This window comes from Syngnathoides biaculeatus, chromosome 19, assembly GCF_019802595.1.
Source record: "Syngnathoides biaculeatus isolate LvHL_M chromosome 19, ASM1980259v1, whole genome shotgun sequence".
Classification (NCBI taxonomy): Eukaryota; Metazoa; Chordata; class Actinopteri; order Syngnathiformes; family Syngnathidae; genus Syngnathoides; species Syngnathoides biaculeatus.
Window position 1 is genome coordinate 10,660,182 of NC_084658.1, and position 144,179 is coordinate 10,804,360.

Consider the following 144,179-nt stretch of genomic DNA (forward strand, 5'->3'; position numbering starts at 1 on the left):
GCTGAGTCACTCAGGCACTTCAAGTAATCTTTTTTTTTTTTAAAGCTTTTTAGCTTTCAGTGTCAGGATACTTGCATTTCAAATACATAAATACTGTACAAGAAAAGCAAAGCCACATTCACATTAGAACAACACATTAAGACCATTTTACTGTAACAACTAAAATATTTGTAATACTTGGCCCTAAGTTAACTAAAATATGCACTATATTGAAGACATTTATCAGTTGTCGAACTGTACATAATTAAAAACTACGGCCATATGAAAAAATATCAATTAAAATGGAAAGTAATGTTTAAAACGTCTCTTGATTTAGTTGGGCTGGCGAATGGGAGCCTCGTTTGACATGCTGCAGCTCATCTGGACCGACTGCATAGACAAGACCTTTTTCTCCTGACAGGTGAACTTGAAGTGAGTCCGCTTGAGACTTGATTCTTATCCAGATTTTTTTCTATTCCATTTTTTTCTTTTTAATCATACAGTCTCACAAAGATGTCTTCATTGTATTGAGGTGTTACACAACCTGCATTGTAACAAGGTCAAAGAAACGTACCTAGTGTGGAAAGTGTTACACCCTGAATGAGAAAATGCTTCGCGGGCATCACATAACGGTCAAATTGATCAATTCAGTGGGTTTTCCACATATTTCTTCCACAAAACATTAGTGACTAACAAACATTAGTGAGTAACATAACTAAATCAATATGTTCCATGGTCATCTATCAGTTGAGTATGATCAATTTGTCGATACCTTGGTTGAATCCTGTTTGCTTTGGGCAATGTGTTTGGAGAAAAAAAAAATCTATTAAAATTTAAATTGAAATCATCTTTTTTGCAAGCCATTCATATGACTGGTAAAGTAATTTTCTAGCATCAATACACAAACAACCACAAGTTTCAGCAGAGTAAAAAAAAAACACACACACAAGCACCTTTCTCTTACAATAATTTGGGAATTTTATGGACCGACGGAAGAACGATGTTGCCAATTATTTATAAATTAATATATGACCATTAAAATGTTGTACATTTAGCTGAATATTTTCACAGTCATCACTGTGTAGACTTTGTTTGTTTTATAATCCTTGAAGAGGCTTTTTCCTTTAAACATGCAGTGGACTCCCTACAACAAATGGTAAGTATGTATTTCTTTCAACATGCTTATGAACACTGTTCTTTAGGGTTAGTTTGCTTTTTTAGTAAACCTGACAAAATTTACAGTAAAGTGTTCTATGTTTGAGCCAGACAAATTCTACCATGCATTTAGACGAATGAATGTCGAGCTAACCTCATAAATTGGTGGACCTAGAATTTTTCTGGATAAATATACAATCACAGTTCAGTATTAAGAAAAAAAAGATCCCCCGCAGCATTTTTTTTTTTCCACCACTGAGCAAAGTCAAGCTTGTTGCCCTTAACTACATCACTCATGGTGATGTGGAATGACACCAGCTGGGGCTTGCAGTTACCAGTCATTGAATTGCAGTTCCCCCTCCAGAAACGCTTCCTTGCGGTGTCACTTGACCAGGAATGAGGACATAGTCCCACTAAGATAAGAACTCTCATTTGAAACCACCAGTTAACGTATTTTAGTGTCAGGAACTACTGCATACCACAAGGTATACACAAAATAGGCATTTCAATTCTAAACTACAATTGGATTCCTTTGAAGTAATACCAATGGAGTCTGGTGCATGTCTTGATTTCATCCACATCTTCAAAAGGGGTCTCCTTCATGATTCCCTTCTGAGATTGGAAAAGAGGAAGAGTCTCAAGATTCCCCAAATTACAGCAACCCAGCATAGAAACCACAAAAGAATGAATGTTTTCTGCAATATCAAGATGATTGTTTTTAGTAAAACACATGCAATGATACAAGAGTAAAATACATTGAGTGATATGTTTGTAAGTAGGCTTTAATCCCAAAACAAACACACCTAAAACTTCATTGGGGTGTATCCAGATTGTTAAACTTTGAGTTTGACAAGGACACGGTCATGTTTTTTTGTGGATAGGGAGTTTGGAAAAAATACAGGAATAAGATAATGAAGTGGCTCAATACAGAAAAGCTTGAAATCAATCGGATTGGGAGCCAGCAAAGTTATTTAAGATCAAGAAAGATCCACTCACTGGAAGGAGTTCTCAAAGTAAGCAGTTTCTGAAATGACTTGGAAGGGAGATTAAAGAAGAGAGAAATGTAGTTTGTATTCCATGTAAACGTCAAAGGCACTGGTGACAATGTTTGCCAATGTACAGAAAGTGTCAATTAGTGGTGTTTTAACAATCCGCTGTCTGATAAACTGATTCTGATCTATGCTCGCTCTTTCAATACATTGCATCATACAATTGCCTTTGATTTCTTTTCATTTCGTTGCATCACATCCTTCCATTGGATATCTTTTTTCAAACTCATCACTTCACCGTTGGTCATCGGATTAAGACAAGGGACAGAGGTAAGGCAGAAGAATGTTTCTCATCACACGTCTGAAATAAGTTGATGAATTTTCCTATTATTCACAGTTGTTCTGATCTTTTAAATAGTCGTGGTCTGAATTAGCTACTAAAATATTGGGTCGTCAAAAAAGTTAAGTACCTGTTTTTGTCCCAATAAGATTCGCATATACTGTTAACTTCAGCCGTTGATCCCCGCTGAAGTCTCAACATCAAAATTGCAGAGATGCAAAGTTGTGCCCTCAATCCAGTTGTCAGTCTTTGTCCAGGAGATTCTTGACGTTCCATTCCAACAACATCGGCGTAACATGAGTTCGAATGGAAGTTGGAATGCACGGAGTTAATATTTGATAACGAATGGTGACTCATTGGTAAAGTCGGAATTACAACCACCAAACGAGAACAATTTTCTGCCTTTCATCCTGCATTTCCTTCCATAACTGGGAATGAACACAAACTAGTAGTGTATTTAAACTGCTGTATGATTATTAAAATCATTTGTAGTTTTTAAATAATGAAAAACAGGTTATTTGTATTAGAGGCTGTCCAAACACACGTTTACGTAATGCAGGGGATGATCTGATTCACTCATTTTTGTTTAACAAGGGGGTTAAGACACAAGGTCAGATGCTAGGATTTTATTGGGAGACTTTTGCTGTTTGGATGGTTCTCATGACTGATTTGTCTTGATTGATCCCTTATGGTGTCGCATCCCCTCCCTAGTGGATTTCCCATATTGCACCTCACTTCGATGTTTCCCTTGACATTCCTCCCTGTTCGCATCGGCATGCTGTTTATGCGTGTTACTCACGAATGAATTCATTGAAAAATTGCCACCATGACAGCAGTTTAAGCGGACATCCCGAGCATGCCGTGTCCTTTCCAGGAATCAATGGTGTACAGTTTGTACGCTCACAAAGCCGACAAAATAACTCAATTGTGGTGAGCTAGTGCGAAAGCTCAGAGATGGCCGAACATTAAATGGGAAAATCGCTGTCCAATGGAGTAATAGAGGCTGCCCTACGAGTCAGTACAGGGCAAACAAAATGGTATGTAATGTATAGTATAATGCTTGTTTAGGTCAGTGTTTTCACAGTCACCCTCACGATGTAGCAGCATTTAGTTGCTTCCCTATACTTAATGCCTGCGTGCACGGGAGCTGTTTTACGACGTTCACAAAATGCAAGCACACGATACTGGATCTGGGTCAGTGGAATTTAGGACACAGTCAGAATTGTAAAGCCTTCCATTATATGTTGGGCTGAATACCAGCCTCCATCTGTTGCAAAGAAAAATATGGGAACACTTTGGAATTCTGAATGATTGCCCTATTAAAAAATGGGTTTTACAAAAAAAAAAAAGAAAATCTTGATCTAGATATGACTCATCCCTCACAAAACCTTACATTAAGAAATGGTAAGTCACTGTAAATGACGAATGGGTCAGAACTTTTGCAACTCTCCTTAGGAGCGACTGTGACTGCAACAGCACAGTGCCGGATGTTTTAGACAGGGGTTCGTGGTTAACGGCTGCTTGTGGTTATGGGCCATCATACATTGCTATTATTAATAAACAAACAAACTGAAACATGATAATCAAGAAATTTTGCAGAAGAAGTTTAGAATATATGTCTGCCAACTGAAGATTAACGGAACATGGGTGATGCAACAGGACAACAATCCCAAGGACAGAAGTAAATCATCAACTGAATCATTTCAACAAAAGAAAATGCACCAACCGGAGAGGCCCAGACAAAGTTCTGACCTCAATCCGACTGAGATGAGAACATGACTGAAAACAGGACCGCAAGAAAGACTTTCAGACCATGCATTCAAAGAATAATAAAATAATGAGAAGCAGTTCTGCAAAATGTCTTCCTAGTCATTGTGTAAGTATAATGTGCAGCCATAGAAAATATTAGGGTGAGGTTTTTGCTACCAAACAAGATTCAGCCTGCTTTTACATCTCAAGGTTAACATTTTTTATTTCCTCTTGCACAGTGAGGTTTACAAGTTGTTGAGTGAAAACATGGAACTCTATAATTTCTCATTTGGTATTAATTTAAGAACTGTGTTTGTTTATTGTAGCAACATAATATAAATAAAGGGAAAAAATCAAGAGTGACGTTAATGTGTCGGCAATTTTGAAAAGATGGAATTGAATATAATTGCAGATTCCAAATCTGAAGCGGGCATGGGGTTATGTCAGGTGAATGGAGGGAGAGGATCTGAGTTTGTGGCCTGGACTTGGGACAGCTTGTGGTCAGCATGTGGGTGTGTGTGAGGGTTGGACTTGGTTGATGTCGTGGAAATGGAATTAATGATAATATGATGACAGAAATCCAGGTAATTCCAAAGTGTTTACATAGTTTTTCCTCCATACGATATGTATCCCTTTGCCAATTTGGTGGGGATCAGACATGGACCCCTCTGTCTCTTGTTGCATTCTTAACTACTCAGTTGCAGCTACACCTTCATTTATTTCAACTCTTAGCACTCACTTTGCTTTCAGAAACAAAGAGCCCCAGCCTTGTGGGAATCTCCCCTTTTTACCTGATTAGCCACTCTGTCTGCACGCTTCTCACAAACAGATTAAATTACATATTCTCCTTAATTAAAACAGTATTCGACTAGCTGCATAACAGCTGGTTACGCGCAACAATGATTATGAAATAACCCCGTTAAAGCCCCATAGGAGCCACCTGGCTGACGTAAATTCAGGTTGAGGCTTCAGCTATGAAGACAAAGCTCATTACAAACACTTCATCGAATGAAATGGTGAAACAATTGTGCATGACCTACACTTGCAATCACAGAAATACTAAGGTAGAATGTCAGAAAACATCTTTATTCATGTTAATGCCATTTTACACAACATTATCTCCTACTAACTAAACGCGGTGTGTTGTTGTTGACATTTTTTGTACCAGGAGGTCAATGCCCACAGCTAATATTCAAATTGTTGACCAATTAGTTTTAGGAATTACTTGTTGGCACCGCTTGGGGGTTCGATGTAAAAATAATCCTTCAAATATCGCTAACTCCCATCAATGCCTACTGAGCATTTAATCATAAGCATGTGCGCAATCCACGCAAAGCGCAAAGCAATTATAAATGCCTGCAGGCGAATTGTAACAGGTAGTGACGGCTGTTAATGGATTAATTTTTATCCAAAAATGGATGGACCCCCTGCCTCAATCGAAATTGTGTTTTTCTGTGTGTTTGCAGTGCAGCCCCACTGGCTGCTGTTCCACATTACATGCCATGTATGATCCTGCAGAAAATTAAGAAGGGAAAATAAATCTGGAAAAAAAGGGTTTCTCCTTTATGTCGCCCTAAACTCTTAAGCTCATTGATTAACATGATTAAGTCTCATCAAATAAAAATAACACAATTCACCCCCACCTGAGTGGGAACAGATTCATCAGACATCACTAATCATCATCATCATCATTAAAGCAGCTACAGTTTGATACATGTGTTAAGCCAATCATGTTTAGCCTTTAAACTGGGAACGGCTCATTTCTAATCAGTAATTTAAAGTTAATTTCTTGCTCTTTGTTTATTGCTCCTTTAAAGTCACAAAGAGGTCACGGTGACATTATCTTGGGAGATATAAATTAGCATGCATCAGCGTCGTCGTTATTCCACGTCCCCCAAAAGATGAATAAAATATCTATCGAGCTGTCTCTTTGTATGTAAGTATACATTTGTTGCATGCATGTTTTAAAATCCTTACGCTGACTTGTCAACACTGTCTGCCTGGAACAATGGCTTCCTTTGGTCGTGTATGCTTCTCTTGGGTTTGCGACAATAAGCAGCAAGATAAAAGGACAAGTTTTACAAAGCTCGCAGTCTAAGCGAAGCATCACATTGATATTTACTTTGAAACAGGCATCAAAGGGTAATGGGTAATTTGGCAACACACCATCCATCCATTTTCTGAGCTGCTTATCCGCGCAAGGGTCACAGAAGTGCTGGAGCCTATCCCAGCTATCTTCGGGCGGGAGGTGGGCAACACCCTGAACTGGTTGCCGGCCAATCACAGGGCACATATAAAAAAACAGTCTCCAATTTATGCATCTTTTTGTGATGTTGGTTTCTGAATTTTGGGAATAAAGCTTTTAAAGCTTTTAACATTCAGATTTTGGTTTGAAAAATTGCAGTAAAACTTCTACTTTAGTGTCATCACTTGACCTTGCTCAGGAGTACCTTGCCAGTAACCAGGATCCAAATTGACCTTTTTTTTTGTTTTTTACAACAACTACCGTAGTTGCAATTCCCCGCAGTATTGTACCATGTCAGATATTTTTGGTGAAACAATGCAGCTGATTGTTTCCTGCTGGAATTTTTCAACCAAGGAAAATCAGTTGTGTACGATGATAATTGCACACTTCCCAAAGGCGATTAGTGTAATTTAGTTTTTAATGTAACAATTATTCAATCGACACAATATGTGTGGAGTTGCTTCAGGGAAATCCGACAGTTCATAATTCTTACAGTTAATTTGATAATTCCGGGTGTTTCATTTAACGATGTGCACGAGTTGCCAAACCAGAGTGATGTCTCCTAATCTCATGGCAATGATAATTCCTCTGTAAAGAGGCTTTACACCTTTTCTGCAGTCTATGAAGGTGAGAATTATTGCAAGTGTAAGAATCTGTGTGTATACGCCAAAGAGCAGATTTTCGATGAGTCAGCTGTAGGATTTGAAAATTGGGCAAGGGAAAAATATGGAATCGGCAGATGTGAAATAAGAGACAACGCCGTCAATAATTCATGGTGCTATGACTTGTACTGTATAGTCCTATTTGAGCGATTGTATTTTGCATGTATCTCAATACCACAGGGCATATCCCTCCGATGAATTTTTATGAACTTTCTATCGTGTCACCCTGCGCTGGCGGAATGATTTAAAAAAAAAAAAAAAAAAACGTTGACAATCTCTCAGGGATGCTGACAATCTGGTAATAATGCAAACCTCCAAGGACAAAAAAAAAATTCCATATGGAATAATTGATTCGTACTTCTAATCTTTGCATGAATGATGTGTTTACACTTTCAAGGTCAAGATTTTGAGATTGTCTTGAAGCATGGACAAAGATTTATTTATACATCTCCAAAATAAAATTCATAACTTCAAAGATTTATATCGTTCATGTTGGCACATTTTTTTGAATAGAAGCCTGGAGCAGAGGCAGAAACACATGCATAAAAAATTGATTAGTAGTGAATGTTTACTGGCTACGTGTACTCAAATTACAACTTTGGCACAGTTGTTGTGTTTTGCTGCAAATTCAGGAAAGCGTTACACATTATTGCTGACAAAGTTCCAGAATTACCTCTGTTGGAAAAGAAGCGGATACATACAAGGACATACGTCAGTACAAGAGACAAGAAACCAGCTCAAATACGAAACACTAAGTGTCAGCTGGAACGGTATTGCCATGTGTTCATGTTCATGCACAAGGTTGTGCATGGGTTCCCAACTGGGACATGTAGTGTACTTAATGTGATCTTCTGACTGAGAATTATTGATGGTGACCATCAGATTGCATGATAGAAATAACTACAATGACTATAAATAATCCACAATGTCAGGGAAATGACAGTATTTCACTGATGTCGCATGACGTGACTGCACACACCGTATCCACATTACTGCATTTTTCAAACACACGTGCAGTCGGAGAGGTCCACTGAACAAAATTTACTTACAGTCGGCTTGTACTATTGTGCGCAGTACTTTCCAGTTATATTATGCATTCACTTACACACTTCTCACTCACAGAGCAACTTGTGAGGTTCAATGTCCTCAATGGATCAAAAATGATGCCTTTTGGTGGTTGGTTCTTTGCGGACCCGAAATTGGCTGTTTTTATTTTTACAGCTCATACATATTTTGAACTAAAAGTTCATGACTTGACAAGTGAAAGCTGTTTCAGTGAGCTTTCCATTTGTCACCAAGCGAAAAGCGTGCAAGCACAGCTACAAACCCTGTAAGGTGCGAGGGAAAGGAAAAAGAGTGTGATAATATTTCAGGGCGAATGGAGGGAAAGAAGATCCTTGACACGCTATCGAAGAAGTAACTCACAAACTGACAAAGGCTCCAATGAGCAGCAACAAAATCTACCTTGATGGAATATGTTCCGTTCAACCACAGCTTTCGTTTGATGGCCTCAATTGTCTGACTTCTGCTTCAGCCCATTTGTCATTTGTTTGGATCTTGAAAGACACTGTATGAGTTAAATATAATATAGGTCCGCAGTGCATAATGCATGTCGGGGAGAATTGTAAATGTAAACAGAAAGATCATCACGCTTGTATGGGCTTTGTCATGTTACATGTCTGCCCAAACGTCCAATGTTTGGTGGGGTCCTGCAGCGTTACTTTCCCTTAGCTGGTAGCTAAAGCTTGGCAACGTACCAAAAGAGCCAACTAATTGAATTAAAAAATACAGAAAAACACAAGTACAAAGTTGAAGGCGACCTAATTATATTTTTATTGGTCCAGGCACATATTCACAGCCAATTGAATTGGGCTGTTTTTGAAACCAGCAGGTGCTTGTGCTGAATGTGTTCAAGTATCCCTTTGTTTCTCCAGGTCCGATAGGCCTACCAACAACTTGTTGACTTAAAATGATGTGATTAGACCACAATATTTTGGATGAAACCCAACTGCCAAGATTATAGTTGAGTGCCTCCTTCCAGAATGTCACATAGAGGAAGCCCATAGAGGTTCAAATTTATAGCAGAATCATGATCATTTTTTTTTTAAAGGGGAAATCCAGTGCTTTGCATGAACAATGTATCCAATAGGTAATGGAATATGTACTCTATTTTGACAATGTGATGTTAAATCATCTCTCATTTAATGGTGTTTTAAGAAGATTTTTAATGACAATTACAAATTTTCAGGGGCGCTGCCATTTTCGTGAGTCACATGACTTTGGTGCGCGGATGTGACGTGTAAGGTGCCTCACCAAAGGTTCGATTACATACCTTATTAACCTTATTAACCCTAACACTATTAAATGAGAGAAGATTTAACATCAGATTGTCAAAATAGAGTACATATTACATTACCTATTACACACATTGTTAATGCAAACCAGTGGAATTCCCTTTTAAAGTCTCTCTGATATACAGCATTTAATGAATGAATAACTAACATATTAGATAAGCACATCAAATAAATGTGACATTTATATGAATATGTAAAAATGTGTAGACGCAGCAAATACTTTTGTTTGAACAGATTGCTCTCTCTCTCGTCTTTGACAGACAAGCGCCCAGTTTTGTCCTCAGCTGACGCGATGCATCACCGGCCTCTTGTTTGCCTGTGATTATCAAACCCACTCGTGTTCTATTTCTACCATGCATTAACCTTTGAAATCATAGCGTGTCGTTCGCACCCCTGTTCTCAAAGTGACACCAAAAGAGCAATGTAAACAACAGTCATTTGCAATATTTCGGGGTCATTTGTACCAAAGATTCAACATGTACACCGTCATGCTCTGCATCCTAATTATAAATTTGCAAATGACTTGTCGCGATATCCCGTACTGGTTTGTGTGCAATGTAAAGCTACTGAGACTAGATTGCAAAAACTAGTATTTTGAAATTCTGGATGATTCGGATGAATCCGTAAGGCAAATATATGTGCTGTTACAAAGTAGCATAAGCTATTCTGTTAGCGCAGCTATTTAGTTGCATTCACACTCACTCACACTGTTATTGCACAAGCTGTGCTAGATCCTAAATCATTTTAACGGTGCTTGAGAAAGGATTACCATTTCTCAAGTGGATTTGAACTCAAACAAAGAACAACATGTTTTGCTCATTTTTTGATGGGCGAGGTTAGTATGATTACGACTCACTACAGGCTCCACTTTGAAGAAGAAAGAGGAAATATTCAAAGGAAAGCTCGCGACCTGGTTATGAAGCGATAATGGCATGGCATCACAGCAAGGTCTAGCAAAAGCATTTCTCAGCATGCTTTTTCTTAAGAAGGAAATGTATAAACTCTTAACTTAAACCCCATGTAATTTACCTTTTTATATAAACATATAGCAGTCACACTGCGTGTGAACTAAGCTCTTCCTAATATAACATGTAATAAATATGCATTTGTGCAACCAGAAGTATGCATATTTGTACACACCATCCTTATTCTGGATATTGCTGTCAATCAATTTAGCTATAAATTATAAGTTACGTTAGTTTTATCGTGTCTGGTGCATGTTTTTGTTTCGTTTAATCAAACTCAATCTGTGGAAAGTTTTAAAAGTGAGGAAAAAGTTGTTGTTTTTTTTTTTCTTTCCTGTTGCCATGACATTCTCACGGTGTTTTTAAAAGAAGAAATTCCCTTCCCTTCAAAATGTCAAAGCCTATCTCAGGATCAGGATCATCTTTAGAAATTGTGACATTGGAGTTGACTCATTTTTGTTTAAAAAGTGTATTTTTTTTTCTTTTCTTTCGCTACAATGTTGACTGCCAGAAATGTTCCAAAGAAGCCCTAAAGGGTTTCTCTCTGCTTTCTGGTAATTCATGGTAATTCTCCCAACCAAATCCCAATTTATAAATAATTTCAAGCCTAAAAGAAGATTTTGACAGGAGGAGCTATCGCTGCTGGAATACAAGTAGCTTCTTTATTTTTATTCTCTACTGCTAACTCTTTTCTGACGGCCAGGACAGCATTTTTCTGTTCGTTAAAAAAAAAAAAGACTGAAAAAGTTTCTTTTAATTTGAATATAATTTTAAAGGCTTGCAATTGTACCTACTGTATAAGGCTGGAACTCTCTTAGTACTTTATAAAATAGATGTGACGTGCCTTACAACTAATTACATTCTGGAAATGGTGTCTCTACAATGAGTGTCATGACAGGTGCTCTTATCCTATCGCAGAATTCGGAGCCATTTTATTGTCTTGAAATTTCTATGCCAGACTTGCAATAATTTATTCTGACCGTCACTTGAGCTGCACACCCACTTCGTTCAAAGCTTTCATCTTAGTTAAGATGTGCTGGTGTACAATGCCGACTTGTTTTATAAGCACTAAAAATGTTTTTGTTTAACATGGGGGTTAAGACAAAAAAAAACATAAGCTTCATTAGAAAAAAATTCAGTGTTTGCTGAGTTCAAAAATCTTATCTGTAGTTTGCATGTAATGTAATTTTGGCACTTTTAATAATGACTGTACCCCATTGGGCAATACCATGTCAAGCGGATCAATAGATGGACGCACAAACACTGGAACTTAATTGTTGTCAGTAAGACTGAAAAACAAAACATTACAAAATCACAAAAGCCACAATTATAAAATGTTGATAAAATTGCTGCTTGTGTCCATCCACAGGCTGATGCTCAGTCCTTCAGAAAAAATGGGACGTTAGTGTTGTTATATTTCTTTGATTCAGCAGATGTCAATTAACACCAAACACCCCCCCCCCCACCCCCGGAACAAAGAAAAACTAAAGGGGGCTGTGATGAAAACTTGGAAAATTGTCACAAAAAGATGCAAAACTTTTGAGCATAAAATGCAATTTTGTCTTCTATGTCTCCTTCTATTACTCTCATGCTTCCTGTCGACACGTTTTGCATTTTTATTTTTTTTTTTTAATAGGTATGCAGCTCCAGCTTTACTGGTCACCCTGTCTCTTACAGTCGAAGGCCGCTTCATTGGCTGTGGTGAAGTTTCCATCATTCAGAGAAGTCTTCAACCGCAGACTACAAAATAATTCATCCTCGGGCGGGTTTTTGCATTTTGAAAGATGCCAACTGCAATGCTTTTGCAGAGTGTTCAGGGACAACAAGTGTTAATGGCTGTAGTTATTAATTTTTTAGAAGTGTTAATTTTGATAAAACGGACTGCCCTCACGCATGACGTCGGCATATCCACTCAACAACCCTTCAGCAGGCACCAGAAAATGGCCAGTGCAGTACAGAAAATGGATGTTTACTTCTGTTTTGTCGCTGTTCAATGATATATGCTGATTACATTACGGGAGTTTTGGCCACTTTGGTTGGTTTCAGAAGTTTCAGAGAAAATGCAAACATTGGCACGTAGAATAATCACTTAATAAAATGAGAAAACTGTGTACGGTATATTAGTGCTTAGTCTGAAGCAGGCAATGGAGTCACAGACAAATAATCAGATTGCAATAGACTGTAGAGAAGAAAAAAAAATAAGGCTCATTTTTATTGTGCAAGGTGGTGTCACCTTGGCAACAGGCAGTTTGAGGCTGTTGTGAGTGACAAAAAAAAAAGAAACTTTTTTTGGGAGGGGGGGAATTCTGGTTTTCTTACCTTCTGTTGTTGTTGGAAGTGCAGTTTTATTTGGGGCCATCTGTTGGGGAAGCAGTATCAGATTCAAAAGCATGAAGCGTGAACACACCAATTAAGGCTTTGTTCTTTGAATACACGTATCTATAAGATGATTATTGAGAAGAAAGGATGCTACACAAACCTTTGGCTTATGACTAACTCTACTGCGATTTACAGCAACTTCCAACTCCCATCACCTGGATCTCAAATCAACGTTCCCCATTGAACTAAATCGATTTTAAAGTTAAAAATATTAATGGTAATAATAACAGAGTAAAATAATAATAATAAATCATTCCATATGTGGTGTTAATTTCGAAGTTCCCTGGAAAAAATAAAAGCTTCTTATTGTGAAAGACCTATCATGCTCCACATAATGGCAGACTGCCAGAGAGAAGAGGGAAACAATGCATGAAATCGGATAAAGTCAGATCAGAATCAGGCCGCTTCCGAACCAAGATATAAAGCCACGATGAATCCTACGCCTGCCACTGTGGCTGCATCATAAATGCAAGCGTTGGATAAAACCCACATTGTTTAATGTGTTCAGTGAACGTGAACACAGTAGTGTCAAATATGCGGCACTTGAAATGTAAATACACAAGATACAAGCAATAGCACCTGGGCACATTTTATTCTCTTTTACTCTTGACCTACAAAACGTAGTCAAACAGATGCTAATCTACGGACAAAGAGAATAAATTAACATTGGCAATGAGATTCTGTTCATGGCAAAAATATTGGAAGTAAATCGGTGATGGTACATACATCAAAATTTCGACGTCACTGAAAACTTTAGTCGACCTCAGTCAGACGATTAACTTTGGACGCTCATTTTTTTTTCTCCCCTTCACTCTTTGGAATAGCTTTTCCCAAGTGCAAACACAATGGACTGGGTGAAGGTAAGTCCAATAGCATAGAACTAAAAAAAGGATTTTATCATCGGCATATCACTTGGACCTCAATTGGCTTCAATAGCCAACATCAAAGGGGTTCCGCAGCGTGTTCGGCTTTCCTTTGGCTTTTTGGGATCATATATCTTAACTTTATTTGCGCTGTAACTGTCAGCATTGTTAAAAACTCCTACCCATAAATATTAAAGATTAAAAGAGATAAAGATTCATAGTAATAATAATAAACCATTTCAAAAATAAAATGTTTTCGAGCTGAATTATATAAGATCTCACATCATCTCTCGAAAGGAATTGCTGAGATTCTGAGTGATTAAGGTGCAGTGTGTTGGGTATTTTTTTTTTCCCTCCTCGATCTGTTCAGGAAGTGGGCAGGAAATAATAAACCCATTGAATATTTACGCTCTCAAATCTTTTTGTGTGATTCGTCTGCACTCCACAGCATAAACAACCCCTCAGTTTGTTTCTAGGGATTTTGTCCTTGTGATGAACTGGCTTTTGTTGTAGCTGGGTTTGAAGTGCACTGCAAACTTTTGGGGGAAATTATTTCCAGTTTCTCGGACAAACCCGCCTCATGAAAAAAAAAACCCAAAACATTCCACATTGTTTTTTTTTTTTGTTTTTTTTTCCATCTCAAGGACTGGGTGTAAAGACTCTTCTCCTGGCAGATTTGCCAAATACCTGGTCAGGATACCTTCCAGTAGAACTTTCCTGATGTGATCTGTCTTCCGTTGGCTTGACTGGGATCTTTTTTGTTCTATCTTGAAGGATATTGAGAACCCTTAACTTGTATTAGTGTGAAGTCAAAGAAAAGGTATTGGTCTGTTTGGCTAGGTTTTCTGGAGATTGCAATATCGAGGCTTTCATCCTTTGCCTTCCTGAATTTGCACACCAAAAACGGCAATGTGTTCTGTTTGATGTCCTCCCCTGGTGAACCTGATGTTGTCGTCCTAAGTTGTGTTGCGTGTAAACACTTTACTTTGCAGGCTTTGATCTGAACCCTTCCGTCATCCATTCTTCTTAACATCAGGTTTTCTTACCGACAGATTGGTCAAAGGGGTCCCTCAATTTTCTTTTCTGCTTGTCCGCATTAGGGATGCGGTTTCAGATTAACCAGCTGACTATGGGCAGGACGGGGGAGGCACAGTGCACCATGGGCTGGTTTTCTGACAGTAACAGTGAACAAAGAGACAAAACAATCGTTATATTCACACCGGGCAATTAAACTCATACGCATGTTTGGGGATTGTGGCAGGTAGCCAGAGTAACTGGACGAAATGGGGAGAACATGCAAATCCCACAGAATACAATACAGTATTTAACTCAAAAAGTCTTAGAGTGTACATATTGTTTTATGTTGCTATGAGAGGTGGTTTCCAATCGCAAAAGAAGATGATTTCGTGTTTTTTGCATTGCATTCCTTGTGTACAGCTGTGTATATTTGTTAAAGTGTCTTGAGTGATGCATATTCATGTGTGCCCTGCATATTCTCACAGCTGATAGAAGAAAAAGAAGATGGAGAGACAGAATTGGGTCAGTAATAGACAGAGCTCCCCAAAGCTCCGGTCAGAGTGCTGAATTCTGAGGAGGGACTGCAGGCAACAATGTCGTCACCAGCCTGACCTTCCCATTTTTGCAAGTAAATATTACAAATGCTAACACACACAAACTAATACTCTGCATGACATCGTGAGAGACTAAATTATTAGTTCAGAGGAAAATGATCACTATTAAAAAAAGAAATGTTTCAATGAAACATTGCCTCTTCACTTATTTGGACTAACTAACAACATTTCACATTAAGATTGAGAAAAATAACATTCATAAATGTGAACACATATAAACTCTCGTTAACTAAGTTTTTGATGCTATAGTATTTCACTATATTTCACATCCATCCATCCATTATCTACCGCTTCTCTGGGTCTGGTCACGGAGGAAGTAGCTTCACCAGGGATACCCAGACTTCCCTTACCCCAGCCACTTCTTCCAGCTCTTCCAAAGGGAACCCAAGGCGTTCCCAAGCCACCCGTGAGACATAGTCTATCCAGCATGTCCTGGGTTGTCCCCGGGGTATCTTTCTGGTGGGACATGCCCGGAACTCCTCACCAGGGAGGCTTCCAGGAGGCATCCGGATCAGATGCCCCCAGTCACCTGATCTGGCTCCTCTCAATGCGGAGGACCAGGGTCTTGACACCGAGCCCCTCGCGGATAACCGAGCTTCTCACCCTATCTCTTTGGAAGAGCCCGGACACCCTGCGGAGGAAACTCATTTCGGCTGCTTGTATCCGGGATCTTGTTCTTTCGGTCACGACCCACAGCTCATGCCCATAGGTGAGGGTAGGAACGTAGATCGACTGGTAAATTCAGAGCTTCGCCTTTCGACCTAGCTCCCTCTTTCCCTCAATGGACCGATACAATGTCCGTATCACTGCAGGCACTGGACAGATCCGTCTATCGATCTCCCACTCCATTCTTCCCTCACTCGTGAACAAGACCCCGAGATACTTGAACTCCTCCACTTGGGGAAGGATCTCATCCACGACCTGGAGTGGGCATGCCACCGTTTTTCGACTGAGGACCATAGTCTCCGATTTGGAGGTGCTGATTCTCATCCCAGCCGCTTCACACTCAGCTGTGAATTGCTCCAGTGAGAGCTGGAGATCACGGCTTGATGAAGCCAACAGATATTTCACATCTCTTGCTAAAATATAATTTTGTATTGTTCCATCAGTGAAACATAAAATGCAGACTTCCAACATTACCTGAGCATACATTTAACCATACATTTTTTTGTCTTGAAGTTACTCATTGATTTACTAACTTACATTAAAACAAAACAAAAAAATATACTTGGAGATCAATTTACATAAGGGAGCCCATCTGCAATATTACTTTGACAATCTTAAGACCTTGGGTAGTTTCTACCTGAATTTCATTTTGAAGATACAAGAAAAGGCTCCCAGTGCTGCAATTTGGAGGTAGAGCTTAATTTCATACTTATTCGTTCGAAGGATGTTCCACAGATTCTCATTATTGTTGCGGCAATGAGGTGGTCACAAAACACTTGATTTCCATTGCAGATGTAGAAAAAATATCGATCAGTTTTTGTTTTTGTTTTTTCTACTCACTCATAGCAGCTGAAGCTTCAACGGCACTTTTTTCACAGTGCAGGGTCGTGCAATGAATTTTGGATGACACTTATTTGACTTTAAAAGGCAGTGTTCATTTTATGGTAGCAAATTGTCCCTACTGTTCTCTGCATAATTTGCAGAGGTCATTGATAAAGATCAAACACCTGAGGGCACCCTAAAGGGTGCTACCATTTCACACGCAGTATTCCAGCCCATAACACCATTCCGCCACCTACTATGCCGATTATGCAGCCTTGTGGGGACATGACAGATGATTTTACATCCATTTTACATCCAATATGTTACAGTACTTTAAGTGGCTGTGGTGATTCAATAATGGAGGGTTTTTTTTTTTTTTTAATTCTGCTAATGTGTGCATTTTTGTATTCTTCAGTGTGACTAACTGTGGTGATAATGCTTGTTATCGAGATTCTAAAAAAATACTATAAATCAGTACCTTCTCAGTACCAGTATCTTCTTTCTGCAATTACCTTCAGAAAGCATAGGATAGCATGTGATTTACATGCACGTTAAGGTTGGCTTGTTTAGTCGCAAGCGGTTGGATATCTAATTTCACAATACAAGTAGCAGTATAGAAAATTCAATTTGTTTGTTCTTTCCCTGCCATTTAAAGCAATTTCCATAAAATGAGAGTGGCTGACATCCAAAATCAATAAATGTTCCCGAACCCCCAAGCCTAATGGGGTAGATAGCTAAAATCACAAGTTAATTGTTCACCATTGTCCTTGAAATCTTCTCCCCTTCTATGACTGTCTTCCAGTCTGTCGCTTGCTTACAATGCCCTCTTGACTGCTTCTTGAAAAGTGTTTTCCCGCAGAATTTGTAAAAGACTTGAACATTTTGGAATTGATAAACCACAGATATTGGTATGACGGGGCAGAAATGTGATGATGGACAGCCCTCTTATGGAATTGAATGCTGTATGCGCTGACGCCTTAGGATATGCATTTAATCCATTATGGGAACATGATTGTAGGTCATAAAAACACTTGTATTACTTTGATCTGTCCATATGAAAATGAATGAAAATGCAATTGATCTTTTTATTTTCATTTGAAAAATCCACTCAACAGTATTGGACCCTGTAAAAACACAGAGAGGTAGAGAAAATAAATCACTCTGATGATTTTGGGGAAGCCAGGAACCATATAAAAGGCATGTTTTGTTTGATTTAACTCATCCCGTGAGCATAACTCTACGGCAAAACAAAATCCATGGCCAATAGTTCGTATTGTACCGTGCAGCGTGTCCCGAACAGTATCTGGTTTTACCCTGCATGGCTTGGTGAAGAAGCCACTTGTTTGTCAGTGCAGGGATTACCAAATTTATGGTGTGTTGTGTAAGTCACCTCGAGTAAAACAAAAATGAAAGCAATATTTCCATTTGTTAAAGACACAATATTCCTCCTGGAGGCATGGCCTTCGCATATCGTGAAATAGTGGACTAGACTGGGCTTGCCCACTTTTTACCAAGAGGTGAAAAGGCAGGTAAACAACTAAAATGTATTAATGTTTAATTTTACGAGGATAACAAATTATTTTATTTCCAAAATGTAATACATTTACGTCATTGCATCAACACAACACAAAGCAATAGAATAGAATAGAACTTTTTCCACTTATAAGGGGTTTTGTGATTTGGCTCTGTTCCAGAGCCCTTGATATAACTTCATAATACTGATCTGAATGTCTCTTTATTCTTTTTTTGTGTGTGTGTCACGCCTGAGAATAGCTTCTTATTAAGTCAGTGCTGCAGTTTTATGCAAGACTTTTTGTAAATCATTCATTCATTTTCCGTACCCGTTACCCTCACAAGAGTCGCGGGCGTTCTGGAACCTATCCCGGCTATCTTTGGGGGAGAGGCGGGGTAAACCCTGAACTGGTCGCCAGATAAATGCAGGGCACATATAAACAAGCAACCTTTCACTTGCACATTCACAATTAAGCGCAATTTAAGAGTCTTCAGTTGATATACATTAACATAACATTAACATACAACCTGGTCCTATACAAGATAAGATATACTCCCACACATTCATTTCATGAAACGTACAGTATTATAATCAATAACATGACCAACAATATATTCCTTTTGAGATTATCATCTGGAAACCTTCTGTGATCCTATATGTGGTTCATTGATTTCGAATCACTTCTAACCTTCAGTTCGTCAACCCTGAATAGATAAAAGGCTAAAGTTGCCTCATCTTGCTCCTCTTATCTTACCGATTGTGTCACTATTTGCAATACTGCTGTATCCAATACTGCTCTGGTGATAGATGGGAAGATTATTGGAGCTTTCCACTTTGAGAGTGGGTGGGAAATAGTGGGTTGAGTGATCTCAGCCCCTGGGAGCTCCATCTCTGTTAATCTGATCCTGAACCGCTAATATGTATTGTCAAGGGCTGATTTGAAAAAGTGTCAGGTACAAAATCTGAATAATCTTTACCTTGATCACTGCAATTGAACGAATTTGCAATGAAGTCTTGAAGCAGCACTTGATGGTCTTATCATTGCCTATGGATTCATTTCAGAAGAGTTGTAAGTGGTCTGAATCTAAATGGATATTTGTCTATGTATGCTTTGCAATTGCCAGACAACCAGACAAGGGTGTACTGCATGTGCCGAGTAGTCGTACTACGAGTTCTTGCCAATTCTTTCACATGAAAAATGTATCCTTCACATTCCAAATTTAGTTGCATTGCATTCCACCACAGTGGTTAGCACATGATCATCACAGTCAGTAGATCTGGGTCTGACTCGTCGTTAGATGATGATCAATGTGGAGTTTGGATGTTCTCCCCCAGTTTATGTGGTTTTTCTCTCAGTACGTTGGCTTTCTCCCACATCCTGCTTCTTAATTTAACTGGAGATTCGACATTTCTAATCTGTAATCTGGACCCTATCCCAATTGACTCCAGACTCCACTATGGATTGTGCACCAATAATCACAGTTTACAAAGACAACAATTCACTTAAATAAACACATAGTCTTCAACTGCTCAGGGAAATTATGCAACAATATTGTGAATGGATCATCTTTTTCAGTGGCACACATTTGACTACCCTAATAAAACAATTTTATTACTTAACAAGGCTCCAAAATGACAAGTATTTGCTTTTTTTTTTTTTTTGCTAGAGAACCTTTAATTACTTGAAAATATTGATGGAATCCAATCTATTTTAACACAATACCAAATCAGGTTGTGAAGAGGAACATCTCGAAATTGTTACTGCCGAGAATAATCTAAAGATAGATAAGAGTTCCATCTGACAGGTTTGACTTACATTTAGACTTCAAACCCTAATATCTCAATAAAAGAAGAGAGAAGAAGGTTTGGAGCCAGTCCCATCTGATTTCAAATTCCCATTGGATCCTACCGCAAGAATGGAGCGTTTGCTACATTTCCCCACATCTATCATAATTACACTTCAACCACCTTCATCGTTACAATACACACGGAAACACCAGTTAGTGTTTCAATAAAAGAAATGACCTTCCGCCAAGTTCTTCTGCGGCTAGCAGGCCTCATGTATAAATGGTACTGGTTCTGCTTTCGGCAATCAATCCACCGGTTTGAATTGAAGCTGGAAACTGGCAAATTACTGTCACAAACTTGATCTCTTTCTCTCTTTTTTTTAAAACATAGAAGAGACTGGCAACTGTGACATGAACAAAGTACTTGACAAAATGACAATTCCTAAACTGCGAATGTATCAGCGTGGTGTCATTTAGCCAGCACATGGCAGCTGCTGCTGTTTACATTATGCATGTCTATCTTCCGTGACACGTTAGCGTGACTGAGTCGGAGACAGCTTTATAGGTAATTTGGCATCCCATCTAATAGAGTCATCCGGCAATTTACGCTTCATTAGGTCCACTCCCCTGGTTACAGCGGGACAACGGGCTAAGTTTGCTGTCTGAGCCACAGACATCCTGGTTTACACATGTCGTAAGGGCTCTTCTGCACTGTCCTGTGGCTGCCAGCTATAATAACATCTCATTGGTAGATGTGATTAAATTAACAAGGCCACCATTTAATCACAAGTGCATCACTATTTTTTTTATTATTTTAAAATCCTTTTTCATTTATTTTTCTTCATTAGTTTACCACGACATTGGAGCCCACATTTCAACACTGCTTTTGTCTACTTGTAAGGTCACCTCTCTCTCCCTGTTCGCTGTATTCTCTGCAAGACTCCCATCACCACATACACAAGTCTCCTTTATGGTCTTCCTCTTTTTCTTCCAGCTGTAGCATTTGATCCCAAGTATTTAAAAACCTGCATCTCCTCCACTTGTACTGACAACCTCGCCATTCCTCATTTTCATACACACAAAAAAGTGTATGTGACTGACGTTGCTTACATGTCTCTTCAATGACTGCCTCTACTTAGGCCAGTGGTTATGATCATGAACTATCACCCAGGGGCAAAAAAATATCAATTAACTTGACAGAGTTTTAAGAGGATATGACAGAAAAAAATGGACCGACAATTGTAGTGTCATTGAGCGAGACACACTCCTGGACTGTGTTGAGAGGAGGAAAACATTTCTTTTCACGACAAGTAAAGATGAGACTTCTTATCGCTGGGTTTTCTTCCCCTGTCTCCCTGTTCTCACTACAGATCACAATGCCATTTGCAAACAAACATAGTCCATGGAGACTCCTGTCTAACTACTTCTGTCAGTCTGTCCATCACCTTAGCAAATAAGAAGGGGCTCAGAGCTGATCCTTGATGCAGTTCCAACTCCACCTAAAAGTTTTCTGTCACTACAGGAGCACACGTCCTCCACACACTGTCTCACTGTTGCCAAACATGGTGTAGATGAGTCTAACATACTTCTCTACCAGTCCAGATTTCTTGACACAGTACAACAACTCCTTTCTTGGAAGCCTGTCATAAGCTTTTTATAAATCCACAAAAATGTGGTGCAGAGCTTTCGTTCCTTGCCCGTTCTCCCACATTAGCATTTGCAGGCAAACAACTGCTCTTTGTAGGCAAGAAACCATACTGTTGACGTCTAGGCAGCACACTTGCCTCACTGATGGATACATTTTCATCTGTCTTTAATCACCTTAAGCTGCTTTGTATCCTTCCACTAGTGGCCTATGTTCAGACATCCTGTACAACTTCTTTTCTCTTTCGTTTGTGTCTTACCTCTGGTACCACTAATCACTGACTTTGTTTGGCTTTTGCCACCCTTAACCTCCTTTGTCCCCTTATTGTATTGTAGTCCTCTCTCGTTTCTTGTTCTGCACACTTTGCTGAATATCCTCGTTCCAAAATCAAGTCTTCTTTAAAATTTTATCTTCTTTTGTCTTTCCATGGGATACACCAAGCACCTTCCAATAGTTCACTCCAATCACCTTTTCTTTATCAGTGCAATCATCCACCAGTTTCTAAAGACGATACAGAGCTTTTTTCCTCAACTCCTTCTTAGTCCTATCAACACTCTTCCTTTCTTCATTTCCACCACTTGATCCTCCACTCTGATTTAGCGCTACTATTTTCTCCCCTTTATAGTTGTCTTAGCCAACACCATCCAATGCTGTCTGTATACACTCTCACCCACTAATCTCTTTCAGGTCTCATAGTACAGTATGTACAGTTGCATACTCTTGCATGTCATTCTCTGTTTATGTTGCATTTGAAGTGTTCACCACAGCAATTTCCTTCACTTTTGCAAAATCCATGACCATCCGCCCTTCCAATTTTCTCAAACGCGCCCACCACCATTGTTGCCTTTACCAACATGCACATTTATTTCTCCTCCTCGTACCACACTGACCCATCCAGAAATACTCTATCTAAACTGATCTAACGCAATCCAGAAATTATTCTTCTCCAATTTAAAGCCCAGCTGTGGGGCATTAAGAATTACAGTATTTATCATCACACACATTTCTTACTTTCCAATCATCATCCTTACCTCAACATTATTTGGATGCTCTTTCTTTAGAGTCAAACCTACTCCATCCTTCTTCCTATCCAGGACAATTGTGATGGGGTTATTTCTCTACAAAACATAAACATGTGGATAAATATAGAATTTTCTTACAATATCTGTTTCTTGTGTTTATGCAATCAATTTCTTGCGCTCACCTGCATTTTAAGTGAATACAGCAGTCATAAAAATGTAGTCCTGCAACGTACTAGCTAGTTTTTCCTAAATTATTGTAAATAATTTGCTGGTTTAACATTCAGCTATATTTGAAGACTGAATCCACACCACAGTGTTTGTTTAATAAAGTCTTGACAAACTCATTACTAGCATTGCAAATGATATCACAAACTCAGTCCCACATTCATTTGACACTGTGTGTGTGCGTGCGTGTGTGTGTGTCAGTGCTGTAACTAACCTATGAGTCATTGGATGAGCCACAAGCTGCGATGCTAGCGGCACATTTTGACAGACATCATAGTAGGTGGTTAGCGGTCAAAGAGAAGAGCGAATGTTTGTCTCTGAAATAAAGAAAAAATGAAAAAAAAAAAACAAAAGCTGCATTTAGGCAAAGAGGAAGTAATAGAAAGCAGGAAGCATATATGATTCCTTTGAAACCAAACTAAAGATAATTAAGGTACAATTCTTTATACTGGTGATGTACACCATATCATCCTGCTGAGTATGGTTTGAAGAGCCTTTATTATATCCTTGGAACTGCTTGATATCTGTTACCTGCATGGTACTGTTTTAATGCCACTGACTAGTTTAACATTTGCCATTGTTAACCTTTTAGGTTTGAGTGCCACAATTATCATCAGGTTACTATCGACAAAACTTTTCCACTCATACTAAACACAAATAAGTCTAATAATTTTTGATCAATAAAAGCCTTGTAATCCTTAGACTCATTATCTACCTGAAATTTAAGAAAAGACAGTCGGAGAGAGATGGGTTAGCTGAATTATCACACTGCATATACTGTACAACTGTACAGTATGGCTTCATACTGGCAGCAATTTGCAGAGCTATCTAGGGATCTTCATTTAATGATCACTTGGCAATACACAGCACAAATGGATTGTTTTCAAAGAAAACTAAACCATTCCAGGAGTAAACCATTCTGGAGAACATTAAAGCTTGATATAGAAAGTACCACACTAATATATACAGTCTTTCAACATAAAAAAAAGCTAAGCGCTTTTACTCTTTTCGCCAACATCCCTCCTCCTGGCTTCCAATATTCTAATTTCTCCCATTTTCAGATGTTTGCATTTTCCCACCCATCTTTTATGATCAAGAGCTACTTTCCCCCAATCATTCACCTACTGTTGAGTCACCGGGAAGTATATAACAAGTGTATTCAATTTACACAATCATTTCGTTATGATAGACCTAATTTTGGTCACATCGCCAGACTGCAATTATAAACTGGCTAAAATCTATTCTCTTACATCATCAGTGGTACATTGACTTGCGACCTGAAGTCATTCCATGGTCAAGCTCTTAACTTAGTTTACTTTTATTTACTCATCTCAAATCTATTTCCCCCTTTGAAATGAACAGTAACAAATTAATTCATTGCTGAAATCCCAAAAGAACACCATGATTTTTGGTCACCTGTGAAAATTATAAAAACAGCACTGTAGAATATGAGAACATAATACAAATATAAAAGAATGTAACTAAGCAAACTGGTATTAATATACTGGGATAAGCAGAAAGTCACAACAACAACAATTGTAGCATTTTACTACAGAACTACTGAGTGACATCATAAGATGCAGATGAGTTGGCTATAAATTGGCCTAACTTGGCCAGTTAGTCTGTGTGAGAGTGTCTGGGTGAGAGTTCTGGCCTACTGTATCTCTTTGCATTCATTGATTTATCTGCATTAATGCATTGACTGTTTATCCCATTCAATAAATACCTAAGAGTGCATCAGTGACTGTTGATCATAAAAGTCATCAATCGAAGCACTCGTGAGTCAAAGTACCACTGTATTTCCAATTTTGGTTACATGTGCTGTGAGGTTGGATTTACTTTCTTGATGTTTCTTTCAAAGAACTACATAGCCCTAACCCAATTGACACACCACATACTTGCATAAGTGTATGCGAGGGGCAGGAAGAAGTATTTCACGTTTCTGAGGAACTTGAGCATCCATGCTTTGCTGAAGGGCATGTTATGAGTGCTCAGGAAGTGAATTGGCATCTCTCCAACAACCAGTAGTCCCCATATATTTAGACTTCAAGCTAATCGTCTTGAATCGAGCCCAGTCCCCTCGCCAAGCCCTTACAGAATGAGTTACTGTCACCCAGAGCTAAAAGCTTGAGCCAAGACTTGTGCATCCAAATAAAGCAAGAATGCAGTACAGTAGCAGTGTAATTAGGCGTATGTTAAGTTAATTGAAGTCTCCGAATCATCAAGAGTTGTGAATGAGTGTTTTGTCTCTGAGTCAGCTTTATAAATGGCTGGTGGTGGTTTCAAAGTGTACACTACTTCTTGGCCAACGTCAGCTAGCAGGGATGGGCTCATGTTCTTCTTCTGCTTGTTGAGGGAGGTCTTTCTTGAAGAAAGGGTGCTACAAAACCCATAACAAAAAAGAAAAGTAACATGTTACTGGCCCAAATGTTGAATATATAGATTTTCACAAGTAATGGTGCACTTTTGGTGCTCTGGAAATATTCACTTGATGATGTAATCTAGCTTTCACATGACGAGTTATGCAAAAACAAAGTGTGTTGCCAGTGCCCCAAAGTGATTACGTCGTAGCTTTGACATTCCAAGCGCCTCCTGCCCCGCCTCCTCTAAAGTTGACCCATTACCGATTACTCACCCGCTTCACCTCTAATAATGACTCATTTCAGCTATGGCTATACTGAGTCTTGGCCCAGGGACCCGGCAATAATCCCCTGCATTAATTAGATCTCCCCTGGAGATGTCTGCAACTGCGTTGCGAGGCACAAAGACAGTTTCTCTGCTTATTGTTTATAGCTGGCTGTAAAAGGTCCAGCAGTGGGGGAGATTAAACAGATCAGGAAGATGAGAGTGGTGGGGATGGTCAGCTGGAGGGCAATCATGACATACTGAATGGTAATTATTTCGAAATATTATTTGCCTCTTTGGGTTATTTTCAGTTCAATATGGTCATTGATTCTTTCATACCTCATTCACCATTTGATTTCTTACTGACAACCAAGCTAGAGTCCATCAGTTAACACCAGAAACTCTCCAGAAACAGTGGGTTACGTGCCCTGCAGAGAAACTATGACATTATTGCCCGACTTGTGTCACCTACTAAAGGGAAACTGTCTTGAATCCTGACCTACTTGAACCGATTAACCAATAGGAAAGCCCATTAGAGAAAATGCCTTTTTTTGATGGCCTCCATGTATTGTGCGGTTCTACATATCCAGCTCTTGCTAGCTGCTTTCCACCCTTACTCTAGTTCTACCCACTGCAGAGAAACCCCATGCCAATCATCAACTACTGATGGTGTTTCATTGGCATTGCAGTACTTGTCATCCAATCATGATCATTGTCATGCATCTGATCCTTTTTTGCTTGTTAAAACATGGCAGGCCATCTAAGCCATTTTACTCAGCTTTAAAAGCAACTCTTCAAACAAAACGGTTCATGCGGTGAACTGCTGCATACACGCACATCTTTTTTTTTTTTTTTCTCCGAACCTATCCTCTCTTATTTGCTGAACAACTCATCGATCTGCTGTTTTTTGTGCTTAGGTCACCTCATGCGAATTTTGCCATTCAACTCCTTGTTAAAAGACCGGAGATTGTGCAAAAAACAACTGAACAACTGGACACATGTATTTAAAAGTTCAGAGGATGTCCAATTTATTTCCCCTGCAAAGGTTATAGTGCCTCATAGGTTCATCTTGACATTTCACCCGACACCCCTAATGTTTTGTAAGTAGCGTCTAGCATTCAGAGGCAAAGTTATTCTATGGTAGTCTAACATACAAGTAATGAAAAAATATTTCCGGAAGAAAGAGAACAGGAATCAATTCTGGGATACTGATTGACTTCCAATATGTCAGGCTGGAGTTTGTTTGTTTGTTTTCCAAACAGACATGAGTCATCGTAAAAATGCTGAACATTCCTAACGATCTTACAAGTGGATGTACAATATAACTCAACTGTTGTTGAGAAAAAAAATACATTAAAGTAACAAAATACCCACCCATCTTTCTTGAAAATGCAAGTCACTCGAGTGTACAGACAGCTGACTTTGCTTGTGGGATGAATAATTGAAATGATCACTGAGCTGAGGTTTAATCAGATGTGTCTACTTGTGCGTGTGTGCATGTGTGTGTGTTTAGTGCACTTTCTAGTCACATCTTGGTTGAATTCCAAATTGAAGGGCATTTGGGGCATTTGATCTTGAAAACACGCAAGTATGGATATAAATGTATGCGTATTATAGATGTAATAGTTAAGGTGATGTTTAGAATGACTGACGGAATATGGTAGGAAGTAAATTCTAATAATCGGATGTCTTGGTAACAAGCAAAAGAGAAATGAAAGATCAAGGTGAAAGCAAAGGGCAGTCAAGATTGGAATTAAAATTGAATGTCCTTCTTGTGTGTGCATCTCCTAATTGTTTCATTTGTGTGTGTGTTTGTGTTATACACTCCATCATGCGACATCCCGAGTGCTTCATTTGGTTCTCATTAGGGGTCATCAGAGTGAAACAGATTCACAAAACTGCTGACAAACACACACTAACACACACACACCAAGCTACTCGTCTACTTCAACATCCTCATAATTCACTTTTTATCCTTTCCATATGTACACTGTCATGATAGTTGGCAAGGACCTTTTGAAATGTTAATATTAGGCTGTGATTTTAAGTACTTCAGCATTTCATGGTGCAGCACAACATTTTTCATTGTACTCACAATTCACATTCACTAGCTAATAAAGATCATTTTACGGCTATGTTAAGTAGTGAAAATGCTTTATGGAGGTATCGCGACACACCAGGTTACACACTGCTGGAGTGTGAGGTACTGCTTGGACTTGGGCTGTAATTCTTGTAAAAATATTTAAATGTTTTAAAGTAATATATTGCATTATCATGTTAAATTAAGAGTGCAATATTTGTCAGCCTCAACACCTTGAAATTATTTTATGGTCTAACCTTTCAAACAGTAATAATAATACCTATGTGTCACAGTATGTATGTAGTCAACGTGTGAGTGTGTATTTATTTATTTACTTATGTTTTAAAAAAAAAAAGGTTAAAAAAGTATTCAAAGACGCATTAGAGTGCAGGCAAATAAAACCTGAACTCGTCTTTTGTCTTTTATGGTGGATGTGCGATATGGCTAAAAATAGGTCAATAATTTGCCTCATTAAATATACAGCATATACTGTGTATATATATATATATATATATATATATTATATATATATATATATATTTTTTTTTTTTTTTTTTTTTTTTTTTTTTTTTAAACTCCTCATTTGATTCCAACCTGGCAGTCTTATTTGTCAAGATCCTATTTTTAAACCTTTACAAAAGAGAAACTACCTCAGTGCAATATTAGTATGTATTAGGAGCAACAACAACTCCCGGAGTGTGCTGCGCTCGTCAACAAATTGTAAATTCACTTTGTCCGTCTCGGTTTATTTTCAGTCTCATTTTTGCTGTCTCTCTTGAAAGGGATTTTTCTATCAGGACTATCCAGACGCTTGATCAATACCCTCTGCTCAGGTATGTAATAGGTTTGAGCTTTCTCCTCACACTCGTGCCTTGCAATCATTCTCTCCTCTCTGTGACTCACATTTCAAATAAGAGCATTAATGGGTGCCTTTGCCGAGCCTTAAATATTTGCCACTTATAAAACCATACCAGCATACGTATATTTGCTTTAGGTATGTCATGATGAATCCAGAAAAAAATGCACAGAAAAGAAACTATTTCATTAAGGTATAGGGAGCCTTGACGAACACATCACATTACATCCTGATGTTGTACGAAAGTAACTGAACATGCTAGAAAGGACCTTCGGAAAATCAAAAGCCCTGAAGGGAACAACAAATACAGAAATGAATAAAATGTCGACAATGGCTGGGAAAAGAAAATAACAAAATTCAAGAGAACTGACAAAAGATCCATGAAAACAAAAACACAACTGACACAGGTTTAACAAAGCAGATACAAAACTATTATACTGTAATCCGAAACATAGATGGCAGCCTTCCCCCCCCCATTCATTTATTCAATACATGATTTATGTTGGTAAATTATAAATTTGCATCTAGTCTCCAATTAATGACAACCCTTTGACATGGTTTGTAGTTCATTGGAGTGCAGAGCAGCCGCAGATGACTGCAGCTTCTGGGAAGGGGTTGAGGGATGGGGGAGCTCTGTGATGTATGGTGGGGCCAAGGCATGGAGGGATTTGTAGGTAATTAGGAGAAGTTTCAAAACGACACACAACTTGACTGGGAGTCAGTTAAGGTTCACTGGCTCCTAATCAGTAAGGAGTGGAAAATAGGTGGTGAGATGAGTCTGATGTAGAGCTGGGTGTTGTCTGTATCGGAGTAAACGGTGTTGTTGATATCAAATAATTTGGCCAAAGGTAAGTCTGTGGTTGGAAATGTTGATGTAGTGGTTTGGTCATGGCTTCTTGAATTTTATAAGGAAAAGAAAGTTCAATGTTTGCATTTAGTTTAGCAGCTGGGGTTTTCTTAATGTAATGTTATATGGTAATGGTCAAACTTTTGTGGGGCAGTAGATGAGGTACACTTGAAGTGAGGCAGCCCCAACCAGGGCCAAAAGAATACATTCTATTGAGGTGTTCTTTGGAGTTGGCAACGCTTTAATCCCAAAGTCTGCCTGACGATGCAAAGCCAACGGACCACACTGATACACAGATTGAGTTTATGGAAGATAGACGTCCATTGGTGTGGCTTGGTTAAATGTAAAGAAATCCATCTGGGGTTAGGCAGAGAAAATATGGTTTCTTATCATCAGTTTTGTCACAGATGAGTGAGCTTTTGTGTGGAAGGAGTAGGAATTTTGCAACAAAAAAAAACAGGAGGCAATGCTGCTGATCCAGTGGCTAGTGGGGCACGAGGGGAGTGGGAGGGTTTATGATGTCCAATGAGATGAAAGATCTAAGTTTGTCTGTTAGCATATGGGGATTGTTGATGATGTATGTGGGTGACAGAGTTAGCGAGTACAACGTGAGTGCCTGCATGCATGCCAATGCAGCATGGTGGATGCACTGGTTGCCTCTGAAAAATTTCCTCTGTATTTTGATTTTGTGTCCCAATCAAAAATTTTTTTAAAAATCCAGCCAGGCTGAAACTAAAAAGACCTTCATTCAAAACTCCAAGTTTGAAAGAGACAATGCATATAAATGGATAATTATTGTCATGATCAAAACAAATGTTGTTGTTTTTGTTTGTTTAGCTATTGTGCTTGTTGTTGTGACTTTTGGTTTGTCCCACTAGGGGTCGCCACAGTTAGTTCCAGGCATTATACATTTGCCACCGTTCTGGCACCAGTGGGGGGGGGGGGTAGAAAAAATGCATGTCAGATATCAATGTAAAAATCAGGTAAGTGAGCACATACATCTGAGCAACTATATGCATAGCAGACACCTGGGGCCAATCTAATCCGAAAAGCACTTCCATTACGCGGATCCCGCTTTTTAGTGTCGATGGCACACGGCCATCAAGATAACAATGATCAATTCAGCCACCTAACTCAATGCAGCTGGAGATGGCTTATTGATGTCCTCACATTCTGTGGAGCAAGGATGATGCCGCTGACTGCTGGACTTGCAGGTTGAGACCGTGGTTGTCTGGAATCTTAAGTGCCGATGTTAACCCGTTCATTGCTGAAGATGACGTTTCTACACGGGTGCAGTTCCATAAATAAAGCGCCAAAGATGGCGTCTAATAGGTTGGATGACTCTCAGGAATGTAGCAAGGAGTCACTTATGATAATTGTTGGATGGAATACCAAATGTAATTCACTGTGCGGTGCATTTCTTCATCTGAAATTATTTATTTGTCCTTCACTGTCTTAAGGCAATTCACTGGTAGTCATCATCCGTCATCGGTTATCAGTGCGTTGGTGTTTGCTTTCTACATTTGTATATGTTTTTCCCACCACTTTATCTTTTTATTTTTCCAACTTTTAAGGCTTTCTGTCCTACATAGTAATATTCAAGGAGCACAGTGGTGATCTTTAATCGTGCAAAGCCTAATTACCGTGATCACTGGAATGATTAGTCTGCTGAGCACAAGCTGCCTTGTGTTAATGTGTGAAGGTGATGAGTGTGAAGGCTAAAACGCGGCTTGGTTAAGCCTTTGCATTCATGCGTTGTATTCTATGCAACATGAGAATTTTTAAACAGAGAAGATTTTGTTTGGTGATTTATGAATGTATTGTTAATAGTAGTATATCATATGCGTATAGAATTGAACACAATAGTTTTACTTCAATAGCATTTTCCCTCCCAACCAGAATTTTCCGTTTCACATGATCCCGTAACGTGACAGGAGCTTCAACGGGGCTCACTTTCTACCATCTGCTTTTTCATTGCAAAGAAAGCAAAGGCGTCGGTTGCTCAAGAGAACTGTTAATCAAAGGTTAAAATTTGGAATTTGTCTTAAGTGGGTAAATGAGTTTTGTGTGCCCATTTATCGTTGCTAGAACTATTTTATTGGCAGCTTTTAGAGGTCGTAAGGAGGCACAAGGGAAGCAAAATTGAAGCAAAGTGAAAAAAGGTGAAACAACAAAAGGAAATTAGAAAATCAGAGTCAGTCAAAGGAAATTATAAATTGAGTCAGTGGTGAAAGGGTAGGAAACAGATACTACGTAGCTGGAGTTATTAGCTTGTCACAATTTTACGTTTCTGGAGTCAAATCCTGACTTAGAAAGCAAGATGGCAAGTAACGAGGAAGGAAAGAAAGAAATCGAATAAAGAAAAGTATTAAATTGTTAGATGTTCAAAAAGAATGTACGGTTCTTGTGCTCATCTGAAGTTTTGACTCAGGCAAAAGTACGACTGTAAATCAATAAAGGTTTGAAACGTAAATTTTACTCTTCTATTTACATATAGCTTAGAAATCATAGTTATAATTTGAAAAAAGCTAAAGATTTGGTTGCAGTGAATAGGAAAAAAAAAAAGCAAAGTTTTCACTAAGTCTAAAGTATTTTTTTCCCCCAGTATCTGCAGTATGTCATCCACGCCTATGACATGATGTCCCAGAGGTGCTTGATTGGATTCAGGTATGAATAGGCCAGTCAATCAATGCCTTTTGTCCTCTAGATACTGCGGACACGCTCTCTGCCCACATGAAAGCCGGGCATCGTTGTGCACCAGATGTAGCCAAGAGTCATCACAGTGTCTAACAGACAGCTGTCTGCGTGGGGCCCCCCCTAAGGACTTGCCTTTCTAGACCACCATTGTATCTCCAGTCCACCAATCAACTGTCCTATTTGTGCAAGACCAGGTAAAATCGACTCACAGTTATTATCATTGGTGGATGGAAATCGAAAGACAACACATCAAACGTGATTCAGATCTGGTTTCTGTATCTTCAGCCTGGACTAAGTTATCAAATTGGATAACAGACAAGGATCCCTCAGCTCTCTGATTCGCGTGACCGCTGTGTCCAGACTGAAGACGCAGCTGTATAAACCAGATCAAATCTCATATTAATTCAATTGTTTTTATTTCATAACACTGGTGAATTATTAAAGAGGGTTTTCCTGATATTTACATTCAGTCTGGTTGTTCCCTACTAATTTTGTTCATATCCAGAACTCGAAATTCACAGAAATTATGCACGTCTCTATCCTTGACAGAGTGTTAATCAGATATAGAGAATGTCATGATGATGCCATCTTACTTACTTTTCAAAGCACAATTGTGATAAAAATGGGTCAAAAGGCAAGAGAGATGAAACATTATAAATGGTTGAAAACAGTAGCCTGTGAGTAATTGAGACGATGACACCGTTTGACAGTTTTAGTTTCTCAACAAATTTGATTTGAACTCTATGAAAAGCTCCCTTGAAATTTTTACATGAACACTTTTGGGAAACGATGTAATCTGAGTCCGGACATTTCTCTTCAATCTTTCCATTTTTTTACAGTTCAAGTGTATGAAAACAAATGAAATAACTGTAACTAAAACGTTGGACAATTTGTTAGCACCTCTGCGTCACAGTTTGGAGGATCGGGGTTCAGGATAAGCGAGCTGGAAAATGGATAACACCGTTGAAAGTAACAATACATCCTGCCCCATTATTTTGTCACTTGGTGTAATAGCCTTGGCTCTATCTTAATGTGCAGACAAGATCAGAGTAATTTTAACATCTTATTCGCCCTCGTACAAAGTAATGTGAAATGTGAGTGGGGGGAAATGTGTATGCAACTATAGAAAATTCTGCATCGCATTAGTTGAGGGATGGCACAAGGTCAAGCTCATCTTATAACTCAACTCCAACGAATTATCCAATGCCAGACTATATCAACTCCTATTGCTCTGGAAGCACTCAATTGGCTGAGCTGATTATCTTGTACAAAGTCCATGAATGACTGTCAATCAGTACGCCATTTTCAAACGACCTCAGGCTTCTTACTAGATTGGCTTTCTTTGCATTGTTAAGATCTACAGTATATGAGACAACTTCAACTGGTTCAGCTGAATTTTTACTACTATTTTTATCTCCAGCTCCATTCCTCCCTTGCTCATGAACAATACCGCAAGATACATGAACTCGTCCACTTGGGGCATGATCTCATCCACGAGCCAGTGAGGGCACTCCACCCTTTACCTACTGGGAGCCATTGTCTCAGATTCGAAGGTGCTTGCTCTCATCCCAACTTCTTGAAACACAACTGCAAACGGCTCCAGTGAGTGTTGTAGGTTGTTGCTTGATGAGAACCGACAAACAGAGGGACAACACCACCCCCAAACCAGACCCATTCAATGCCTCAGGTGCAGATTATGTCCATACAGAACAGAAACCCGAAAGAACTTGTGACAAACTTCCCCTCTCAAACTCGTCTGTAAACAGATTCAACCAATTCTCCCACAGCACCCACCGCATGACTCCTTAAGGGGACATTTGTCAAATGTCTTCTCCAGGTCTTCAAAACCCCTGCAGACTGATTGGGGGATCTCCCATCCACATCCCCAGGACCCGGATGAGCGCAGAGAGCTGGTTCACTGTCCAACACAAAGTATGAAAACCACATTTCCCTCCAAAATCTGATATCCAACTTCAGGATGGATCCCAAATAGGGTCGGCTGAGGAGTACCATTCCTATTTTGTGGAAAAAAGCCTTCAGCCAAGGAGGTGGTCTTCCTTCTTAAAAAAACAAGGACAACCCCCTGATGTAATCATAACAACAACAATAATCCAGAGGCTTGTCAACAACATCCAGAAGCTTTGGGAAATCTGGACCTGTCACATGGAATACTACATTAATGTGGCCTCACTGTCGTTGATCTAGCAAAAGTTGGATGATAATGTGTGTTTTGTCTCCATCAAATAATTAAGTACACTCGAGAAAGGAGTTTTGTCTTTCACGTGTCGAACATTTTGCCAGATCGACTGCGAACGTAGCTGTAATGGACAGCTTGAATGGCTTACTCGTGCTGCTGACACTCCTCCATCTGTTTATCTCACCCTGTGATAGATGGGCTGTGGAAATGTCCTCTCCCTCGCGAAGCCGCAATCAGTTGGCCCATCACTACCGATAACACAACATGCCAAAAACACAACCTCACAATGCGGCAGGGGCCTCACAACAAACTAGGTTAATGATCCAGGAGGACTGGGGGTCACCCTTTGGACTCACAGACATTCTTTGTTGTATTTTTCTATCTATCTGAAGAAATTGCTTCTGTAATCTGGTATTATTTTGCTCTGACAGATGCAAACACGAGAGCTGATGTATTGTGAAAAATATTTTTTAAACATTTTATACAGGTATGATAAAGACTTTAGCATTTTAGAGTTTCACACTAAACATACACAAAATGATTGCGGTTACCTATCACAATGAACCACTAATTCTCTTATAGATTTAGCTTCAATCAAGAAATTTTGTTACAGTATATAGTTTGTTTCATGCGATGAACTTGAGGATCATGCATGTAAAATTATACATTAAAAAAAAATAGAAAAATGTTTGTTGATTGACTATGGCTGATATGGTCATTAGAGCTTGACAGAGTTGTCGAATCTGTGTCAAGAACACTTGATGGTGTTGTACACAGAGCGGGTGTAGAAGAGCAGCACTCGGAGAAAACATACAATATTTTTATCATGACTATTACCGATGCAAAAACTACTGAAAACAAAAAAATGCACCATTGAGCTTTGTAAATACTAAAATTACCCACAACACATCTCACATTAAAAAAAAAAAAAAAAAACTTGTAGGTAAATCGTAACTATCCATCTCGCTGGTCTCTATTTCCATTGGAGTTCTCTTTAAGACATCTGGGAATTACAGTATATCAAATAGTAAAAAAATGTATAATTTCTCTTTTCTTGTTTTATGTTGGCAACTTCTTCAATGTCAATATAATTCAGTTTTAAACACAATCTGATCAAGATCCTCCAGCTAGGAGGAGGTAATTGGTTGAATTGTTCAATAATTGTGGATATCATATAAATTTACATTTTTTAGTGGTCAACATCGAGATGGTGATCATCCTGGAGGACAAAGGGGCGCACATATTGTTGGATGATGACCAAATGATCATAACCGACTTTAAACAAGACTTAGTCACTTTGTTAACGACAGTTGGCTCTCTTCTCACAATAAAAAAATCATAGTGACTATACATATTTTCAAAAGAAGCAACTCAGTAAGGTACGGCCAGATAAAGGCAGCGTTGGAATTTGAAGTAGAGAGGGAACATTTCATATCTGACAAACAAGATGGAGACAAACTCAAGGACACAACAAGATTGGACACTTTTTCCAGTACACAGAACCTGGCTAGTGTAAACCTTCAAGGTATTGTTAAGAATCCCCAATACTGAGTTGCAAAATAACTATTCAATCCATTAGAGGCACATGTACTACCAAGGATTTGGGTTGGATCTTTAATTTTGTTTCTGTACATCACAGGTGTCAAACTAAAGACCCAGGGGCCAGATTCGGCCCACCGCATGATATTATGTGGCCCGCGGAACCAATTCTAGAGTGTCAATTTTCATGATTCTTCCAAAATCTGTGCCAAAATTTCAAGATCTCCTTATCATAAATGATGAAGTTGAGATATTACAAGCATTTTTGTTACCAATTGAAAAACACATTGCCCTTGATTTCTGATTCCAAAAGTAGTTCATAAATTGATGGTGTAAATATGAGGAGACGATTAAATATTTTTATTGTTTCACAGTCACAACGGCCCTGTGAGGGAAGCCGGAACTAGAAAAGAGAAAAATTTGACACCCCTGTCATTTTGGATGTTAGACATAGATAGCCGAAGCCATATCAAACCTTCTAGTAACTCAGACCTAAATGTTCTGTTTTTATCCGGATTTAGTCACAGTGAAATATTCTGAGTTCCCCCTTAGAAATGACTCCCTAACGGTCTATGAAGCACCAGACCTAACTAGTGGGTGACTGTTGCTTTTAGGTTTGCATTGAACGATGCAGCTGTGGCTCCAGTGGTGCCATTCAAGCACTCAGAGTCCACAAACCCACTCATTCTTTGCCTCTGCACTTTTGCTCTCAACTACCACGCCTGACTCACGCTGACATATAAGAAAATCTAATGGGCGAAAAGATACTCCTCTCGAAAGTGCAGAGGCGAATAGATATTTTTCTAGATCTTGGTACTTCAAAATATTTGATGGTGATTTAACTATAGCTATGAAATGCTAATGTTTTTATAGCTGAATCACCATGAACATCATTAAAGGCTTAAGGAACAGTCGGCGATAGTGCTTTGTGGTATCTGCTGCAGTGATTAGCTTGTAGAAGTCAAGTGAGGTTGTTTTGTCTTTTTCTTTTTTTTTTTTTTGGAGCGTGAAATTCTGTCTATATTTTGAATAGCAGTGCCAATCTTCAGCTACCGCACAAATCAATTCGATTACCAGTTCTCCGTGCATTTGGATGCTTCTCGAAACAATGTATTTTATCTCTATATCTAATGTTTTCGGTATTTTGTGACTTCCTACTGATTTTCAAATTTGTTTTAAGGCATGTTTCCGTGAATAAAATAAATTGTTTTTTTTTGCTTTGTTTTGATACAGATTTTTCACAATATGCGGTTCCCTTGTTCAAAAGTTGTTTTCTCATTAGATTTTCATCCCCACCTGTTCTCATCAGCCATGTTTCTTGTGCCTACCAATCAAGTCAATTCAGCCACTCGTGTCTCGTCCAGGTATTCTTCATTGCTTCGCCGATTTGTTTGTACTTAGTAGACCCGGTAGGTTTTGTTATTGTTCTAAGCTACTGAGCTGTTTTCGTGTCATGCTTTCTTTAGTGTTGTGTGTTAGATTTTTAGGGACTGTGTGAATTTAGGATTTAGATGTTTTTCCATGAGCCATATTTTTTTAATGAGTACTTTTAGAAAATTTTGACTGCTGCCTTGCCTCCAAGTATTCCAAAAAGCCTGAAGAATAAACAGAAAAACAGAATAGAAGAATAAAATGTTCTCTTTTAGATGGTAGAAGGTTCAATAAACTTGTGTATACACATTTGCCATTTATAAAACAAAAAAGGCCCTGGCTTCCCATAAAATGATCAAAGAGTGTGTCGATTTCTGAGTAACTTGAGATCATAACCTTTCTGACATTTTTTGGGATAACTCTGTTTTTTTTTTTTTAAACATAAAATAGGTAGTTCGGTTCAATGCAGGTCGGGAACCTTCACTAACATAAAAAGCTGCCGTTATTCATTGGAAAATCCATCTGCCATCTGCAATGACAAATATTCAGACAAAATATTGGAAAAACCGCTCTAATCTCTTCATTGAGTCCATAACAAGGTCATCAATATAGAGTGGCAAGCACAAGTTTCAACATTGGAATATAATTAGCAAATTCTTAGCAATGAAAGCGGCAAGCAGTTGATTTGCTTTGCCCTCTGAGTTTTGATAAAATGACTTTTTTTGCTTCATGAAAATGGCTTGGCTTAAAGGCAAATGCAATATAAATTGTAGTCAAAGTGGCTCTTAAATCAGGTCTGTTTTATTTATACAACACAAATTCAAAAATGATCAAGTTACCTCAAGGTGCAGGTATAGAACCACATGATAGATAACCAAGTGGACTCCACATGTGCAAGCATGAAAGTGACAGAAGCAAAGGCGAAAGTCCCCCAAAGGAAGAAACCTCAAACGGAGGCGAGCTGCAATCTGGGACAACCGTCCTCATCTGGATTGAGAATGAGAGATGGGCTGAATCCTTTTTTTTTTTTTCCTCTTGATGGTAGCACAACTATGAAAATAATCATAGCAGATGTCATGCTATGCCTTTGTTGGCTGCTCATTTGGGTACCTATGACAGAGGAAAGACAAGTTTGAGGAAAAGAGGCAAGTTGGGACATGATATACTACTTTTTCACAACTTTTGCTCTCTAACATGAAGATGAAAGCTAAAATTATCAACAGGTTATTTTATCCGTGAGCGTACCAGTGCATTTCCTGTGTCAGTAACAATATATTTTTAAACAGTTTTCATTTTGACTGAATGACACCAAGACAACACCTAAATATTCTTCAAGGCTTATGAGGTTTAAAAATAATTCACCTGCATTTTCAATCTGGATTTAATCTGCATTTTTTTTGGACGTGGACCACTTTGCTGCTTAATGACCGAAATATGTTTGTCCCCTAATTGCGTTTTACACAGGTTGCCGCAATCACCAGCGCACGGTGGAAGGAGCTCGGTTTCCGGGTCTGGTCTTTGATGGATGTGTCTCGTTTTTGGCTGCCAACTGCGTCTTGCTGCAGATACACCCGCAAACCCACCCCACCTCCTCCCCACCTGCCGGGGATCTGACTGGTGAGCAGCTGGGACACACAGAACACAAATCAACATGGTGAATATTCAAATAAAAATGGGAAGCCGACATGCCTTTGTCATTAAATACGCATGAATCTTGATGACGCCGGTCGGCACATTTAAACTGATCAATATTTGACATCTAACAGATGAAAATAAAATCATGTCACAATAAATGAAGACTCCAAATAGTCTGAAAAAATGTAATTTAATATATTTGCATGCAATAGTATTTGTTTTACTCAGAAGCATGCAAAAATCCTTCCAGTTCTAGTATGTCACTTTTGCTTTCAAGTAATTTTGTTCTGTTTTCTTGTCAAAATAAATATTTAGAGAGCACATAAACATTATAGTATATACTGGTGTACCACTATCTACAGTATATAGTACATTCAGTTCATCACAATTATGAAAAGATGCTTATACTGGAAATTATTTTACCTTTTCTCACATTTGCCAGGGTCATAGAATTAATGGGTTCTTACGCATTCAAAAGGTCAGACTTGACATATGCTTCGTTTGTCGGTCCATTTATGAGATAATTAGTGTGACAGATTAGAATTGTGTCGGAGTTCCATCTTCATGTTTCGGGGCCAAGCTTTTGCTCATATTCTGTCACCGTCATGCACTTTTGAGGTTATAAGTAATTCAACCGCTTTGCGCTGGCCCGATTCATATATTTTATATATATATACCCATATAACTGAAAATTCTGTTAATATTCAAGACTAGGCAATCACACCAACACGCGCTTTGTCCTCTTTGCTACGTATGATATAATTTGACACACTCACAGATCGAGGCTTGGAGCAGGAAGATGGCATAAACATAAATATCTTAACGAAATCCACTGTGGTGAGACTGGTAATTATCATTAAGAAAGAAACTGTGTTGAGATTGTCATGGTGCTTTCATTTACCTCATCACCTGGCTGGAAGTAACACGTTGCCATAATGTGTGCCTGTAACTTTTGCTGAAGAGGCTGTTTATCATCACGGGTTGTAATTATACCTGAGGCTCGACACATTTAAACGGATTTGCCGCGGAGCTGATAGCTTAAATATTTGATTAGATGTCTTCATTGATGTGTGACTGGCTTTGCATTTTAGCCTTGGAGAGGCTTAAAGATTCCTCTCACCACTGATTATGTTTGCTTCAATCACTCTTGATCAGATGAAGGACTTGCAGGGACAACATTCTACATTACGCCGAGGCACAAAAAATATGTCATTTGTCAAAGGTGACCAAAGCGAAGCGGGTTCCCAGTTTGCAAAATATTCCGTAATGATTTCAATTCACTTATGCAGAAACGTAGTAAAGACATTTAATGGGACGCTGATGTCCTGAAGGAAGAAATAGTCACACACAGCCGAGTCGGGTGAGACTCCAGAACGGTGATCTGTTTATGGAACCCCGGAGGACAATGAAGTACCTTAAGAAACTCCAACCAAGTGCAGGAAGCGCAACCACACTATTAAGAGATGTTGACATGGTGAGCCAAACTTCGAACCTTTCGACTGCGAGGCGATTTCTTTCGTTCCGTTCTAATTTTGGATTTTTTTTCTCCTTGTATGTAATGTCTCTAGAGAAATGGGCATTGTCGTAACCAGATCTACGAGCCTTAATTATTTTGCGACTGCTACGACTAGACTATATCTACACTCCTCCCGATTCTTCACATTTTATGGCGGTCTGTATGATCATACAGATGGACTACACATCAATTTGTGTGTATGTGTTGCATGAAACGGACACACCAGCGAACACAAGTACCGCGGCGTTCACTTTTTAGCCAGAAATTGTGTTTACGCAACATTTCATCGAAATTTGCGTCGGTCTCCGCGTGACGATATCACGACCATGAAACCTTGGGAGCAGCGATTAAAGGAGTTTGGCGGAAGCAATATTTAAGCAATATTATTGTGGTAATGACATTAATGAACGTTACCCAGCGCAAAGGCAATTAATTACTGCTTGCATCATCACCCTGGAAAAAGTGTTTAATTATTTTTTGTTGCACTCTGTTGCTCCCGGAGCGCATCACGGACTGTGCTCGAGCTGAAAAAATGGATGCTGGCAGGGAACCAGGTAAAGTGTGGTTTCACCGCCTAATGGCCATTGTACTGGCAGACCAGATGGTCTCGGTCGTGCACTGAGTTGAACTGAGATCGACTGCATGAGGAGTGACTGAGCGTCACTCTTATTTGTCTCTCTGGTGAATGATCAAAGTGTTGACGTAGTTCAACATCGCAAGCATTATACAAGATTAAGATTGCCTCTAGTGCCCTTTAATGTGAGCAACGATTCGGCTGTATTTTACCCAGCAATCTTAATATTCTCGACATACTGTGAATACTGTATTACGGCCGTCGATGGTGCGATGGTGTTTACTCATTTAGCCATAAAATGGTTTCAGGAATTTTTGTCAAAAATAACTTTTAACTTAAAAGAGCATTAAAACCCCATTTTAATACCATTTTGCCCAAATTTAAACTTAAAACATACAGCTTATACATGTGTTCACAGTCAATATGGTGATATTTCTCATGTGTCTTAAATAGCCTGTCTTTGAAATGTTCTAAAATATTTTGTGTTTTTTCTCATGCAAATGAGTCACTACTTACTCCGCCCCTCCAACTGCTGGGCCAATAATACGCGGTGTGGCTTTTGTTACGATTATGACTGTCTCACCATTATTCATGCACAAAATCATTCATAGCCTGGCCAGTAGGGTCACTCGTTGTTAATTTTGTGGGTCTGTGTGTATTTCCTTTTATGCCCACCCCCCACCATCCTTGATATACAATTCAACTGTCATCCCAGGATTTGAAAATAAAAAAAAAAAAAAGAGTGACCGACTCGGCGGTGAGATTTGCATTCGTTGAGATCCATTTCGCAATCCCGCCTCCACCAGTTGATGCTCTGCGAGGGGTCCTTCTGACTTCAAAAGAGAACCCCCATGCACTACATTCACGCAGATTTTCCTGAAAGGGATGTGCTGCCTGCAACAGTTGGAAAAAGGCTAATTTGTCCATTCAATTATGATATAATAAAGGCATTATCGACCATTTTTTTTTCTTCTTTCTGTGTATACGATGAAATTGAGGGAATAATCGGTCAACAAAATTGTAAGAAGAGACTCGGACTTTGTCATATGTTTTGTAGATGTATTTCTGGCATTTTTAGGACACAGACCTTCTTTGTTTGAAAGAGTTTTTAATGACGTCCAGGGGCGGACTGGCCTGGGGTCTTTCCAGCGGACTGTGTCGAATTTACGAGAAGCTGTCCGAATCGGCCCACCGAGACGCTTATTTACGGGTACCCCCCCCCCCCCCCCCACTAAAGTAAGCCGGTGATTGCATGTGACAACCGTCAAAATAAGAAAATATATCGGCAACGGTATGGAATGGCACATCCTGAACCTCCCTAGTATGTCATTTTAATGAGGTATTAAAACAAAAACAGGACCTCTGTGTGGTAAACATGAATGGTGGCCACAGGTGTCAAACTCAAGGCCTAGGGGCCAGAATCAGCCCACCACATGACTTTGTGTGGCCCATGGAGTCAAATCTAGAGTGTCAATTTTCATGATTCTTGCAAAATCTGTACCAAAATTTCATAATGTCATTATCATAAATGCTGAAGTTTAGATATTACAAGAATTTTTGTGTTCCCAGCTGAAAAACACATTGCCCTTGATTTCTGATTCCAAAACTAGTTCATGAATTGATGGTGTAAATATGATGACAAAATATTTTTATTGTTTCACAGTCACAACGCCCCTCTGAGGGAAGCCGGAACTACAATGTGGCCCGTGAGAAAAATGAGTTTGACACCCCTTCTATACATGAACTTTTGATCATTGAACTTGTTCAGGTACAACACTGAGTATCATCCATGTCTGTAGTCAACGAGGGATTTAGTTTCTTCTGAATTTGGCAAAGCAATTGACATCTGTTTTGGAATTATTGCTTGTGTTTTACAGAACAAATAAACCAGTTCGGATAAGGTGAAGTCTGGTTTCAGAGGTGGATTGTGTAGCGGATACTTGAAGTCTAGCTAGTTTTTTTAAGGACAGGGCTGATTTGGTCAAGGGTACAGAATATGAGGATAGTTGAGACTGCAAGCAGTAGAGTTATGAATATATTCTTGATTATTTTGAGGCATTTGGATGAAGGAGCCACACACCAGTCACTTACAGTATACGCGTAGTCGAGTCTCAAGGTGATGTACGATGATGAGGCTTTCAGGAGCGGCAAAGATGATGGATTGTTATCACCGTCAATGGTGACATGAACAGCTGACCCAATTATTAACTGCTCTATGTTTGTGATATGGTGACAACAGAAATTGTCTATGGATTAAACCCCTATTATTCAATTTATATGATACAGGAAACATATAGTCATCATCCATCCATCCATTTTCTTTGCAGGCTTATCCTCACGAGGCTCACGGGGAGTGCTTGAGCCTATCCCAGCTGTCAACGGACAGGAGTGCGGGGTACGCCCTGAACTGGTTGCCAGCCAATCGCAGGGCGCATGGAGACAAACACCCACACTCACAATCAAACCGAGGGCCAATTTAGAGTGTCGAACCTGGGTCCTCAGTGCCGTGAGGCCAACGCTTTACCAGCTGAGTCACCGTGCCGCCCACGTAGTCATCATTCAGTGAAAATCCAATATTTACCTGTTGTTGATAATGTACATTTTACCACACTTTCCAGAGCCGCTTTAAGAGAAAAGCCAGTTGTTATCACTTTGTTAATGAAACATCGGTATTTTCCATAATGCGTGTGCTCATTCGGGTCACGGGTGAGCTGCAGCCTGTCCCAGATGACTTTGTGTTTTTGAAATGTGGGAGGAAGTTCAAGAGTAGCCACACGAAGTCCACGCAAGCAAAGTGAGAACGTGCAGTACAGATTCCACACCGGAAGGGTGGAGCAGGGATTCAGACCCTGAACTCGAGAACTGTGAGGCAAATGTCAATCGCCAGCTAGACAGAGAGAATAAAAACTGATGGATAGATTTAAGTTTAAGTTAGTAACCTAGATCAGCATGTGGGAGGGCCACTCCTGTATCAATTTGCATAATAATAAAACACTCTTGACACTTTTGGTAACTTCCGGCTTTGTGAGTCTGCTGCTAGTGTGTTGTTTTTTTTATTAGATTTTCACATTCTTCTCCTTCTAACTTAAATGGTTGTTAAATAATCGTACACTTTCAAGCAATTGCTACTTTAAAGCTGAAATACTGTACTGAAATATTGAAAGTGAAATTCTGTAAATACATTCTTCTGAATAAAACAGTCCACATAAGAGTAGAAGGGTTTTTTTTTTTTAATCATCTGGTCAATTTTGAATGGTTAAAATAAATACCAAGTGAATACAATTAGGCTTAAAAATGGAAAATTATCAAAACATAATCTCATCTCACCCCCACCAACCAAAAAAATTGTTGAGTCTTTGCAGCATTAAAATATAGAGACAAAAAACAAGAGATATTTCTCTTTACAAGGACTTTAACACATATGTCACACCATCATATTCAGCAAATATCAACATATTTAAACAAACTATAGCGTATAACATCACTCAGCATTCTTTCTGCTCTGTTGGAACGGCAACTGCAGTTTAGTAGGGGACCTTCTCTGTCTCTTCGACTCTTGTCTTAACGACATCACATCTTTTGCAGTAGATCTCAGTACTGCCTGGCGTGCTGTGGCACAAACGCACACCTCTAATTTCCAACTTGTAAAGGATCGCTTAAAAACATGCACATTGATGAGGGAATCGAGATATTGCAGGGATTCACTTGTATACTTGACAATTTGAATATCATTAATGTTAACATTCTACATTATTTCCGCTTGTGAAAAGCTTTCAAAGACAAAATAGCATGCACCGTCTGTGTGTCTTCTACTTCATCTTACTAGGCGGTGTTGTTAATAAAAGAGAAAATGGGATTTATCCAGATGGATGCCCCCAGATTGTACTCAGAATACATTTCCACAAACCCAAGGAGTGGCACAATGTGTGCATAATGCAAAAGGACTGCATGTTCTCAGTCTGCCCATGAGACTAATAATATTCCGGCGGGATCCTTTCTATACTAATGACTTCTGACTTGCTGCACTTGCCCTGCCGGTCCCCCCACCCACCCACCTTCAATTTTACGCCACGAGACTGGCTTTCCACAGCTCAAGTACCCTGCAAGCTTGACCACGCCCACGTTATGTTAAATAATATCGAATGTAACTATACACATTATTTGGAACTATACTGAGTTGGGGCGAGTGTCAATTTACAAACTGTAAAGATTTTTGCGCATGGTGTATTTCTCATCATAAATAAACAGGCTGCCGTGCGCATTTGGATGAAACTATGAAGATGTGTTATGTTTAAATGAAATAGTCCGAGGATGCGAAGCTGAGAATATTGACGGCAAAAAAAAAAAAAAAAAAAGTGAAGTGCGAATGCCACACAGTGATTCACCAGCAGACTGACTGACGTCTCTCCGGTGTTGCACAGCAAGTCCCGCAGCCCGCTGCTTATTTTGCACAGGCGAGCCGAGCCGAGCAGACGACAGTCGCCGCCGCAACAGACGCACGGGGGAAAAAAAGGAAAGAAGGGCAGAGAGAAGTTTAGCAACGACTGGCGCTCGTTCTGCGGCATGTTCAACCTGCGGCAGCCTCCGTTTCAAAACACCGACCCGGCGACTGTGTGATTTTTCTGCGTGCTGGCTCGTTTTCTTTCGCCTCTTTTTCTTGCCCTTAACAGCTCAACAGTGCAATGATGTGGACCTCTCATGATACCGCTGGATTTATTGTCTTGGCTGGGTTTTGTGTGCATTTTGGATTCTCCTTTGAAGGTAAGACTTCCAAGGCTGCAGGGTGTGAGAAACTGTTAAAAAAGTGCGCAGTTTTTTACCCCCCCCCCCCTTTTCCCGGCGAAAGCAACGAGGCACTTGAGAAAAAAAAGCACTACATTTTGTGAGTGAGAAGGGTTATAAAAACGTCCCGGAAAAGGGGACAGCACCCTCGCAACCAGAGACGCATGCAAAATACATAAATATATAGATTCATAAATAATAATAATAATAACTGCAACTCGTGATTGCTTGGTATGTTTGAGCCCATCGTGTCAGAAACGGTCTCACAACATAATGTGTTCTAGTGCGTAGGAAAACTGTGAGGTCATCAAACAAATTTCAAACAAAACGGTTCGGGAACATAGATCGCTGCTAAATGTCACTGTCCGTGGTTCTGAAAAGCAGCTGCCCTTCATGCGTTGGAGTCCACTTCCTCGACGCTGCTCGTGGGTTTTATAAATGCATAACAACGAACTTATAGACGACCATGGGGAAACAGATACATTTCTTTTAATTTCCTCAAAAGTCATACTTGTCCCTTTCACTGTCGGAAATTCACGCTGCGCAATACTTGCTTGGCAACGATGTGCAAAACAATGAAAAGCTTTTGATTTCTGTGCATTCACTGAACAATGTAGTTGTTTTGATGAGGAGACAGGCGGGGCAGAGACTGTTACAAAAAAAAAAAAAAAACTGTCTCAGTAGTTAATTCCTGCTTATTTCTGTGTGTGCAGACATCACCGAATTATGCTCACAATGCTCTCTCTCATTCCCCCGCTCTCCCTCTTTCCTTCTCTCATTATCTCCGCAACTCCCGCCCCCGTGGGTCTCCCTTCCGTCTTCTGCAGGTCGCTTCACCGATCTACCCTCCAACATGACGGTTAAAGAGGGACAAAACATAGAGATGGCGTGCGCTTTCCAGAGCGGAACCACATCCGTTTATTTGGAGATCCAATGGTGGTTCGTGAAAGCGCCGGAACCCGCTGAGGCTGTGGAGGATGCGGATGCTGAAGAGGTAAAAAGGGCAGCCTTTTAAGTGATGCGCTGCTTTGTGTTTTTAAGGCGTGCATTCATTTGAACACTAAGCACATGTCAGTAATGTTCAGCACCGACGTGAGGGAAAACAAAACGCCACGTTCAGTTGTGATGAATGCGATCCAAAAGTTTGTAGTCAGACTTGAAGACAACCTCAAGTGACACTGGCATATTAATATAATGAGAAAAATCACATATGGACCGATCAATATCTCCACATTGGATGTTCAACAGTATTACAGCTCGGTAATGAGTTTGGTTAAATGAACCAAGGAAGAATAGCGGGACATCATTAATCATGAACTAATCTGGGGATTAAAATTTCAACATTCTGCTCATTTGGGATATTACTTCCAAGATGAATCCAAGAATAAGACCAGCACTTCGCGCGAACACTCAAAACGCACAATCTCTCACGTTTGCCTCATTAAACTGCATTTTTAAAATCGGCGTCTTACGCTTCGCTGCGACTGCAGGGTATGACGGCTTGATCTTGAGCCAACGAGCCACCGCTCAGCAGATGAACGTTTAAAATATGTTTACTGCATTCGGGACGGGCGGGAACGGCGTCTTACGCGTAGTATGACATGTAGCTAGCTAAATGTGTCAAGACTGACAATGAGGTTGGCTTATTGTGACAAACGTCAAGCTGAGCTCTTTCAATCACTGTGACTACAGGCAGTGATATACAGTGTTTGCGTGTGTGTGCGCGCGACAGTGCCGTGAGGCTTTAATTATGGTTCCATTGTTGCACAGCTCTTATAACATCATTGGCCAGGCTTTGATGTGGATTTGATCCCTCATGACTCTTGGGCGTTAGGCTTAAAAGGGCCTACTGATGCAGACATTAGACTGTTGCCCACATGTATTACTTGGAAGGCTGTTTGCCCACTAGGGGAAGGGGGGAGAGTGGAAATTAGAGAAACTATGACACGGCAGGATGAAAACAGAAGCATGTGAAGTAAGTGCGCAAGGGTGACATTTTGAGCGAAATGGCAGCAATTAGTGACGGGAAAAAATGTTGGCTGGTAGCGGGATGTGTGGGTGGATGCGTTTACCTTCAACATGCAAGGACGTATATTTGGAAGTCAACAAATGTTGCTCACAATCTGCTTCCCGGGTTACTTTATTTCACTCTGCGTACAAAGCTTACAGAGTTAGCGCCGTCATTTGCCTTCACGGACGGCTGCCTTCATTCTTCACAGCACGTATTTAGCAAGGTGCGGAACTTTGGGGTGCATACTCAATAACCATTTTAGCATTGAGCTGTTGCTGAATATTTGAAAGCTGCTCTTGAGTACTCCAAATCCCCCTATTAATCTCAGCCAAAATTCTGGCCACCATAGGTACCTCTGTCCAGTCTAATGAAGTCCAGTACATGAATTTTGTGACATTACATACCACTTTTTTTTTCCAGACTGAGCATTCACTCTTGAGTACTCACTGAAATCAGGTACTGCTATCGAATGATAGAATTATCTGTAATTATGAGCAATGACTTTTTTTTCCCCCTTTCTTCTTGATGCACGAGCTGATTCATTTATGCGTCAAACTGCCACAGTGTAGCGCCGACTAGTGGCAAGGAGGGATTATTCAGATTCTCAATCGCTGGTACCGGCAGCCTCCATGAGTACCCGGTATCTTGAAATAAGGCTACCATCGTCACGATACTGATACAAGGTATTGGTGCTCACCCTTCCCCACAAGAAATGCATAAAACATTAACTACACAAATATAATTATGCCCACTTTTAGCGGGGGAAACAGTTGTGTGTGCTGTTCTGCACCACTGCGGACAACAAACACAAAACAAACATTTGTGTATAATTAATACATCTCTTGGCAGCAAGAATCTAAAAATGAACATTATTATTGATTTTTTTTCCACTCTACTTTTTAGTGTGTACAAAATCTGTGCTTGTTTAAGAAACCAGTCAGTGAGATGTCCTGCTCAGACGAAGCAATTGTGAACTACCTCTGAGCGTGAAAATGAGATTTTCACATTAAACTCTGCAAACTGTAATATTAATGAGCAAAAATCGAATCACTGCACCTACACGAGCTTACTTAGCATGCATCAACTCTGTTGTGATGCATTTTCAAAAGGGTGGAAAGTCTTGTCGCAGTGTAATTCAAACATGTTGTTGTGCCCCCTGGTATGCTTTTGTTTCTCTCTTATTTTTTTTTTTTTTTGTCCAAATATGCTCATTTTCTTCATCATGTTGGCACAACTGTCAAGTGTCCCCAAATTATGTCTTTGTTACGTAATGACTACTGCTCCACATCAGCCTGTAAGTATGCGATACAAGACAAAGTGGATACATGCCCTTATTATATTTAAATGTTCAATAATTCACTCCCGATCACCACCATTGAGAGGTGTTGGAGTGTGTCCGTTTTTTGCAGCAATCAATGGGCCTGACCCTTGGCCAAGAGTTTGAAACCTCTTTTTTTTTCTTAGACAGGAGCAGCACTAATTACAGTCTCTGCCGATTTACATAACAGATTTGCTTTTTTCGTTTTGAGAAGCCCACGATTTGATAGTTTGCTTTGTGTTGCGAGCCAAAATTTGAATATGTACTTCATACAACCGCCACTTGAGTTAAGTGTAATTTCAGTCATTGATTGAACAGTACAAGTAGTCCAAGAAAAATACAAATTACAAACACAGAAATAAACTGGGAAGGTAGACAGTTCCATTTGTGCCATGATACTTAAGAGAGAAAATAAATAGATTTATATAATATTAATATAATGTTTTAAAATGGGAAATGTTTAATGTGACTTTAGCAAATTATTGAGGATTAACGATCACTATGAAGTGCTGCTACACACGAAAGCATATTCAATAATACTGAATAATATTATTGAGTGGTTGAGAATTCACAATGCCAGTGATACCCTTGCACCCATTAGCTATGCGACCTTCATTAGTTCGACAAACTATAATGAAGCCGACAACTATGGTATCCATCCATCCATTCCCATCTATTTCCCAAGCCACTTATCCTCACAAGGGTCACGGGAGTGTCCAGCACAGTCCCAGTTGTCATCTGGTAGGATCAGGGGTACACCCTGAACTGGTTGCCAGCCAATCGCAGGGCACACGGAGACAGACAACAGCTGCACTCACAATCACACCTAGGGGCAATTTAGCGTGTCCAATTAATGCGTGTTTTTGGGATGTGGGAGGAAACCGGAGTGCCTGCAGAAACCCACACAGACACCGGAAGAACATGCAAACTCTACACGGGCGAGGTCGGGATTTGAACCCCAGTCCTCAGAAGCGTGAGGCCAATGCTCTCCAGCTGCGCCCTATGATATAAAATGTAAATATATATTACACATGGATGGTTTGTTGTATACGTACCTTTCTTCCACACTAGAAATTATTTTAAAAAAAAATAAAATAACCGTCTTTAGACTTCTTACTTTGCACTGGTCTTATTTCTGCCAGTTAGTTAAAGCTTACCAAATGTACAGTGTATAAGCCTGTGTGGGGCCGATAACACATCAGAAGAGCGGTTTCTAACCTGGGGGTGCTGTGGTGAAGAAGGGGGGCAGCTGATAAATGTTTTATTTTTTTTTTTTTTAAATCCTTGAAAAATCCTCATTAAATATTAACAAATTATTCTCAGATGGAGACGGGGTTACTTCTGGAAGCCTGACTCAAATGTCTCATTTACATCACGATGGACCCCTGAAAACAATCGTTCATGGAACAGTGTTGATGCAAAACAATTTGAAAGGGCTGATATGCATTGCATACCCCCCTCCCCCACCACCACTACCAAAGAACAACCCTCTAAAACAGCTTTGCACATATAAAGTGCACACATCTAAAGGAGAGGACCATTCATGGCACTGTTAGTACAAGTGTTTCTTTTTTTTTTTTCCATCTTAAATGAGATGCTGCACAACATAATCAGGCACAAGCACACGCGGACGTACACTGGCAGGAAAAACACCAAACTCAAAACAAAAACGAAAAAAATAGTCACGCCGTTGAAAGGATTTGCTACAACTGTGATGATGTTGATTCAAGTCAGCGCAAGAGAAACAAAGGAAAGGGGCAAACCAAATAGGAGCGAAACGCTTGTTATGACTAAAGGCAATCAGATTGCTGCTTCATTACTTATGGTATGGCAGTTGCAGCTCTTATTCAATCCTGTACTCAATCAAAGTGTTCCATATGCCACTCCCCCCCCCCGCCCCCCAACAAAACGGGAAATTTGTTGATACAGCGGCTGAGAGATAGTGCCCATTAGAAACAAAACATGGGATTATACATTGCTCCGGTTCCTTCTATTAAAATGTCTCTTCAAAGTGACTGCTTAATGGAGGGTGCATACGAGAATCCCCTTGATGATAGCAAAGTGCATGGTTGAGGCACGTTCAGGAGTCATTTCATTTTAATCAATATAAACACCGGCTTGTATGTGAAGAGCAAATTTATTCAGCGGGCTCCCTAGTTAGTATTTGTTTATCGCACATCAATAAATAATTGAGGTACACCACTATGATTATATGTGCATATGTAGTGTGTTTTTTTTTTTCATTTTTTTATCCCCCCCCCCTTCCCCCCAGACCGAATACTGCAATAATAGCAATACAATTAGGGACTAGGCAATTCCAAATCACTTGGAATGGACTCTGGAACCCTGAGACCCTGAATGGCATAAGTGGCTTTGGAAATGGATGGATGGATGGATGGATGGATGGATGGATGGATGGATGGATGGATGGAATACTAGTACCCTAGCGGCCCACTGTTAGAGGAATACGGATTGACTCCTGATCCAAATAGTGAAAATCCACATGTAATTAACACTCACTCAAATGATTTTTAATTGCCAAGATAGAATCATAGAATCCATCCATCCATTTCCTAAGCCACCTATCCTCACAAGGCTCACGGGAGTGTCCAGCACAGTCCCAGCTGTCATCTAGCAGGAGGCGGGGAACACCCTGAACTGGTTGCCAGGCAATCGCAGGGCACATAGAGACAAACAACAGCCGCACTTACAATCCCACCAAGGGGGAATTTAGAGTGTCCAATTAATGTGTGGGAGGAAACCGGAGTGCCCGGAGAAAACCCGCGCAGGCACGGGGAGAATATGCAAACTCCACACAGGCGGGTCCAGGATTGACCTCAGAACTGTGAGGCCAACGCTTTACCAGCTGAGCCACCGTGCCAGAAAATCAAAAAAATTTTTTTTAAATTAGACAAGGCTATGCCCTGACTAAATGAAGCTCCCCCACTCACTTCAACTTGGATCCTTGATTCCACACGTTGGTGTCAAAGCAATAGTTTTATATTAGACATGGCTATGGCCTGAAAATATAAACGGTGAATATGTGTTTTCAGCAAATATTTGGAAGATTGGCTCCCCTAAGTCATTTGTACACACAAGTATACACATAATGCTTTTATAAAATTATTTTTATATCAAAATTTTCAGTGTGACTCTAAATTTCATCAAAAGTTAAACAAAAGCAAACCACAAAAATAACAACTTGATTTCACGACCGCTGCCTTTTTTTTTTTTTTCTGGCTGTGTGGATTAAGTTGATGTCAAAGTTGATCATCCTTTTTTAGCCAGTTAATCCGGCCTTTGCTGTTTGCCATGAAGTCAATACTCAAAGTAAATCTCTACAATCCCTTTCCATGGCTAATTCTATTTGATTTAGGATTATGCTTGGATATAAAGGGTGGGGAGGGGGGACCTAAATGTCGGTCATGTATGTGAAGGTAGTGATCCTGATCCTTTCAAACAGTACTTGTAGAGTGGGGTCCAAAAACAATAAGTACACAGGAGTGGGGGGAAAAAAACTATTTAGAGTAGTTTAATACGTTTATGAAATATTTGAACATGTAGAAATAAAAGGATATTATATTTACTGCAGGTATGTGATAGTACATCCCTTGTGGCTCTTTTTTGGATTGTTTACTATATCAAAATCTAATGAAAAGTTATGATGACAGTAGATAATGACAGATGTTTAAAAAAAAAGTCTTAGTTTGTGATTGTATTTTCATATTATATGGATAAAACCGGCGGCATGGTGGTTCAGCTAGTAAAGCGTTGGTCTCACAGTTCTGAGGTCCGGGGTTCAATCCCGGACCCGACTGTGTGGAGTTTGCATGTTCTCCCCGTGCCTGCGTGGGTTTCCTCCGGATACTCTGGTTTCCTCCCACATCCCCACAACATGCAACATTAATTGGACACTCTAAATTGCCCCGAGGTGTGATTGTTAGTGCGCATGTTTCTCTATATGTGCCCTGTGATTGGCTGGCAACCAGTTCAGGGTGTACCCCACCTCCTGCCCGTTGACAGCTGGGAAAGGCTCCAGCACTCCCTGCGACCCTCGTGAGGATAAGCGGCAAAGAAAATGGATGGATGGATGGATGGATAAAACCAGCAGTATCATACACCATAATTTTCTTTTCAGAAAGCCTGGGTAGGTGGAGAAGCACACCTGTGCGATAACATGCTAAAATATTGGTTTGGAAGCAAATTTGAACTCCTGTAGTATTGTATTTATAATAAAATCATTTTATATGGAATATCTCCAACACTGCCTGAAGTGCATTTCGGGCACTGCCGGTGGATTTGCCTGATGTGGGCTACTACATTTCCATTTAAGTGCGATATACATATTTTTTTTTCCCCTCTACAATAAGCGAGAGGACAGAATGCAAGACTGACCAGCAGCTAAATATGGGACAAAATGGGTCCCGCGGTCAGAATATGGATGTACTATGAATGACCATTACCTAATAGATTGACTGAGACTCTTTGACCAAAATGCGACTGAATCGCAGCATCAAGTCATTTATTTTGCTAGCAAGTCAGTAAATCGGGTGGGAGTCACAATAAAGAATAATTGAAGCCATTAAATCGCGTGCTCTGCGTGGTAACCCGACTGTCTGTCTGGCACTTTCGTTGCTGCCTCCTCCGGCGCTTTACCCTGACATAACGCCACCTGGAGCCGTGATGCGCCATGCATCATTCTGGTAACTACTGCCATCAGCCTCATAGCCCACACAGGTCGGTAATGATTGTAATGGTTTTCAAATGGTTTGCAGTGAACATGAGCTCTCTGCAGGATAGCTGCAGCTTGCGTTTTGGTACATGCGCACACACACACACACACACGCACACACGCTGACAGTTGATTCCTGTTCTGGTTTCTCTATTGGACGGCTTGAAGCTCACTGTCAGGCTCAGGTACAGTCATCGGTCACAGAAGCTTTTGTTCTCTGAGAATCAAAATCGGCTACCCCGTTACTGAGTCGCGGTGCTGCCGCTCGCTGCATGTGTTCTCGTTACCAAGGGGAAGGTGGCATTTGATTTTCCCATTTTTATTTCAATTTGGAGCAACCTTTATATGATTGATGCAATATTAGCATGTGTGTAAGTGAACCCTTTTCTTTCGTTTGTTTTCTTATTGTCTGCTCAATCGATTTTTACCCTGGACATCTCTGCATTAACTCACACCAGTCCACCTTAAATGAAATAGACATCCACCCATCCATTATCTGAGATGCTCATCCTCACAAGGGTGGCGGGAGTCCTGAATCCTATCCTGGCTATCTACACCCTGAGTTGGTTGCCAGCCAATCGCAGGGCACATAGAGACCAACAACCATACTGTCATAAGCTAGACTTTGCTGCTGCCAAGAGAGGCGTGGCCACGCCACTGCTCTGGGCAGTGACAACTGTCACCGGTCACAGCTGTTTCACATTCGGACTGTAATTAGACGGGCATTTAAGTTGGAGTTTTTGTCACTGGCATTTCCCAGTTCGTTGCTTTGTGTTAGTAAGTTGCATTCACTGCCTGTGTGACTGTCCGCTGTACGCGTAAGTTAGGGTAACCTAAGACACAGCGATTCTGTGCCCTTTTGTTTGAGCCTGTCCTGTTGGGTTGTTAGTTTGCCCCATAGTCATCGGACCTTGCTGCATGTCTTTTGGATGCCGCCTAGCCTAGCGTTTCTGTACCTCTTCCATGTCAGACTGCTACACCATGTATAACCCAGTTTCCGGAATAAACTACATTGAACATTATGCCTCTGCCTCGAAGTCCTGCATTTGGGTCCGCCCCCGTACCGGAGGTTCTTGACACATACGCACTCACACTCCCACCTAAAAGCAATTTAGAGCCCCCAATTAATGCATGTTCTGTGGATGTAATATGTGATATCGCAATCTTACCTACAGCTTTTTTTCTATATCTTTGTTTTTGTTTCTGTCATTGTTCTCTATCTGCTGTCAGGTTGGCATTGCAAATGCGTATGTGTTCCCACTTACATTATCTGGATACGTCAAGCTTTAATAAATAAAACAATTTGGTATCCCAAATATTAAAGCCGTGTCTAGTGTAAACATATTGCTCTGACACTATCTTGCAGCCAAGGAACTGTGATGATTTGAGGGGAGGAGTTTTCTTTAATTCCATATAGGACTTTCCATCCATTTTTCTATTCACAGCAGACCTCAGGGGAGGTTGACTTTCTCTGCCATGCAAACTAAACAATGATGGCTTTTCCCTGACTGTTTATTGATTTCCTATTTGGGTGCAGATTGTCAATTTGATCAGTGTGAGTGGTCTTGCCCGCGTGTCCAACCAATAACTTCCCAGCACCTCTCTTGTGTCCACTCGTCTCACTGCCCTACCAGGACTTTATTGCCCCTTCATGGAGGTTTTACAATCTACTCTTACACATTAGTCTGTAAAAACAAAATGTACACTTGTTGTCTGCTCTGCTCCTTGGTTGAATTGAGCTTTATAAAGTATGCCATTGATTACGTAGCAGGGGAGAAGACAGTTTAGAGATGAGCGTGAAAAAAAAAAATTACCATGGCGGGAATAGTTGTTGGAATATGTGCCCTGTGACTAAATGACGAAAACTCCAGGAGGTATCAGGGTGCGTATTTATAGAAACTCATTTCGGTATCGTAATTGATATTAAAAGAAAATGAATTGTGAAATGTGCCGCTTGCAAATGTTAGATCTATTTCCCCCTCTGAAAAACCCACATCGAGTTACACATTGCAATGCCACTTTGAAAATCCGCCTAATTAGTCAAATGCCCATTTGTGTCAAAAGGTCTTTCAGAATGAATAATTACAGACTTCGTTTGAATGCAGATTTCATACTGGGGCCTCTCGTGAAAAAATGGAGAGTTTAACACTGTGCCTTTGATATTGTACATTATTTACTACTGGCTCTTTTGAACATGTTGGTGTGATAGTTGAAAGAATGCAAGGCTTTATGTCATCACCTTGTTATGTATTCCAAGAGCATTTTCTATGAGCTGTATTTCCTTTCCTTCCTTTATTCTCTCACGTGGGCTCTCTGAACTCTTGACGTTTTGAACTGTCAGCATGTCTGGAGCGAGTTATTGGATCCTGACTTTATGGACCTTGGCCTTTTTAATGACTGTTTCATTTTTAAGAATATATCCTCTGATAGCCTGTTATTATAACCTATAGTAATTCAAACGCTGCTTTGACACATCCATGACTAAAACCCAGTTATTAATGTTTTCATTTCTGATCGCATGAAACAATTCTCTACAAGGATATTAAATTGGATTCAATGATTTTGGAGTCTGACTTCCTTCCCTTGCTAGATTTCCTCATTTATTTTTTTTTTAAATCAAATAATACCATTTTATTGTCGAGCAGAAAAGTGGACGGCAGCACTCATGCCGAAGTCACAAACGATTGTCTTGGTTTGATTGGCTCCACGCCCGAGCCACAATGTGTCGCAGTGTGACCCAGTGGGATCAGCACTCTGTTAGCAGCATCATGGCACATGAAGAGCCAGTTACCAAGCATCACTTTTTGATGAGCTCAAAGTGGAAACGGGTGAGGGCCGGCTTTGGCGCAGAATTAATCACCCTTGGAATAATACTAATGATTTTCATCTGTTGCCATCCATAAACATGCACGCAGATTAACGATAGGTTTATGTATCTGGATGCAATTCCTTTTGTACATGCCAACAAAACTTGGATTCTAAAATGCAATTCTTGTCCGAGCGGCGCCTGCTTGACCCTTTGTTGATTGTATTTATCTTCCCGTGGAAGACGGTGGAGTCGGGAGGAGCGAAGGGACAAGCAGATGGAAAAAGCATATGGGAGCTGTGATGCAATAAGGGTACTTCAAGCCTGTAGGGAAATATGTGAAAGATTCATACATGCGTGCGAAATAATTCTCATTTACTTTCCCATGCGAATCAACACAGCTCTTTTTATTAGGAAGACAGTGACATGAACACAGTTGACGCTTGAAGCGGGGAGGATTCATTCAAGCAGGATGTCAGTGCTTCTTGTTCATGATTAGATAACAGTGGGGACACAACTATTGGCCTCATTCTTAAAGTGTACCGTTTCGGGCTCACCATAATATAACCTGATCGCTTATGTCTTGTGCCACTAATTTGATATACTGGACAAGTAACTACTCGGTCTCAGCCAAAACAAGCAATCAGACATCGAAGGTGTGACAACTCATGTTGCTGCAGTAAAAGATAAACACATCAGAAACTGTAAATCTCACTTAAATAATATTTGAATGGGAAACGATGAAGGTACCACTGTATGCTAGTTTTCCCATTCTGTATGCTGCCAATGTGATCGGTCATCTTACAAAAACACAACGGAAACAGTGTGCTCTGAACATCGACTTGTTATTCCTCAGTTACTGTATTTCCTAATTATCCTTAGTGTATTTTCAGGCTGCACGGTCTTGTGAGTATGGCGGCTGAGGAGATGGAAGGTTATCGGTTTAACCTTCCATTCCTCCAGAGACGAGTGCCTTCGAGTGAGACAAGGAACGACTAATTGCTCCTTACGTGCTCGTTGGTATGCTGCATGGCAACGACTGCTCTTACTTTTTGAATGGCTGAATTCCATTGCAAAGGCAATGGAATAAGTACCCAACATGCCTTCTTCTTTGATTGCATTCTGTGACCTGAATTATTATCCTACAATCGGAAGCATAGTAAAAACCCTTTCAGACTTGTGGAATTTGGCTGGAATGAATGGCCAGTTACTGTCACGCACAATTAACTGTTGGTCATGTACCCTGCATTGAGCATTTGGTTGTTTTCTTTATTCAATTTATAGTGTCCAACGGGTCTCTAATCCTCCAGTTACCCTAAGTGGCATGTCTGACTTTTTTAAATAACGGTATTTATTTATTTTGCCCGAGCTTGTAATTTAAAAAAAAAAATAAACATGCTCGTGAACGAGAATAATCAGAAGAAGACTACAGTACATTCAGTTGTGCCCCAAGTCCAAGCTTCACGTTCATTTAGGTGTCAATTGAGCATGTAATCTGTTAATAATGAAAATGGAGCGGCAAAAACACGCTTAAGCGGAGCGGTTCCATGCAATGTAGCACAAACCATAATCACATTTTAAGTTCTTTTTTTTTGGGGGGGGGGGGAACGTGAGCCTCGAATCTGGAGGTAATTAATGCGATTACCCTTTTGCAGAATCGTCAACAAGTATCCTTCTACATGACTGAATATGTTCGGATTAAAAGAACGAGCTGAGAGAGGAACTAAATATTCATTGTCGGTATACATTATAAATCTTGTCAAGTATTTCTTGTATTCTGCTTGTCTGGCAAGTATTCTAATGAAATAGTATGCACCACATCTGCCTGTTGCTGTGTACCTCGCTCAAAGCCGAGAACAATAGCAATCAATACAGCGTACGTATCTGCAAAGCCTGTCAACTGTCATAATAGTACAGTGTAAAGGGCAGATCTTAATAAAATGGGGAAGTGTGGGTTGGGTAGTCGAGCGCTTGTCTCTCAACCTGGAGTCTCCCTTGTGAGCCACGTCAAATTATCCTTGGTCCGGTTATTAGATCCGCCATTGTGTTGTTGTTGCGTTGCGTATCATTATCCCAAGATCCAGATCAGCCAAAAGCATTACCCAGTGTTCTTTTTTCCAAAGCTAATCATTTACGAGCCATTTACGTTTAAGGGTAACATAAGATGAGTTTATAATGATAAACTGTTTTGGGATCATTGTGTGTGTGTGGTGTTTGCAGTTTAAACTTTATATAGGCAATTATAAATCTTTTGGGGGAGGGGCGTTAATTACTTTATTTTCCTCAGTATTCAAGGAAGGGCTCAGTCCCTCTCCCCTAACTGCTTGGTGAATGAAGTAGTGTAATATTTATAATTGGACGCTGTATACTATACCTGATTCCCCATCATTGACAGTCAAGACACTCTTTCTGTCGACAATATTGTAAATACTTCAACTGTAGGACAAAGATGGCAAATATTATTGTCCGACAGTGACTTGAGTGCGATTCAGTGGTTTTTGTTTGGAGGTTGCGGTTGGCAGTCTTCACGAGATACTCATTTCCCGGACCGCAATGAAAGTCCTTTACTTATTTTATGGATCACTTGTTTTCATTGTGATATAACAATGCATATAGTTATAAATATTGAAAAAGAGCTCTTGTTAGTCTCCACGGTCAACAATGGTCATTTCGTCCAATGTTCATTCTCATAGGTTATGTACTCTTTGTTAGCATCATTTTACATACATCGAGCCATCCATCCATCATCTACTGCTTTTCCGGGTTGGGTCACAGGGTGGCAGTAGCTTTAGCAGGGATACTCAGACTTCCCTTTCCCCAGCCATTTCATCTAGCTCTTACGGAGGGATCCCGAGGCCTTGCCAGGCCAGCCGAGAGACGTCGTCCCTCCAGCGTGTCCTGGGTCGTCCTGATGTTGTGTAATGCAATATTTTCTGGACATCTTCTCCTATTTTAAATCCTGGGCTACTCACCCAGACATATTTTCAGTTCTCCATTCAGTTCTGTTGCACGTGACAGAGTTTAAACCATTGTCACATGTAAGGGATCAGCAACTGATGGTTCCCAATGAAGAAACAGATCTAATGCTAGATAAGAGATTCTGGGAGAGGTAATTCTATCTATTTTGTCATTACTGGTGCCGACACCACTGTTACACTGCCAACTAAAGGAAAGTTAATCCAATTCAGTCTTGAGATACAACTTGTCTGATCAACACGGCTCATTTTCACAATGGAGTAGAAGATCCTTGAAATGCTTCTGATTTGACAAGATGCTCAATCCTGTCGGACGGCGCCCCTTGCAGTTGCCTTCAAGCAGTTAGTTAATTCTGTGATTTAGAGAGCCCATTCAATAGTGAATCATTCCATATTCAATTTGTTTTATCATTATTACACAGTACATATATTTTGGATGAGGGCTAATATTATCACGCGACTAAATGTGTCTTCTCGTCAGCACTTTGACTCACATTCAAAACTCACAGTAAACATTTTTGAAGCTGGGCCACGCAGAGTGGATTATGAATGTCTGTCGGGTCTTCATTTTGAGTGACTGATGTGAAATTACACTAACATTTAAAACAGACAGAAACAAGAGACAAACACTTGATTAATGTATTTAATCAATCGACTGCGTGGCTAGAATTTTCATTTAAAGAGACCACCCGCTGTTCGTGAGGCTAAAACCTTCCACAAACAACGCAAATCTATGAGTAGTAGATCCTGTACTGTAATTGCCTATTGATCCCACACAATGACAGCAAATGACTACTTGCGCCAAGACGAAGCTCCTCAACTTTCTTTATCAGTTTCTTGGCACAAATATACTCCCATATGGCACCAAGGCCATCTTTTTTTTTTTTTGCTGCATATGCAGGCCTTCACTGTATGTTCTTATCAGCTTCCTACACTTATCTGTAGTTGGGCCGTGCAGGCAGCAGCCCAAGCAGAGAGGTCTGGAACGTCGCTTTTCTTGGCCAACTTTGTTCTTCCCAATCAAGGCCTTCCTGCTCTCACTGTCCACATGTCGTCACCAGCAGGAGTCCTTAAAAAGCTGAGGGAAGCTAACTTCCCCTGCTCGAGGGTGAAGCCCAATGCACAGGTATCAAGCTCGTAGGTGATCAGAATGTGTGCACATGCTTGGCACCTTTCACTGGGGCCAACTCTAGAATTGTACAACTTTGCATATTTCGGGCCAGAACATCTAAACCTCGTCCTCCAGTTCAAGCTACATCCCTTCCTGCATGTGTTTCTTTTAACCAAAAGAAAGAAAACAAGACATACCTGGTAAAAGTCTAATTTTCAGTTTTTCCATTATTAGTCTGTTTGACCTTCACAAATTTGCCTATTTCCATTTTGTTTTTATGTTAAATCTATCCTCGGTTATTCACTCAAAAAACAAATCTATTTTTTTTTTTTTGTGCTCACGCCAAAGGAATCTGTTTATTGCCATCTCGTAGCATATTCGTGCCAGGTAACTAATCGAGCAACTTCATCTTCGACAAAAGCAGTGATTCACCGCCATATTGTGGCGTCTTGACATTTATGCTGAAGTGTGTTAAGGAGTTTTATTTAGACAAAAGCAGCTTGTGGCATCTTCAGACGATTACAAACCCTTTGGGAGGCGTCTATTACTTGATTTATCAAGGGAACAAGACAAATCACTCAATAATTCTTTTCAGCCAACAGAAAAGAGATTGACTGTCTCGTCATCCTAAAAAAAAAAAGAAAAACTGCAACAACTCTCACAACAATCATTGCTGTTTCATTATTTTTCAAAATATTATGTAAATAAACACCAATATTTAATGAAGTGCACAATTATTTTAAAGAAATGTCAAAAAAATGAAGTATTAATAAACATGAAACAATTGCAACAACCAGTTAAGTGCAACTGTCTGAAAGCCCTGCTGAAAAAAAAATGCAAACGTTGACATTTACCCGTCAATCAATTTTTAATCAATACTCATCAACCTTATTCTCTGACCGTCACTTTCTTTTCTTGTAATTTGTATAGGTTTCAAACGGGTTTTTTTTTCCGTCTTTTTAAACCCTAATTATCTTTTTCAGTCAAGTAATGAAATATTGACAGCAACTTTGATTCATCCAACTTCAAAGTAGAGGTTGGAACACAAGACGTTTTGACATTAAGGAGGGACAAGGGAATTTCCTTGGGATTCAAAATGGCAGCCGGCCTGTGCCCTGAGGAATTGCACAATGATTTGTCGGCCCATAATGCTTTGCCTGAGGAGGCTCCATCTTGTGCAGAGGACTTTTATAGGCAAACATGATTAATTTCTCTAACGATCTGGCGTCTTCTTATTCATCTTGTTCCGATAATCAACTTTGTATGATATAAAATGTGAATTTTATTTTGCAGCCCTCAGTGCAGAAAACTATCTTTTAACTTTTTTTTGATCCATTTAAATGATAAAACAATGTTATTTAACTGGACTGATGGTCAATCATCTTAAAAACTGAGTGAAGAAAAGTGAAAAGGTTACCTCTAACATCCATGTTAATAGAATAAATAAACAAATAGACAAAAGCATATGTACTATTCCGTAAAACGCTTCTAAACATGTAACATGTAATTTAAATCTTGGCCCTAACTAACTTTATGAGTTTTACTTGCCATGTGAAAGTTTTACCATTTTTTTCCTTTTTTTTTTTTTGAACAATGGATACAAACAAAAATAATTATGTGATTAGCGGGGTGCCTGGGAGTTTTTTTTCTTTTTTGAAATTACAAAGCAATTCTCCATTGAAATTGTCTTATAATCAAAGAGAGTAGTACTTAGCTTGTCATAATAACCCATGAGATGGCTTGCAGTTCTCAATAATTAATTAAACTGTATCTAATCCTTCCCCCAGTTGATGCCATCAAAATGAATAAAACAAATTAGTCATGAGAGGATGCATCAACTTTGGATTTGCCAGCTTTATTTTGTTGTGTGGAATGATAAATGTCACATGCAGATTAATTTTCCAGACTAATAGACCAGATGGAATACTGCAAAAAAAAATTAAAAATAAATTAAAATCTTGACAAAGTACCAATGCTCACATAGTATCATGATCTTTCAGGTGTGTATCTGCAACTCTGGTTCAAGTGGGACGTGTTGGACTCTGGTTTGATTTTCGCAGAATAAGTCATATAAAGTAATTATGCCATACAGTTCCTGCTACTTTTTTTCCGACACTTGCAGCCTGTGATTGGCTGATGAGCCAACCATGGCGTACCCTGCCTTGTACCCAAGGTCTGCTGGGATAGTCTTGAGATCACCCGCGATCCTAAAGACAGGAAGCGGTTTAAATAGATCATATTTGTAGATGGTTTGGATCAGGACAAAAATACACTACTCATGAAAAAAAACGTGATAGCGTACTTTCGGGGTAGATTCCCATCTCTTTGTATCGCTTATGAAAACTGCTCAGTATACTTTGGAACACTCTAAGCTCAGTGGCCACTTCAAATTTTAAAAGAGCCAGTTGAAAAGCCCACAATGCGGAGGTATTGTTGATAAATTATCTGTCACAAACCTAACATACGGGGGCAGACCCAAATGCAGGACTTCGAGGCAGAGGCATAATGTTCAATGTCATTTATTCCGGAAACTGGGTCGTACACGTTGTAGCAGTCCGACAAGGCAGAGGTACAGAAACGCTAGGCGAGGCGGGATCCAAAAGACATGCAGCAAGGTCCGATGACTATGGGGCAAACTAGCAAGTCAACGGGACAGGATCAAACAAAAGAGCACAGAATTGCTGTGACTAGGGTTACTCTAACTTTCGCGTAGAGCGGAGAGACCCACAGCCAGTGAATGCAACTCACTGAGACAAGGCAATGAACTGGCAAATGCCAGTGACAAAAACTCCAACTTAAATGCCTGTCTAATTACAGTCCCAATGTGAAACAGCTGCAGTAGCCAAGTCTTGCTCATGACATTGTTAGGTGTTGTCTTGGTCATGAAATTGTTAGATTCGTTGATCAAACACCCTTTTCCCCGAGTCGCTGACAGGGAGATGTTGGATCAGCATTAAATCAAAATTTCAGGAAATATTCTGTCATAGAATAAAAACTTTACTCTCCAAGGCTTCGATGAGACACTTTTTTTTTCTCCTGTGGGAAAGCAATCAGAGCCTTGCACTGAATACAGTTCAGTATTTGGGAATTATTGATTCTAGTCTTGTGTGGATCAGTGTTGTGATATGAAGAGCAATAAAAGAAAATTGTTTTCTTTCTCAATACATTAAATACTGCAAGTTTGAATAGTCGAAAATGTGCAGAAAAACGGAACAGTCTACCGATGAATTGTCGACATTTAGCTGAATACCTCATATAGTATCATAAAATGCTTTATCCCATGTTCATAATGCAAAGAAACTCATCATAATACCATTTCTTTTGAATGATAATGTATGCTAATGAACCTATGGATAGTAGGCTTGTCAAAAATATTTCAAATAATGTTTTTGTGTTTTTCCCCCCGTGGCAGCCAAGGTTTTAGTTGGTTTATTAAGCGCATCAGAATAAAATGTGAGCCAGACATCATTTGGAAGGCTTTCGTTCTGTTCATTTCAAGCCCCGCGTAGTTCCACGTGGTCAATGAAGCAAAAGATTATGTGTCAAAATGAACAAATGCAGACAAGAAAGATTTTTACCTTTTGGCTCCTTGGAGGACGGGATGAGCTGGAGCACATGAAAGAATGGGATTAGATAAAAGTGCTGTCAGCCCTGATTCGTTGACAGGCTGGATGTCAACAGCGGAAGACTGATGCTGACAGAAAGGGAGAAATGAGGGAATTAGCAAAAGTATTGAAGAACAAATTGGAGATGTGGATAATCTCCGATGAAACTCAAATGGAGGCTAATGCTTATGATGGCACGGTGGAATACTTAGTCCTCCTACCACCATCCATGCTCGGATCTTTATTGACATCCAAACTGCTCGAATTTCAAAGAATGTTCAAATCATAATCATTTACAGTCAAAATAATCAGTTCCCATGTCAAACCGTTGTTGTAACTATGTAATACACAAGGAAGTGCACACATAATCGTGTGTGTGTGTGTGTTTTTTTGGGTGTGCAGACACACAGAAAAATGAGATCCCACTAGGCCTCCTACATCCAGGGATAATAGAGCTGTCACAGTGTTTGACTCGGAGTATTGATTCCGCTGTTAATTTCTTTTGGGCCCGCTGGCTGGATAGCGGTCCAAGGATATTAAATATAATGTATTGTTGCACTAGAGCAGTCATAACAGTGATCATACACTGATACGGACACGCATGTCAGGAGTGCACATCATTGTTAGATCAATTGGGACCACCCCAAAAACATCCCATCACATCACATTCAGTCCCGACCCAATATGCCACACTGATGTGTTATTTTATTAGTCTCTCACACTTTCCTTTGTGTTTCATCACAGGGATTTTCAAAGCAAGTTATCTGAAATATTGAGAGGTCATTAAAACATTTCCTGCGCTCTGTTCCGCCATGGTCATCCTTTTTTTTTTTCCCACCCCATAAAAACATAAAAAAATCCTTTCCTTTCATCATTTTCTCATGTAATATCTCCAGAATACCAAACACCGGCTCACATTTGAAATATGCATTTCTATACCCCAGCGACCCTGGCAAAAATCATTTCTGAAGACGGATTCTACTTTTGTGTGACCGGGGCCTTGATGGTACATACAACTCTGAGATGAACGGGATAAGTGCATAAGAAGACGTAGCTTTCATTTCAAGTCACATGCCAGTAAATGTGCCAACCGATGCACAGCGGTGTGGAATTTACAGAATTTACAAAATAAAATGTCTAATATGTTTCAAAACAGTGAGAGGCCCCCGAGCTCAGTGTTTAGAGCACTGGTTTGGTAAAACCAGGGGTTGTGTGTTCGTATCCCACTGGGGCCTCCACTCCCTGAGAAGGGTTGCGCCAGGAAGGGCATCCGGAGTAAAAAAAGTGCCAAACATATATATGCGTTCATCTGAGATGATACGCTGTGGCGACCCCGAAAGGGACAAGCCGAAAGGAAAACAACAACAACAACATGTTTCAAAACAGTACCCTTTGCTTTCATGCCATCACGCTTGGGGAATGTAAGGAGAAAATTGCTATTAATGTTCATCAATAGGTCAGAGAAATATGTTACAATAGTACAGGACATGTATGAAGGCAGCAGAACAGCGGTGAGATGTACTGTTGGCGTGTCAGAAGAATTAAAGGTGGAGGTGGGACTGCATCAGGTTTCCGCGCTGAACCCCTTCCTGTTTGCGGTGGTAATGGATAGGCTGACAGACGAGGTTAGACTGGATTCCCCTTGGACCATGACCATGATGTTCGCAGATATTGTGATCTGCAGTGAAACTAGGGAACAGGGGGAGGAACAGTTAGAAAGATGGAGGGACGCACTGGAAATGAGAGGAATGAAGATTAGCCAAAGTAAAACAGAATATATGTGCGTGAATGAGAGGGGCGGAGGAGGAAAGAGTGGCACTCCAGGGAGAAGAGAGAGCAAAGTTGGACGATTTCAAATACTTGCGGTCAACAATCCAGAACAATGGTGAGTGTGGTAAGGAAGTGAAGAAACGGGTCCAAGCAGGGTGGAACAGTTGGCGGAAGGTGTCTGGTGTTCTATGCGGCAGAAGAGTCTCCGCTAGGATGAAGGGCAAAATTTATAAAACAGTGGTGAGGCCGGCCGTGATGTACGGATTAGAGACGGTGGCTCTGAAGAGACAAACGGTAGCAGAACTGGAGGTAGCAGAAATGAAGATACTCTCGCTTGGAGTGAACAGTTTAGATGGGATTAGAAACGAGCTCATTAGAGGGACAGCCAAAAGTTTTGGAGACAAGGTTAGAGAGAGCAGACTTAGATGGTTTGGACACGTTCAGATGGAGCTGCCAGCAAAAGAGTGAGAGAAAGACCAAAGAGAAGGTTGGTGGACGTTGTGAGGGAGGAGATGGGTGGATGGGTGTTAGAGAGGAGGAAGCACAAGATAGGCTTAGATGGAAAAAGATGACACGCTGTGGCGACCCCTAACAGGACAAGCCGAAAGAAAAAGAAGAAGTAGGAGAGAACACAAACACCTGTACAGCTGTTGGCTACTGCAGTGATGTAAAAAAGATTTTTACACGCCCGATCTTAAATTGCGGCTTTTGATAATTGGCTGACATTAGCGATTAACCTCCTGCTATGTGGATTTGCATTGGAGAATGCAAAAAAAAGGCCCAAAATTCAGTGCTTAAGGCAGGTTAGTATTTTGTACATTATGCCCACAGTCCACAAGATCCATTTCAGATTTTGGGTTCGCCTGTTGGTTAGAACCAAAGGCTCAGCAAAGCTAGGTGTTTATCTTGTTGAATATATAAATGTAATTACTTGTATTGCTTTTTAAAATTCAATTTACACTGCATATTTTGTATTGCACAACAGCCAGAAAACCAGATCCAGATTTTGGGGTGGCGTTGAAAAACGACGACTTTCCATTTTTCATTTTTCTATTCTCCGGCGAGACTCAAACCGTGACCATCTGGTTCCAGTGCTCAAGTCCTTTCAAATGAGTTACTGCCGCCCCATTTGCACAGTTTATGCCTACTTTAGCAAGAATGATTAATTTGACCATTTTTGGATTGGTCTCTGGATCATAGTGCTGTATTTCATGCATTCCAATACATTAGCAGGATACTTTTTTAAAAAATGTGAGTGCGCAGCCATGTGCAAAATTAAAAATGGCTGAAATCAAACCATCAATTGTGTGTATTACGTATATGTGCAATATTTGAGGAAAAAATGTAAGATACACAAGTAGCCGTTGCATTTGTCATTGTCTGTTGTTGTTTGTTTCTTTTTGATCATATTTTCTTGTGTTCCATGTTTTGACGCTCTCCTCGACATGTGCAGACCTATACAAGACTTGTGTAGTCTTGTCTCACACAACTTGGGATGAAATGTTCTGCATTGTGTTTTAGTTAAGAAAAAAAAAACATTTACAAAGGAAGTCGGGTAATAGTTTTCACAGCGCGACAATAATTGTTTGCTCAACGTTCACCTTGAATGGCTTATTCTCAGCCCACGTTCGGAAGGAAACTATGAAAGTAAAGCAGTAATGATTAAGATGTATACCGTTGGAGTTATATTGTGGTCTGTTTTCTCCAGTTTGACTTTCCAGCAGTGTTCAGAACACTTTGGATTGTTATTCGTCGCTTTATTCCAGAAGACACACAGTCCATGTTTTCTAAAATTTCTATCTAGATTTGAGATTATCAGCAAAAACATCCGCTATATGTACTTTTTGTGTCGAGATATGTTTTCTGTGGGTGCGCCACGCAAGCTCTGTAATACCAAAAACATCAGTTCAGGTTAATTGGAGGCTCTCAGTTGCCTACAGGTATGAATATTAATGTGCCAGTCTGTCGTGTCTGCAGGTCTGGCTAGAGTCTGCACCCTGTCTTGGAGCGTTAGTGGGGTTACATCAAGATCCGTACAATATGCACTCACGCATAACTCACTCGACTGCGATTCATAATAACAATGCTGGTGGCATACACTTTCTTTGATGAATGAGAAAAATGCCAGTTATGGAACGTTTAAGCGGTTTAGAAACCATGAATTGTTAACACAACGACATACCGTCGAACCGGTAACTGGCCAGTGCCTAATGCAGACTCAAATGAAGAAAAAATGTGTATCTTCTTCTTCTACAGGACTACTACTGAAAGTGACTCAGTAAGACCTTGTAATGATCCTAATTATTTTGTACAAGATAAAAAACGTGAATATTGTTATAAGATCTGTCTGTGTGTCGCACCACCATTTGTGTTCAAGTAGCTTCTAAAACCAGGACAATCAATGCTAACAGTTAGCATAGAAATGGTGTTTTGTATTGTTTATTAGTATCAAGTTAAGTGGGTCTTTTTCAAGGCAAAAACAGTGGTTGATTGAAATACAACACATTTTGTTTCATATTTCATTATCAGCATTCAGAATTTCCACTGGGAGTGAAATTAAACCGCTTCAGGCATCTTTTGTGATTAATTGTCCAGCATTTGCCAATTATTGTGACACTTGGGTTGCGTTCACCTCCCACCAAGCAGCAATCATATTACCATGTTTACACTTACAAGTCAAAGCAAAAAATGGTTAGGATGATGAATCATATTTAAAAAAAGACAAACTCAATTGAGTTGTGGGGCGGCACCCTAGCTCCCTCTATCGACCGGCCTCCACTGTTTCGAATTTAAATGAACATGAATATCTTACGCATCTTCATGCATGATTTCAAAGACTTCTTTTAAAAGCTGCTGCTCCTTTATTTCACCTGCTGCTCCCCCCCCCCCCCGGGCCTCTCTTGAACAGGCTTGCATAATAGATTACAGTAGATGATGTAGATGACTACAGCCATGTGTGATGCTTTGAAATGCCTCTCCTGAAATTTACATCACCTACGACATCATGGGGCATTGAATTTAACCATTAAGACTTTCGTTTCCTTAGAAAGTAAATGATTGTTATTATGCTATCATATTGTAATTTAGCTAATGGTGAAAATGAAAAAAAAAATGTCATAAACAAAATAATTAAGTACATTTCTTGCTGTCTTGGGTAAAAAAAAATACAATACGGTCACAATACAAAGGAGGAAAAGTGATGTGTCAAGTTTAATTTGGGTGCCGCTGTTGCACTGACACATCCAATTTAAATGGTTTTCTCATCTTTGTCCCGAAGAAAAGACGTAATCAACATTCATTTTCAATTAGTTTTCCATTCAACGATAGTTTGTCGAAACACAGTAATTATGTGTTACGTGAATGATACTGTATTTTTTTCCAGCCGAAGCTTCCAACCTGAAGCAAGCTTTTCAAAGCACACTAAATCTTTCACTATTTTGTCTTATCTTCAAAATCCAGTTGTATGAACTAAGTGTTCAGTCCAAATGAAACTTCACGCTTTGTCTCACATTTTAATCAATATTTTCCTGGGAATATTTGTGCCTCCCTCAGCTCACCTTACCGTGTCACCTTTGTGTTACCCTGGAAATGGATTAGCTAGTCGGGAGTAAATTATTTTGCCAAATCTATTGGGGATTTTCGTCGGTTCAGGGTATTTTTATGCTTGTTCATCATATTCTTACCTAAGCTTTAGGGTTTCTGTTTAGTGTTAACATTCGCTTCTGGAATGCTCAGTGATGTCGTAATGCAGCGACAATATCTCTGAGTTGTCAAGATTGAGCTCATCTCAGCCGATCTCAGGAAGTAAGAAGGGTAGATAGATGGATAGATTGATAGAACTTCCGAAATGAGGTGGATACAATACGTGAATACGGCAAATGAATCTAATGGAACTGCTGAAATAACCAGTTTTTAATTTTAATTGTAAAAATCTGCTTCTCTTTCCAACCTCGTGCAGAAAATAGAACATTTCCAAGAACTCCCAATGTATGGTATATACGGTATGTTTACATGTAGTATGTAAAAGGGCCACTTTAGTATGCACAGGAAAAAGAAAATGTTCTTGACCAGAATCCGTGAACAGAAGGCAAAGCTTGGCTCGATTTCTCTTTTAAAGGGAAAGAGAGCCACAGTCATAAAACATAAGTATTATGTATATGTCAGAATCAGAATCATCTTTATTTTACCAAGTATGTCAAAAACACACTGTCGTAGGATAGTTGGAACCGCTCTAGCACGACATGCATATCGAGTACGATAAGAGGTGGACAGACCGCGATATAAAAACATTGCGGTAACAGGCACGGAGCAATAAGGGATGCTCGTAATCTGGCAATGACATTTATTTAAATTGTGCAAAGGATGCAGAGTCCTCCAGCATTTAGAGCAGTTAGAATGCCTAATAGAGCAATAGTCCAGTCCAATGACCATTGTGCAAAGGGTGCCAAGACTACAAGGAACAAGTTTAAAGTCAGTGGTCTTGCGTAATCTGAGATGATTGTCGATTGTGCAAATGTTGCAGGTACTCCTCAATCAATTGTGCAAGTGGTGCAGATGCTACTCAGGCATGAGAGGTTAGTATTGGTCAACAACGTGGTGAGACTACTACTGTGAGTGCACAAGTAATGTGCAAGCAGAACTGGCCCGGAAGAATGTGACAACAAACTCGAGACTAAACAAAATTGCCGGCATGTTACAGTTGAATTGTAAATTAGTTGTTTAAGATGCTGATTGCAAGAGGGAAGAAGCTGTCGGAACATCTGTTAAAAAAAAAAAAAAAAAAGTAGGACTCATTGGTATAGTTCTTTATTATGGCAACTTAACAGCAAGTCTCCTCTGCTACCCTTTTTCTCCCAAAATCAGTATTCCAATTTATGCCTCCCACTGACTGAATAATTTGCAGTCACTGACGGCTTTAAATGATAAGCTACAGTGACTTTATTTAAAAAAAGATAAAAAAATAGACTGGAGATCCCATTACGACCCCTCTGATCTCATATCCTCTCCTTCAAACTTAGACGTATTTACGGATGTTCTCGCCTTGCCTGCCATAGACATAAATAGTCAGAAGCTCTATTGGCTTTTGGCCTGTGCAATAATAAAGCTGCCAACAAAAGTCGGCTGTTAAAAAATACAAGAAAACAGATGAGCTGTATTTTAGTGGGTTGGTTAAACTACAGTTAAGACATATCTCTGATATAAATTTTGACATAGAGGCATATCGCAATAAACAAAAGTCACATTCACACCCATGGATCATTTAAAATCTTCAATTAATTTAACATCTGAGTTTTTGGGGGTGTGGGAAGACCCCAAACCTAGGAACTGTGGTGTGCAACGCTCATTTTCACACATTAACCCTTTGAAGGAGCCTACGTTTGCTTCTGTATGAAAAAAATCCAATGAAAGTATCTCAAACAGAATATTTTCTTAACTTGCCTGCTGTTCTTTTCAGTAGATCAGCAGCACCCAACTTTCTTTGCACCGCTGACTGAGTTTGTAATCCAAACGTATTTAGACAACTGACATAGAAACAAATAAAAAACTCCATGGGCCTGAGGTTAATTGTTGGCAGCAGCCACCATGTTGGAGGTGGAATTCCCCCTTGCATAAGGGTAAAAAAGTCAGCACCGATCGATGTTCATTCCAGGTAAAACGGTGTAACAGGTGACTCACAGTGCCTCTTTGATTATCATTACAATATATTTTGCTCAGTCTCTACATCATGCATTTAATTTGGATTTTCTGGAAGTCACTTACAATGTGGTGATGTATGTTATAAGAGAATCCAAAATTCAAGTGCACTATAATGGTATGATGCCTGCGGGATTCATTACATTCTCTGGAGAAGAAAAGTGCTAACAGAATATGCAAAATCCCCGATTTGACAGGGAACACCCACATTTTAGAGTTCCTCCGCCCAGAGTGCGTATCAGAGACAAAGGTGCTTAAATGACATACTTAAGTGGATGGGAGTGTCTACACAACCAGAAAAGTGCATAGTTATGCGCCTTTTATGGCATAAGCACAGAAAATGACCGTTAATGTGCAAGGCAAAATGTGAATCTCTGCCATCCTGGTGGTGGAAATCTTCCTTTCTTCATATTACAAGTCATCTATTTCCACGGCAGTCACGATAATGTATAAAACATCTGCCGGCAGTAAAAAGAAAGCATCCATTTTTTCTTGTTATTTCTCTCGGCTGCAGCAGAGCTGGACTGTCTCAAAGCAGGAGATTTTGACTTGGGTGGTTTTATTGTCGAAAAAGACGCAGCATGGCGTCTCTATCTCAAATCGGGGAGGTTTATTGAGCGGCCCGTCTCGTACTGCCGGGTTTTGTTTATTTAATGCATGAATATGGCCAGTGCATTTGGAAAGCAGGTTATAAGCAGTAAATACATACTACAATCTTCGTGCGGTTTAATTAATGTAATGATTTGAAAGAAAATGTATTGAGTACCGAGGGAACTGAAGCGACTGCATGCAGTGGCAATTTGCACTTACGTTTACAAGGTCACCCAGTCAGATAACTATAGACGGAAAAAAAATTAGTCATCTGTGCACGTCTGAAATGGGATAGATTTGTATTGTATTATAAGTAAAGTAATTAAATGACATTGTGTGGATGTATTTTGCAGGGATGGGGAGTGGAAATTCAAATAAAATATTCATACTGAATGTCATTAAAAGAAGTAGAAGGATGGCATGGCAATAAATTGCTGACTGACATTATTTATGAGTTATATAAAAACAGGCTTTTGTAATTGGAGTCACTTGTAAAATCAACAAAAATATCCCAATCTATTGGATTATGTCATTTTCAAAATGCAAATTGGTTAATTTTCTGATTTGAAAGAAGATCAATTTGCACTGACGTCATTCTCGACATGTTTTGAGTTGCGGTTTCATCAATCACATCGTCAACTATTTCATTCGTTCATTGGTGTTAGCTTCCTTTAATGTTTCCCTTGGCAGGTCACGTGTCACTTTCTTCTTCACTGGTTATAGTAATAGAGTACGTTGATGTATTTACGCGCACAATTGAAAGCTTTACATGTAATTAACATATCCCTTGTCATAAACCAATGGGCTGTGAAGGGGATTAGTGTTTGGATGTGAAAGGAACTCCTGTCAACTGTGGGCTGTAATCAGAGTTAACAACTAAGCCGAGCCCCAAAAACATCTTCAAGCAGGAGTCAGTGAACACTGTAATTAGGCATATTTTTATAGTTCGCTAGTACCGTGATGAATGTTCTCTGTAAGATTCCCTTGTTTTTCCCAACCTCTTTGGTATGAAAAGTGTGCGTGTGAGGGTTGTTTTTTTTTTTTTTTTAATTCAAAATGGAAAATTCCAACAAATCCTCTGTCCCAAAACGTCTTTCTACGTGAATTTATTTGTATCAATCCTTGGTAATGTTCTTTTATTGTGATTAATTCTCCTCTCCGTGTCTTTTCGTTCAATTTAAGCACAACTCTTAACACAGCAAGCGGACGGTGGCACACACTTGGATTAAGTATGCTGTCTCCGCAAACCCGTGGGGTGCTTTTTCAAACTCGGTGACTCAAGTGATTTACTTTCAGAAGCAAATAATCCCTGGAATGCGGAATGCTTTTGTGAAGTTTGACAGTTGTAACTGCTCTGCAATCGCGATTTGTCAGTGTCACATATTCATTAATTTAGTTAAATTTAGGTTTATAAACTCAGGGTAGACAGTGTATTGAGGAGTATTTAAAGCACAGTGTCAAACTCAAGGCCCAGGGGCCAGATCCGGCCAGCCGCCTGATTTTATGTGGCCCGCGAAGGCAAATCATGTGTATCAACTTCTATGATTTTTATTAAAATCTGGACCAAAATTTCAAATTGTCAGATCAAAACTATGACTAATTCAACTCATTCCAAAACTAGTTGATAAATTTCACGAGGCGAAAGATTTACATTGCGTCACTGTCATAACGGCCCTCTGAGGGAAATCATAACTACAATGAGGGCCTCAACTAAAATGAGTTTGATACCCCAATTATTATGTTTTCAATTGTGGTAAACTCCCAAATTGTCTGATCTGATTGTTTTACCGATTGGTCATATCAGTAATGCTGAGATGTATTTGATTACACTTATATCATTGATCACAGTATTATTGACTGTTTTTTCTTTTTTTTGCCTCTTCCATCTTGGACTTCTTAAATCATGGTCGTCGTTGTTGTTTTGTTTGAATACAGTATGATGAAGGATTTTCAGAGCATAATTCCACTTTAAAAGCAACCGCATTGAAGATAATTCATTTCAGGGTCCAAACGGTCTCCATCATAAAAACATTCATTAACCTAACACACTGCAATACAACTAAGACGTGAACTGTCATGAAAGCAGTCAGTATTAATATGTTTGAACAATTTGTAACAATTAAAAAAAGTACTCTTTCAAATCCCATTGAATTTAATGACCAGTCATGATGGATAATGCATCCGCCTCACGCATTGCATCACACACTTATTTTAATTAAATCGCACACAACAATAAAATGAAATTAACCACGAATGTACTGTAAAACATTAAATTATAACACACATATAAAAACACCTTATCATCACTCTACATCAGTGCCAAGAGGCAATTGACAAGAGACTTCCAAAATTGCCTCAATATTGTGAACAGGCATGTTTATACATTTTAACGAACTGGATTGTATCCCTCCTCAGCATGTGGAATTGCCCCAAAAAGACAATGGTGTGTTAAGGCACAGTATATCAAATATATAAAGTATCAAAGATATGAAAATCACGTACTGACGGCATTTTTACGCATTTCACGAGCCATCGGTGCGGGGCAGGACCCAAATGCAGGACTCCGAGACAAAGGCATAATGGGCAGTGGGTATTATTGCAGAAGTAGTGTCCGCACACAATAACAGTGCAAACTCAAAGAACTGGCAAACGCCCGTGACGTAAACTCCATCATAAATACATGGTCAATTAACATGCCGAATATGCAACAGCTGTGACGAGTGTCAGAGGTGGCACCGCCTAGAGTGGTGACCAGGCCACGCCCCTCCTGGCAGTGCTCCAGCCCTGCTCATGACAATGCAGACAAATTCATTCATTTGGACAGGCTTGTTTGAGCTAACATGGAAGTATGACCTGGCCCAAAATCACACTTGTCTCACGATGCTGTGTGTACACTTCGTAGTACTTGAGTGCGTATGTGTAATCGATCTTTTAGGAGTGATACATTGATCACACACTTAATTAGTCATGGATGTCAATCATCCTAGACTTTCACTGTCATGTCCCAGCTGATCATCTAATTTCTATTCCAGCTGAAGCCATGTGATGATATTTGAAATTTTAGGACGCCAATGAAGCCTTTCATGCCCGATAATTGTAGCGCATATTTTTACGAGGACTCAAAGGGACATTTGTCACGGTGGACAGGCTTTAGAATGAACGGATAGAAGATTGAATTTGCGATAATTTTAAGTGGCGCTGCCTTTGACTAAGAAAGCACTCATAGTGAGCAATGTTAATGAAAAGAGGAAATAATGACGCTTTACTCCCGACCCAGTCACGGAAACTCCACCACTGCTATCACGGACCGAAATGCTATCTTAAGGAACATGCTCTATCAGCCTGAGAGCAAAAAATAGACCTCATTCACCAAGTTTCATCCGAAAATATTTCCTCTAGATGGATCCATGTATGATTGATGAAGACTACTTACGATTCCCATGACCCCGTTCCTCGATGCTTTGACTTGCATTCCTCCAAATAAACTAAAATAAGGCAACGTCATTTTGAATCCCAACTTACAAAAATAAACATTAAATGTATTCTTATTATTACTAGTATTATTATTATATTAAATATGACACGACTTATCTACTGCTTCTGCTTTGCTTCATGTTTAGCCAAGTAAAGCAGTTCTCCTCGGAGCGAAAAACTCTTACTTTATCCTTCTCAGGTGACGAATATGGACTGCACAGCGAGCCCATAAAACTGCTGTGAAGTTTGTAAAGGGGAGGCCGAAATTAATGACGCGAAACCGTCTAATGCCACGGCAGAGGGCAATGAATTATGCTTTCCCCATTAAAGACATCTCTTCGATACAATGGAGTATGTCAGGTCCATCTGCGGAATCAAGATGTAAGAGTCACGCTACATGCGGACAGAGAAAGCTGGATCCAGCAGTAATTCTGCTCATTAATCACCTGTCTATAGCCACATTCTCCAAAGAGAAGCGCTGGTTTCTCTCCGCTAATTACAGCAGTTGAAGGAGTACTCGCTGCAGCAAATGCTCATAAGTAGCCACGCTATCCTTCTCTGACCCATCTCTTTTCATCACAGTCATGGAAGGCATTAAATCATCCTCATGTCTTCCTGTTCTCAGACATCACACAACCTTCCCTTTAGCTTTTTTCGTCGCTTGCCACGGCTCAAAACCATGTGATATCCATCTGTCCAACCATCCATTTTCTGAGCCGCTTATCCTCGCAAGGGTCACGGGAGTGCTGGAGCCAATCCCAGCTGTCATCGGGCAGGAGGCGGGGCAAACCCTGCATTGGTTGCCAGCCAATCACAAGGCACATGGAGACAGACAACAGTCGCACCCACAATCATACCTTGGGGCAATTTAGAGTTTCCAATAAATGCACATTTTGGGGGATGACCCGGAGAAAACCCACACAGGCACCAGGCGAACATGCCACACAGGCGGGCCAGGATTTGAACCCACAGCTGCACCACCGTGCCGCCCCATATGATATCCATTGTAACAAAATGGGAAAAGTAATGTTTCTAAAACAAATAAAAAGCCGATCATAGTCTTGATGTATGCTAGCATGGTGGGGGAAAAAAATATTTTCCCCCCCTTAGCATAACTCTTAATGTGTTTTACTGCTTTTCACGCTTTTTATTATTGTCATAAGCTTTATTGGGTGATAATACTTTTACTGCAGCGACTGATGAAGTTGAGTCATATTTCTTTCTCTGGAAGTACTATGTCATGCAGAATCCCGGCTTGAAGCCTCTTTTATGTTTCTACAGTGTGTGGAAGCTACATGTAGTTACTCAATAAGACAAAAAAAATGCATCATAGTTTTGAAAACAGTGGCAACGGGGCTTCACATAATTACTGCGGAAGGTAGAACAAAATATATAGAAAAAAGACTAGTTACTACAACTAGTGCATATGATCACTATTGCTGAAAATCTTGGACAAAACTGATTTAGATGCATTATAGCACACGTATAACACTGTAAAACATGCAATTGCAGCAATATATACATAAAGAAAATGCTTGTCAGTATCCAGTCGATTTTATTTTTCCCATTTATCACTGGGAGTGAGCAAGAACATTCCAAATATGAGTCAAAGATGAACTTGATAGATTTAAAATGACACTTATAATCCTATAAGGGTATATAGGACTACATAAAGAAAACACATACTCTATTAACTTTGTGAGAAAGAATAATTATGGTCTGTGTTCTTACCAAAACATTAACTATGCAGTTGAATTATTCAGTTATAGCGAGAGCTTATCCCATTTTAATGTTACATTTGTCAATAATGATACATTTATCCCGCGCTTAAATTGAGTCCAAGCAAACATAGCCATTACTGGTTATATCGATTGCCCGCTTTCACAATCCTAATGGTCTTTTCTTTCTTTCTTTCTTTCTTTCTTTCTTTCTTTCTTTTCTTTCTTTCTTTCTTTCTTTCTTTTCTTTCTTTCTTCACAGATGGAGATAACGCCAGAGCCTCACCCTGATGATGAGGGAACAAAAATAAGTGTAAGTCCAAAATCATTAAGGGAGTGTTTCTCGGGGTGCAATTATAATTTCAATCAGAGTAGTAATCGTCAGAAATTGGGAGAATTTAGACGTTCTGGGATGTGTAATGCTAAAGGTTGTGGGGATGGAAAAACACAGTGGCCCTAAATTATTTTTCTTTGCTATAATGATAATGAGAGAAAGTATTTTGACGCTATCCTTGTAAGCAGTATAGTTCAATTCAATCTGCCATTGTGTAGAAAATATGATTCTATTGCAGCAAACAGAGGCAGAATGTTATGTCTCTGTTATGTCCTCTAAATATCATAGCGGTGTGACTTAGCTGCCAATAAAGACAACAAAGAGGCACCTCATTCTGTAAACCAAGGACAACAATGGTGGTCAAAACAATGTTTTGTTTGTTGTTGACATGTACAGTTCATGTATATTAGTGACGAGGGATGTTTTAGAAAAGGCGCCATTTTTACGTTGCACCGTGTTCGACTGAGTAGCCCACTGGAGGTGGCCAAAATGCTGTTGTGTCTGTTTGATGCCCCAAAAAAACAAAAAAGGGCCATCAGAAAGTTGCAACATGGGGAAATTAGCGGACGCGAGACCAAAAAACTTTGTGTCACACAAGTTAAAGTCTAGACTGAATTGGAGGCTATCTTATGGTGATGCACTACCAACTGCCCCCTGGAAGGTAGAAACAGACTCTTTGTCAACATTTCAGTGGGGGGGTCAAATGACAGTTGTGCCCTAGGAAATCCCAAAAACATCCAACATTAATTGGACACTCTAAATTGCCCCTAGGTGTGATTGTGAGTGCGGCTCTTTGTCTCCATGTGCCCTGCGATTGGCTGGCAACCAATTCAGGGTGTACCCCGCCTCCTGTCCATTGACAGCTGGGATAGGCTCCAGCGCTCCCCGTGACCCTTGTGGGGATAAGCGGCTAAGAAAATGGTTGAGTGGATGGATTTTCATCAATAAGTCAACATACTTTACTACCTGGATGAAGAAACTCAGTGATCAAGACTAAAATTTCAGGACTGACCCAATGGAAGGAGATAAAAGTTACCTTGCTTCTCATTCTTCACCCTGGAAAGTTACAATTGACTGCCCTACCTCACTTTCCATACCAAATCCAAAAAATCACTATTATTGGGCAAAGACTGCCCTCGTCATACCACGTCTGACTGGCAAACAAATTTTACTTGCCTGTGACCACACTTGGAAGTACACAAACGGCCACCCAAATCTCTCTGCCTCCAGTTGTCCAGTTTGTTGTACTCTCAAGTTCCCATGCTGACAACTGATGATAAAGTCAAGACTTCATCTCCTCAGATGGAGTATACCAAAATGCTCGTTCGAGAGCTTCTTTGGAATTCAGATTTATAACATGTAGAAAAACAAGACGTGGAACATTTTAATGAAACTATGACACAGACCCATTTGTAGTTTTATTACAAGTGGCCTATTAGATTTCTTTCTTCTCTTCCATCAGGCGCTTCACCAATATTTATTTCTTCCAGTTCTCACTGAGTGAATGAAGCGCTCACTGGCTCCAGAGTCCTGCACCATCTGTATGAGAGGGTCCCATTATATCCACTTATTTTATATCTGTCAATGGCTGCTGGTCAAAGACAGCTTACCAGACTCTTAGTCTTGTACTAATTCCTTGCTAGGCAAGGAGCCATCAAATAAACGCGCAGTGTAAATACAGCCTCTCTTTTGCATGTGTCACGGTTGTTCCTTCACAGGCTCGACCTAGTTGCAGGGGTTCCTGTCAGGAGGCGGGGCTACCTCGGGGACTCAACTCAGAGTTGTAGTTCTGTAGACCTGAGAGAGAAAATAATGTCTTTGCTTGGAAAAAATGGCCACAGCTACAAGAAAAGCAAAGTATTACTCAGAAATCAGCATACACAAGCACATTACTTTTACATTTTGAAAGCAGAAAAACACATTGAATGTAATGGTGCAACTTTAAAATATGGTGGAGGTAGTGTCCTTATGTGGGCTGCGTGGACGCTGCCGTGGGAGCTGCTACCAACACTTTAATAATTGGCCGTCAGGCACTTTTCCAACATGTCAGCGATCCATCCATCCAAGGCAAACTGTCACACTTCTGGAAAAAAAAAAAGATGCTGAAAGTGGTTAAGTGGCCATGTTTCACTCTTGATATGAATCCAATACAACAAATGAATAATTTTAAAGACACAAATAGAGCATCGCTGCCAATTCAGCATCCTTCCTCTAAAATAAGTAACGACTCAAGAATGGGGGAAAAAATGTAGGAATATCTCACCAAAGACTTGTGCTGTCCTTAAAAAAACATGGAGTAGGGTGTATTTATCGACACCTAATTGGAATACCATTATAAATCTTGTCATCCAAGTCCTATTATGTCATACTTCAATGTTAAGAAAAAGTGTTCTATGAAATTCTGTTTTATCAGAAGAATTATTTTCCATTTTGTCACAGCTCGACATGGACAAGGTGCCTTAAACAGGGAAATGTCTGCAGTTGGGCACCAAACTGACTCAATTGATGGTGAATCTAAAACTTTCTTGCTGTTAAGAAAGTCTATTTAACCCCCTTAACCCCGGGTCCATTACCCAAAAAGGCAATCAGTGTGGGGAAAATAAACCAAACTGGCTAAATCCACCCTTGGGAGGCAATTACTGACTCGGGAATGGGAAGAAACAGAAACACCAAACCATAAATAGGAAACAACTGAAAAGAAAATTGGGACACATCAGCTCAATTTCGACCACGACACTTCATGCCCAGACTGAACAGTATTTGTTGGTGGATCGTTGACCTCTGTCGAATTAGAGTTCATGTGTGTGATCCAATAAGGTGGCCTTTAAATACAGGCAGAGGAATGTCGAATAACAAAATATTTGGGGGACATCCTTCAATTTTTTGGATAATGAAGGCATGAAGGAAATTCTGTGCAAACATGGATGTACTGAAAATTAAAAAAACATCTGTTCTTATCTATTCATACATTTAATCACATGTAATATACATTTGATGAATCAAATTTAGGACAAAAGAAAAAGTGCAAAATACATATTTGAAAGTTTCCCCATTATAACTTCCTCAAATACATTTGATGCAGTGCCGCAGTAAACGGCAACTCTATTGGAACCTCAGTGATGCACAGATGCTTCCATCCATGCAGAGAACACACAATAGCAGCTGATTTCCTCAAACTTTCCAAAGGAGCTAATCAACAAAATATGGAGGCAGCATATTATTAGAATCAAATGGGCTCCATTCATTTACTCATGGCGCAGTTACTAGCGCTCTTTTTCCCTCGACGAGTATGCGCGCTCTTTATGTACCGAGCACGATTCCTTTCAGCACGGGCGTCCGAGGAGATTACATACAGACGACAAACGGACAGGTCTGAGATAATAGGTGTCAGTCATTAAGACTTTATCAAATTGATGATCTTGAACTTTCCTGAAACAACAAGTCTTGTTATAATGGTGATCACTACATTAGATTATAGCATTATTATCATTTTAAAAACTGAAACTGACGGCTCTCCGTGGTTCATTTCATTCAAGCTTACAGTCCTTTCCTTTGTAACCAGTTTTGATCTTCTTCTGGTTTGATTCTTACAGACGGTCAAAGTGCAGGGCAACGATATCTCTCACAAGCTCCAGATCTCCAGAGTCAGCAAGAGCGACGAGGGCTTGTACGAGTGCCGTGTGACACAAGCCAACTACGGCGAGATTGTGGATTACAAAGCCCAAGCTTGGCTGAGGGTCAACGTCTCAGCCAGGGCCAGACGTCCATTGCAGCCTCCCAAGAAAAGCTCCCCTCTGCACCTGACGGACAAGAAACCAAGAAAGTCCACCTCATCTTTGGGCCAAGACAGCATGAGTTCAGACCAGAGGGTGGACCCCTCGTCTACCTCCCACACATCCGCCAATACAGCTCAACACAACCCCAGCTCAGGTATATAAATCAGGACTTATACGTATTTAGTATAAGTATAGTCTTACCCCTGCTTACTCATAACCAGGAAATGCTGTTGAGGTTACTTGAGTGACTACTAGGTACTACTACTAGGTGGACTGGCACTTGAACAATTCTGAACTTTCTATATCATGAACATACAGAAATCTGATCCCGTTATTTGCTAGCCTTGTGCCATTAAATGCCTTTTGCATTCAACCAACAAACCGATAGAAGCGCATCTTGAAAAACTGTCCTCATGTCAGTCTTGCCACTCTTGGGCGTTTCTGGCCGGTGTGATCTATTATCCCATTAGATCCATGACCAGTTTTCTGACACTTGGCAGCACATTTCATTCCTTGGTTGTGTTTAATTGTAGCCTGCGTGGATTTAAAATGTAATAAAGTATTTGCTAGAATATTAAAACCGTAATATAAGTAATCTATTATTATGTTTTTATCGTAGAGGTTCCTCAGGGTTTTGCCAGTCAGCCAGCCTGCAATAACGTCAAGCAAATTGCAAAGGAATCGGTCGCATTTTAATGTCAATGCGTGCTTAACTCCATCACAGTTTCAGAGTTCCTCAAAGTTAAGCTGAAAGGACAGCAATCATCTGAAATGCCCACACCGGACAGATTGATAGCAGAAATCCACTTAATCAATTGAGCCATTTCCATAAAGCTCGCAAAGGAAGAACTCATCATTTTGATTAGCAGTTCAATTGACTTAATTTCCCAAATCAGACTAGCAGGCAGGGGGGTGAATCTGCCTATAGCAAACCATCGCAGCTCAAAGCCACAGTGAGAGTCTTGATCAGGGTGGGGGGGGGGGGCTGGAGGATAGTGTGCATAGGTGCAGAAAATAAGAACAAAGGGAGCTCTGTGTGCTCTGATTAATGCATGTCTCACGCTCGAGTCTGCGAGAACAAAATGGAAATGTCTCAATTCTGAGGGTTTTCACACTTCAGTCATTGAAATCACAGCGGTTATTTATGTGCGTATGATACACTCCAAATGAACTCAGACACCGCTGGAATCAAAAACAAAATGAGATTTTCTTCCACTGGTGGGTCTTCGGTTTGCATCATCTGTGCATCGTGAACGAGGCTATTCAGATTGGTTATACCTCCTCTGTGTTGTTCTATAGTATGACATCATCCAGGGTAACGTGGGACCGTGTGGAGGGGGGGGATGACACTTACTGCAGATGATATTGGGTCAAACACAATTATTCACACAAACGTAATTTTTTTTTCAGTTCAACCACCATATAAAGATTTTGAATGTAGGTAGGATTGCCTCAACTCAACCCACACAAGCATAAAGTGAACGTAAAACTCATAAAAAAAACAACTTGACAACCATAACCTTTCTGCTGTGAGGCAACTGTGCAACAATCACTTAACCAGTGTGTGGCCTTTGTAATGTTTTTTTTTTTTTTGGGGGGGGAGGGGTTGCAACAGTGAACATTTTCACCTTCTGCGTCAAATACCAACGAACAAGGTCCTCTTCTTTGTCTGAACGCAATGCAGTGTAGTTTCAATCCACGCAAATGTAAATTCATCTTGACTCAATGCGATATGCTCTGAGAGCGAGCTCAGAATTGTGAGTGGCTCAAATGCAATCTGTTGCAAGCCCCGCACTTGTACTTGTGTAAAAAAAAAAACAACTCAACAGACGTTATCTCCGCCAGATGACAAAGACCGCTCTTGTACACAGAAAACGCAATAGCCATGAAGAAACGTAATTATTTGACCAATGAGAAGCATAGTTATTCAACTATATTATCACATCTATTCCCTTAGAATATTTATTTTTTTCTCTCTTCAATGTTGATATGTAGGTATTCAAAAAGGTGAATGTACTTTTTGTACCCTTATTTTCCAGTTATATTTCAGTGTTAAGTATCTCTGTATTTGTGTTCAAATCAATCAAAATAAATACTTAAATTCATCCAAAGGCAGAAGTGTTTCTTTATGAAGAGTAGGTACTGTATAAACAGGTTCGTGCTGCCTACCTATGCGGCACACGATATCTGACTAACAGAAGCGAACCAAACTGTAACTGGATTAGACAGGCAATTAAATAGCTAATTTATCATCTTATAGCAATAAATCCCTACGAAACCCAAGCAAACAGGAATGTCTCATGGAAAGTAGTTGCCATGGCCAACACAACAATTTTCGTGAAATTAAGAAAAGTGCAAGGTGAAATCAATGACAGAAATATATTAATCCGTTGTATCAAAACAAATGGGACTGTGACAGGTTTATGCCTTATTCCCACCAGGAACAACACATTACCATAGTTTTATAGGCTTTAGCATGCTTTTATTGAGGTATCAACACAGTTGGTATACTTTAGTTTTGTCAGGTGGAGCTAAACATAATAGAATGTGTTGATTGGTTGACAAAGAAATATAACTTCTGCGTTGTGCCGAGTGTAGGAAAATGAAATCAGCGTTGAAATATGCGGTGGATTACTGAATTGGGTATTTATGTCCCGAATTTACACCAAGCAGTGAAAATGCAAGGTTTACCTCTCCCAAATAACTCATACATTTGCGACCCATGGTGAAATAGACCAATGAGAGGGAGGATTGTTTTGGGAATAATTTAAAGCTCAAATAAATAGAGAAGTTACTTTTACATTTTATTGTCGAATTAAAAAGAATATTGCCTTTTTATGGTCACTTTTGTAGAAGGATTATTTTTTCTTGTTCATCTTGGCAAAGCAGCGTTGCCCTTGCACTGTAATAGTCTACATTTTATCCTCAGGAGGTTAAATTCTCATTACCTCCCTATTTTTCATTTCTCTCCCTATCAAACTAATTTCAGTCCTAATTTTACCGGACCACCTTTAAATGCCAATCATTTCCAAGGCGGTCAGACAGTTCAAACATTAACTCAGTCATGCTCCCGAGATCGACTCACCTCCTGCACCCTGACCGAAACGCAGATAGATTATTCCTGAACGAGGCAAGAAAGTTCAATAAAGCCCATTTATCAGACAGCAACATTATGCTGACAACTATATGTTGCCGTGCATCAGTTTTTGCTGTGTTTGACATAGATAACTTTCTTTGGGTTGCACACCCGGCACAGGAGGAGACATGTGACCGTTGTGATTTTTATCAGGCCTCTGTTGAGGCTTTAGGTACAGTAGATGGGTGTCATTGCACTGACAATTAAACAGTGGGGCACTTTGAAATGACAACAGTCTAATCAGTGCATGGTTAGATATGGATATGGATCATTTTTTTACTCACAGTACCAGTATTGATATCTACCAGACATTATAAATGAACAAATAAAATTCAATTCGAATGGGTGCTGGGTTGATCTCGTGTGGGTTTCAAATGTCTTTGTTGTTAAACACGTTACTGACAGATGCCTGTGATTAGAAAGTACCATGACACTGATTAAATATCTGGATCACCAACAAGAGGTCCTTAGTCTCGCTACTAAGAATCTTGCCATGATCTCTTGAATAAAGATGTGGCTGGCCCAAACAGACGAGCACGTCAAAATTTCGGACTTTGGCTGCATGCAAAATGAGAGATCGGATGCAAGTCGTGTACACAAACTTCTCGGTGAAGGGCCCGAGGCATGATTCCGCCGCAGACATTCGGTGCTGGCCCAATGTTAAAAATCAGATCACGGTGCTTTAGATCATGCTGTCATCACTAATATCATGAGTCATGTTTCCACCATGTAATAGGAAATGTTCCCATGATTTCAAGACGTACAACTCCACTTTTATGAACACTTTCGTTTAGGTTAGCGGTCACAGTCGTACGGGCGGGAGCGTCTGTGATTTCTGCTTGATCTGCCATCCTCGGTGAAATTTTTTTCATTTGTATCTTGCCCCATTGTGTTTAAGTTCGCCGCACGCCTCGCAATCATGCTTCTTGATTTGAGCTGAACTTTTACAATAAGCCTCTTCATGTCTGTCTTGACTGGCAAGTGGAACTGTTCGTCTTATTTCAGCAGGCAATCATCCAGCCTCGTGATAAAAAGCACAGCCTTGTCAAATCTCAACAATCTCTCCCATCTCCGAATACGCTCTCCTGTCGACACTAATAAATTGCTTTTGTTTAATTATGTAATCACAACAAAATGGAGCAAAGTCATTTCGGTTACCGGCCTTAATACATCACAGAATTTGGACTCGCTGATGTCTTTAGACAAATGGAAAAACACTTGGGCCTAAAAGTGTTTTTTTTTTTTTCTTCAACGACAAAGACTGAGGGACCAAATTTGTATGCAGGCAACAGTTTACAAATGGCCCTGCCAACGAGACTTCAAACTAACCAGACAACACAAAGTTACCAGACAATAAGGCAAACAAGTGGGCGAGACACGTACCTCTTCAGCCAGCCAGGGGATCATCAGGGACAGATCAAACTGGCTCCAAGCCAGTCTGAGTTCCCCGTGGAGGTGCTAGTGATTCAGCTCATTGTCTTGTTGAGCCTCGTTGCCTCGCAGGCCTGAAATAGATATTTCACCGTACCGTCTCACTGAGCCAAAACCTTTTGGCAAACTTTGCAATGTTGTGTTAGGTTAAGCAGAACAAAATGGAAAATATCCAATCTTTTCCGGCCCGGCAAATGCAGATGCATCTCTGACAGAGACTCGCTGTGATTATTCAGAGGTATGCCTGCTGACTTCAGGCAAAAGGAAGTGCAGACCCTGGAGTGGTCGTCAGTCAAACACAGGGCAGAAAACATTCAACCAGAAATATTTATCGACGGAAAAATCTGCTTTATATTCTCAAAGTGCTTCATAGGAATTAAATGAATAACAATTCACATTCACACCGTCGCTGAATGAGAACTGTACCCACGCTCAATTCAACGAAGTCAGGTGAACAAGGTCATGGATTACATATGGCAGCAAAAATATGTATTAATATCAAAACATTTAAATCAACAAGCTAACATTCTGTAACTTCCCGTCATGTGTTACTTTGATGAGGTTATTTTAAAATGAACCAAAAAGAAATAATAATTGTGTACATTTTTGAAAGTGGCTGCCTTTTTTTTTATCAAGTTTTTCTTTTTGTGTTTTTCGGCATTGTTTCTTTCTCAAGTGGACCACACATAGTATAAATACCTTTTGAAATAACCAAGCTGAAAGGCCTGCGAATGAAGGGAAAAAAATGAACATGACAGTTTTCGAATGATACTAGTCACAATAAATGAATGAATTAGCATTGCGACAGATTTGCATTTTTTTTTTTTTTTTGTCTGGAAAGAAACATTGGAAAATCCGAGCAAGATGAGACACTCCATCACAAGATAATAAAACGTTATCTTCCATCCACGTAGTGGTAATTGTGGTTTAATTGTAAAAAGCTCAGGAGCTTTACTGAGTTAGTGCGTGGTTTTCCAGAAGAGTCTCTCATTTGAATTAATTGTTTTCGGTGATGCGCGTTTGTATCTCCTCTGCAGCACTCCTGTTTTTATTTCACCTGAATTATATATATATATATATATATATATATACACTGTTTGTGTTGTAGGGATGTCATAGTTTGGGGATTTAAAGCAGTGTTTTGGACATGCACCCAATGACATTTCTAATCAGTCCAGACTGCAAGTCAGATGGTCTCATTAGACAAATTGTCATTTAGAACAATTTCTTGATCTGACATAGGTGTCCTGTGAACGTCAATAAAATATAAGTACTGTTGACAAGGCAATTCCAACATAAAATGACTTTTTGAAATGAATTGAAAAATGAATTTTTTTGCGGTTTGGCAACTCATTGGAAATCATCATTGTGTTATGAGAACTTGAAAATATCAGCTAAATTTCAGTTTTTCTCAACTAGAGTGACGTACATTCATACAAACTCTCGCTTCACCAACTCAGCAGCATTAATTCGTTCATTGCATAACGTTGACATTTAAACGGTAAAAATAGTAATTCCATGTATTTTCTTCCAATAGTCTGTCATAAAAATGAATGCCCAATTGAAAGTATGGTGTCACAGTAGTGTTCTCTTAGACATATTCCATGCAGAAAATCATTAGCATCTGATTTGCCATAGATCTATTTCCAGAGGTTTTTTTTATTCTCTGATTCAGCAGCATTTTGTTGACAGTTTTTGTGTCCTTGACGCATTAGCGGTTAAAGCCAGTCTTCTGAATCCGTCAAAGCTGTTGTTATCTCTCGTGGGCAAGTTTCACCCCCTCTGATGCAGAGGGGGCGCAGCAACTGCAGTAAAGATTTTTCTACTCTGTAGATTTGGTGTTTTTTGTTTCAATAGACCTAATGAAGTGAAAGATCAGCCTTGAACGATCCAGATATAACGGCAATCCTATCAGTCAGTACACTTTGTAAACTTCATATCAGCCACTTTGAGTCCCTCGATCCAGTTTGTTCTAACCGCACCAAAATCCACATCACATCAAGACTAATTTACCTGTTTCGGCCGTGTGAATGACTGGTGACGAGGTCTGTGAATGTGTGACGAATCTAACTTTTGTGTTTCTTCTTTTTCACAGGTACAAGAATATCAGCCTGCTACCGACTAGTCGTCATCCTTCTGGCTTATGGTTTGGTGAGGGAGGCTTTGTTATAATATGCAGAGGGGATATGAACGAGGAACTGACTTGGTTGAAACCAGATCTCACTTTCTCTCTCTGTTTGCTCTTAAAGTGAACACGAGAATTGCTTGTTTTATGTCCTCCTCCGACACTACCATGCGGACTTCACAGTACAGCCCCATTTCCCAGCCACGGCTACACTTACACCGAACACATTATTATTAGCCACTTAAAAAAAAAGAAGAAAAAAATTCTGCCTCCTTAGTATCGGACGGATTACCTTTTGTACAAAGGTCATCTTTACATCACCCAAGGTGTGATCCTCCAATGTGAAACTGGACCCTTGTTAGCTAACTCACACGGAGGAATTACTTTCTTATGGTTTCGCTGTTCCTGGTCACGTGTTCATTTGTCAAAATGAACAAGGAAAAATAAGAATCTATATTTGTGTTATAAATATCTCTCTATATATATATGAAATTCTATATACATCTGTTTTTATTTTAAACACCTAGAGTTAATGTTTGTGCCGTATACATAGCTGACACTGACGCCGGATGGCGCTTGCATTTCATTGTGAATAGGCCCCTTCCTCAACTCGAAAAAAAGATCAACAGTTTCATTTTTTTGACTGTTACATTAGTATTCATTTATGTCATTTGTCTTTAAGCTGTTCAAATGATCCAGTGTGCATACATTTACATCTCGTTTGTGATACAAATGTGCATGCTTGTTGATCAAGGCTTAAAGGAGAGGAGTGCGCCACATTATTCGAACATGAATCAGCACTTGGAGTTCAGTGTTTCAGTATTTCGGATTTAGCTTTATTTCAATGTGCTAGCTTTGATGTGTAAAAAAAAATAAAAAAGATGTCCTTGTCATTTTTATTTGTATTGCACCCTCTGAATGAATAAAATGGATGTCACAAAACATGAATAATTCCAAGTATGTGACCACTGGAGATTTCATTTAAGACTTAAATGTGACAGGAACAATTTGTAAATTCTATGCCTTCCTGTGCGATCTCATTACAATGTTGATTTGCGTATTTGGGCATCGGGTAAATGAGTTTTGCCAACTTTGTAATTTGCTGATACTCATTGCGTAATAAAATATGTCTGGGTGAATCATAATAGACTTTCTCATTCTCAGCAAAATGTGTTATATGTTTGGCAGGACCAACTTCTAAATTTAACATCTGAAATGTAATTAAAAAAAGAGAATTTTTAAAATGAACGCTTTGACAATCTGACATAAACGGGCCATACTGTTTTGATTTCAGATAATGATTTTGACATAGTCTAAGCTCCATAATGGGCCGCTTTCATGTGATGTCAGACAACCCCCACTGTCTCTTGGAGAAGCTATCATCACTTCTGCTACCTGTCTTCAAAATTAGCAGAATTTAAGCTCTAGTTTACAAACACCCATCTATCCATTTTCGAAAGCTCCCAGCTTTTGACAAAATGTGGGGTACACCCTGGACAGGTCAAAAGACAGCTGGAAAAAAGACATGGAAAAAAAGAATGCGGAATGCGCAAGGAAGCCACAGAATCTGCACACACACAAAAAAAAACAGTATATACATTTTAAAATACAGATGAAGCCCCAGAGTCATTTTTCACCTCCTGGTGTGGCAAAGCTTTTCTTGAAATTGAGATCAACCCTACTGAGCAAAGCAACGATAGCTAAAAGCTGTGAAAGACAGAGCAGACAAGCGCAGGAAAACAAACCAGTGGAGAGGTCAGACATATTTAATAGCTGGCTAATCAGAATCAGCTTCATTGGCCGAGTTTTGCCTCAATTATAGCATTGGGTCCAGGCCCTGAGGGGGAAAAGCATCCCCAAACTCTGAGGTTGTTATTAAAGTGTTGTCCATCCATCCATCCATCCATCCATTCTCGACAGGCGGGGTACACCCTGAACTGCTTTCCACCCAATCAGAGGCCACGTATGAACAAACAATCATCCACACTCACATTCACACTTACGCGTCAAATGTAGATTCTTCAATCAACCTATCACACATCTTTTGGGATGTAGAAAGTAATCGGAAAACCCAGAGAAAACCCACACAGGCACAGGGAGAATATGCAAACTACATAGGCAAGGCCAAATTTTAGATCACATTTTATGACCAATTTATGCTGAATTATAGGTTATTGCAAATGTTTAAAACAATTGAACATTGTACAGTTGCTTATTTGTGAGAGCCAGGTTGAACAAAATTTCACCGCAAACTTCAATACAATGTTTTAAAGTGGACATATGGAAAAAAAAAAACATGAAGGTACAGAGCAAAGTAATTTTTTGGAGAACTATTTCTGAAAATGTGTATTTAAGCAGGCTGTTCAGATGTTTTTTCTGTGACATGTGCAAGTGGACCATCCAGCCTGTTTTTCTCTTGGAAGTTTGTGACTTCAGGGATCTGTAATTAAGACATGGGGGTCGTCAGTACTGCAGCCCTGCAGCCATCCTGGTATTCCTCCCGTTCTACATTGTAAATTTCATATACAACTCCAGCCGTTGCCTGCTCCAGAAGATTTGTATTGCCTCCATTATCACCAGCCCTGTCAGGAATGGCATAGAACTGACTTTGTGGATTTTTACCACCTGGAACCCCACAGCATGAAGAAGATGAAAGAGCGTTTTTGGGATAATTCCCCATGACCCACAAATACTGTTCAACATCCAGGGAAAGGATGTAGTGTACAGAGTCTGGACCCTTACGTGGACTTGCTTATCACCTTGAACAATAAACTTGGCTCACCTACAAACACACAGCATTGTTACACGAACAGAGCAAATGCTATCATCCTGAGGAGGCTTTGGTCCTTTGGCATATGGGGGTGGGGTGACCTAAGTACCTGCTATGACCCAATATAACTAGTGGCAACAGCCATTTTTTTTTACTCAGTGGTCTGCTGGGGCAGTAGCCTCTCAGATGCTGACAGGGAGACATTGAGCATGCTAACAAGACAGGCCAGCTCTGTTCAGGGATGTCCCCTGGACTCTTTGCAGGAGAGTGAGGGGGAGATGAGAATGGCTGATGGGCAACAACCCCCGCTTACTCCAGGACACCATCATAGCACTCAGCAGATGCTTCGCTTATAGATTTCTTCACTCCGGATGCTTAAAGAAGGACATACTGTAATTCCTGTCATCATGCCGGTTTAAAACGTTCACAGTTGCTGATCACCAGCAAACCGCTATTAACGCCATGTACAAAATTGCTTGTATATTTTATTATTCGATATGTCATTTTCAGGTTTGCCAAGTGCTTGGGAACAAACTTTATTTTTTTTTTAGTATAGTTTCTTTCTTCAGTCCTGCTGACTGTTATTGCTGCTGTCCACAACCACTTTACAGTATAGTATAGTATCGTGTAGTCTGATACAGTACCAATATATTCAATTACTGATAATGTAAATGTGTACTTAGATTAAATTCATCATACGACTGTCCACTTTGCGCATGTAAAAGATGAATATCCCCACTGAATGACTAAGAAAGGCCCTTTTTTAATGAACAGATCTGCACACTAATTAAAAATACCTTCCATTCTCAACAGGCTTTTAGTCATCATAGCTGTAATTTATGCTTTAAAAACTGACTGTATTATGATTATATTATGAGTGATTGTTTTTCTATATGTGCCCTTCATTTGGCTGGTGACATGTTCAGGGTGTATATTCATCATTATTTTGATATATTATATTTGTAGGCAAGAAAAAAAATTAACCCCGCATCCTTTTATTATTACGGAGGCCTTAAAGGGACATTATCCTAATTGTAATGAGAAAGTTTCTCATCGTAATGAGTAACTAGTCCATTGCATGTGTGCATGTATAAAAGACCCTTATTCCTTATTGGGGAAGCTACCGCTAGCAGGTAAATACGATATGACTACCTGAACGCAAGAAGCTACCGCTAGCAGGTAAATGAGCTACAGTCCATAGGTAGCTGTTTTTTGACACTCCCGTTGTAATGAGTAATTACTCATGAGTAACTTACCCATCATAATTAGTAAGTTACTCATTACGATGGATGAGAAAGTTACTCATTACAATGAGAAAGTTATTCGTTACAATGAGAAACCAGTTTTTTTTTTCAATGTCCCTTTAGGGGCTCCGTACATTAGTAATGTGCCATATCTTAATTTTTTTATAAATAAATAAGGGAGGATAAAACCTGAAAGACAGTGTGGAAATGGTCTTACATCACCCTGAAAATGGTCTATAAACTAAATTATGTTATTCAATTAATAGCTTGCACCTGAACCACAATAGGAAAGACCAGTGCATGGTTTTTAAGTTGGCCAAATACTGTAAACTGTGGGTAACCGTGTGACAATTGTTCTGTAATGAGATAAGCACATACCATCCTGTTTGCTTGGGTGCTCATTGACTATTCAATTCCTGGTTAGTTCTATGGTAACATTCACAATCAGCATAAAACGACTGGCTCTGAGTTTCTTCTCAACTTGCGCTTACAAAGCAAAAGTTTAGCTGCGCTCTCCAAAAAAAAAACTAAAAAAAAACAAGAGAAGTACATGAACTCCATTCAGCACAGCGGTTCAAAGACTGATAATGTGTCAAGCTTTGCGATAAGATCAGAGACGGTTGCTCATCAAGAGCTTTTTAGCCTGGGAGCGTAACGTGGGGGCACCGAAGGGCAAGCCAATCTCATCCTTCGAATCCCAAGCAGCTCCGAGCTGTATTTGTACAGTTGCTAAATTTCGCTGTACTTACAACAGATACGCATGGGTGAACTTTCAGGGCGTTTGGCTGGGGAAAGTATGGCGTGATTGTAAAAATAAGGCTTGGAAAATAACACAAAAAAAAGAATAAAAGCTGTACATGTAAATTTGTATGTTGGTTTTTTTTTTTTTTCGTTTGAAAAGACCAGTGGCCCGTGATTTACTGTACTTGTAAAAATTGTGCCATGTACTCATTCAAATTATATCAATTCAAAGTGGGTTTTTCTTATCTTCAAAATGAACTTGTGTATTATGTACTTGAGAAAAAAAAATGATATATGAACTTTTCCTTGCATTCATCTGTAGTAAATCTCTTGACTATGGGCTATTGGTTCAGATGCAGGACTTATAGGTTTTGAAAATGAATTTTAAGGCTTTGTGGCTGGACCTGTAGCAAACTGGAACAGCCAAGAATGCCCCCCCCCCCCTCATTTATTTTCTGTTCTGTTTTAAATATCATGCAACCGGTTCACAATAGATGTATTTTTTTTTCTTATGTACTTCACGTTCAACGTAGTCTTGTCTGATAAGCTGTTAAAAGTGCTAATTATTCTCTTCGGATTTGGTGTTGTGTATTAAAACCTTGCAAACATTTTGTATCATGAAGATATCAGACTAATGTTAAAATAAATCCTTTTCACAGGTGAAATTTCATCCTCCGGGATTCATTGTGTTTCATATCATACTGCATCAATATGCATTACGAGAACTGGAGCAAGATCAAAAACCTGCAATAGTATGCAGTATATTTGAAATGTACTTCTATTTTCTTTTTAAAATGTAAGTTCAGGTTTCCTAACCATTCTTTTTTTAACAGTACCTTTAAAAAATATTAAAACGCTTCTTCTTGCACTTTGGGTAGTTGCGATGCGGTGCATCGGTAAGTCCAAAATCAATTTCTGCCAGTGTCCAGCCACTACCCATTGTTGCAACTGCTATGGAAATGCATCCAGGACACGTCCAAGAAGCATGAATAAATCATTTCAGGTGTTATTTAATGAAAGAACAACAATAAAAATCAAACTATAAACCCAAGGACACTTACAATAACATGTACTGTCAGAGGAGAGGAGGTGCGGTATGTAGATAAGAGGAAAGCTACAAATAAGAGGTAGAGATTGGTAGGTAGAGATCAGTTGGTAGATCGAGGGGAAAGGAGTTAAAGGAAGATGTAATAAATAGGGGGATGGTAGGAAGGGGAGAGGGAGGAGAGGAGGGAGAGAAAAATTGCCTGCCTACAAAGCACCGAAAATGACAGGAAGACCCCTGAGGCACCTGACGACTGTCACGTCCGAAGTCCGGTGGATTGAGGGAGCAGAGAGGAATTCACACTTTTAAAATAGGGTCCATATTCTGATACCCTGAACCGGTAGCACCACGTTCTGGGTGTCCATGCAGCACCTTCTGGGAGGGCCTGGTACAAAAATATTTTCCCCTTCAGAAAAATTTGGGCAAATGTGCAGGGCCCCTGGGCACTTGTCGCGTTAGCTCCTCACACCTCAGACCCCTGCTCTGAACACAACACAAGAGCGTTCATGACCAAAACTGAGAAATTGAAAGAAAGGAACACTTAAAGAAATGGCTGTAGAAGAAAGGGAGTAGATTTGATTTCGACAACTCAATTTGCCTTTGTGTGATGTAAAAACACGGTCAACAACTGAGCAGTAAAGCCTTTTTCTTCCTAAAGAGGTTCATCGGGATAGGAAAAAAGAAATCAAGTGAATTAAAGTTTCTCTTCAGATTTTTCCCAAACTGGACAACACAATATTACATAGTCCTATGTGATCATAATCACCAAAACATTCGAAACAAAGATGACTTTCTGTGTAAAGAAGATGGCTGTTGTCAGGCTAATTTCCAAATTATCACTGACCACTTTTCTTTGTAATAAAAATGTCCCATCACTAGTGAATTATAGAGAGGTCTGTAGATCACTCATATCGGTGATCCCTTCAAGATTAACATGAAATATAATATGAAATATGAAATATCAGAGAATGTTGCCTTAACTATGGGTATACATTTTGTTCTTTAAGAGCGTCTAGATTAGGGGTCGGGAACCTATGGCTCGCGAGCCATACATGGCTCTTTTGGTGGTTGCATATGGCTCGCGGAGCCCTCATAACGACATACTGGAGATGCGATTTCTGTCATGCAGAGAAGGTTTGTCCTCGTGGGGTTGCCGTAGTTAGGTGTGGGAGGCAACGCAAATGACGGAGAGACAGTTTGGCCTCGTGGGTTGCTGTAGTTTTTGCGTGGTAGTCGATGTCCAGTGGTGCAGAAGGGTCTAACGCCGATCGTGTCAGAACAACTAATCATGAAAACGCTTTTGACAAAGGTCGCTAAAGAAAAAAAGATGAGACGTACCAAAGTTTTCAACAAGAACGGACAGTCTTTGTGGAGATGGAGGGTTCTGCTGTGTGTTCAAATTCACAGATGGGGAGTATCCCAAAGCATTCGTACTCGACGTTGCCATTCAACATTTTGCCGACTTCGCATAAAGAAAAGATAATCAAACAAATAAAAGACGTGCCTTTGTTGGAAAATAATTTTCACCATCCTACAAGCATGATGGACAATCAAACTGAATTCCCTTCACAATGAACGGATGGAAATCTCAACGGCTGCGTGAAGCTTAATCTGACGATGTATGAAACACACTATCAAGCCATTATCAAAACCAGGAAGCACCTGAAGTCCCATTAATGGTAAGAAGTAATTTGTCATCATTGGTTAGCAACATCATAATGTTATTTCAAAGAATTCAGAGACTTTATTGTACTCTAAAAGTGTTGGTTCTACATAAATGCGCAAATGCACTTGTATTTAGTTTTTTAAATGTTGAGTGGCTCTTTTGAAACGACGTTTTAAAATATTTGGCATTTATGGCTCTGTCGAAAAGGTTTCCCACCCCTGCTCTAGGTCCTACTTTTGGAAAGGATTGCTTTCACCTGCTAATGTAGGAAGCTTCTAAAGAAATTTGAACAAAGGATAAGCGACCTCAGGCAGTGAGCTTTTCTCTTGCTTGCCAAGATGTGAGTGCATGTGTGTGTTGACATATGCACGTGTGTGAGCACGTGTGAGCGTAACCCGCCTTATTTATTTGCGCTCATTAAACGTAATCAAACAGAACGGGCATTGATGAAACGGTCTTTATTGGGTTTTCCAGAATCCATCACTGTAATGTACCTGGTGACTTTCGAGCCCGGCTTGATTGTTTTGTTACACGACAGGCCCGAATGAATGAGAACGTGTCTGCGTGGGCGCATCAACGCTAAGCACCCCTCAATGCTTTGGGATTTGTGAATCCCAAATGTGCTTGGGGGAAGAAAAAAAAAACGCATTGGCTCACGGGACAAAAGTACTGACGGCTAACATCGACCGAGCATGACAACACACACCGTGTCAACATGTTAACGCATAGCTGTGCTGAACCCACACATAAAGGACAAGAGGTATCACCTATGTTGTCAGAAATGTTATTTGCAAATTTGTTCCCAGCATTCATCCCATCAACCCAATTAACACTTGACACTTACGTGGGAAAAAGTGACTACTTGTTGATCTTTTCGTTTAATTTAAGTATCTTGCTAAATTGGCATTTTCACGGTGCCATTATTAACCAATCGACCGTGGACGAACAAAAAAATGATAGCCCATCTATGGCATTTCACTCTATATGGTAGCATTAATCTAACAAATGTTAATATACTTGACATTTTTCCAGTTGAAATATACAATTTTTACTATTTTAAGTTTTACAATAAACATCAATAATGTTTATGGCGAACAATAATAGCTAGAAGCAAGCGCACTTCTTATTTAGCAAACCACGCGAGCGAAAAACCGATAACGAGTTCTCATACTATTATTACTAATAACTCATTTAGTTTATGCATGTCTTTAAGTGTAATTGTCTCTTTTAAATGAGTTTTAGAATTGTGACTAGTTCTTGGCACAAAACCTCCAGGCATCTGCAAGAAAGCTGAACATGTGCATGGGCAGGAATTTAAAAATCTTCTTTTCCAAACTGGATGCAAATCGAAATGAACAAAAGAATGGCTTCACCAGAAGAAGATTAAGATTTTGGAATGGCTCGAAGGAAACTGTTGGTCGACAGGCAGAAGGCTCTGCAGAAGGGAATCGCTGCCAATTTGCAGTGTTTTCCTGCAGGGAAGTTGGGTATTTATGGTCAAGATGTGCCATACACGCTTAGCCCAAAAGACTGCTTGCTCAAACATTTTTTTGGGGGGAGATTTTACAAACTTTTTCAATTAATTTGTTTGTTGTGTTTTCTGAATGTCTCATCTTTTTCCATGTGTCTACGCAGTACCAACATTGCCATTCTGGTGAGTGGACGAGCTTTGTTATTTATCAGTCACTCAAACATGTGTTTGTGTATTGGGATTTGAAAAAAAAAACCCAAAACTATTCAAATCTTGTTTGTTTCTAGCATGCCATAACAAGAACCCTCCAAAAAAATTATTCTCATTTCTCCTCATACCCACAGGGACCAGGTGAGGAAGTGGAGTGCATGCACATAAGAACATGAAGGTGACACCTCGCTGTTAGATTAGTTCAAGTTCAAAATGCTTCGGGGCATTCAGGTGGCAAGATGAATAATACAGGAACTTAACCTTAATAATATAGTCAAATTGTCAACATCACATGACGGATACGGCTCACTCAAAATACGGTTTTGTCAAGTTAGAGTATTATCGAGAATCAAAATTGAATTGACGTGATTTGTGCATTTAAGAGTTCACTTGGTTTGAGACGTGACTTGAAAGACTTGATTGTTGCTCGTTTTATATATTTAAAGAGGAAGTAACAAAAATGTGAACCTGAATATCTAAATAATACATTTTTAAATGCAGAGTGACTCGCTACACTGCTGCCCAGTCAAGGCTAAAAGTGACAATTTTGCATTTAATCGTGTGACGCCATTATTTTGTCACGTCAGCGGGGGGGTGAAATCCAAAGACATTTCTGGTATCGCTTTCTTTCTGGTACACCGTTTGACTGTACTTACAATGCTGAACTATTGATTCGTGAAACAAGTGTAGTCTTTTAACCCTAAAACCTGTCATGCGGCAAAGCATTTATGTTCCAGGTCAGCGGAGTGGAAATACGTTATCGCTGTTTCAATGCGGCTTCCTTCTACGGCGGTGATGCAACTGTCATGCCTGTTCTACGTTATGTTTTTAAAATGGAGCTCAACAATATCTCAGAGGCAAGACCACCCACTTTCGTTACATCATCGGTTCACCACACTGACTGCTTTATTATACTTTAAACTTCAGTGTCAATATCATCGTCATACCCGGTCCATGTAAACTTAATGGTTCAAATTTTTCAAAATCCTCCAGCAGTATTCAAATATTGTATGTGCCACAAGTGGAACGATAGCGAGTGGTTAGCCCATCCGACTCAGTTCTGAGATCAGGGTAGCTTGTGTCTTTTCCAGATACTCCAGTTTCCTCGTAAACTCTAAACATATGCATGTTAGTCGCATTTTTTAAAACTCTAGCTAGTCCAAAAATGTGAATGTGAACGGTTGCTTGTTTCTGTTTGTATGTATCCAGGATGTTCCCCGCATCTTTCCCAAATCCCCCAGGATTTGGTTCCCGCACACCTCTGAGAACTGTCAAACTTTAGGGGATTTCTGTTCTTGAAAATATTGGTTTCATCCGAAATATATTCCAAGAGAAAGTCTAATGAGAGTAATTCAGTAGTTTGAGGGTTGCTCAACTTGGTGTCACCTAGCTTCTAAAACACAGGCTATTAAAGTGTCTGGGATAAAGGCTGACATTTTGTAGGATGCTGAAATGCTGGGAGTTGATTTAGAGTTTAGATTAGAGTCCTTTGCATAAGGACACTTGGGACAGAATCAACGCGGTACAGTGCGCTCGCTCTCTTTAAGAAGTGATGTTACAGATCCTTATCTTTGATGATATGTTGCTTGATCAAGAAAGCTAAAAAGTTGAAGTTCAGTTGGTATTTTGTCAGGGAAAATGTAGACCTTCGTTATTTATTTAAATGTATTTAAATAGCTACAGATAACCATCAGACTACTCTTTTCTACAGGAGTTGCCTGATGGTTAAACCAGTAGATTTAAACGAAATCTGCTATCGTTTTTCTGTTCACCATTCAGGATCACGATTTACCTCTTTGCAAAAGCACAACCTATCCACAAATGACATTGATAACGGAAAGCTCTTCACGTCCTTCGTGTAACCAATTTGTCTGCACGGATTCACATTTCCACATCTTTGAGAGTGTTCGGTCATTAAATTGTGCCGCCATGTTTCATTTGCAATGCATAGTGTGAGGATGCATAAGCTGATGCAATTGCATCAAAGTTTTTGCATGAATATGTCTTACCACTACATTGTTTGGATTTTTTTTTTATTACTTTGGTCCCCCATAAGGGAACAGAACATTAGACTACTTCCAACTTTTGGAGTTACCTTACAAGTATTCACAGCTCTTAATGCCACTCGTATTACATGTACATGTACTAATAGTAGACAGGTACCCCGAGTCATGCTCAGAAGTCTGAAAAGGTGATAAAGAGGCCAACTTCCGAAGTCTCGCAGCCGCTGGGATCTCATTAATTCTAGATGATTCCTAAATGAATTGCCACTCAAAGTCTTCTAGCTGAATTTTTTTTTATTTGACTCTCTGGAGAAAAGTATTTTCTGGAACAGAGGTCAGCAATTGGTGGACCGCGGTTTCAGTCTTGACCCAGAAGCTTTTCCATTAGGACCAAGGCCTAAAGTCAAAGAGAGAATGGCTTAGATTTGGGCACTTTAATTTAAGTGATGGAGCCATCACAGGCTTTCATGGTAGTGATTTAGCGGATGACAAAGCCCACCGAACAATTACATGCGAGGTAACCCATCTGACCTTATTAAGTCAGCCAATCAAATCTGCATTTCAGGTGGTAAACACTGACTTGACAGACGGCGAGGGATGAAGCAGGGGGAGAGGTAGAGAACACTGTGTCGGAGAAAGTTGACAAAACGACAGATAAAGGGAGAAATAATACGGAATAATAAAATGAAAATGTAATAGCTGAAGTCATTTCTGTTTAGATTTCCCACTAGGAACACCTACTGTATTAAAAGTACAAATGTGAAACTCCATTATGAAACATAACCTCAATAATATATATATATATATATATATATATATATATATATATATATATATATATATATATATATATATATAATGCAGCCCTATGGGGGCACAAACCAGTGCAATCTGTAGGCCGGTCCCAAGCCCGGATAAATGCAGAGGGTTGCGTCAGAAGGGCATCCGGCGTAAAAACTGTGCCAAACAAATATGAGCGTTCATCTAAAGAATCCCATACCGGATCGGTCGTGGCCCGGGTTAACAAACGCCCGCCCCCGGCACTGCTAACCTGCAGGGCGTCGGTGGAAATTCAGCTACTGTGGGTCGAAGACAAAGAAGAGGAGGAAACCGGATCCAGCGTCAGAAGAAAAAAAGGAATGCACAGAGCCTACAACTGAGTGTAGGGACTTTGAATGTTGGGACTATGACAGGAAAAGCTCAGGAGTTGGTTGACATGATGATTAGGAGAAAGGTTGATATTCTGTGCATCCAAGAGAGCAGGTGGAAAGGTAGTAAGGCTAGAAGTTTGGGAGCAGGGTTTAAATTATTCTACCACGGAGTAGATGGGAAGAGAAATGGAGTAGGGGTTATTTTAAAAGAAGAGCTGGCTAAGAATGTCTTGGAGGTGAAAAGAGTATCAGATCGAGTGATGAGACTAAAATTTGAAATTGAGGGTGTTATGTATAATGTGGTTAGCGGCTATGCACCACAGGTAGGATGTGACCTATAGTTGAAAGAGAAATTCTGGAAGGAACTAGATGAAGTAGTTCTGAGCATCCCAGACAGCGAGAGAGTTGTGATTGGTGCAGATTGTAATGGACATATTGGTAAAGGAAACAGGGGCGATGAAGAAGTGATGGGTAAGTACGGCATCCAGGAAAGGAACTTTGAAGGGCAGATGGTGGTGGACTTTGCAAAAAGGATGGAGATGGCTGTAGTGAACACTTATTTCCAAAAGAGGGAGGAACATATAGTGACCTACAAGAGCGGCGGTAGAACCACGCAGGTAGATTATATTTTGTGCAGACGATGTAATCTGAAGGAGGTTACTGACTGTAAAGTAGTGGTAGGGGAGAGTGTAGCTCGACAGCATAGGATGGTAGTATGTAGGATGATTCTGGTGGTGGGTAGGAAGATTAAGAAGACAAAGGTAGAGCAGAGAACCATGTGGTGGAAGCTGAGAAAGGAAGAATGTTGTGCGGCCTTCCAGAAAGAGGTGAGACAGGCTCTCGATGGACAACCGAAGCTCCTGGAAGACTGGACGACGACAGCCAAGATGATCAGAGAGACAGGCAGGAGAGTACTTGGTGTGTCATCTGGGAGGAAAGGGGAGAAGGAGACTTGGTGGTGGAACCCCAAAATACAGGGAGTCATACAAGGAAAGAGATTAGCAAAGAAGAAGTGGGATACTGAGAGGACTGAGGAGAGGCGAAAGGAGTACATCGAGATGCGACGTAGGGCAAAGGTAGAGGTGGCAAAGGCTAAACAAGAGGCATATGAAGACATGTACACCAGGTTGGACACGAAAGAAGGAGAAAAGGATCTCTACAGGTTGGCCAGACAGAGGGATAGAGATGGGAAGGATGTGCAGCAGGTTAGGCTGATTAAGGATAGAGATGGAAATGTGTTGACTGGGGCCGGTAGTGTGCTAAATAGATGGAAAGAATACTTTGAGAAGTTGGTGAATGAAGAAAATGAGAGAGAAGGAAGAGTTGAAGAGGCAAGAGTGAAGGACCAGGAAGTGGAAATGATTACTAAGGGGGAAGTCAGAAAGGCATTACAAAGGATGAAAAATGGGAAGGCAGTTGGTCCTGATGACATACCGGTAGAGGTATGGAAGCAATTTGGAGAGATGGCTGTGGAGTTTTTGACCAACTTATTCAACAGAATACTAGCGGGCGAAAAGATGCCTGAAGAATGGAGGAAAAGTGTTCTAGTTCCCATTTTTAAGAACAAAGGGGATGTTCAGAGCTGTGGGAACTATAGAGGAATAAAGTTGATGAGCCACACAATGAAGTTATGGGAAAGAGTAGTGGAGGCTAGACTCAGGTCAGAAGTAAGTATCTGCGAGCAACAGTATGGTTTCATGCCTAGAAAGAGTACCACAGATGCATTATTTGCCTTGAGGATGCTCGTGGAAAAGTACAAAGAAGGTCAGAAGGAGCTACATTGCGTCTTTGTGGATCTAGAGAAAGCCTATGACAGAGTACCAAGAGAGGAACTGTGGTACTGCATGCGTAAGTCTGGTGTGGCAGAGAAGTATGTTAAAATAGTACAGGACATGTATGATGGCAGCAGAACAATGGTGAGGTGTGCCTTAGGTGTGACAGAGGAATTTAAGGTGGAGGTGGGACTGCATCAGGGATCAGCTCTGAGCCCCTTCCTGTTTGCAGTGGTAATGGATAGGCTGACAGATGAGGTTAGACTGGAATCCCCTTGGACCATGATGTTCGCAGATGATATTGTCATATGCAGTGAAAGCAGGGAGCATGCAGAGGAACAATTGGAAAGATGGAGACATGCACTGGAAAGGAGAGGAATGAATATTAGCCGAAGTAAAACAGAATATATGTGCGTGAATGAGAAAAGTAGAGGGGGAAGAGTGAGGCTACAGGGAGAAGAGATAGCGAGGGTGGATGACTTCAAATACTTGGGGTCAACAATACAGAGCAATGGAGAGTGTGGTCAGGAAGTGAAGAAACGGGTCCAAGCAGGTTGGAACAGCTGGCGAAAGGTGTCTGGTGTGTTATGTGACAGAAGAGTGTCTGCTAGGATGAAGGGCAAAGTTTACAAAACAGTGGTGAGGCCGGCCATGATGTACGGATTAGAGACAGTGGCACTGAAGAAACAACAGGAAGCTGAACTGGAGGTGGCAGAAATGAAAATGTTGAGGTTCTCGCTCGGAGTGAGCAGGTTGGATAGGATTAGAAATGAGCTCATTAGAGGGACAGCCAAAGCTGGATGTTTTGGAGACAAGATTCGAGAGAGCAGACTTCGATGGTTTGGACATGTTCAGAGGCGAGAGAGTGAGTATATTGGTAGAAGGATGCTGAGGATGGAGCTCCCAGGCAAAAGAGCGAGAGGAAGACCAAAGAGAAGGTTTATGGATGTGGTGAGGGAAGACATGAGGGCAGTTGGGGTTAGAGAGGAAGATGCAGGAGATAGGCTAAGATGGCAAAAGATGACACGCTGTGGCGACCCCTAACGGGACAAGCCGAAAGGAAAAGAAGAAGAAGATATATATATATATATATACTCAAAAGCAGGACAAGTTGGCGTTTTTCCCCTAACATAAAAAGTTGTACCATGTGACATCTGTGTAAATCCATGTTGTCATAGGGGTTTATCATGTCTTTGTTCTGTTGTTGTTGTTGTCGCCGGCATCTTAAATGCCAGTCGTTCAGTATTTCATTTTGTCATTTATTGAGTGGACATTTTTCTGTAAAATTTTATTTTCACCCCGAGTTTATTTTAAAACAGAATAAACTGAGCACCTGGTAAGACCCCCGTTCCCAGATCTCTCTTTCTTACACCTCTTTTTTTATTTCCTTTTTTTTTTAGGACTCCAAGCAGACTTAGTTTTCTGACTCAGTTTAAAACCGATGAGTACTGGTGTGCTCCAGTGACTATTCGAGAGTTAGATTGTCACATTCGTCTTTCAAAAAAAAAAAACACTTTTAAACAATGGAATTGTATTTGCCCAAAACAATCTAAACTTGATTCTGTGTCATGAAATGGATGATTTCCAGTACGTTGTTAATGAAAAAACAGCAGCCGGTATGGACCCCTCCGTTTTTTCACCGTAAAATTTGATTTTGACGTATATGGCTTTTTGTAACTCCCGCCATGTAAATCCTCTCGAGGGATTTGTTTTCGACAAGCAGGAAATGACGTTGGAGGCAGTAGCGCACTCAAGCGGACTCGTTCCTTTCTATTAGTTTTACCTGCGGGAAGATAGCTTGTTGTTCCTTCGTGTTAGCCAAAATGCCGGCTCGTTGCATCGCTGGACATTGCTCAAACAGGTGTAATGGATGAGGGCTTCGTGGGTTCCAAATGACAGATGTGTATACAGCTACTAAAAAAAAACAATAGATGGGGGGAGCGTAATCTGTAAATCAGGGGTGCTAAATGTGTCGATGTGCGCATCGGAAGGCTTCCGTGCAGCAGCCGCTGAAAGACGGCCTCCGCAAGCCTTGTGGATCGCTACAGGCCTTGTCGACAAGGCCGAGCCGTCGTCGCTATTTTCATCACCGCCGCGCAGAGGTGGATGGAGCGGGGATGTGGTTTGCCCGTGATCCGCATATCATCTAAACAATTTGGTAATGTTGCACTGGTCACGTCACTCGGTTTTGAAATGTTCTCGTCTTCGGAAGTGTCAGAAGGGGCGTGTTCGTCTCCCATACTAGCGAATGTCCCAGTGTGACGTCACGGGCAAGAGATGCAGTCAATATGGCAACCACTTGGATGTCGAATGACACTTCTGGAACTATATGCATGGATGAGGTCCTCTCCGCTCATATTTATTTTTTCATATAGACATTGAATAATTTTATATGTATTTTTCATGACGATATCTATTTTAGAATGTTTATAGGGATGACACTTGACCTTTAAGTGACATTCTCCATTTCACATGGATGAGTCTGATGACAGTCATGCTGAAATACTGGACTGGAAAAAAGATTTTCTGGTGTCTTGCATGGTAGAATTGATCAACTATCACAACCGTCTAACATTTCTACCTCGATGAATTGAGTTGCAGCATCCTTTATTATGAATGTATAACTAGCACATTTTATACGAGTAGAATGGGGGGTGATGACACGAAAGCCTTGAACAGAAATGGCCGCAGTGTGCAAAATGACTTCTTGTGCATCCCAACTCATTTGTGGATGCATTTCAGCCTTGCAGAAGACATTAAGATTTAACCTATTTCTTAAAATCCTTCACCAGCCGCACATTCAGAGAATGTCAGCAATGGCTCTGATGTTATCTCCTGCACATTTTGCTCAGATATAAATATATAAAGCAGGTGAAAACAGTGAGAGCACAGATGGATTTTATATAAGGACCCTTTATTTTTATATCACCTAAGTGTAGAGTGCTCTGATCGTGAAAATCTCTTGTCTTGTTGATGCTGACCTATGTTTTTCTTTTCTTACTTCTTATTTTGTTCATTTACACAGTGAAGAAAATAAGTATTTGAACACCCTGCTATATTGCAAGTTCTCCCACTCAGAAATCATGGAGTGGTCTGAAATGAGTGGGCCAAAATCCCTCCTGCAGTGTGTGCAAACCTGGTGAACAACTACAGGAAACGTTTGACCTCTGTAAATGCAAACAAAGGCTACTGTAGCAAATATTAACATTGGTTTTTCTCAGGGGTTCAAATACTTATTTGCAGATGTACCACACAAATAAATTGTTAAAAAAAATCATACATTGTGATTTCTGGATTTTTCTTTTTAGATTATCTCTCTCACAGTGGGCATGCACCTCCGGTGAACATTTCAGACCCCTCCATGATTTCTAAGTGGGAGAACTTGCAATATAGCAGGGTGTTCAAATACTTATTTTCTTCACTGTATGTACTGCAGCTATGGTTTGCCACACTATATATATATATATATATATATAGTATATATATATCATTGATGATTTCTACAGAATCCGAATCTTGGGCCTTTTAGATTTCCAAATCTGTAAGTATTGACTTCAGGATAAGAGTCGAATCACTACTTTTTTTTTTTTTTTTTCATTTTTTTTTAAGCATAGCTATCTGTAGTTGTACTTAACAACACAGTGTGAGTGCTTTTGCTGCCTGGTTCTCAGGCCACCTCGAACAGGATAAGCTGACCTTTTAGCGCTGCTTATTTACCACCTGGAGTCCAACCGGAAAAGAGACATCCCGGTTTCTCTCCTCCGGGTTAATTTTTTTTTTCTCCCCCGCTTCCGTCTGTTGTTCGTCCTTCATCGGGTCTGATTCATTTCTCCTGTCCTTTTAGATTTCACCCTGTCCTCATCCCTTCCCTGCTCCCTCCGTGACAGCCAATCAGATCCTGCTGCCACCACCTTCTCCATAGCTGTGTTTCATCTGTATGATTAGTCGGAAAGTATTTAGCCCGCCGCTTTCTTGTCATCATGGTTGTCGGTGGATTGCCACGATGGCTTCCCGTGCAGTCCTTTCTCTTCTTTAGCTTGTGGTTTGCTTCCTGCTTCTGCGTTTACGTTGATTTGGGTGCATTTACCTTGACACACTCACACACACTTATATATTAAAAATAAAGCCGTACATATATTGTATTTGTATGCTGAATCCATATTGTATGCCTGGAAGAAGGGGAATAAAATGGGGGTGGGAATATTAGCATTAGATTGCTTTTGCTACTGATCTCGAAAACAAATGCGATGTCTAAATTGTAATTTAAAGATGTAAATTTATGCAAGGATACACAAATGAATATTTGATATTTTGCTGCTTACTACCAGATATTACTTGTTCCAAGGTTTATTATATTTGCCTCCATTATTTATTGATGATTTGTTTTTGTTTTTTTTTTGCCGTTATAGAAGGATCCCTGCAGTCTTTTTGACAAACTTTGTCTTTATTAGGATTTTGCTCCAGTGGAAGTAGGAAGTAGAGGGTACACAAATAAAATAATATTGATAAAAATCTCGCTTCAGCTTCGATTGACTCCAAAAAGAATACTTCTCAGTTAGATTCCAATTTATAAAAGCCAGACTGGGGCTGGGAGATGCGTTTTTACTTTCATCACGCTGACTCCTATTTGCATGGATTTATCTCCCCCGTATCTCCCTATGATGTGACAATAAATTTTCCAGCTGTACAGACATCAATTCTGTGCCGGAGTTAACATTCAGCAGTCTTGTGTAAATGGTGCTCAGGCTGCAAAGCTGCATATTAGTAAGACCGAGATGGCACCACGTTATAATAAACTCAAAACAAACACCGCGCCATACTGTAGTTGCTCTTGTGAGAAATGATTAGGATTTTGAAACTCATTCCCGCGGGTGCACAACCTTCATATCTTTCTCATGCTGAGCACTCCGAATATGAATATTTCATATATATTTTATACCATGCGCTGTAACCAATAATATCACTGTGTGATTAAAACGATTGCGCGTGATGAAGTGAGCGCTAAAAAGCCGACCGCAAATAATGTATTTTGTTCAACGGGAAATCCACAGTATAAATACTGATAAAAAGTTAAAAAAAAGGCGTCGCGGGTTGGAAGGAAGAATTGTAAATGTTGCAGCAGTCGGGCCCACTGAGCCAGAAAGGAGTTTTCCTTCGTTTGAAGGATGCGTCTCTTTCAGGTGAAGCATTTGTTTCAGTCGACGCTGCACTTGGTCATTGAGAAATCGCTTCTATTAGAGCGCAGGCCACCACTTTAGGAGATTTGGTCAAGATCTCTGTAAGGGTGCAGCGTGCCTCTCACCCAAAATTAGCTGGAGTGGGCTACGACTCACCTCGACCCCAATGAGAACTAACGGTGAAGAAAATTGATGCTTCTCTTAGGGCCTGGTAGTGTTGTATTACCCTGTTACTAATGTGTGCCTTCTTTATTTCATCAGGAGCATAAAATCAAATCCTACATTTGATTCTTTGATCGAATACCCCCTTCTCATCAACATTAGTATAGTTTAACTCTTTTTATTCCATGAGAAAGATTTTCAAAGCAAAACATACACAACACAGGTGTTTACTGCTTCAGCAAAGTTGTATTTGTGTTCACCTTTTTTTGGCATACATGCAGTTTATGCAGCATAACACTAATTCATGTCTCGCTCGAGTCATCCAAAGGCTCACACGGCGGCACACGCGACAAAAGTCTTCAGGCACTTACGCAAGGTGCGAGGAGAATATCAGAGCATCGCACATTGCCTCCTCCACATCAGACTTCTTGTCTCTTGATGCTTTCCAAGTTCCCTCATGCCTGTCTGCTCTTCGCGTGACCTTTTTGAAGTTATACATACAAAATGAGATTCTTTCCCTTCAGCGGCATACCATTTTTTGAGTGATGCTATACCCTAGACGGCACTTTCTAGCACTCCTCTTCAACATGCCCATTGAGATGTACTACACAAGAGCACCCCAAACTGCCTGTGTGTGTGTGTTCATTGTAAAATTGATTTAAATAACATTTATGAGATACGCCACAAAATTCCTGCGTGTCAAACCACTGAAAACATCGGTCAAGGATAAGATGTTGATGTACGCCAGTAACTAAATGTTAGTGGCATCCAATCGACCGACATCAGAACCAGCAAGAAGTGATTACTATGAAGAATATTTTATGGTAAGGTGTAATGCTGTTGCCTAAATATGAATTATAATAGAAGCCATTCACTGTAGGATGCATGGATTTGTGCTGGGTATAAATAAATATTAGATTAGGATCAATTTAATTAATCCCTTCTGTAATATTGGACTATTACATGTCAATATTAAAACTGCTGATTGAATCATATACTCCTTCTTCTTCTTCTTTTCCTTTCGGCTTGTCCCGTTAGGGGTCGCCACAGCATGTCATCTCAGATGAACACATATTTGTTTGGCACAGTTTTACGCCGGATGCCCTTCCTGACGCAGCCCCTCCGCATTTAGCCAGGGAGAGAAGCTTACAGCACCTGGTATTCCAAAGCGGTGTCCCATCCAAGTACTAACCAGGGCCAAACCCGCTTAGCTTCCGAGATCGGGCGTTCTCACGGTGCATGGCCGTAAACCTATTGAATCATATACTGTATTGTTTTTTTTTTTTTTCCCCCCTCTTGTTCACTACCGCCTGTAGAGACAAATGACTTGTTGCAGAAACATCATCAACAGATGGCAAAATTACTCAAGTGGTGTGTCTGACATGCCCAGGAAGTGTAATGGTGGCAGTTCTCCACACACACATAAGGTACTGATCAGTTCCACAATGTTCCTATTGAATTGAACAAGTTGCGCTATGTTCCTTGTTCACACAGCTTCGCCCTCGACTGGTGGTAAATTGAATAGATTGGAAATGATTTGGAAAGGCACATTCCTCTCTATTAAAGGTCTCAGAGTTTAAAGTTCATATGTGAGGACAAACAAAGAATGACGTCAAAGGAACTGTTACTGGACCTCAGAGACACGATTGTTTTGATGCAGAGATCTGCGGCAGAGCAGTGAAAATTGTCTGCGACTTTCAAGGTCACATTGAGCATTGTGGCCTCCATCATGCGTAAATGGAAGTAGTTCAGAACCAATAGGGGTCTTCCGAGAGCTGACCGTGGTGCTGAACTCAGCGCAGAAGGGAGAAGTGCCCCAGACAGCAACGTGACCAAGAACTCCGTGGGCACTCTGTCAGAACGGCGGGGTTCCTCTCTGTTCCGGAAAACAAACACCACTTCAGCAATCCGCTACACAGAGTTGGATGGCAGGGACGGAAGCCGCAGATTAGTAAAAAGGCACGTGGAAGCCCACCGAGAGTTCACCCGAAACAACCCGAAGCCAATGTCCAAACAGGATTCTGATCAAATGAGTTGCAAATCGTTTTAGGAGCAAATATTTGTTGCATTTCCAACAACCATTTAACAATTAAAAACATCATTCAAAAATGTGTCATTCATTTTGACCTTTATTACTGTATTTCGAAATATACAATGCCTGTGCCTTAGTCCCAAGACGAAAGCTTGTTCCACCCTTCCGATTGATTTAAGTTTGGGCAAAGTGCATTTCTCTCTGTTAAAGTAGGGGGTATTTATCTTAAAAATAAAAATAAAAATAAAATACTCCTATGCTCCATAAATGAAGATGGTTATGATGATGTTATCATCCCGAGCGTGCGAAACAAACTGACTATTTTCATCGTTTGCGCCGCAATTTGGTCATGCAAGTCGAGGAAAAGCCTGAGGAGGATCCCTTTTGCATTTTCGGGGTCACAGTCTGATTTGGTGTCAGTGTGATTTCTGGAGGATGCTGCCGTCAGCGCTGAAAATAATTTGTTTGCAATCAGTTACATTAAATCCAACAGCTCAGGGAAAACTGTTAGCATTAACATCGTGGCCTGAGGAGATTTCAGCTTCTCATAATGTGGTCTTGTAGACTTTTTTTTTCTTTTTAACACTGCAGCGGGTAAGCGATTTTACAGCCCATTTGGAGTTCCTTTCCACACATTATGCACATCCATGATGCAAGCACGGTGGGGCGCTTTCCCTTGCGTTGGGTGGTCATCCCAGCAGAGAGAAGCAAAATTTTACTTGAGTAAGAAGCACTTCATCTAGTTGTTCTTCTCCTGCTAGAACAATCAGATTGTCATGAACTAACGGTGGAGGATTCCGAGACGAGGGCATGATGTTAGGCGTGGTTTATTCAAGGAACAGGGTCGGTGTAAGCAGTCCGAGAAGGCAGAGGCACTATACGCTAAACAAAACAGGATTCGAAAACGTGAAACGAGGTATGATGACTAGGAGATAAATATATACGAACTAGGACTTGACTATGACTATGAACATAAACTAAGACAGGACTACACTGTGGTGGCATCGAAACATTGTGACGAGGATAGCTCAACGCAACACTATTCTCAATGGTGGAGATTCCTACTGTCAGTGAATGCAACTCACTAACCCTGGGCAATAAACTGGCAAATGCTAGTGACAAAAACTCCAACTTAAATGTCTGTCTAATTACAGTCCCAATGTGAAACAGTTTTGAATGCTGACACCAGGGCAGTGCCTTGGCCACGCCCCTCTTGGCAGTGACCAAGCTCCCCTCATAACACAGTTTGAATCTAGTTTCCATGTTCTACTTGTGGTTCTCGTCTCTTATTTTCTCCAACATTCCAAAAGCGTAATGATGGATGGATTGTCATTCGGGAAAAAAAATGACATCCCCTTCTGCTTTGCAAGGTCCTATGTGTACTTAAGAACTGTTCAGTCCCTGGGCCAAGCTCACCGTCCGTTGACTTTAAGTGCAGTAGCGGGGAAATTACATTTTAAAAGCGTATTGTCCGGCGAAGGCTCCCGTCGCAGACGTGCCATGCTTCAAAGGTTTAAATGCTGTGAGCATTAACAGGCTTATTGAAGTCATAAAAAAAAACTATACACATATCTTATGATGACTCGGAAGAGGGAGGGAACTTCATGGAATTCAAACTCGTTGCTTTGAAAACATTCACTGGATGGAAGAGGGTTTGTAATATTGCTGCATCACAGACTGTGAGGAAGTAGGTCAGATTCTAAGCGGCATCTGAGCTCCGACCTCAGAGCATTGCATTTCAAAGTCCGCCAAAACAACAACTAAACTATGACTGACGAGACTTCAGTGACGGTGTTACTTGCTATTAGAAGTACACTGAAAACTCGTGGATATGCAGCATATTTTGCATTTTTCACTCATCTTAATTTCAATTTCATGTGGGACAAATAAGTCCCATGAATGATGATGCTGAGGACTATGCTGAGCATGGCGGCACAGTTCTCGGGTTCAAGTTATATTTTCAGAGATAGAAATACAAAATTCGATGGGTTGGTAAGGGTTGGCGTTTCAAAACAAAGTGGGTTAACGGCACCACTGTGCAAAATGTGAGGAGACGGGCAGAATGGATTGTGCTTTTTAAAATGGAACAAAGAAAAATGATCGCAACACATGATCTATTCAGCAAGGTTTTGGAGCTTGTGAATGACTTAAAAGCTGATTTAGAGCCACTTTCAACAAATGGTCTGAAATTAACTTTCTCCCGGAATATCGCTTCTGGATACTCAGAGTCAGTAGCCTGTTGCAGTAACTTGATTCTCTTTCTCTCTCTGTTTTTTTTTATCTCCCTCCAGTTGCTTTTTTGTTGTTGTTGTTTTGTTGTAGGGGTGTGTCAACTTTGTCACACTTTTGTGTGGGGTTCAGAATAATAGATTAGACAGTACACACAAAGCAGTCACACTGAAGTTCAGCCTTTTTTTTCCTGGTTTGGTTCACATTTAAACATGGAGACTTTCTACAGTAGCATAAGATATCTCGTTAAATGTGAAAAGATTTAAATAATGCTACAATGAATAATATATAAATGATAAATAAAATGCTACAAATCATCTGGAATATAGAAATGTGACAAAGCTTGTTAATAATATATCGACAATCACTCACTGAATTCTAAGTGAAAATTAAAGGGGGTGCCATTTGATATCTCTTCAGCTTTCTTTTTGTTTCTTTTTTTTTTAACTTGAAGAATTTTTTGGGAGGGGCGGTCCACCAGTACCCCCCCACCCCCATCCCTCTCCATTTTATGCCATGACATTTGTGGTGATAAAACCTAGTGCGGACGCACACTGGCATCACATACCTAGCTACAGGAATGGTTTAATTAACATTTTAATTAGCAGGAAATATTGTTAACTGGAGGCCATTCTGGGAGCCATGTCTGCGACAGACTCATTACATTCACTCATAGCCTCTCTACAGATGCTCTCCAGAGGTCTACCTGCAAAAAATGTCACTCAAGAGTAATGAGGAGACGTGATGGATTTTTATTACATTTTATTCCTTGGCACGCAAAGTTTGAAGTTCCTGGATTTGCATACATATGTTACATTTAACATAATAAACAATCATTGCTTCATTTTCTGCGATGAAAACTAACAATGGATTACTTCAGAACCAGAATATGAATCGTATTATCGTGGAACCTCAAATTTATATGATTTGTTTCTGAAATTCAGATACATTTAACATGATAATTATGGAACAGGTTACCTAACTGACTTTTCTGTTCCGCTGACTAACGGACCTGAAACGGTCTTACGATGTTAAACTCAGTCACTGTGATTTGACAAACGCCATCGCACTCGCAAATCTGCACAGTCGAACACGAAAAATCACCCAAGTAAAATTTGTTTCGAGTAGAAATATATAGATGTTGAAAGATGTCCCTTATTTTGTGTAGTCTTGACCAATGTTCCCTCTAAGTCGCGCCACTGCACAATTGCGCACTTGTCACACACTCAGTGGACATGAAAACCGGTCCAGCGCAGTGAACCACAGCCTGACGTCTATTTTTTTTTTTTTCAACACGGAGGCACACGGTCTCTTAACAACAAGCTGCTGCTCAGCCGACGTCTACTTCCTTGTTTACCTGACACCGCCCCCCTCCGCTCTTAAACGGGTACACTCATAATTACAAACAGAACACACACCCGCAACTATATATCTGCGGGCATGACTGGCCACACTTGTACATTTTTCAAATGTGAGTGACTGTAAACTGGATGGTAATATATGTGTTGACAACCTCCAACCCCACCAAAAAAAACATTTTATATATGCGAGAAAATGTCTTCCACTAATCTAATAATGGAGGTTTGAGTACGTTTGTCACTTCAAAAGTGGTTAGTCTTCCAGCAGCCATTCTTGGGATCTTCATTGTGGAACTCAACAGCCACTAGATTTATAATCCTCACCCACAGGTTGTGTGGGATTTATTTATTTATTTAGTTAGTTAGGGGGGGGGCGGAGAAATAAAAAATGGGGGTGATGGTATCTCTGGGAGTGCAAGTGTTGGTCATTGTTTCACTTTCAGTCCGAGGTGGTACCCCGGTGCCAATTACATACTTTATGATACACAATAACATGATCAGGATTCCCTGAGCATTACTCTGCTGTTTCGGTGCAGAGTTCAGCAGACTTCTTGAAAGATCTCGTGTCGGCTTTTTGCGTCGGGTTGAATCAATGTTCCGCTGAATCAATAAACTCCCGCTTTGGAATTACAAAGGTACAGCTTCACGGAGCAGCCGATCTCTTTGAACATCACTCTCCGTCACTGTACAAAGGTAGAAATCAGTGCCGATCTTGTGAATTTTGCTTTGTGGTTCTGTCAAAGCATTTCTTTCCGTTTTATTCTTTTTGACATTTCACAAGTTCACAACCAACTTCATCTGAAGGAACTTTTTTTTGTAAGACATTTTCTAGATATTTTTGAGCAGCCCTCTGCTTTGCTCAGATGCTTTAAGACAGAGATTAGTACGTCGAACAACGCTCATCATAGCACCAATTCTTGCAGCAGCATTATTTATTGTGCCGGATCAATGTTAGGATGGTTTGGAAGGCATGAGCAGGTGCAAAAACTCAACAATGCAGTTATCGTACATCTAGAAGAGGCTACAGTTCCAAACCAATTCTCGAGTTTTTAGTTCTGAGGTAAAACTGCTGTGGATTTGCCAAGTGATGACATTTTAGGCAATCCATCATTTTCTCATTAACCTGTTTCAAATAATCTCTCTTTCGGCTAAGTGTTTATTTGTGTTGAGAATGTGATTTTGGGGAGTGATATATGTCTTTCCTGGTCGAAGTACACTTCACAGGAATAACATTATCATAGTCCTTACGATGCCATACACATCTAACAAGAGTCTAGACAGATAGATGGATAGTTTGACTGTGAAGGAAAATAAAATGTCACAAGTAAACCAAGCACCTTTTTAATAAGCCATAAGTGTAGTTCCCTGAGGACGGTGGCATTTGGGATGTGTCCTGTACTTCACTTGAGTTATGAAACAGAACAGGAGAGCCAAAAAGCTTTTGCATCCACGGAGACCGTTCTCGTTATAGTACATGAAGTACGGAGTCAAACAGCTAAAACCGCAAGATATTCTCTTGGTAGAACAGACAAGGTTAACTAAAAGCTGGAAATTGCTGTTAATTTGCTCAACTTCGTCGGCATCTTTTAAACTTTAGCGACCCGTTCTCAACTTTGTCTCGCGTGCACATTTAACACGTTGGGGATGGGCTGTTTTGCTTTTTTGATTAATTCCGTTCCAAAGAACTTCCAAAGATGCGTGAATGGAAAAAAAAAGATAACTCTTGAGTGCTGTTATAGTCTGTCTTTGCGTGAACTAAAAATAAATAAAGTCTAAGGAGCTTTGCAATACATGAGCTTTCAGCAAGACCTTGTACAACACAAATGATTGTGTATTTATATACAGTACCTCCAAAAGTACTTGCTCACCTGCCTTGACTCGCATTTGAAATTAAGTGACATCCTATTTTGAATATATAAGTTTTAATGACGTTGGTCCACTCAGGCTCCGTTCTGTTGTATTCCAAAGTATTTGTACACATTTCCCCTGAAGATTTAAGACAACCCGTGAGAATGGTTATCTGTCTTGCCTTCAGCCATCATTGATGGTGATTATTGGTGGGCGGAGTTTCCGGCAGCAACTCTGAGAGTGGCTTTAATTGGCGGGTTAAGTGCTCTTGCTGCAGTTTTTCTGTGGCAATTGGTTTCATCTGTTATATTTATCATTTATTTGCCTTCCGTCTCCTTTTTTTCCCCCCTGATCTTGTGTTGTTTAGATCCTGTGCGCATCTCTATTTGGGCATTCCCTCATCACCCTCCGTTGTTAAGTTACTGAATTCTGTAGTTGGTCATTTTCAAAACAATCTTCTATTGATGCTGTTTTTATTGCATAGTTGTGGTTGTATTTCATGTTTCAAGCTCTTTTTGGTCTTTTTTTTTTTTTGTCAATGATTTTGAGTGTTTTTTGGGGTCTGAGATTCGGCGGTATGTCACTTTAACACCCAATTTGTAAATAGACCATCTGGTGTTCATGGCTTCACCTCATTTCTTGTGAAAGTAATGAAGTCCTAAAACTGCATTTTTAATTTATTTTTTTTTTTTTTTTTTTTACAGAGCAACACATGAGCAAGACTCCCTGCAGGAATCTGGACTTCCCACAGAGTAAACCTAATATGCATCACTTATTATGCTGGCATGTTTTTGTTTTGTTCATTATTAAAAGCATTGGTGAGTTCCCTTTCATTTATCTTCAAGTTTATCCACGTTCTGTCACCTAGAATTATTTTTCACTGGCGACTTTCCCACTTTGCTGATGTTGTTAATGGTGTTCTGTATGTGTTCACTCTGGCTCGTCTTTTCCTGGCTATGTACGGCGTGGAGGTTTTCATTTTTCATCCAGGATGCATAATATGGAAAGTGGGTCATTGAGGCCCATTGGATTAGCAAGACCACAGCCAGCTCATCAGGTCCGTTTCAATCATTGCCATCTGGCAGGCTCAGCGTCCAGACACTTATTTAAAGCCATAGAGAATCGCGGGCCATTTGTTTGGTTGTTTGTTTCTTTACATCTCACACGTACAATTCAACCCTACATTAGTCTACATGAATATGCTAATAAGATAAAGGATATAAACCGTGAAGTGCAAAGTACTCAATACCATTATTATGGTAGCTCTACAATTCCAATGCTCCCATTTCCATATTTTCAGGGCCGAAATATGTCCGACCACCAGAACTCAAAATGTGTATCATGTCGATGTACCTCACCAGAGATCACTTCAGTCATGCCAGCCAGCATCAAAGCATTAACTTAAAGCAGTAAGCTCCAGCATGAGCGATACTGCACACTAAAAAGGTTTTTTTTTCCCAACAAATGGCACAGAACGATGAGGAAGACGAATCCATCTTAATGCCACGTCCATTATTAGAGTATTTCTCTGTCATGTCAGGCGGAGATAAGTGATGTACAGACAATAATCCAGGCTACTAAATTTAGCAGCTAGCCACTCACTAATCTTATAGCTGTAATTGTCCCTTCTTATCAAATGCAGATTAAGATGATGTGCTCGAAATTTATGGTGTCAAAGGTTTTCCTTTAACCTATAAAGGCTGAATTAGATTCAAAGAATTTTTATTTTTACAATTTAGATGCAATGTTCACATTTTATTGTCTTTTTTTTATTTTTATTTACGAATTGAGATGTCCCATTTGATTTTTTTTTTGTTTTTTTTTTTACTGGTTTAACACAACAGAACAGTCAACACTTACAATATTCCTTTAATGTTATTGAATGTGCAATATTTTTCCTCAAACCTCGTGACTTTTCTGGTTATTCTCTTTTTGTTGTGTGTTTGTTTGTGTGTTTCTAATACTGTGCTTTTTAATTTAAAAAAAAAAAAAAAGTAATGAGCCAGTCTCAAGGCAGGTATCTGCATAATAAGCCAAGAAACAATCCCTCAAATTTGGGGCTGACCTACAATGTTATGTGGCTAAAATGTGCTATGCAGACAAAGTGGGCTCTTAAGTGTAACCTTGCAGGAAGTAAGTCATAATTAAACTCTTATATTCGTCTGTCTCTGCATATGTGTGGACATTATACACACAATAACTATTAATTACAATATAGGCCAGCAGAGAAGGGTTAGAAGTCCTTCACTGCACACCTCTGGCGTTACCTCATTTTAAAAACGACAGCTATTTGATTTCTCCATGAAGTTATTGGCAGCCTAGAGAGCACTTTGTGTACGGCCATGTGTCCACGTGCCAAAAGAAATTAATTTTTCATTTTATGTTTTGGGGGGGGGACGCGCGCTGCCTTGTTTTCCCCACTCTCGGTTCTCCTTGCGTTGTTAGAGGTGAGTAGCCGGTGGCTGCGAAGACTCACCGCCGAGGAGACCGTCAAACGCCGGCAAGATTCATCCCACTGGTTGGCTATCTGTCCAAAGCCAGGCTTGCCACTGGCCTAGCAGTATGTGGGCTGGCGAAATGGTCAAGTCAATCAGCCCTAAAACCAGCTGATTTTACCATGGCAAGAAAGGTTCTGTAAAAATGCCCATAATTCTGGATCCTTGGGGTATTTTTAACAAAAGAATGCTCTCGACATGCTTTAAGACACATGAGAAATCTTTTAAATTAAGGGGGTTAGGGGAATGCATAGTACTGGAGGTCTTATTAAGGAGCGACTGAGCGAACAAGTGAGGGTAGCTCACCTTTTGAAGGTGCCGTAGCCCCGGGCGGTGGTTTGTAGAGTTCTTTTTATGGACCGGTGTTATTCGGACTCATTCACTGAAGTGATCCGGCTCACTTGAGTTGAGTCACAAATGCCAATCTGTGTGCAGAATTGGAATTAAAAAGTAAGAGTGTATCATTTTAAATTATGCTAAAATGGAACTATAGATCACTGGAACAAAGACGGACAAAAATTGTACGTTTCAGCTAGCGCAGACAGAGTGCTAATGTTAGCACCAACGGGTCTCGTGTCATCAAAACTTCTCTCGTGGATTAAATGTGATGAATTGTGATACATTACAAAGCCCGCTTTTACTTAGATCGTAAAATAGCCCAACCATTACATTCAACATGTTCAATTTAATTCAAATCTAAATAATTCAGAATCGATGCAATTGCATTGTAGGTTAAATGTATGATTCCGTATCCTATTTACAAGTTCACTTGTTGTGTGATTCATTGCAATTCATGAGTCACGGATGCCACGGTGGTCCATTCACCCGACTGGCGCAGGCGGTGTCGGTTCAGTTCCCACTCAGTGATGGTGTGAACGTGACAGTGGATGGCTGTATGCCCTTTGACTGATTCCAACCAGTGCAGGGTATTATCTGCCATTTTCTTGAAGACTGCTTCCTGTGACATTAGAAGATGGATGGAAAATGACTGGATAGATGGATTTTTTTTAATCATCTAATATCCCCTATGTTGTTTTCTTTTTTTACTGTTCCAGAGATATCCATCTCCAGAACTAGGCCCTTACACAGGGGTTGGACTTTTTTCCACAATGAAATCGCCCCGATCGAACAACGGAAAGAACAGTTCAAAGCTTTGCCACCGTCTTGTTGTCAACAAAGGTTTGTGAGAAAGTTGCTTCACTTCATCTTAAAGAATTTTCCAGCGTTTCACACAGATGAGGTGAATAGATTGCGGACCCTTTGCAGCACACCAAAGAAGGAGACAGACAGGACTAAAGATTTTGCAGCATCTGCAACAACCAGAATGAGTGTGTGACTGCTGCAGGGGACATAAAACGCTTTGCTGTTATTCTTGCCTCAACATTTTTTTTTCCCCCCACCCATCATGTTTTGATCCTTGTCACACGATTGGCCACGACAGTCATAAATATTTAGGCTGTGATTTTGAAGGTGTTCCAAAAGAGTTTCAGTCTCACTATTATTAGTTGCATTCTTGAAAAAGTATTAAAATCAACATTTCAAAGGGGCGGCACGGTGGAGCAACTGGTTAGAGTGTCTGCCTCAAAATAAAATAACAAATGCCGTGCCTTTACATTGTTGTGCATCTGTGTATTTTCATTGCAGGACCTTTTTTATGTTTGAAGAATGTGGTGTCAATTTTTTTTTCTTTTCTCAGGGCTATTTATGTGACGTCTGTCTTTTTTTTTCCTGATGTAAACGAGGTTGCTCAGAGGGCTGACAGTGGGGAAGGGGCAACTCGGCCGATGAATCAGTTGTATATAAATAGCAAGTTATCAGCCTAACAATGGGAAAAGAAAGAATGCCGCCTCAGGTGCCTGTCAAACATCAGAATAAAGCGCTTTTTGAACTAGGCAATACATGTGACAGGAAAAGGAAGAACAAGCCATAATCTGTTTCTTGTTTCCTTCTTTTCACCGTGTTTTATACATATTGTATGCAAAGGCATGAATAGCCCAGACATAAATGTGACCAAGATGAAGGGAAGGTCATGAAGGGGAATTGGAGATTATTTGCCAATTCGTTAATTCTATGCATTCTAACACAAAAATAGGTAGGGGTATAACTTTTTTGGGCGTTAACAATTTCTATAATACCCCACATTTTGTGTTACATATTCATACCAAAATCAATGAAATTGGACACACAACACTCTATCAGGATGATGTGAAAAAAAATATGTAAAGAAAAAAAAAGCATAATTTTGGAGAGTGATGACAAGCATTTCTGAACATTGAGTATGAAACAACAATGTTTCACACCTGCTTTTGTGCAGCCAGTTCCATTCTTTGCAGATCCGCTCAAGGACCATCAAATTGAAAGAATGGTGCACAGCCATTCTGTGTGTCCCCAGGGGCGTTCACGTTTGGGTTCTTCAAAAGCATTCGCAAACGTGTCCCCAAGCATTTCCATTATTATCCTGACTGTGGGCTAAGTATTGTTGTCCCATTGGAAGGTGAACCTTTAGCCTATTTTGTGGTCCACAGCCTTCCGGATGATTTCATTAAAGATCTCGGTGCACGTTGCTGCCTTAATCTTGTTCCGGATCCTGACTACCCTCAAGTTCCTGACCCAAAACATCACCTCATCAAGGTGCAGCCACCTTCAGCATGCTTCACCGTACCAATGATATTGGATGGGTGAAGAGCAGCGGCCCTTTTCCTCCAAACATACTGTCTGGGATTCGCCCTCAATCTGTGTCTCATTAGACCAAAGGATCTAGTTTCTCAAGTGTGCATGTTTGTGTGTGTGTGTGTGTGTGTGTGTGTGTGAAGTAAAGTATAATTTATTTATTTATTATCATTATGAAGGGCAAAGTCTATAAAACAGCGGTGAGGCCGGCTGTGATGTATAGATTAAGATGGTGGCACTGAAGAAACAACGGGAAGCAGAACTGGAGGTAGCAGAAATGAAGATGTTGAGGTTCTCGCTCGGAGTGAGCAGGTTAGATAGGATTGGAAACGAGCTCATTAGAGGGACAGCAAAAGTTGGATGGGATTGGAGACACGGTTCGAGAGAGCAGACTCCGATGGTTTGGATATGTCAAGAGGCAAGAGAGTGGGTTCATTGGTAGAAGGGTGCTGAGGATGGAGCTACCAGGCAAAAGAGCGAGAGGAAGACTAAAGAGAAGGTTGATGGATATTGTGAGGGATGATATGAGGGCAGTTGGTGTTAGAGAGGAAGATGCACAAGATGGGCTTAGATGGAAAAAGATAACACGCTGTGGCAACCCCTAATCGGGACAAGCCGAAAGGAAAAGAAGAAGATCATTATTATTATTATTATCATCAGTTCTCTTACCTCTGGTCTGTGGGACCAAATCATCAACCCTGTGATCGATGGGCCCTGGTTTACTATGGGACCAAATAATTACAGAGTGTTTAAATTCCTCAATTGTCCCCCGTCGTAGAATCCTCAGAAATCACAAAAGAATTCTAACTCGTTTGAAAAGATGAATGGTTTTAAATCTTTATCACACCCAACGCACAGTTAAAGAAGCAACCCTTTGCTATTAGCCCGAAGCAATTCCATGGCATTGACACGTAACTGTACAAAATAGACCCTACAGACAAAAATTTCATTAGCAACATTTCCCCTCAGAGCACTTTCTATGTGTCATAATTACTGAAAGATTTAGTGGGGCAGATGTGAAAGGGTGCTGAAAATGAAACTGATGTTCAAATAAAAGCGCAGCTGTCAGGAGCACGCAACCTGTGGTGCGTCTTACGGAAGAAGCTCCGAATAGCAGGTCTGCTATTGATGAAGGTCTCACTGCAGCAAGGGGGACTTCGCTGGGTTTGTAATTCAAAGAACTGTCTACTTTCATTAGTATACTAGCTCCCTCTGATGTTCAGCAGACTTGAGTGAATTGCAACATCCAAACTGTTCAAAGTGCAAATTGACTACACAATGATTCAGTCACAACATGGCGATTGACAGACAAACAATTATTTCTCAATTTTACACTAGAAGTAGTCACTCGTTAATGACTATGGACGGGCATTTATAGCCAACGCCGATTAACATTGCACAGGTAAACTGCCACAAGATAGTGAAAGTGCAAAGCCGATGATTGAAGTGCTCACACAATAATCCTTTTCCACTTGAGTCTTGTGGATGACACAAGTGGGCATAATCAAGAAGATGTGATTGTGACCAGGGTGAGTCAGGTGGGCAAGATTACAGCTCTCTGATGGCTGGAGTGATGTGTAAAGAAAATTCTACACGATACCAGGTGTACGACATGAATGGATTCAGACACCTATGCGTAATGTCAATGGCTGAATATATTATAGGGACAAGGGTATGATTTCCATTAAATTGAGGTTCCTGGAATCAGGTTAGACTGCGTACAAATCCAACAATAGACAACAAGGCAAATTGTTCACAGATACCGCATTTTTGAGATTTTCAAGTCCCAGAAGTATGACTCACTAACTATCAGAAGTGCCTGCTTGGTTTTGTGCTGTTAATGAATCCTGGTTCACCTGAAAAAAAAAGTGAATGCACTGAGTTCCCAATATAGGATTAAAAGGAAAAATGTGATGAAGACACACTATGCAACACAGACCAAAATCCTGCATTGAGAGGTTCCTAGAACTCCATAGACACTAGCAGCTTTTAAAAAAAACAAAAAACCCTCAATAAGCAATAAAAAAATTAAATAAAATAAAACCCAACTGTTTAGCTAATGTGGGAAAGTGTGGAAAGCACGTGGTAAGCTGTCAGAAGAAAATATTCTACTGGTGAAGACTTTTTCCAGAAGTCAAGGCCTAACTGGCTGATCTGTCCCCATGCAATCGTGCATCTTTCATCATTTTGACTGAAGCGCCTCTTCCACCCTTTCTATCTTCCACGTACTCCTTCACTTTTAGGCATTGACTCATGACTCCAAAATGGACTCTTGGCCACAGCAGATGTCCTGCTGATGGTTGTGCTGTAACATTTGAATTTGTCTGAGTAGTCACAGCGGATACCTTTGGAAGACGAGCGCGTGTGATAATGATCCAGAGGTGTGCATATGCCAGACAGGTGAAAGATGACAAGCGTTCCGTCTTTTTTTTTTTCAGGGCACCGCTCAGCTTGCTCGGCTGAGCCGAACAGCAGGTACAGACACAGTGGCACTTCGCCTAAATTGATAGTTCATCCTCTCTCAACTCGGCAGGGTCAAGAATTATGGTAGGAGTGTCATGCTAGGACAGGTAGAAAACGTGGCTAACTGTAGGGTGGCGGGATGTTTGATGAGGCGAATCAAAGCAGGGGCCAGGAGGTTAAAATGGATGGATTTAGTGACTTTATCACTACGGCTACGGAGGTGCTGCACCAGACATCCTTTCTGGCGCAACATCACCTCTGACTTTTTGTTCCATCTTTTATTAATATTTCACTTTTTAGGATTTAAGAAACGCCCCCTGGCACTTCATTTATGAAGGTTTTTTTATTGGTAAAGTTAAGTGTAATGTAATTTGTTACAGTTCCAATGACTGATGTGTCACCTTTTGGGATTTCAGATCTTTTAGAGAAATGACTCCTCGCATTCCATTGAAGAAATTATATTATCTGAGGAAACATTCTGTCGCAAGGTCAAACTGTCTTTTTCATAACATTGATTTTTGTTAGGCGGCACGGTGCCTCAGCTGGAAAGCCTCACAGTTCTGAGGTCCCAGGTTCAATCCAGGACCCATCTGTTTGGAGTTTGCATGTTCTCCCGTGCCTGCGTGTGTTTTCTCCGGGTTTCCTCCCACATGCTCCCAAAAAAACATGCGACATTAATTGGACACTCTAAATTGCCCCTTGGTGGGATTGTGAGTGCGATTGTCTCTATGTGCCCTGCGATTGGTTTGCAACCAGTCCAGGTTGTACCCCGCCTCCTGTCTGTTGACAGCTGAGATAGGCTCCAGCACTCCCCGCGACCCTTGTGAGGATAAGCGGCTAAGAAAATGGATGGATGGATGGATGATTTTTGTTACAGTTGAACTCTACAGAAATGTTTGGGGAAATCTCTATTTCACATTCCAAACTATCATAATAACACTAAGAAAAAATCCAACCACTGTCAATATGAAATATGTGAAACCTATCAGAAGCCACATATTTATTTGGATCAGATACATACTGCAACTCGGAGGAAATGAGACACCACATTTGTTAGTTCCCAAAGATGTTGAAACAGAATACACGACGAGGACAGAAGACTTTTGGATATACTTATTATAGCAATATGATTAAAGCATCCCATATCAACATGGACAGTAATGGCTTAAAAATTAACATAATATAACGATCCACGATAAATGCCAGTATGCATTTTTCAGACAAAGACGTTGAATAATTCTGACTACAATGGCACTCACTCGAGCGTAAACCCTTGCCAAGGTCCAGCAGTCCCATTTAGTTCAATCAATAAACCATCTACGGGAGCTAATTTTGGATTATTTGATGATTCAGAAAACTATTAAGAAAAAACATCCATTGTTTGATTACAATTCGATTTGTTGTACACTTGAAAATAGAACACAGGCTCGTGAACCATTATTTGTCGTAAAATCGAATTACCGTACGTATATATATCAGCTATCACGGTATTTGGCAACTTTAAACAGTTTTGCTTCGGGGCGGGTCATACATAAATACCCAATTACAACGTAGAATTTAATACAAAGCATCCACATTATATCAAAGACAAATGGTTTGCGCCAAACCGGTTGCTGGAACCTGACTCGTTCAGTGGCTCGATGAAGGATTTATTGTGTTATTCCGTTGCAGCAGCCAAGTCGAATTATTTATGTCTTCTACTATGTGAATTATCGAATCAGGACCACAGGCATCTGAGGCTAGATGGAAGCGAGATAGAGAAGAAGCTAATGAAGCATTTAAGGCTGCTGCGGAGTTCAAACCCCGCCTGATAACATCAAGGAAAGCCTTTTGTTCTTTATCAAAGTTTGAAGGTGACAGAGAAGGAGATGTGTTAATACCACCGGTGTCTAATCAGAGTGAGATTCGCTCCCCCTGATTTTCGATGCCACATCTCATTTGGGGTTTCTTGATTGCAGAGGTGGTAATCACCACCGGCTACAGTAAACGTTACGTGGGTTGATTCTGGAGCTGTCCAGTGTATTCACATTCAAGCGAGGCTCTCCACATTTTCGCCGCCACGCCACCCTGGTTTGGAATCACTGATCTACGATATCAAAGGCTGCACTTCAATGTTACAGCACGGCAAAATAAGAGCATCCGCGGCCATCAGTCGCCATCATTTTGTCATTTGGGGCTCTGACAAGAACGACTTTAATGGGGAGTCTGACGGAATTGTCACAAGAGGCCTTTTTTTCTTTTGTATGTATTCCTCTCCTATTATTTAGTCTTTACCTTCAACAACATATTTTTCCAGTATTTGTCAGTAAAGACGATACAGTGCCTCAAAATATTCTTCGACAATGACAATACAATACAAACGCCATGGGTAAAAGTTTGGGAAGAGGAAGACCTGTTAACATTTTAAGGTGCAAAAACATCAGCGTCAGCCCCGAGGCTCTTTCTTATTACAGCAATAATAGTCAAGAAAGGCAGGAAAATGCATCGGATGTTCACGCACGAGCCATTAAGTTCGACAATGTCAAATTGACATCTAATTTTTGTCTGTCTCGGTCTCGTTTTTCACTAGTTCGGATCTCAAGATTATATTGGTAAATTGTATGTGCACCACTCTGAAAGGGTTCAGCACTCTTGTTATAATCTTGTGTTTAGCACCCGTGTGCACAGACAGCTTTGGTGCAGGTGCTCAAGACAAAAAAGGGGCATTCATCTCCATAATGATTCATATAATTGAGGGAGCGGAAAGGTCGCACAATGATTATGTCATCATATTTATTCCCAAGACATCCACTGAGTAAATGATACAGCTTGGAGATGAAGGGAAGCGACAGTGGAAGTCTACATATTTGGAGAAAAATGTTCATTTCTTTTTTGAAATGTGATGATTTGCTATGTCACCAGCGTGCTTAGACAATAGATTGCTTCACAGATGTAGTCTTCATCTTCACCAACAAATCATAATATTGCGTTGCAAATGTTTTAATTTTATTTTACCTGCCCTTTGACTGTCTTAACTGTAGTTGAATAAACTATTAACATTGTTATGAATAATATTATTGTCTAGTGCAGTGGTCTGAGATGAGAGAATCATGACCAAATATAATAGATTGCAAATTAGACTAAATTGATTTGTTAATCAAAATAATCACGGTTATGATTTTTTTAAATTACATTTTTAGTGATTTACCCGAAAAAGGTCCAATTGGTACCATTTGATGAAAAGACAAACATGACTTGTGGCTGGCCTTGTAAATTGTCAAAACCATCCATAAAGCTAATTTGTGGGCCAAATCAGAGAAAACTTGCCCCCGAGTTCCTAATCAATTGACTGTGAGGCTTAAATTTAAGTCAATTTTAGTCAGCTCGGTTCCACAAACTGTAACGGATTGCCCTACGAAAATCGACATAATCCAACCAAGTCCAGAGCTGGAAAGGCATACATTGGCCCCTTTGGCTGGAATAAATGTTATCCCCAAGAGAAAAAGTGGGCTGTGCAAGAGGAATCAACAAAAAAAAAAAAAAATGGCACAAAAGGCAGATATCCAGAGAGACTTCATGATTATCATGGAAACAAACCACCCACTATCATAGCATGTTTTTAACATCACTCATGCGGCGCCTGCAGGTGATGAACCGAAAACATGTATAATGCATGGCCATGCTCGCTGTATTCCAGGCGTTTGCAAACTAGGCAGTATGTGTGGAACTTAAATGTCAAATGAACCCACTAGCATTAGCATCTAGTAGCACAACGGCAGGAAACAGAATCATTTAAATTTACAGCGTCAACACATCAGCCACCCCGTGATTAACATGCCATAGTCTGTTTGTTTTGCTAGTGGGTGTCGAGTCCAATTCAAGATTCAAGAGACTTTTGTGTCCTAATTACAAGAATGTAAGGTACAGCCAGTAGAAAGTTGTTGGAAATAATATTGCTCGAGGATCATTGTGCCGGACAAAAGATGGGTAAAGATCAGTAAGATGTACATTGTTGGGATTTTTCCACATTGTTCTAGTTTCAAACAAGTGGTCTTGCATAAGTATATTAATATGCATTATGCATTGTATCAGTATATCACCATGCCCAATTTTTAAACCCTGAGTATAAAGGCTAGCAGTTTACGAGTGTGCTTAAATTTATAAAGGCAGACCAGTGAGGGAACACATTCTGCTACTTTTCATCTAACATCGACGATCTCTTGCTTGCTAGACTGCTCTGCTTTATCTTCAAACTTGTTAAAAGCAATTTCTGGAACACCAAAGACATTGCATGGCATTTTTCTCAGACGTTTTTAAACTATATTACTGTTTATGCACCAAAAGCATACAAAGGATTATTTCTTACTGATACACTTGTAAAATTAGTCAAAAAATCACTACACTTAGAAGGTACACTCCACCGCTGCTCTGATTTCCAAATGATTTTCTAAATTACGATAGCTTTGCACTGACGACAGAGTGATATGGTAATGTTGTCGTTCATTTAAATCATTTATCTTTTGGTGTCTTTATTTGCAGTCCCACTTGCCTTGCCTTCAAACACATTCTGTCAGATAATATTTATAACACGACTGCCTCAAACAGAGCGGGTGTCAGAAAGGCAACAAAACATTCTAAATTAACAATGTATAGTAACTTATTATTTGTGTGCCCTGCCGATGGTGTCATCCAGAGAGTACTGCACTTGTAAATAGATTGGGGTTGTACGCAAAAATAATAGTACTCAGTAGTGCAGAAAAGCCTCAGTTCTCCAACGTCCCCGTTTTTGAACAAATCGGTTTTCGAACGAAAATTTCAAGATTTTTTTGCTTCTGTTTTCGGACGAAAATCGTTACTCGAACCCCCCAGACAAAACCCGGAAATAACATAATGGGCGCGGCGGAAGCAGCTGACTCACCCACGACACGTTTTGTTATAGTCAATTCGAACACCCCCCGAAAAAACAACAACAACACTTTTGTTATTCTGTATAACACAGCCTCTGTACACAGACGTGTCCCGGTAGTGACTGTTGTTTTTCTTTTTATCGAGGACTACCATATTAACCCCCAATCATGGCCCCAAAGTAGGCAAGTTGTTTGTTTAAAGTTATTCTACACTTTTGTTAATAAAAAAAAGTTTACAAGGCTGGGGGTCGAGGTGCTAGAGGTACGGCAATGCACTCCAAGCCTAGGGAACTCTACTACTAAAGCATACATTTTAAGCAAAAAACAAATATATTTCTTAAATTATTTTATTATATAAAGTATTTAAAATATACATGTATTTCTACTATGCAGTTTATTATAAAAAAAAAAAAAGCTTAAAAATGCTTTAAAAAGCCCAATTTTTTAGGTTTGGAACGCATTATTTCTTTTTCCATTCATTGTAATGTGAAACACTGATTCAGTTTTCAAACAAATCACTTCTCGAACCGTTTTCAGGAACGGATTGTGGTCGGAATCCAATTTATTCAATTGAAGATTCAGGACAATGATGGTGAAAATTATTACAAATGCAATGGTTTACAAAGGAAAGCCAATACTGCTTATAAACACTGCTTACTCCAGTCCGAGCAGTTAAACACATTAGACCTCTAGTTTGCTGTCAATTTTCTAAACCTGCCAAGACGTCAAGTGGAATTGAAGCCAGCGCTGCACTTTGACACCTATTTGCCAAGCCATGACATTTTCCGATTTTAAACTATTACCACTCCCTGAGAAGGGTTGCGTCAGGAAGGGCATCCGGTGTAAAAAGTGTGCCAAACAAATATGTGCATTCATGTGAGATGACACCAAACGGGACAAGCCGAAAGAAACTTAGTAATAGTAATTGCTCAAGGTCAATGGGGGTGAAAAAGCAGGATTTGTTGGTGTCAATTCACACATCAAGCGCACGGTGAGGTTGCAAAGTACCACAAGTGCAAACGGCAATGACTGAACGATGTTGTTTTTTTCTGCCTTTTATGTTTAAAACAACATGAATTATCCTGGTGTTGCTCATCAAATCATCTTGTACTGATTGTGGAATTTTAGGAAGGTATGAGCGGTATAGAAAGTTTGATTATTAGTCAGTTTCTTGTGTCGCACACATCCGCGCGCAAACGCACAAGCCTGGATTCAGCAGTGACGATTGGTCATTAGACAAATGAGCGCAATCATGTGCAGATAAGTGCGGTCTCACACGGACCGGAGACTCTTCTATTTGGGTCAAGTGCTCCTGCTGGTGTCTGATAATGACAGATGTGGAGTAAAGGAAGCGTGAAAAGGAAAACACTGCACACACACAAAAAAAAAGACAGTTGTAGTAGCTCAGTACATAAGGACATGGATTTGGAGCCAAGATCTATGGTCTGAATCATTGTGAATGTTGGCATTTGGTTTTAAAGGGACATTTTTCCAACAGGGGGAATTATGGTGCGACTGGTTAGAGTCTGCCTCAACATTCTGAGCAGCAGGGTTCAAATCCCGGTGTGACGGTCTGAGCGCTCCCCCGTGCTGAAAAGTCCCCTTGTGATTAATGTGCAAGCGTTGCTAACAGGGGAACTCTGGGTACGAAGTAGACGGTTACTGGGAAATCCCGCGCTCTCAAAGTTCCCCTTCTTCAACATAGTGAGCTACCATACGTTTATATCCGAAACCGTAACCCTAACCTTACCTTAAAACAAAAGTATACACACATCTGTATGTTCGCTGTGTTCGTCTGTGTGGAGTTTGGTTGTTCTCGCCGTACCTGCGTGGGCTTTCACCCATAGGTTCCAGCACTCGAGTGACCCTAGTGAAGATTAGCGCCGAAGAAAATGGATGGATGGATAGATATATATATTATAATGCATCCATCCATCCATCCATCCATTTTCTACCACTTTTTCGGGTCGGGTCGCAGGGGAAGTAGCTTCAGGAGGGATACCCAGACTTCCCTTCCCCCAGCCACTTCTTCCAGCGATCCCAAGCCAGCCGAGAGGCATAGTCTCTCCAGCGTGTCCTGGGTCGTACCCGGGGTCTCTTTCCGGTGGGACATGCCTGGAACACCTCACCAGGGAGGCTTCCGGGAGGCATCCGAATCAGATGCCCCGGCCACCTCATCTGGCTCCTCTCAATGCGGAGTAGTAGCGGCTCGACACTGAGCCCATCCCGGATTAGCTTCTCACCCTACCTCTAAGGGAGAGCCCGGACACCCTGCGGAGGAAACTCATTTAGGTTATCCATCCAACCATCCATTTTCTTTGCCGCTTATCCTCACGAGGGTCGAGGGGAGTGCTGGAGCCTATCCCAGCTGTCAACAGGCAGAACGCCTCCGGTACACTCTGATCTGGTTCCCAGCCAATCGCAGGGCACATACAGACGGACATTTTAGGTTACCCTGAAATTTTACCCAATATCCCAATCATGTCCAAGTATACAGCACCTGGATGCGATTGGCTAGCTGGTGACCATCTCTACGTAGACGTAAACAAGATTCGCCCACTTACTCCTAACCATGTGGCTCCTCTGTTTTGTGCTAAATGAGTGAGTTCATGAATTCAGAGGACACCGAGGACGGCGTGAAGCACATGTCTTGCAGTCTTAGTGAATTAGTCTTCCAGATGAGCCACGCGAGATGCTTTTGCACTGATGAAGGAGCTCTATGCTTACGCACTACTCCCGTCTGAGGGCTTGTTTGTGCAGTAAACTTGATTACCATTAATTTCTTTTCGAGTGAGCAGGAATCCCGGAGCTATCGACCGAAGCGACTGACGTCGCACCCATGTGAAACTTTTCTCCGAACAGGCACATCTGAATAACATATTTAATTGCATGAAGATCCGAGTTTTTTTTTAACATGAAAAAAAAAGCTACAATAAAGTGGGGTATCAATATTGCAAATCGACACCAGATGTTAAAAACAGCTGCCCTCTCGTTTCTGCTGAAAACACCCTTGACAAGAAAGCAGGGAACAGTTTTCAACGGAGATTTTAAAACAAAGAAGCATTTCCTGGATGTTTTCTTTTTCAGGTGTTTCTTATTAATAGTATCAGTAATGGTATTACTGATGTTTATCAGCCCGTCTTATTATAGAGGGATTATTGCGGCGTGTGCCACCATCGCAGATGCAATTATATTTGTTTGTGTGATCTACTTTCCATTCCCTTTGTACAATTCCATCAATTACTGCCACAGTTGATATTAGGAACACAATATTGAGAGATTGCGGGAGTGGAAATCTTTGGAGGAGAGGAGATGATGTGGGTGCGGGGGAGTCGAGATAGGAGGGAGGCCCGTAAAGGGGGGGAAAAAAAGGGAGAAATTATCATGGGTGTGATTGCAAATACAGATGGTTATGAAGCAGAGGCAGATGGCATGTCAGATTGATTATTGTTGCCAGTGTTGCGTGATAGATACAACGTGAACACGGAGCTCTCTCCTCATTTAAGATGACACATGGTGATAGAGACATGCGGTGTTTATCTCATTGTCCATTTAGGCCCATCCATGTGTGCCCATTCATCCATCGCCGACAAGCAGAGAATGCCCGCGCATACGTATTGTCTTCCACTTGTGATTATGCATTAGGTCATTGGAATATCGCACCGGTCGAGGTGTGTGTAATTGTTTTCGGGGTTTATAGCCCTCAGTGTGGATCACAGAAGAACTTGCCTTACTGTTGTTTCGTTCACATTGGTCAAAACTACATTTTGACAAAACACGGAGAATGTTGAAATTCAGATCACATCTCCCATCTGGATCGCTTATCCTCACGGGTTATGGGTGCGGTGTCGAAACATGCGCTGATCCTTTCATGCCGGTTCAAAAGAGTGTAGAGTTTTTAAATAATCAAAAGCATGTTTCAGTTGTTGCACTCGTGTTTTGGAATCGCACAAAGATGCTCTCTGCTTTCACTGCAGATCACAATATCATCTGTGAACATCATAGTCCAAGGGGATTCCAGTCTAACCTCATCTGTCAGCCTATCCATTACCACCACAAACAGGAAGGGGCTCAGCGTGGATCCCTGTTGCAGTCCCACCTCCACCTTAAATTCTTCAGTTGGCGGAAGGTGTCTGGTGTTCTATGTGACAGAGGAGTCCCCGCTAGGATGAAGGGCAACGTTTATAAAACAGTGGTGAGGCTGGCCATGATGTAGGGATTAGAGACAGCGGCACTGAGGAGACAACAGGAAGCAGAACTGGAGTTGGCAGAAATGAAGATGCTGAGGTTCTCGCTTGGAGGGAACAGGTTGGATAGGATTAGAAATGAGCTCATTAGAGGGACGGTCAAAATTGGATGTTTTGGAGACAAGGTTAGAGAGGGCATACTTAGATGGTTTGGACATGTTCAGAGACGAGAGAGTGAGTATATTTGCAGAAGGGTGCTGAGGATGGAGCTGCCAGGCAAAAGAGCGAGAAGAAGACCAAAGAAAAGGTTGATAAATGTTGTGAGGGAGGAGATGAGGACAGTGGGTGTTAGAGAGGAAGATGCACGAGATAGGCTTACATGGAAAAAGATGACACGCTGTGGAGACCCCTAACGGGACAAGCCCAAAGAAATAGAAGAAAAATGACAATTCAAAACAAAAGAGATTGGGGTTTTCGAAGCCATGTCCAATCAGTAAATAATATTGGCCTATCGGGTCATCCAGCCAGTTTTAACGTACCATATGTCATAAGAAGTTTTCTGTTTATACCTCTTTTTTAACCGCTATCGCAACCTTGACATCAAAGTATGTTGCTTTGTTGCCACTGGCTCTTTGTCCTTTTGTAGTTCTGAAAGAATGTTCTCACCCACTGACCATGTATAACAACACTAATGTTTTGTTCCACAGATACTGAGGAGATTCTATTTGGTTTGAACGTTTCAATCCGACAGCATTTCCGCTGACCCGTGCGGGAACGAAAGCAGCTTATGGCTACATCTCAGCCTCAAGGGTGAAACATCAAGAGCCAAATGACATCCGACAATGTTTGATGTAAGCTGTCCGGTATGTGCAGCGGTAGGAGGACGCTGTCTACTTTAATATCTATTTGTTCCACGCGAAGAGCGGTACACAAATAATGGAGACGTCTTGGTTAGTGCAAATGGGAGTCCCATATGGACAGACTCACGCCTCATTCGGAGGGGCTGCTCACTGCGATTATTCACCCTTAATTCTGTTTCTTACAACTGAGTTACTGTTGTTTGACAAATTCCTACATGAAATTATCATACATGACAAACAAAGAGTTGGTTGAAAGGACTCCAAATGTGTATATATGTACTGATTGCAGGTATCATGCCTGATGTGCAGAACTGTTGCCATCTTGGATGCGACAGATGGCTGGCGTGTCATCCGCAAATGTCCGAGGACATATGCCTGTTCGTAATATCCGTGCAGTTGATGAGAGTCACCGCTTCCTGATTTGTTGTTGCCTGTCAGCCCGGAAGCTGGGAATTCTCAGTGATCTCTTTATAGGTGTGTAATCTTCAATTTATTATACCAAAGTTGGACTTTAGATGCATCATTATTTCTGCTTAATTACCACTGCCGAGCAAGATGTTTCACATAAACTCTGACCTTGAAAATGTGCACGCGTGAGGAGATGATTACACATCCCCACAAAGTGGCACTAAGAAACCAACCAACTGCATTTTCAGCAACATTCCTGAACCTTGCTAGATTTTGGTTTATATGTGATTCAGTAATCATGAAAATGTTTAAATGTATAAAAAAAAGGTGGTATTATGTGGCTGTAGACCTCATGCACCTGCGTCATAGAATCACGTGACTTTTGTTTACTTCGCCATATTGCCGGTCAAGCTAAGCATTGCTCAATGCTAAGTCGGTTGGAGACGACACGGAAATATGACACCCACAGAGTCTTGTCCAATACCGTCAGACATTAAGAAGGTGAAAATAAATGACAGTACGTGGAAAAATTAGATAAACTCAGCATAGAGGAACCGTATTTAATGCCGAAATTGATGTTTTCGCCTATAATAAATTGGACTGTTAATTCGCTTCCGCTTGTTTTGGACAACTGGATCTACACATAAATCTGGTGAGTAAGTTGTCGAGATTCACACGGAAAAGTTTGAAAGTGTATAAAAGTCTGGACGCATACGAATAACCCTAACCCTAAACTCAGCATAGAGGAACCGTATTTAATGCCGAAATTGATGTTTTCGCCTATAATAAATTGGACTGTTAATTCGCTTCCGCTTGTTTTGGACAACTGGATCTACACATAAATCTGGTGAGTAAGTTGTCGAGATTCACACGGAAAAGTTTGAAAGTGTATAAAAGTCTGGACGCATACGAATACTTTGTTGCTGGATCTGTTTTCAATCAGGAATAAATCCCACATAGTGACGGTTTTGACGGCTCGTGAACGCGGAAGTGTGTTCAGCTAAACGTTAACCATTGCCGGAATCCATCGAGCTTTTCAGCTAGTACTCATTACAAATACCAATATTTGAATAAATGAGGCTTGGTTCTACACAAACTCACATTCATTAACTACGATTGAAAAAAACGTGGAACGTACATGGAAGCGATTGGGGTCACTCTTAACCTCCATAAACCTCTTTTCTGGTCTTTTCAGCTGGTATTCCATTGAACAATCTCTTTGAATATCTGTCTCGTCTTTTGTGACAACCAACAGCACAACAGGTCTCGGGGCATTGTAAATATTCTCCTCCGGTTCAATGTCTCCCACGATGTCGAGCAGCTCTGTTTGACCGGCAATATGGCGCCGTGGAAATGGTGACGTCACGTGCACGAGCTCTAGAGAAGAAAAGACACTTAGCGTCATAGTCATTCTTTCAGTTTATTAGGCTCTATGGGAAATTAGCTGATGTAATTTCTGCAAAAGTGTGCCACATCTCTGCAAGTGCTCCTGGACACACTCAGTTATGAACAGAACTGTATTTCAAATATGATTCCATTGTCTTTGTTCCAGATATCAATTATTTACTCAGTCATAAGTGGTGAAAGGTTCGTGCGGAGGTGCGGGCTGTTCACGCGATGACAAAGGCAATGCACGTGCCACGTGCCGCCGCATGATCTTAATTCCCATGCGGTGGTAAAAATGTTCCATAGTGTACCTCAAGATCACTGAATATTTCTAAAATAATGTTCACAAATTAGTGACATATGAGACCCTCCAATGATTGCACAATTACAGTTTAAAATCCTGTCCAATGACAGTGCAGTCACACCAAGGCGGGACCTAAGGATGATGGTATATCTTTTTAGGATACTTTTTCTTTTCTCTCTTTGGTGGATTTTTAACTTATTTCAATAATATGGTATCTATGCGCTGCGAGGAATGTTAAGGATTTCTAAATAAATGAAGCCGCACGCAAAGGTCCACATAAGGACACTTACATTAAAGAATTCTCTCTCAAATATAAACACCGACATTGGCTTTGAAGTGAAGATGCGCATTTTTGCATAAAATCCGTGAAGGCCGTCACCGTTCTCATTCTAGAAGTAATTGCAAGCATTTCAAATGCGAAACTCGGTGCCATTAATTGCATGACAAAACAAACAAAAGTGAATTTCATCATTCCATCCAAAGCTCCGAGCCAATGAGCAAACGTATTCTTTCCCACTCAGGTACAAAACACAGATATTGATCGGTTTGTTGTTTTATTTTACACAACCTATTGCAGGCCTTAGAAAGTAAACACTCACTCCGTTTAGGTTTTCTATTTCACTTAGCATCTTTTTTTTTTTCTTTATCTGAATGAACATTACATTTGTGCGTCCTCCATCGTCACCTTCAGTCGCAGAGCAGCTCCGTCGAGCAACCAAAGCATTCGACAAAACCTTGCACCTGGGGTGCAATCGCTGTTTGTGTCGTCAACAGCATACAAAGGCTGTTTTGATTACTCTGGGGAGACTTTCGTTGGAGTTTGTGTCCCAAAGGTACTTGCCTGCAAAGTTCACACAAAAAGTAGGCAACAATTTTGCTAGTATATATAAAAAAAAAAGGATGCATCAGGAGAATAAGTCCCCTAAAGCTTGTTTTCTCTAATAGAGTATTTTTGAAGAGCAATCCCTCATAAAATCCAACAATTTAATGACAATATTATTGATATTGTAATTTAATACTGTTTTCTCGAACAGTACTGTATTGTAAATATGTAAATGCCAGCATCAGATGTCCCTCCCTTATTAATATGATTTCAACGCTTCTCGAGGAAACCATATTCAATTCGATGATGTTTTTAACATTTGGCTGAACCGCTGCTTGTTGCTGCTTTGATTTTGAAAAGTTAGTCACAGCACGACTAAGAGTGGAGCGGTTCACAGTTTTAATAATTCAGGTCCTGACAACTGTGGCTAATTAACTGTGGCTAGGCTAAATTACATCAAGCTACCGTTTAAAGCTGGGAGAAAAATCTTATTTGTTCCTCTGTGTGAATGCAATGTTTTTAACTTCTTAATGACATGATTAAATCAATGTTTAGTGTGGTACTCGCTACATTAGGATATTATAAGAATCAATGGTTTTTTTTTCCTCCAAAATATGTATTCTGTATTTTAAATGCTACATCAAAACTAAAGCTTTCTGCATATTTTATACTCAATGATGAGATATACAAAACAAGACCTTGATCACATCCCATTTGCATCAAAATGAATATCGGCATTATGAGTTTATGCTTGCTTGTCTGCTGCTGCGACGCTTCCTGCCTTGATATCAGTCCCCGGACGCCACGTTTATAACCTTACGTAATTAAATTGGGTGAAAAGCTTTTCCCTGGAAAGGCGACATCTTAATTGAATCATTATTGCATTCATTGTGAATAATAATAATAATAATAATACAGTAGTCATCTTCTGAGGGAGATCTTGTTTTCTCTTTATTTTCATTGTCAGAAAAGCAATAAAAGTGAAGGTTTATTTTTCCCCCTTAAACACTATCTGAAAAACATTTTCATGAATTTTACTAGTCAGAGTATTTTATAAATTTGGGGGTGTTTTTTTCACAATTTTGGTGACACTATCATATCAAAAACTCCCTCATTGTGGTAGGAGCCAAATGGGTCAGGTGGATTCTGATCTCGGACTTTGGCTTTGATGACTTTTTGATGGTTTCAAGAGGATTTTGGTCCATCATCATACATTTTAGGGAGCGAAAGTGTTTTGAGGTCATTTATTTGTGTGCTGAGGATCGTACGCTATTTATCTCAACCTTGGATGCTGTGTGTGAATGAAGCGGAATACTTTAAAGAGCTCGTCACTCCCACCGACACGCCTCCTGATTGGGAGTCCAATGTGTGCTCGCCCATCTCTGGGGCTGATTTCACTGATGTGGATAAAAAAAAAAATACTCCAAGGTGGCAGGGATCAGGTGGTAGAGGACATCCAAACTAGAATTAATCAATGGGTTGAATCTCCTGGTGCTGTTAGTTGACACAGCATCGCATGGTCATTTGCGACTGTGCCTCTGAATTGGCAGACTAGTGTATTTTCGTTCTTGTGAGATTGTTTCCACCTCGTTTGCAAAAAATATACTGTGTAGCTTCAGTGAATGACGCGCATGCGTCCGTGCAGTGCATGTCACGTTGCTGCAGGGCTAATTTACAAATAAATCGTGCTTATTCTGAGCAATAGCAGATTTCTTCAAATTGTCGCAAAGCGGCAGCACGTTGGTACAGCTGTAGAGCGTTGGCCTCACAGTTGTGAGGATCGGGGTTCAAATCCCAGCCTTGCTTATGTGGAGTTTGCATGCTCTCCCTGTGCCTGTGAGGGTTTTCTCCAGGCACTCCGCTTTCCTCCCACATCCCAAAAACATGCAACATTAATTGGACACTCTTAATCAGTGGTCCCCAAACAGTGTGGTACATTAGTGTGCCGTGAGCGCTCTTCAGGTGTGCCATGTGAAGTTATGCAATTTTATGTAATTGCTCATAAAAACAAAACATTTATTTCCAAGAATATGTAATTCATCTATTCATGCCAGTGAGCCACAATGACAGACAGAACAAAAAAATCCTCTTCTATTAGATGGCAGGAAGTACATACAGTAATTAATCGATCCATTTTTGGTGACATTTACTTTTGCTGGTGTGCCGTCGGATTTTTCAATTGTAAAATATGTGCCTTGGCTCCATAAAGGTTGAAAATCTAAATTGCCCCTAGGTGTGATTGTGAATGTGACTGTTGTCTATCTCCATGTGCCCTGCGATTAGCTGGCAGCCAGTTCAGGGTGTACCCCGCCTCCTGCCCGTTGACAGCTGGGATAGGCTACATCACTCCCCGTGACCCTTGTGAGGATAAGCAGCTTAAAGCTTAAGCACCCTAAACTGGTTTCCAGCTAATTGCAGGGTACATAGAGACAAACATTCACACTCACAATCACACCTAGGGGCAATTGAGACTGTCAAATTAATGCTGCATGTTTTTGGTTTGTGCCCGGAGAAAACCCACGCAGGCACGGGGAGAACATGCAAACTCCACACAGGCGGGGCCGGGATCAAACCCGGGTCCTCAGAACTGTGAGGCCAACGTTTTACCAGCGGATCCACCGTGCTGCGTACTTTTCTCTAGTGGTTTGTCAATCTCCATCATCCGTTTTTGTCTCTGTTTGACCCAAGGGATTGCTTTAGGTCCAATTTTACCGTGGTATTTTTTTAAAAAATAACTTCTACAATAACATATTTCAGTCCACATTTAACGTGATAGTGATGTTTTGCTGGAAGCTCCTGAAAACCCTGAGATTGCAGGTGTAAAGCGATAGGTGCATCTGCATGGAGCAACGGTGGCTCCGCTGGGAGTTGTTCCGCTTCAATAGACAGCGGTGACAAAGTGGTTTGCTCGCTCTTGGCGATCCGTGTTGCATTTAGAGTAGATGAGTCACAGTGAAGTCTTGTAATCTATTCATTTGGTTAATCTGCAGTGGTACAGTTTAAAGTCGTCTTTTAAAAGTGCTGTTTAATATCACGGTGTTCGGTTGCATTAATAACTAAGTTCTGTAGTTTAGGATATATGACTGCGGTACCTTAAACACACCTTGAGTTTTAATAAACTCGGTATGCATGTAGTGTAGCCGTGTTTCAGTATATATATAGTATATGTACAGTACATATGAGCAACTTTGACTTCATTTATCCCTCCTTGGCAGGCTCCTGGAGAGTCAGCAGGCTGTCTTGGTGACCAACTGCAAATAGACGGGCTTCCTGCCTATTCGGACATTTCCAGCAACAACCTGTCAGGTGACGAGCACCTTGCTTCCTGTGCGAAAGCAGGCGTGTTTGGAACACTCGAGCCAGGCTGAAAGCACTTTGACAAAGTCTTTGCAAGAAAAACAAAGCGCACAGTGCACAGCAGAAAGCAGGTGCATGGTTTTTGCCATATTTGTTGTATTGTGAGCTATCTCTACCTTTTTATGATAATATCAAAGTACAAGAACAGACTTGCATAATGCCTTAAAAGCGTTTAAGGAGAAAGTTATGACGGTATTAGTTCATTAAAAGTGTTGGTGACAGCTGGAGCGTGGGTGAACTTTCCTTTTTGTAAGTGTCTGGTCTACATCTGCTCGGCGTACATGATTATTGTAATCCACTAAATGAGAGAAACTGCAATGGAAAGCACATGGCTTGAATAGAATTAGGCTCCACGGTAATGGGTTTTGGTGCATGCGACCAGTCGGACCGAGACAATTCCCTTATATTGTCTCATTATGTGGCCTGTTCCCAGAAACTCTCCAAAAGCAGTTTTTTTTGTTTTGTTTTTTACTATTTTTTGCTAGGTTGGGGTCTCATTTATTTCCATATCGCTTGACCAAGACTCTGTTGATTAATATGTTTTTTTGCTTAGTCTCTCCGCTGTGAATTATTTTACCCCAATGGCATCACAAACCTCCGGTGCGTGGCTGGGCCTAAATGCAGGACTCCAAGACGAGGACATGATGCCAGGCGTAGTTTTATTCAAGCTGAGGAGGCACAGAAACACTGTGACGAGGATAGCTCAACACTACACTATTTTCAATGGCGGAGATTCCTACTGTCAGTGAATGCAACTCACAAACTCAGGGCACAACGCACAACAAACTGGCCAATGCCAGTGATTAAAAACTCCAACTCAAATACACAGTCTAATTACAGTCCCAATGTGAAACGGCCGTGAGCGGTGCCAGGTGTCACTGACCAGAGCGGTGGCCACACCCCTCTTGACCGTGGTCCAACCTGGTTCTTGATGGGAACCATTACCATCATTTTTTATTTATTTTTTGTGTGTTTTAGAAACCACAAACAATTTTACATAAATGTTTTTGTTTTTGTTCGGTACAGATAGTGTATCTACCACAGATGGGGGGGGGACAGCACAGGAAAAGTGGATGATTGTAAATGAAAGCTTTGTATTCAGCTTAGTAATGAGACTAGTGAGTAATTGGCTGGAACATGTTTGTCATTCTTTGATATGTTGACTGCAGACAACTTTATATAATCTAATTCTCCATTGGCTTGTGCTGCTCCCAATTGCTGGTGATCAATAGAACATAATAGTTTCTGTGTGTTATTGATTTGCCGAGGCCTGTTCTTTCACTTTATCGTGCAGCTTCATGTTTATTTGTTTTGCGACGGCACTTAATCTATTCTTTGCGCTTGCATGTCGGCCATTTTGGATGGTGCTTTACCCTTAACTGCTTTGTCCCTCTGTGAATGAGGCCTGTTTATCTTCTTCTGCACCTTCCGTAGTTGAATGACAATCCGGAGACACACGTGGACATGTTCATTACAAGGTTGTACCTTATGATTGTCTTGGAAAGTCATGAAGGTTTGTTTATACAGATACTGTAAGTAGTTAGCCCTTCGACAGTAAAGCCTGTGTTTTGCTTCTGAATATGTCTCTCGGCGTTGGAGCTTCTCTAGTCTGACCACAGTCACTTTACAGAGAATAGTTTTGAGATATAAAAACATGAAAATATAGTCACTGAGCAATAATAACACCTTTGCTGATGTTTGCGGTGGCTTTGCTCCCTGGTAATCCTGTTTATCCCAAGGAACCTTTGGACTCGGTGCAGATACTCCAACCGATGGCTCTCCGGGCCGCTACCAGCTGGAGATATTTGCCCCCCCCCCCCCCCCCCCTGTTCATGGACTTCCTCTATCTGCTGCTGTCCACCGTCTCTCCAATTGTCAACACCCTGTTTGCGGTCGTCAAACAGCTTTTCCTGGATATCCGAGCCCGGCCTGTCTGTAACTCTATTGACCTTGTGTTCATTATTTATTCTTAATATCAATAGTTTATGAGATGCAGTCACAGTAGAGGTGTGCTGTGTATGAACTAAACTACAGTAGTTTTTCTTTGCAAAGTATATTTTGCCACATACAAATATTTGGATAACTGTGACATATGGTATGTTTGGATTTAAATTAAAACGCTAATGTAAAAACTTCTTTTTAGAAAAACAAAATAACTTTTAACGGGTAAAAAAATAACATTTGGGTAAAACGCTGGATGTCGATTCAGAGCTATTTGTGTGGACTTGGCTTCAGGAGAGCTGCTACTGTAGGAATGTGCAAAATTTCATTCATCTGTATGCAATTGAGAAATATTTATGATTGATTGATTAATGTGTTATAATCAAGACGATTCGCTACACCATGTATCACGACAAATGTCAGGTTTCGATGGAGCATAGAGGTTATCGTAAAGTAATCAAAATGGATAATTTATTAACAAGGGCTCAGCAGCAGGGGTTCATCAACCGAGCTCAATGTGAGCAGCACCTACTTTTGTCATTATTCAAAACTTAAGTGAGACGTATGACACTTCTGATGAGAAGCTGACTGTTGTCACTATGATTTCTTATACATTTGTAATTTCTTAAAGGCACAGTGCTGCAGTTAGCGTAACTACGAATGTGCAATAGTCAAATGATACGTTTGGAAAGAACTAGCAGATGCATGTGTTCTTGGGGAGTGCAGGGAGTGGGGGGTGGGTGGCTGTCAAGGTTAATGATAATGAAGAATTAACTGGATTGATGTGTAATTAGACTGATTGATGGAGTCGGAGGGAGCTAACACACTCGTACACGCATACACACACGTGCACCTACCCAGCTGCTGCTGTACATAGAACAATCTCCCCCCGGGTCTATGTTACTCAGTTCAACTTCGAGACATACAATGCCAGTTTAACGTCATGGAGGACACACTTTAAATGTCATACTATCGTCGTCATCACCCTCCGCCTCCTCCTAATGTGAGATAATGTGTCACATACTGTATTTTGACGTGCCTTCACATGTTCAGCTAAATGCAAAAGACATATTTTTATGCCTTTTAGTGAATGAATCACAAATTTGAACAAGTTCAAGACGTCAATGTCCTCATTGTGTCATTTATTGTTACGGCAACGTTTGAAAACAGCAATACCAAAGCTACAGTACGTAACACTGCTGTACTGGGTGATATATTTAATTCAATAGTTTTCACAATTTTTACAGCCCAGTACTAATAATAATGGCAACCAACAGTCAGAATGAAAGACATCATGAACTTGTACAATAATAAAGCTCTAAAAACATTTTGGTCACAAGATGGAACAAATTTAACTTATATTACAGTTGGAGTTTTTCCAAATTTCACTGTGCTGGTCTTGAAAAACAGTGACTGAATTTCTTAATATTACAAGTACTGCAATTTGGTATTTTAAAGATAAACCTATTCAACCACCTACACAAATTATTACTATTTATAAGGTATCTAATATAACACATTCATTCTACACATGCTTCTATTTATTATGCATACATACATTTTTATTTTACTGCTAATAATGCAGGATTTACTACACTAACTACAGATGCAGCTTCGCCATCTGTAAAACACACACAATATCCATTGTCACTTTTATTTTGATACTACCTCGACCAGTTTATCCTAAAGTGTGCAAGACAAGGGTATGTGTCAGCAAGTTACAAAAAAAGCTTTCATAATGGTGACTAATGATCGAGTGCGGACGGGTGCATATGGAACGCTATGCATCCCCGGGGAGGGATAAATGGTATGTATGGGCAAAGCAGTCAAATGGCGCCGAAAGGAGTCCGTGAACAGATAAGCACGTAGGCCTCAGCCAAGTGAAGAAGGGTCATATTTTAGCCTTTATTCACGCCAGCCTTTCTCGGTAACCTTTGTTTACGATAACAAACTTATGGGCTTCACTCTAATATTTAGTTTTAGTTCAATTTCAGAGGAATATATAAGGGCACACTATAAAGCATAAATGCAAGGGGAATTCTGGGTTCTTGGTTTTATGGCCCGTGCAAGCTATAATCCTTTTCATTTGATTTGGTACAGTACACTTTCCAATGCCACTTTCAAAATCCATCCATCCATTTTCTTTGCCGCTTATCCTCACGAGGGCCGCGGGGAGTGCTGGAGCCTACCCCAGCTGTCAAGGGGCAGGAGGCAAGGTACAAACCCTGTACTGGTTGCTAGCCAATCGCAGGGCACATGGAGACAAATGACCAGTCGCACACACAATCACACCTAGGGACAATTTAGAGTGTCCGATTAATGTTGCATGTTTTTGGGATGTGGGAGGAAACCAGAGTGTCCGGAGAAAGCCCACGCAGGCACGGGGGGAACATGCAAACTCCACACAGGCGGGTCCGGGATTGAACGTGGGACCTCAGAACTGTGAGGCCAACGCTTTACCAGCTGAGTCACCGTGGCGCCCCTTTCAAAATCAATCTAATTATTTAGAGGATTGATTAAAGTGTTAGAACAAAAATAAAATTTCACTGACTAAATACACTTGGATTCAACTGACTATTGACCTAATGATATTGGAGCTTATTTATGTTTGCCACCATTACACATGTTCCTTTACTGCAAATATGCAATACAGTTTTAGATGTACTTGCTTTCAAAAAACCCCAAAAAATGGAATTGCACATCCAAGTCTGTCAATGGGCCGCTCTGTCGATGTCACAGTTTAACATATCTTGCCACAACTCAAGCTGCACGACGTACATGATGAGGTACTACAGAAGGTAGTTATCAGACCCATGTTATCAGCCCTGTGCATGCATGCATGAAATAATAATAATAAAGATGTCTTGAAAACCTGCTATTTAGCCATTGAGCCATATCTCTGGTTTTGTATATCCAGGAGCACGTACTTGACGTTTTCACAGTGGTGGAATTTACTGTCTCATCTCATGTTTACTAGCCCGATCCCAGAAGGACCCATAAAACCACACTGCAGCAAGTGCAACTCGACGTCAGCAATTTTGTAAATAAAACGGAGTTCCGAAAAAAATTTGGTTTGTCTCTGCGGTTGTAGCTTCAGTTTAATACTGTCACAGCTCCAACCTATCCAAAAGTATGACTTGCTACCAGTCTTTTAGCTCAAACATTCCCAAAACTAAGGCATTCCTGAAGATCACAAACAGATT

The 144,179-nt window shown here is 40.3% G+C and overlaps 1 protein-coding gene and 1 long non-coding RNA gene across 2 annotated transcripts; both read left to right on the forward strand.

The window, feature by feature from the left end:
* Positions 1-2,362: 2,362 nt before the first annotated feature.
* LOC133492985 (uncharacterized) lies at positions 2,363-44,139 on the forward strand. Its single transcript, XR_009792814.1, has 5 exons — positions 2,363-2,453; positions 15,183-15,325; positions 32,107-32,290; positions 38,668-38,820; positions 43,256-44,139. It is a non-coding gene; the product is annotated as an uncharacterized LOC133492985 (long non-coding RNA).
* A 1,023-nt stretch (positions 44,140-45,162) lies between these two features.
* Positions 45,163-89,447, forward strand: vstm2a (V-set and transmembrane domain containing 2A). The gene is made up of 5 exons (XM_061805415.1): positions 45,163-45,689; positions 46,538-46,704; positions 77,778-77,828; positions 81,443-81,779; positions 88,288-89,447. The coding sequence occupies exons 1-5, from the start codon at positions 45,611-45,613 to the stop codon at positions 88,362-88,364; spliced, it is 711 nt and encodes a 236-aa protein (XP_061661399.1). The 5' UTR covers positions 45,163-45,610; the 3' UTR covers positions 88,365-89,447.
* Positions 89,448-144,179: the final 54,732 nt, after the last annotated feature.

Bases quoted from the DNA above. Each gene is read 5' to 3' on its own strand.
- vstm2a (XM_061805415.1), top strand. From the start codon at position 45,611: ATGATGTGGACCTCTCATGATACCGCTGGATTTATTGTCTTGGCTGGG. The intron at 45,690-46,537 runs GTAAGACTTCCA...CGTCTTCTGCAG, and splicing joins TTTTGGATTCTCCTTTGAAG to GTCGCTTCACCGATCTACCC. The intron at 77,829-81,442 runs GTAAGTCCAAAA...TGATTCTTACAG, and splicing joins ATGAGGGAACAAAAATAAGT to ACGGTCAAAGTGCAGGGCAA.